The 114723-nt window shown below is 50.0% G+C and overlaps 3 protein-coding genes across 3 annotated transcripts; all 3 read right to left on the bottom strand.

Moving 5' to 3' along the window:
* Positions 1-30467: 30467 nt before the first annotated feature.
* HEYL (hes related family bHLH transcription factor with YRPW motif like) lies at positions 30468-46813 on the bottom strand. Its single transcript, XM_049617419.1, has 5 exons — positions 46716-46813; positions 39678-39744; positions 38585-38668; positions 37321-37402; positions 30468-34251 (listed from the first exon to the last, which is right to left on the bottom strand). Exons 1-5 carry the CDS (start codon positions 46793-46795, stop codon positions 33578-33580), a joined length of 987 nt encoding a protein of 328 aa, XP_049473376.1. The 5' UTR covers positions 46796-46813; the 3' UTR covers positions 30468-33577.
* An 18064-nt stretch (positions 46814-64877) lies between these two features.
* On the bottom strand, positions 64878-78889 carry NT5C1A (5'-nucleotidase, cytosolic IA). Its single transcript, XM_049617418.1, has 6 exons — positions 78755-78889; positions 71874-72041; positions 71286-71415; positions 69964-70086; positions 67792-67976; positions 64878-66268 (listed from the first exon to the last, which is right to left on the bottom strand). The coding sequence occupies exons 1-6, from the start codon at positions 78887-78889 to the stop codon at positions 65903-65905; spliced, it is 1107 nt and encodes a 368-aa protein (XP_049473375.1). The 3' UTR covers positions 64878-65902.
* A 7778-nt stretch (positions 78890-86667) lies between these two features.
* HPCAL4 (hippocalcin like 4) lies at positions 86668-89903 on the bottom strand. The gene is made up of 3 exons (XM_049617417.1): positions 89678-89903; positions 89112-89327; positions 86668-87786 (listed from the first exon to the last, which is right to left on the bottom strand). Exons 1-3 carry the CDS (start codon positions 89837-89839, stop codon positions 87589-87591), a joined length of 576 nt encoding a protein of 191 aa, XP_049473374.1. The 5' UTR covers positions 89840-89903; the 3' UTR covers positions 86668-87588.
* Between the last annotated feature and the right edge of the window lie 24820 nt (positions 89904-114723).

Genomic DNA, 114723 nt, shown 5'->3' with positions numbered 1-114723 from the left:
TTTTTTTTTTACTCTTTTCCTGTTTTTCCTTCAGGCTGCTGGGCCTGAAAGCGGCAGAGGCTGCGGCGACCCGGGGCGGAGAGAGGCGGCCGGGGGAGCCACCGCTCCATTTATACCCGCCCGCCCCGGGCGCTGCTGGTCGAAGGGCGCCTCGCGACCTGGGCGCAGTCGTGCCCGCCCACTCGGCCCGGGGGCCCGAGGCGGGGCGGCCACGCGAGAGCGACCCGGCGCGGCCGCGCGGCGCCACAGCGACCCCTGGCGCGCGGAGGACCGTTCCGCTGGGGTTTCCGCCGGACCCAAGGGCGGCTTTCCTGACGGGGCGACTGTATACACCACCTGCCCCTCCGGGAATAGATAGAGCGCCTTCAACCCACCCACACACGTAACGTCTAGGATCCGTGTGTTGCTTATTGTAAAATAAAGCTGACATGAAATAAGTATAATTATATAATAAGTGGTTCATTATGTAAATGTTTGGGTGCAAATACAGAAGACATTCTGATGTTTTCAGAATACTAGGACCTAGAGGGAGAGGTACCGAGAACCCGACAGCCACATCTGCAGTAATACCCATGGGTGATGGGATTAAGTGTTGGGAAAGCTTCCAAGGAACAAAATGCAATCATCCCTCTATTTACATGGTGGTGGCATTCCTGGAAATTTAGTTGACATTTAAGGGCGCAAAAATATTTCTGTTTGGGCGGGGGCAGAGAGGGGAATAGATTTGAAATGGGTAAAGGGAATTTAGAGGTACAAACCTCCAGTTACGAAATAAATCACGAGAATGAAATGTACAGCGTAGGAAATACCGTCAATAATATTGTAATAACTTTGTACAGTGACAGAGGGTAACTACATGTACAGTGGTGAGCATTTCATACCATATATAGTTGTTGAATCACTGTGCTGTGCACCTGAAACTAATATGTCAACTACCCTTCAGTAAAAATTTTAAAAATAAAAAATACTTTGTTTCCACATAAAAAGGAATCCAGTGTAGACTTCAACAGTTATAAAAAGTCTTTTCATCCACGCGAGAATCTAGTAGGTCATTTGAAAGTCATGTGGTATATGGGACGAGTCTACATTATGTGGGACTGTCCCATGTGTTGCAGGATATACAACATCCCTTCTGCCACAAATGCCAGGAACCACCCTTCTCATCGCTGTGACAAACGAATCCAGAAATTAACAAAGGGTCCACAGACACTCCCATTGAAAATCACTGATTTAAGTAAAGCAATGAAGAAATACACATATTTGTATATACATTCATCCAAAGCAGTGGTTAATTGGGGCTATTCTTTGCCAACATCAGATATAGGTGCATATACCATGGTAGACAAGGCAGAGGAAGTCCCTCTCTCATGGAGAGTTAGTCCAGATGGTGTATTATATCAAGAAACATTTATGGAATACTCCTTTAGATAGATCCCCTCCTCAGGGAAGCCACTACCCTGCGGTCTGAAGTAGCCTGCCAACACTGTTAATCATTCTCACACTATCCTGTTCTGTTTTATTTTCAAGACTCTTATTAACTACCTAAAATTACATTGTTCAAATTTGTGTTTACCTGTTTGATACCTGTCTTTTCCTCACTGTATATAAATTTCATGAAAGCAGGGACCTAGAACAGTGCCTAATAATGGCACACTCTAAATGTTCAATAAATATTTGTTAAAGAAAGGAATGACTAGTAGGCACTCATGAGAAAAGCCCACACAATCCCTGTCCTCATGCAGCTGACTGTCCAGCGGCGGGGGGAGGGGGGGCTTGCTACTTGTAGGACCTCGAGCAAGCAAGTTTACCTCTGATTCTCAGATTTCCAATCTGTAAGTAAACTAATAATGATATCACTTAGTAGGGTTATTGTGAGAATAAGCTAATACACATATATACACACGAGTCTTTTGTGTAAATGTTATTTTTATCAAGCTACACTTGGGCCGAGAAGAGAGGGGAGTTACCCTCATGAAGACAAGGAGAAAAGCACATGTAAAAGCCCTGAGAAGGAGTGGGTCGGAGCTGAGCCTGCAGGACTGTGGTGCAGTGGGAGGTGGAAAAGACTGCCTGCAGACCGCCTACTCTGGGAGACTTGAAACACTTTGGACTTTATCTGAGATCAAAGAGCAGAACTGAAGAATTTTAACTGGGAAGCGCCTTGGCTCAAATTAAATTTTTAAAAATACCTCTGGCCACAGAAAGGAAAAGGAGTAGCGGGTGGGGACAGGGAGACCTGGAAGTTATGGCCATTAAGATAGATAGTGGCTGTGGAGATAGAGAAAGTGGCTTGAATTTTTTAAAAATTTAGTATAATTTGTGATTAATTGAATATGGAAGGAGAAAGTATAGGTGTCACAGATGGTTCCCAAGGTTCTGGGAAGTCAAAAAAATTTCGATTCCCTGTATCTAAACACCAGAGCATCACTTAATTGGTCTTAGAGGGGAGAGATATGCAAAGTCACCAAAAAAAGCCACCTGGACTCCCGGCCTGCAAAATCCAAAGAGGACTTATTCCAGATTAAAAGAAGCCTGGGAAGAGGCTGGACAGATTAGCAGGCCAGTCAACCTGCTGAATGAGAGAAGATATTTTCAAATGATATATCCAATAAAGAGTTAATATCCAAAATATGTTAAGAACTTAGATAACCCAACACCAAAAAAAAAAAAACCCCAAATAATCCAATTAAAGATGGGCAGAAGACCTATGTAGATATTTTTCCAAGAAAAAAAAATAATACAGATGGCCAACAGACACATGAGAAGATGTTCAACATACTCATCATCATGGAAATGCAAATCAAAACTGCAATGAGATATCACAGTATAACCATCAGAATGGCTAGAATCAAAAAGACAAGAAATACCAAGTGTTGGCGAAGATGTGGAGAAAAAGGAACCCTGATTCACTGTTGGTGAGAATGTAAATTAGTGCAGCCACTGTAGAAAACAGTAGGGAGTTGCCTCAAAAAAATTAAAAATGGAAAAACCAAATGATCCAGTAATTCCACTATTGGGTATTTACCCAACGAAAAGGAAAACACTAATTCAATAAGATGCATGCACCCCTATGTTTATCATAGCATTATTTACCATAACCAAGTTACACAAGCAACCCAGGTGGCCCTTGATAGATGAATGGATAGAGAAGATGTGGCATATATGTACATAATAGAATATTACTTAGCCATAAAAAAGAATGAGATCTTGCTATTTGGGACGACACGGATGGATCTAGAGGGTGCCATGCTCTGTGAAGTAGGTCAGACAGAGAAAGACAAATATCACATGATTTCACTTATATGTGGAATCTAAAAAACAAAACAAGCGAACAAAAAGCAGAAACACACCCATAAGTACAGAGAATAAACCGATGGTCACCAGATGGTAGGGAAGGGAGGGGGCTGGGCAAAATGGGTGAAAGGGAGTGGGAGGTACAGTCTTCCAGCTATGGAATGAATAAGGCACAGAGATGAAAGGTACAGCATAGGGAATAGAGTCAATTGTGTTATGGTGACAGATGGTAGCTACGTTTGTGGTGAGCATAGCACAATGTATAGATTTGTTGAATCAGCATGTTGCACACCTGAATCAGTATATGTGTGTCAACTATACTTCAAATCAAAACCAAAACCAAACAAACAAACAAAAACTTACCAGGCCAGTGATCTTAGAAAGAGGGCTGAGCACATCAGTCAAATCTGCCTTTGCTGGGGCAGGAAAGGGTGCAGTTTTGTTTTGTTTTGTTTTGTTTCGTTTTGTTTTTTCCACTGGGGCGGACGCTACTTTTAGGTCTGTACTTGATGGTATGACATATCAAGCAAGAGAAAGAATATGTCCAGGGTTGGGAAGAGGAAGAGGATACAACTTCAAAGTAAGGAGATGCACATGGGGGTAGCTCTCTGCAGCTGAGGGGTTTGCAGTATAGCAGAGATGTAAAAGCTTTACCTTCCTGATTCATTCGTCATTCAACAAACTTTATGAGGCATTCCTAAGAGCCAGGCTCTCTCTGCTCTGGGTGTGCTGGGGACAGAACTATGAGCTAAACATTCACAAACCAACCTGTCTTTATTGGGGAGAGAGATAAGAAACAATTAAGTGTATGTATGAGTCTGTGTGTGTGTGTGTGTGTGTGTGTGTGCATGCACATGTAAAATTTGAAAACTGCTTTGAATCTAGAAACTTTTTGAAGGTAAGAACAGGGGAAACCCAGCCCCATCCTCCTAGCAGAAGGCCAACTCTACCTACAAAAGCTCTCTTCCTCATAAGCAACAAAGGTTCTGCCCCTCAGGAAGGAAGACCCTTCCTTGTGTACAGACAGGATCTTTGAGATCTTAGAGGTTTGTTCCAGGCACCAAGACAAGTTGTGAACTTCAGACACCGGTTGTCACATCTCAGGGCCTCCATATCTGTTTGATGATCTCAGTAAGCCCTTTAATGAAGATGGGCCTAGAATTTGACCACTGGAGAAAAGATGTTTTTCCTTTCCTGTCCTCCCCACATCGAGGAGAGCTGGGAATCTGCATGACCCCTTGCTGGCCTTTACAGTTAGTCAGAAAATGCCAAGAATAAACAACCATTTACTGAGCACTGACTATGTGGAAGACATCATTTTCAAACCTCAAACTAGGACTAAACGTGCATGGCATGGCCAAAGACCAGGGTATTAAAAGCTGGAACTGGCCTGAAAAATAAAACAAAAAACAAAAACAAAAACATCATCTGTGGAGGTCAAGGGTATAAATGAGGAGATTCATAACTGCTGTCTTCCTGTTCAGGGCCCCAGGCTGGATGCTGGCTACAAAGATGGACAAGACTTTGTCCTTTCCCTGGAACTGGTCACAATCCTGTGGGAACAAACTGACTTCAAGATCAATTATTACACTCAGTGCCTGTGGCGTTAGGTGTCACAGACAGGAGCCCTAGGCACTAAGGGAGTGGTTATCTGTACCAAGATTGAGGATCAAGGAAGGAGGAGGTGGTGATGAATCTGGGTTTAAAGGAAGATAATGTCTTAGAGGGTAGAAATAAAATGGAGGCAGGGAGAGAGCATTCCACAAACAGAAGTCCAGAGGTGGACAGACCATTTATTAGCCTGGATAAGTCACTTCACATTCCTGGGCCTCAGTTTCCTCATTGATAGAATAGAAAAGACATAATATATGTAAACTTACACACATTGCCAGCCATAAGACAAGCACTTGACAGACAGTGGATTATACAATACTGTGTTATGACAGCATAACATTTTCAAGGTTGCTGTGAGTGGCCAATGAAGCTAGAACTTGTGAGTGTGTGTGTGTGTGTGTGTAGTGGGGAAGGAAACTGCAAAGTAGAGTTTGAGATTTTGCAGAGGTCCTTGAATGCCATTCTAGATTGTGGCATTCCCCAGAAGTAATTGACCCAATATTATTATTTGGAAATAATGACATTAACAGCAAACACTGCACAGTGCTTCCTACATGCCAGGCACTATTCCAAACTCTGTAGAGCAACTGGCCAAGATCACAAAGCTGGCAAGAGTGGGTCGAGACTTGAGTTTCTTCTTGCTGTAAATCTCATGCTGGCAAAAATAATACTGGTAATAATGATGACTAACATTTATTGAGGCTTACACATATCATTTCATTCAATCCTCACAACAGTCATGGAAAGTTGGTACCATCGTCAACTTGGCAGATGGGGGAATTGAGGGTGGTGAGGAAGTTGTGTGACATTCGTGACCTGACCACTGGCAGCTGGTAGAAAACTGGGAGCCAGGTCACTCTTAACTCCTTCAAAAGAACCTACTGTGGGGGGTGTTCTTGACTGACAGACGTTGCCCCTTTGGCTTCACCATCACGCTCACACAGGGGCCACAGCCAATGATGGGCATGGTGGAGGAATACACAGACTGTTCCTGTCTGGCATTAGACTCTTCTAATGGATATCCTCGCTCATGGACTCTCTGCCTGGCCAAGATTTCCTCAAACCTTCACTGCAGTCTGAAGCTCTTCCTTCCCACTGACCTAGCAGGTGTCAGACTTATGTCATGGTCTATAGGCTCTCCATGACTATTTCTGCTCCCATCCCCTTTATCCTTCACAGGCTTTTTCCCAGTAAATCTCTCATACACCTGATCCCATCTTGGTGTCTGCTTCTTGGAGGACCCAAACTAACACATCGACCATATGCTCAACAATCCTGCCTCTTGCAGATGGCCCTTGAGGTTGACAATGCAGTTCATACCCACAAATTCATTTTATGTCGACAGAAAGTGTATTTGATAAATCAGGGTCTGAACACCTGGGAACAGGAACCTGTCATGAAAGTCTGATGGCCATAAGCATGGAGAGGGGCACCCAGGAGGGACAGGGATGTCCCAGGATGTTCCAGGGTAGCTCTGCAGGCTGGCAGCTTGGCTTCCTGACCCATGATCTGGTTCTGACACAGAAACAGACCCAGAGAAAAGAGGAGGCTTCAGCAGGCTCCGCTCAGAGATGGACCAAATCATCCCTCAAAAATAGCCATCCATCTTTCTCTAATTCATACTCACCATGCTGACTCTTCACTTGAAATTTGATGTCTGGAAAGAATTCATTCATCGAGAAGAGGCGACCTTGGTGGCCCATAGAGTTAAAGCCACATGGATGCCTTATATGAGAAAGAGCCCCAGGGCACCTGAGTGGCTCAGTCAGTTAAGCATCTGGCTCTTGGTTTCAGCTCAGGTCATGATCTCACAGTTCATGAGTTCAAGCCTTGCATCAGGCTCTGTGCTGGCGGCGTGGAGCCTGCTTGGGATTCTCTCTCTGCCCCTCCTTTGCTCTCCCTCTTTCTCAAAATAAATAAATAAACTTTTAAAAAAATTTTAAAAAGAAAGAGTCTCAAATTCCCTGACCTTTAGTGAAAGTCCTCTACATCCCTCCATATCACCTGGGAACTTCTTAGAAACACAGTATCTCAGGTCCCACCCCTCACCTGCTGAATTAGGATCTGTATTTCATCAAGATTCCCAATAAAATTGGGAAACCCTGGGGCACCTGGGTGGCTCAGTCGGTTGAACGTCCAACATCGGCTCAGGTCACGATCTCACAGTTTGTGAGTTCGAGCCCCACATCAGGCTCTGTGCTGACAGCTCAGAGCCTGGAGTCTGCTTCGGATCTGTGTCTCCCTCCCTCTCTCTCTCTGCCCCTCTCCTGCTCACGCTCTGTCTCTGTCTCTCAAAAATAAATAAATGTGAAAAAAAATTTAAAAAAAATTGGGAAACCCCATTCTATTGTGCCCCATCCACTCTGCCCTTCCCTGGTACTAGGTGATTTTGACATCCATACGATGCAATATTATTCAGCAATAAAAAGTACTAGTACATGCTGCAGCATGAATGAGCCTTGAAAATATCATGATAAGTGAAAGGAGCCAGTCACAAAAGATAGCACATTGTAGGATTCCATTTACATGAAATGCCCAGAAGAGGCAAATTGGTAGAGATGGGAAGTAGACTGGTCTTTCCTAGGACTGGGGGTAGGAAGAGGCTGAGGGGAAATGGGGAGTGACTAATAATGGGCAGGGGTTTCATTTTGACAAGATCAAAATGCACTAAAGTTGGTTTTGATGATGGTTGTACAACTCTGTGAATATATTAAAAACAATTGAATTATATGGTTTCAATAAGTAAATTGTATGGTTTGTGAATTACATCTCAATGAAGCTAGCATATATGTAAAAGAGTATCTGCCTCATAGAATCATTGTGAGGACTCAATAAAACCATGTGTGTAAAGCAAGATTAGCTACCATGGAGCAGACACAGACCCTGCCCTTGAGTAGCTCAAGGCTGTCATTTGAAAAAAATGACAAAGGCATAAGAAACAAAACCTCCAAAAATGAATGAAAAATTATTTCTGAATGGGGTACAGATAACATGTCAGGCAAATCATAAGAGAGAAGTAACTTGGCCTATCCATCCATCCATCCATCCATCTATCCACCCATCATCTGTCCATCCAATAATTACCTGACACCTATTATATGCTGGATACAGGGAACCAAGATGAATTGCATGGGAGACAGGCATGCAAACAAATACATTCCATCACAACATGATAAATGCCTTGGAGAGGACACAGTGGAAGTCCAAGGGGGAGGGGGGTGGGTAATTAAGTGCCAAGGCCAGAAAAGTTCTCTCCAACAGGGAACATCTGGGTCCTTCTTTTTTTCCTGACATAATTTACTTTCTCTTTCAAACTAAAAAGCAATTCTTGCTCGTTGAAACAAGCCAAACTCTAAGTAAGAGAATAAAGATTGTTAACCTTAAAAATAAAACTGTCAGTTATTTTTTTTTTAATTTTTTTTTCAATGTTTATTTATTTTTGGGACAGAGAGAGACAGAGCATGAACGGGGGAGGGACAGAGAGAGAGGGAGACACAGAATCGGAAACAGGCTCCAGGCTCTGAGCCATCAGCCCAGAGCCTGACGCGGGGCTCGAACTCACGGACCGTGAGATCGTGACCTGGCTGAAGTCGGACGCTTAACCGACTGCGCCACCCAGGCGCCCCGTAAAACTGTCAGTTATTTTACCAGCAAAAAAGTGAGGTTTATTCAGAAATAGCAGAAAATTGCTATTTGGAACACTTGGAAAACAGCACATTCAGGAGAGGCTTTCTCTGAACTCTCCTTATCTGCCTAAAGACAAATCCTCCAAGAGGACTCAGTGGTAATCAGTCCTCTCCTGGGGAGTTTTGTCACCCAGAGAGGATTGACTCTTATCACAGAAGAGGAGACTAGAAGTAATGCCACACCCAGACAAACTTTGTCACAAACTATTCTCTCTCTCATCTATTCTTCTAAGGGACGCTTCATCTTTTCTAAAATGCATGTGCTGTCCTCTAAGAGGCCTACACCCCCCCTCCCCTTTGCCTATCAAAATGGCGTTTAAGCCTGAATATTAAGCCATCTCAGAGACTTACTTGTTTTTCCCTGGGTATCTCCTCCAAATGCCTGAGGTTTACCTGTTAACACACTTGTACTCTTCCCCTGTTAACCTGCCTTCTATCACAGGGGTCTCAGCCAAGAACTCAGAAGAGTAGGGGGAAAATCATTTTGCCTCCCTCACAAATGCAATGGAGGGTGAGAGAGAAAGAAACACTCCCAGGTTTCTAGTGTAGGGTACTGGATAGATGGCAACAGTTCTGTGAAAGATGGGGACTCAAGGATGGAGGGAGGATGCCCAGGGAAGAGCCGGGCATACAAGTCTAGGTGGCCTTCAGAAGAGAGGTGATGGGCCAATATTTGTCACCTGGACCAATGCAATAGCTTCTTAGTTGGCCACCTGCTCAGCTCTTGTTGACTTCCAATCTGCTTTTCACACAGCAACAGGAATCCACTAGAAAATCCTTTCCTCCAAAACCCTTCAAGGTTTCTCACTGCTATTCAAATAACCTCTAGACTCTTTACTATGGCTTATGAGGCCCACGAGCTTAAGAGCTCACGGATGCCTTTCTCTCCAATCTCATCTCACTTTATGTCTTGCCACCCCTGCTCCAGCCACATTGCCCTTCCTTCGGTTCCTTGAACTCTTCTCATTTCAGGGCCTTTGCACTTGCTGTCCGCTCCACTCCCCCAGGTGCTGACTGCCTGGCTCATTCTCATTCTTTAGGCACCCCTTTAAATATCACTTCCCACCAAAGGTCTTTGATGAACATCCTGTCCAGGCAGCGTCGCCATCACTTAACTCTGCCAGCTTCCTTCACAGCTATAGCACTGTCTGTCCGTTCTAGGAGGTCTATCTCACCAGACCATAAACTGCACCCAGTCAAGGGACCATTCTATCCTGTTCACCATTGTATCCCCATTGCCTAGCACAGTATCTGCCTTAGAGTAGGTGCTCCATACATTTTGGTTGAATGAACAAATGACCATATGTTTGTGAGCCATCGGCATGCGCATGACAGAAGGAGCCAGTGGAGGGGAGAAGAGAGAACACCGAAGCCTCATGGAAGGCCCACATAGAAGCGACAGCGAAGGAGACCGACAGTGTCTCCTTGAGAGAGAGAGAGAGAGAGAGAGAGAGAGCCTGTGCGTGAGCTGGGGAGGGGCAGAGAGAGAGAGGGGGAGAGAGAGAATCCCAAGCAGGGATTCTCTGAACTCACGAACCATGAGATCATCACCTGAGCGGGAATCAAGAGTCGGACCTTTAACGAACTAAGCCACCCAGGTACCTGCACCCCCACCCCCGGCTTTTTAACTTTTTTTTTTTTTTTTACATGGTAGTTTTTAAAGATGAGGGTGACTAGAGGTGTTTACTGCCGAAGGAGATAAGCCCATAGAAGAGACAGAAGATCTCAGAGGGAGTGAAGAATTGTGAGACAAGGTCCCCAAGGGAAGAAGGGGTGGGATCTGAAGCTCCAGTGGAGGACTTAGGCTGGGGCAGAAGAACGTGATTCCCTCAATTGTCCCTCCCCAGGAGGAGAAGAGAGTCTCCAGGCTCATCTGGAAGCACTCCACCTGGCTTCCTACGAACACTCCAGCCACACTGGCCTTTTGGCCCTGTAGGACCTTTGCATTAGCTGGGACCTCTCCTAGGACTCCCTTTCCCTGCACTTTTCTTATTCTCCAGGTCTCAGCTGCATTATCTCCTCCTTAGAGAGGCCACCTTCTGCAGTGGCTGCCTCTGTGATTCTCCTTTATGGCACTCTGCTTGTTATCTTCCCAGAATGCATGAAAATCTAGAATGTACTTCTGTATCTAGAGCACGTGTCTGTGAGGGCAAGAGCCTGGCAGGTCTTAGTCATGCTTAAGTCTTCAATTCCTAGCTTGCAGTTGCCCAAACCAGTAGAACCCAGGCATGGTGCCGTTTTTTTTGTTTGTTTTTTTGTTTCTCAACCTCTCCCCCAACCACATCCAGCCGATCATCAAGTCCTAGATCCTGATCCCAGACTGACCCAGCTGTGCCTTCTACGCCAACTGGTCTCAGCCAGGGTCTCCTCTCCACTCCCCTCTGCTCTGTGAGTTAGCAGTCAGGGTTAATCTTGCTAAAGTGGGAAGCCAGACCTGCCACTCCCCTACTTCGTCCCTTCAGAATCTCAGCATTGCTTTCAGAACCAAATGTCTTGACAAAGGCTTTCCAAACTGCCTGGCCCTGCTCTTCCCGCCCTCCTTACCCAAAGCCCACCCTCCCAGCCTCCGCCTTCCAGTATAGCGTCAGGCTTTTTACAACCTTCAAGTCTGAAATCGCCTGCTCTAGAAAGCCTGCCTTCCCTTCCTCCCTGGACGCGCGGAAGTGCTGGAAGTGCCTCCTTCCCACCGCACGGGGGCGCTGGCGGGGGCAGTCTAGTTCACGGTGGTATCTCTGGGGTTTAGCCAGTGGCGGCACCTGCTAGAGCCCTCCTCCTACCCACCCCTGCCCGCTCCCTCATCCAAAAGCTGATGGAACTGGAAGAGCAGGGGGCAGTTTTGCAAGAGTCTTTTTTTTAAAATTTTTTTAACGTTTTATTCATTTTTGAGACAGAGAGAGACAGAGCATGAACGGGGGAGGGTCAGAGAGAGAGGGAGACACAGAATCTGAAACAGGCTCCAGGCTCTGAGCTGTCAGCACAGAGCCCGACGCGGGGCTCGAACTCACAGACCGTGAGATCATGACCTGAGCCAAAGTCGGACGCTCAACAGACTGAGCCACCCAGGCACCCCTGCAAGAGTCTTAAAAGCGGAGATGTTCTGTTGTTTCACAGAATGTCGGGGTAACGGTTTGGAACGGCAATAGAGAAGGCCACTTCTGGTGGGGGGTGGGAGAATGGGTAGATAACAGGTCCTCAGGGAAGCAATGTCAGGGGAGTCAAGTCTTGCAGAAGGTACAAAGTTTGGGGGCAAGGCAGGCCCTGGAGGGTGGGTCCAGTGGCTAAGGGTGCAGATTTTGGGTCCTATAGGTTTATAAGCCATCAACCTACAGGTGACAGAAACCACCTGAACCGCGGGCTGACTGGGGTGTCGTGGGAGCCCTTGTTGTTCGATTGGAGACCACAGGGCCTGACTGGATGTGACCCAGAAGGCCAAACTGCGGTCAGCCCCAACCCGCTTGTGAAGCTGGGCTCTAATGGGTGCGCCGAAAAAGCTGTCCAAATTCCCAGCAGTGCTGGTGCTGATACAGAGGTGGGAGGATCACAGAAGAATCCGCTTATCTGGGAAGGCCTTGAATCAGCACAGGGACATTTAAAAAAAGGAGATTTGGCTTCGGGTGGAGGGTAGGGCTTGTGTGGGGTGCGGGTGGGAAGGCCAAGATCCCCCTCCCTACAGATCCCCGAAGCTCCTCCCTGGATACCAGCAACAACCCCCTCATCCGTCTCCCTCCGGCACCCTGACATCTACTCTATACGCAGCAGCCAGAATCGTTTTTCAAAAATGTAAATGGGACCGTGTCACTGGCCTCAACAGGCTGAAATCCTGTTACAGGCTTCCCATGGCTCTTAAGATAGGAACTGATAATAGTATTTTCCAAACTGCGGTGGTAAAGGGAATGATTGTAGGTGGGACATGGGGGAATTTAAAATTTTTTTTTTAAATTTCAGCTGTGTATTAGAAAAAAAGTACGTGGTAGGTCAATCCTTTGGTTTCATGAATATTCTTGCTCAGGGTAAGGATACAAAGGGAGCCAATTTGAAGACAATTTTAAAGGGAATAATAGTACAAATGGAATCCCGTGAACAAGGTACTGGAACAGTAGAGGCCCCTCTGCGGTCTCATCTGGGCCTCCCTGGCTCTTGCTATATGGCCTGCAAGTCCTTGAAGGTGTCACTCACCAGTCTGCCACAAATGTTCCGGATGTTCTCCCCCAGCTCACCCCCCAACACTTGTCCTTGGGAACTCTGCTGCAGCGTCACTCTCTGGCAGGGGTTTTCTTGTGGTCAGGGGCCTATCTCACAGGCCCCGCTATTTGCTGTTCTCAGCACTTCCTGCAGCTTGTGAGGATCTATTTTGTGTCTGGGATTCAACCCGCAGCCCCGGCTAGAATGCAAGCTTCTTGAAGCCGGGCTGTGTCTTGCTCACCATTGTACTCCCAGCACCTCGCACAGCACCAGCCACATTATGAAGCACTCATTTGAATGAATGAGTGAATGCAAGCCCAGGGACTTGACCTAGAGGCTCCTGATTGTTCGCACCACCCACGTTGTGGCTGCCCCCATGGAATTAGAAGGCCTTGGCCCTGGCCTTTGAACAAGGGGCCCCACATTTTCATTTTGCACGAGATCTCACAAATTATGTGGCTGGCCCTGAACAGAGGGCTCAGGAAAATGGAAAGTGAGGACAATGGGGGTGGCATGGGGGAGGTGGATGACTCCTTCCAGAAGCATGGCTGAGAAGGAAGATCAATGGAGTTGCAGCCTCTCTTTCTTGACCTGGCCCTGGCTCTGCCATCACGGATCATGGACACCAGATCTAGGCCCTCTTACTGAGGGGCCCCAGGACAGAGGTGCAGGTGGGGTCAAGGAGTTCTGCCCCAACTTTCCAAGTGTCTCTTCCAAGAGTTTCCAGCTGCTCCTCCCTGGCCTTGGGCTTGGCCTCTTGCTCCTGGCCTCTCCTCACCCCTCAGGGTCTGTTCTTCCCAGACTCCTTAGACCTCTAATGCCAGAACTTTGCTACAGGAATATATATATATATATATACACACACACACACACACGCACTCACATACACACACACAGATATGTGTGTGCATATTTATATATATGGATTTAATTTTAAAATTCTTGAAATTTTTTAAAGCCTGGAGAATAATGTAACAAACATCCATGTGCTCATCACCCAAAATAATCAACTGTTAACATGTTTGCTCCAGATATATTTTTTATATAAAATAAAGAGAACACTACAGATAAAGCCCCTTTGTACACCTCCTGGTTCAATTCCTCTCCTTCCCTTGATTCCCAGGAGCTGTTGTTATTATTAGCCCAATGTGTGTCCTTCTAATCTATTTCTACAAACAAAACAGAGCGTGTGTTCATAGCAGCACTAACTGTAACAGCCAAAATGTGGAAATAACCCAAATGCCCATCCACTGATGAATGGCTCAATGAAATGTGGTATATCCACATAATGGAATATTATTAAGCAATAAAAAGAAATGCAGGGCCACTACATGCTAACTTGGATCAGTCTTGAAAACATAACAAAAGAAACCAGACACGAAAGGCTACATATTGTATGATTCCAAATCTACAGGGTAGGCAAATCCATTGAGACAGAAAAGAGATTTGTAGATGCCAAAGTGGTTGCTAGATGTGGGGGGAAGGAGGAATAAGTAACAAGGGACTGCTTAGTAGGCATGAGACTCCTTCTTGAATGATAAAAACGTTCTGGAATTAGATGGTGGTGATGGCTGCACAACTCTGTAAATATAATAAAAACCACTGAAATGGGGGCATCTGGAAGGCTCAGTCAGAAGACCATGTGCCTCTTGATCTCGGGGTCGTGAGGCGTCCCCACAGTGGATTTAGAGATTAGTTAAAAATAAATAGGGGCATCTGGGTGGCTCAGTCGGTTAAGAATCTGACCCTTGGTTTCAGGTCAAGTCATGATCTCATGGTTTTGTGAGTTCCAGCCCCACATTGGGCTCCAAGGTGAAAGTACGGAGCGTGCTTGGGATTCTCTGTCTCCCTCTCTCTCTCTGCCCCTCCCCCACTTGCGCTGTCTCTGTGTCTCCCAAAATAAATTTAAAAAAACTTAAAAAATTAAAAAAAAAAAAACCTGTCTTTAAAAAGCCCCACTGAAGGGAGGGGGGATGGGCTAAATGGGTAAGGGGTCTTAAGGAAGACATTTGCTGGGCTGAGCACTGGGTGTTAAATGTAGGGGATGAATCACTGGAATCTACTCCTGAAATCATTGTTTCACTATATGCTAACTAATTTGGATGTAAATTAAAAAAAATTAAAATTAAAAAAACCCCACTGAAATGTACCTTTCAAAATGGTTAAAATGGTGAACTTTGTCATGTGAATTTTATCTCAATAATAAAAAGCCAGAACAGGATTTTAAAATATTTTCCTAGGAGTGCCTGGGTGGCTCAGTTAATTGAGCATCTCACTCCATCCCTGATATCATCGGCTCAGGTTGTGATCCCAGGGTGATGGGATCAATCCCTGAGTTGGGCTCAGTGCTGAGCGTGGAGCCTGCTTAAGATTATCTCCCTCTCCCCCTCCCAACTCTCCCTCTCTAAAATAAAGATAAAATGCAATAAATAAATAAATAAAATATTTTCCTGAGTTCTTTCATTTTGTGGATTATTTCTGCACCTTGTTGACCCACCCAACGTTATATGGATACATGTAGGCCTGGTTCTTTTTCTTTTCCTTTCTTTTCTTTTTTGGCTAGTTGCCTTTTATTGGAGCACATGCCATATTTTCTTTTCCTCCTGGTGGACATTACAGTTGATGCAATTTTTCTCTACTAGCTGTGCTGCTATGAACGGACTTGACAATGTCTCCTGGGATGCATTTGGGAGAATTTCTCTAGGGTATACAACTGCTGGATGGCAGGGAATACAAATTTTCAAAATATTGTCAAATTGCTCCCTAAGTGGTGGTGTCAATTACGCTCTCATCCACAGCATGTGAATTTCTATGAGTCCTTGCCACCAAAGCCTGTTATTATCAGACTTTGATTTTACCTATCTGATGGCTGTGCAGTTTCAATTTACAACGGTATTTCCTTTCTTTCTAGCTATCTTCTCTTTCATTGTTTCCCCCTTTGCCTTCTTTCTTTCCTTCTATCCTTGTTTTTCCTTCCTTCCTTCTTTTCCTTTTTTTGGTATTTTCTAGGTTCTTCTTGGACCTTTACACTTCCATGTGGATTTGGAATCAGTTTGACTAGTTCCATGAAAAACCCTATTAGGATTTTTCTTCTCTTTTCTTTTCTTTTCCTTTTTTGGAATAGTTCTGAAATCATAAATGTATTTGCAGGTTACCTGGATCATTACTGTATTGAGTATTCCCATCTATGAACAAATTATATAGTTCCATTTATTTAGGTCTTCTTTTACTTTTTAAAATAGACTTTATTGGGGCACCTGGGTGGCTCGGTCAGTTAAGCATCCAACTTCAGCTCAGGTCATGATCTCATGGTTCATGGGTTCAAGCCCTGCATTGGGCTCTAGCACTGATAGTGTGGAGCCTGCTTGGGATTCTCTCTCTCTCCCTCTGTCTCTGCCCCTCCCCAGCTTGTGCTTTCTTTCTCAAAATAAGGAAATAAAAAAAATAAAATAGAATAAAATAAAATAAAATGAACTTTTTTTTCTAGAGCAGTGTTAGGTTCACAGCAAAATTGAGCAGAATGTACAAAATTGTCATATAACCTTTGCTTCCCCCACACACTACTGTCAACATCTCCCACATCTGCACATCCCACATTGGAGTAGTACATTTGTTGCATCGAGTAGTACCTATGTTGACACATCATTGTCATCTAAAATCCGTGATTCACATTAGGGTCCAGTCTTGGTGTTGAATACCTTATGGATTTTAACAAATGTACAATGACATATACCCATTATAGTATCACATAGAATAGTTCCACGGCTGTAAAAATCCTCTGTGTTCTGCCTAGCCTTATCCTCTCCTCCCCCACAACCCCTGGCAACCATTGATCTTCTCACCATCTCCATAGTTTTGCCTTTTCCAGAATGTCACATAGTTGGCATCACACAGTATGTAGCCTTTTCAGATTGACTTCTTTCACTTAGTAATATGCATTTAAGTTTCCTCTATGTCTTTTCACAGCTTGGTAGCTTATTTCTTTTTAGAGCTGAATAATATTCCATTGTCTGGCTCTACCACAGTTTTCCATTCATCTACTGAAGGATATCTTGGTTTGTTTCCAAGTTTTGGCAATTATAAATAAAGCCGCTATAAATATCTGTGCGCAGGTTTTGGCATGGACATAAAATTTCAACTTATTCGAGTAAATACCAAGCAGCCTGATTGCTAAATTGTACGGGAAGAATATGTTTAGATTTGTATTCCTTTACAAAGAAACAGTTGCATGATTTTCTGAGAAAACATCTAGCAAGTTTTTGTTATGTATATTCCTGGATGTCTCATAATTTGTGTTGCCATTGGAAATGACATCCTTTTGATTATATTTTCTTGTTTCCTGTTGCTAATCCAATAAGCATTCACAAGAATGCTACTGATTTATGTAGGATCCTCCAGTATTCAGCAATCCTACTAAATATTCTTATTAGTTTAATACTTTGCATGTAGATTCCTTTATTTTCTAGATGTAAAATAAATCATATGCATCTAAGGATGGTGTTACTCTTCTATTTCTTAAACTTCATTTTTTTCTATTATTTTATTACATTAGCTAGAAACTCCAGTAAAATTGTGAGTAGAAAGCATTCTTATCTTGTTTTTTTCATTTTTATTTTTATGGGAATGCTCGAGTTTCAGACTTCAGTATTATGCCTAGATATTTGGCAAATATCCCTATCAGGTTGATGTATTACCCTACACATCTTAATTTCCTAAGATTAGGAAAGAAATATGTTTAATTTTGTCAAATTATTTTTGCACATTTATTAAAGTGATCACATGCTTGTATTCTTCTAATGTATTAAGGCTCAGGATATAAGAATTGTTTTCCTAGTGTTAAACAACCCTTCCATTTTTGGCTAAAGTCTATTCTATATTTCTATAAAATAAGGATTCTGTTTTATGTTTTATTATTTAGGGGATTTGCATCTATAATCATAACTAAATTTGTTCTATAATGTTCTCATCTCAGATTGCCCTTGCCTGGGCTTGATGTCAAGGTTATACTAGCATTAGAAAAATGAGTTAAGTATTTTTCCTTTTTTGCCATCCTCTAAAGGGGTGTGTATAAAACAGGGTGTATGGTTCAGGGTTCTCCAGAGAAACAGAACCAATAGAATGTATGTTTGTATTTAAACACACACACACACACACACACACACACACATAGAGGGAGGGAGAAAGAGAGAGAGAGAAACTTATGGTAAGGAACTGGCTCACACTTATGGAGGCTGAGAAGTCCCAAGATCTTTGTCAACAAGCTGGAGACCCAGGTGAGTTGATGTGACCCAGTGACCCAGGTTCACTCTGAGTCTGAAGGTCTGAAGGCTGGGAACCAGAGGAACTGATGGTGTAGGTATCAGTCCCAAAGCTAGCAGGCTTGAGCCACAGAAAAATCTGATGCTTCCAATTGAGTCAGAGGGCCAGAAAAGACCAGTGTCCCAGCCACATAGCAGGCAGGACAAGATCCCTTTTACTCAGTCTTTTTTTTTTTTTTTCCTATTCAGCTCTTCAACTGATTGGATGAGGCCCACCAACAATGTAGAGGGCAATTTGCTTATTTGGTCAACCAATTGCAATGCTAATATCATCCAAAAATACTCTTAGTACCCTTCTTTGTACACCTGCTTTGTACACCTTCTTTAAAGTACACCCTCTTTGAAGGTGTGGACAACTCAACTGTAAAACCTACTGAGCCTGTTAAGTTTTTTATGTGTGTTTGTTTGGGTAGGGAGGTTGGGTAATTTATTTTTCATGAGGATGATTTCTTTGGAAACATTCTGCCTACAGGGACCACCATGGGCTAGTCTTTAATGTTTCCCTTTGAGGAAGCCTGATCTTCACTTATACCTTGAAGACTAATAGGATCTAGGAGACAAAAGAAACCAAGAATCATGGGCTGTTTTATTTTGCAGAAACTACTTACTGGCTTTGGGGCGGTACCTACGAAGTCATTATTTTTAACTGACCACTAGGGGGCAGTAATAGATCAAGAACGGGTACAATACATTAAATCAGCTAACATTTGGTAGATTTTTCCTTTTCTGTTCATTAGGACGCTGAGACTTAGGGAAACCAACAAACTTGTCTGAGTCACGTATTCCAATATATAGAAAGTCTGGAATTTTAACTTAGGTCTGACTCCAAAATTTATTGTTTCCAGTATGGGTACAGTAAATAGTTACTCTAATTTCGTTCATATTTTCATTCATTTGAGAGCAAGACAGAGTGGCTTCAGATTCAGTCTTTGGAGCCAGAGTATTTGGATTAAAATTCTGGCTCCATCACAGACTAGCTAGCACCGTAAGAGCATTGTGCCTCAGTTTCCTCATCTGTCCATGGGGATATCAGGATTTACTTCATAAAACTTGCAAAAATGAAATGAGATGAGTCACAAAAAGTGTTTAAAATAGTGTCTGGCACTTAGTATTGATTTGAGCTACTGTTATTATTAACTCAACTAATACTTAGTAAAAGACTACTGTGTTCAATATCATTGCTGTAGGTACTGAGGATACAGCAACAACCCTTCCCACCCACCTTCCACCCCACACATGCACAGGCATCCCTGCCTCTTGCAGCTTACATTCTAGGGAGGGAGATCCACAATTAAAAAAAACCCAAAAAACCTTTATATTCTTTCAGTATGAGTAATGAAGATGGCCAAAAACAGAGCATGGAAGGGAGGGTAAGAAGTGCCAGGGCTAGAGGGGGGCTGGGAATTGAACATGGGAGAATTGAACACCTGTCAGAGGAGGTGTCACTAAATGACATCCAGCAAAACCCATAGAAAAGGAGGGAGGAACTTCTGGATATCCAGGAGTCATGGTGGGTATCCTGGAGCAGAACATTCGGGCAGAGAGAAGAGTGAGGGTGAAGGTCCCGAGATAGGAAGGTGCCTGCCTTCAAAGAATGGCAGAGTCGCCATGATGTTAATTTTATGGGTCAACTTGGCTAGGCCGTGGTGCCCAGTTCTTTGGTCAAACACCTTCTCGCTGTTGCTGTGAAGGCACTTTCTGGATGTGATCGCTGTTTCAGTCGGCGGACTTTGAGTAAAGCAGGTTACCCTCTATGATGTGGGTGGGCCTCGTGCAATCAGTAGAGGCCTTAAGAACAAAGACTGAGGTCCTCCTGAGGGAGAAGGCCGTTCTGCCCCCACACCGTAACACAGAAATTCTGCGCGAGTCTCCAGCCTTCGGACTCCAGACTACATCAACTCTTGCCTGAATTTCCATCCTGCTGGCCTGCCCTGTAGATTTCAGACTTCCTGCCCCCATGCGATCCGAGCCAATTCCTTAAAACGAATCTCTCTCCAAATACATAATGTGCATCCTATTGGTTCTGTTTCTCTGAAATAATCAGACTAATGCAGGCCAGGGTAGCACAAGAAGGCGGTGACAGGGAGAGTTCTGTGCGATGGGCCTGGGGTGAGGCGTGGGGTGGGGAGCTGACGATGTGGGGCCGTGTGGCCGTGGGAGGGCTGTGGGCTTTCGTGGGCGAGGAAGTCAGCAGAGGGTGCTGAGCAAAAGACTTGCATGTTCAAAGCTGCTGGGGTTGCTGTGAGGAGAACGGGCTGTGGGGCAAGGGCGGAGCAGGGGGCCTGTGATGAGGCCACTGCAGGGATGCGGAAGAGAGACAGGACATGCTGATGGCTTGAATTGGATGACACAAGCACTGGTGGTGAGAAGTGGGCAGATTCTGGATGGCTTTTTTTTTTTAAGTTTAGTTATTTATTTTGAGAGAGACAGAGACAGCGTGAGTAGGGGAGGGGCACGGGGTGGGTAGAGTCAGAGAATCCCAAGTAGGCTCCGGGCTGCCAGCCCAGAGCTTGATGTGGGGCTCGAACTCTCGGACCATGAGATCATGACCCGAGCGGAAACCAAGAGTTGGACACCTAACCGGCTGAGCCACCCAGGCGCCCCTGGATGTATTTTGAAGGCAGAGCTGAGCTGACAGGATTTGCTGGGTGTGGACTGTGAGGGAATTAGGTGTCAAGGACAACCTCAACCTTGGGGCTTTCAGACAGAGCAGCTAGAAGGGCAGAGCTGTCCTTTCCTGAGACCCTGAGGATTTGGGGAGGAGTGTGTCAGGGAGGGGGCTGAGACTCAGAAGTTTGGTTTTAAGACATGTTAGTTTTGGATGCCTCTTAGAGGTTTGGCCATTGGGTGTCCACATCTGGACTTCGGGGGCTTGGGCTCAGACGCACATTTGAACCCAAGGCTCAGGCTTGGAGCCGCCTGGCCCGCGACCACACAGGGAGGCCGGCAGCGCTCCGCCTGGGACTCGGGCCTGTGTGCTCCCCTCAGCACCTCACCGTGGGCTATGTCCTGGAGCCTGCTGTAGCTCCCCACGCCGGTCCCACCCGGGGCAGGCGGGTAATACCCGCACCTCTTCCAGGCTGTTCTCTGCACTGCGTCCTCACACTGCAGATCACCGTTTCCACAGAAAACAGGAACGAGCCCGGAAAACCCCAAACCTGGTTACCCATTAACCCAGCCCTGAGCGAGGGCCAAGTGGACGGGCCTCGTTTTCTCACCAGAGCTGGTTACAGTTAGTCCAGGGGAGGCACGCGGGTTTTAGCTCTTGTGCCAACTTCAGTTAATTCTGTCTGGCTCTGGGTAGTGCTGTCTTAACAACAGGGAAGGGACGTAGCAATTGACTAGCAATGTCTGTCAAGGGAACAGGATCCGGAAGTGGCTGTTCAAGTGTCAGGTATTTGTCATTCCTGGTCCACCTGCAGAGGCTTGTGGACCTTACTTAAACGGGCCCGTTACAGCACCATACAGCTTCCTGAGACTCTCAGGGTTGAGTCAGATGCTTTCAGTCCTGCCTGAATCAGACAGAAGAGCCCCCAAAGCCAACACCTGTCACTGTTTCACACATCCCACCAGCTAGATAATGAGGGCCTCTCAGCAGTCCTTTGGATCAGAGATTCAGCTATACAAGCAGGATGCGAGTCCCTGGTGAGGACATGGCTGGCAACCACAGCCCACAGCTGTCTTCCTTAGTGGTCAGGTGACTTCCATGAACTGGAAAGTCTGTGGGTTTTTTTTTTCATCTTCTTTTTTAGTTGAAGCACATCTTTCAACCTCAGGAAGGTGTAGAATTAATTAACTTCTGCTGTCTGAATGAAACTTTCTTCCTTAGAGGGCACCTGATGTGGGTATACAAGTTAACCCTAGGCAGATTTAGAATTAAATATATAGCATACTAAACCAAGAATTAAAACTTTAGGGGGCGCCTGGGTGGCTTGGTCAGTTAAGCGTCCGACTTCAGCTCAGGTCATGATCTCACAGTCCGTGAGTTCAAGCCCCGTGTCGGGTTCTGTGCTGACAGCTCAGAGCCTGGAGCCTGCTTCCGAGTCTGTGTCTCCCTCTCTCTCTGCCCCTCCCCTGCTCATGCTCTGTCTCTCTCTGTCTCAAAAATAAATAAAAAACATTAAAATTTTTTTTAAACTTTAGCATACTATTTCTGTTTAAAGAAAAAATCTACATACGTTAAGTTTTTTATATAAATAGATTAAAAAAATTTTTTAATGTTTATTTTTTTATTTTTATTAAAAAAAAATTTTTTTAAGTTTTATTTATTTTTGAGACAGGGAGAGACAGAGCATGAACAGGGGAGGGTCAGAGAGAGGGAGACACAGAATCTGAAACAGGCTCCAGGCTCTGAGCTGTCAGCACAGAGTCCAACGTGGGGCTCAAACTCATGGACTGCGAGATCATGACCTGAGCCGAAGTCAGACACTTAACTGACTGAGCCACACAGACGCCCCTAGTGTTTATTTTTAAAAGAAAGAGAGACAGAGTGAGAGCAGGAGAGGGGTAGAGAGAGGGGGAGACACAGAATCCGAAGCAGGCTCCAGGCTCTGAGCTGTCAACACAGAGCACAATGCGGGGCTTGAACCTACAAACCGTGAGATCATGACCTGAGCCAAAGTCAGACACTTAACTGACTGAGCCACCCAGGCACTCTTATATAAATAGATTTTTAAGAGAAATTAAGTTTCACCATACTTATAGGTTGGATTTATTAGATTTACAAGAACGATCTAAATCCTCAGGAAACTTTTGTTTTTATCAGATAAGTGATAGATGCGGAAGATCCAGTCATCTATAAATGCACTTTAAAATATTTGAAGACACAAGTTTGTTAAAGGTCCATTTGAAGCATTTGATAAAATCTACTAGATCTTTTTTTAAATTAATTTTGTTTTTAGGTAGGCTTCACACTCAGCACAGAGCCCAACGTGAGGCTTGAACTCATAACCCTGAGATCAAGACCTGAGCTGAGATCAAGAGTCAGACACTTAACCAACTGAGCCACCCAGGGGCTCCAGATCTGTTAGACCTTCAAACAAGATTTCTTTTTTTTTTTTTTAAGTTTATTTATTTATTTTGAAAGGGGGAGGGGCAGAGAGAGAGGGAGAGAGAATCCCAAGCAGGCTCCACGCTGTCAATGTGGAGCCCAACTCAGGGCTTGAACTCACAAACAAACATACAAACAAAATCAAGAGTCAGATGCTTAACTGACTGAGCCACCCAGGCACCCCTTGAAACAAGATTTCCAAGCTGAGTTTTAAAGGTTAAGAAAGAACTAGTGTTTTGATTCAGTAATTTTACTGGTAGAAATGAATTGTGGACTCTACAAATAAACTTTCTTTAATAAACCACCTTCATGAAACCACCCAAATGACCATCTACAGATGAATGGATCAACAAACTGTGGTATGTCCATACAGTGGAATACTAGTCAGCAGTAACAAAGGGAGGGACAACTGATTCACAGAATTTGATTGATGGATCTCTAAACCATATGCACAGTGAAGAAAGAAGCCAGGCTCCAACAGAAAGCAGATCAGTGTTTGCCAGGGGCTGGCATAGCACAAGGAGAATGACTGCCAATGGGAGCAAGGGAACTTTCGGGGTGACAGAAATGTTCTATACCACAATTTTGATGACCTGAGTGTATACACTGTCAAGACTCATCACATTGTACAGTTAAAATTGGTGAACTTTATTGTACATAAATTGTACCTCAATACTGTTGCTCTTAGAAAATAATACTATTCTCAAAAAAAAAAAAAAGAAAGAATATTATTCTCAAGGTCACTAAAACCTCCATATTCAACATGAGGAATGAAGCAAGATCACCTTCTGAGAATTTAATGGGAAGGGAAACGGGTTGTGAGGAGAGAGACCAAGGAATAATGTGGTTATTGTAGAAAGCTGGAGAACCAGCTGGTGGAGAGGCAGAGTAGGCCCTCATTTGAAATTTCTGATTATGAATGAATCAGACCAATGACTTTTCTAGTTGATTGAATGACTCTTTTCCAGCAGGTATAGAACAAGCAGGAAGTTAGTTGTAACCAAGATCCAGGTTTTGCCTGGTATATTATCTATTGCCATATAACCATTAGCACACAATTTCTGTAGGTCAGGAGGCCTGGCATGGCCTAGATGGGTCCTCTGCTCAGGGTCTTACAAGGCTGCAATCATGGTGTTGGCTAGGCTCATCTGGAGGCTTGACTGGGGAAAACTCCACTCTCAAACTCATTCAGGTGGTTGGCAGAATTCACTTCCTTGTGCTGCATGATGGGGCCCTGGCTTTTTGCTGGCTGTCTGTTGGAGACTGCTCCTGTGGCCCCAGAGGCCACTCACTGTGCCTTGCCATGTGGGCTTCTCCAACATGGCTACTGTTGGAGCCATGGCTGACTTTATCAAACCTGCAGAGAGAGTTCCTCTATCCATATGGCTAAGACAGTCTCATATGAGATAAGGCAATCATTGGCGGGGGTGCAGCCCATCACCTTTGCCATATGATATAGCTTAAACATGGGGATGACATCCCTTACATTTGCCATATTCTATTGATTAGAACCAAGCCACAGATTCTGCCTGTATCTGTGGAGGGGATTATACAACGGTATGGACACCAGGAGGTGGGGGTCATGGGGTCCATTATTAAGTCTGTTCCCACACCTGGTGACTGCAGTGGAGGGAGAGGTGGGACAAGGACTGAGGTTATTTGAAGGGGTGGTTACAGATATGAGGGTCCATGAGCCCTTAGCAAGATAAGGAAGGAAGTGGAACCAGGAGGTGACCAATGGCTGGAAGGGGATGGTGGGGTCAATGATTTGAAGAACTTCTTGAGGTTGGAGGGGTTTTGGTTTTTTTTTTTTTTTAAGTTTATTTATTTATTTTGAGAAAGAGAGAGCCCACAAGCAGGGGAGGGGCAGAGAGAGGGAGACAGAGGATCCAAAGCAGGCTCCTCATTGTCAGCAGAGCCTGATGAGGGGGCTCGAACCCATGAACCATGAGATCATGTCTTGAACCAAAATCAAGAGTCAGACGCTTAGTACACTAAGCCACCCAGGCGCCCCAAGGTTGGAGAGTTTTTGCCATGGGAAGGCTGAGAGGGGGAGCTTGAAGGAGAGCACTTGGAGGCTGGAGAACTGAGTATTTGAAAAACAGGATTCTCTAGAGAAGCCATTTTTGATGATGGTGGGTTCTGTGGGTGTGGGCAGTTGAGGTCACTGGAATCAAAGGGGTCTCCATGGCCTCCCTGCTCCTACCCCTGTCCCCTTGCTGTCTATCCTTCACATGGTGATTCCTAATACATACACCAGATCATGAGTCTCCTGGACACTTAACCCTCCTATGCCTTCCTGACTCAGAGTAAAATCTAACACCCTCTCATGACTTGTCCCCCACCCCTCTCAGACTTTATCTCCTTCTGCTCTCCCCTTGCTGTCTAACCCTAGCTACACTGGCCTCTGGGACTAGTCCTTGACCCTCCCTGCCTAAAACACCCTCTTCTCTGATAGTTTCATGGCTCCCTCCCCCTCCCTTCCCCTCTCCCCCCCTCCTACCTTCCTCCCCTAGTGTCAGTTCAGACTGCTACCTCTGGCCTTCCCTGTCCATCCTATGTAAAACAGCACCTTTCCCTATCACTCTCTGTTCCCTTATCCACATCATCCTTCTTCCACATCAAGCATTCCACCTACATATGTATTTGCCTAGGTGTTTATCATCTGTCTGCCTCTGTGAATCTGGGGATCTGTTTTATTTACTGCTGTATCCCAGCACCTAAATGAGTACCTGGCACATCGTCAGTACTCCCTACGTGTTGTTAAGAAAGCAGAGCTGGTTTCTATGTCCTGAGGGGTGGCTGAGTTGATACTGATGGGTCTGAGGCCAAAGCTTTGAGATGTAGGCCAGGAGCTGTTGTGGAGGCTTGGGTACCTCCTCCTCTGATATGTGTAAGGGGTAGAAGATAGAGCACTTAGTAGGCTGTCGAACTTGGCAGTTAAGAGCTCTGCCACCTAACAGCTGTGTTATCTTGAACAAGTTACTCAGTCTCTCTGAGCTTGTTTCCTCACCTATAAAATGGAGATAATAATAGAAATAAAACCCAGACTGTGGAGTTGTGTAGACAGACTCAGAGCCCACATGTAAAGCACTTGGTACTGGGCAAGTGCTCAGTAATGTTTGGATAATGTTATGTGACTTGTGCACCTGCTTATGATCCAGGACTTTCTGCTACTGTCCAAACAAACTTTGCCATTTACTATTTTTCTGATGTGGGGGAAAATTATTTTACCTCTTAATGTGACTGGGTTTTTCATCTGCATTACAGAGATAATAATTCCAGTCCTGGCTCCCTTGACCAGATTGTCAAGAGGTGTGAGTGGGATAATACCCTTGGAGGCACTTGAAATGTAACGCGCTATATGATATAGGGCATTATTACTTTTCCTTCTTGTTGACTGGTTCCTTTTATGGTTGCTGGAGTTGTTCATTATTTTACAGAGGCTCTAACAGAACATCTGGGTGCCTGGGCTGGGGTGTTACACACTGGACTTCTTTGAACAGAGCAGGGCAATCCAGATCTTGCCCAAAGGCCTGAGTCAACCCTGACTTTAAAATGGCCCTGGGGCTCAGGGCAGGATAGGTTGGCCAGCTAGCTTTCTAAGATTCATGGGCTGAATGATACTCTTGCTTCTTTTTACTCTGACATGAAGTTAAAAAAAAAAGTCTTGAGAGCTGGGGTCTTTGGAGACCCAATGCCTGGCCTCTTTTCACCTGTCACTGTGAAATAATTGAGGGCCCTCTCAGCAGCCCTATTCATGAGAAACTCAATTTCCACAAACAGAACCCACAGGCCTATGTGGCTAGCCTTTCACCGAAGCTCCAGGTAGGCTGTGTCCCAGGCAGTCAGGAGAGAAGCAAGCAGGACAGACAGTCTGGGTCAGGGAAGGTATGAACATCAATAGTGCCTCCTCCCCAGTGGCTGGGGAGCTGGGATGGTGACACTGTGACACACAAGCCCTCCAGGTGACACTGATCATTGGTTGCCTGGAACCCACTGGCAATCAGCCCTTCTAGTTTTACATTATGTTTTCTGGGGGAGTTCTCCAGAAAGTTGGGCCCAGTGCAGACACAATTCCATTTGAGGGTATCCAACCTACCCCTGTGGGATCAGAGAATTGTAGGTGGAGTCCCTATACCTGGTTCCTTAAACTCAAAGTAAATTGACCCCTGGACCATGTGTATGTGTGTGTGTGCACACACAGTAGTCAGTAGCTTACAGTGGCCCTGATTCTCCCATTCGTGTCGAACTCCCAGGCTGGAAGGTAAGGACCAGCTGATAGAGACTATCTGCCAACATCCATTCACATCTATTTCAGAGAACAGGGCTAAAATGCATTTCCCAGCCTCCTTTGCAGTTTGATGTGGCCAACCACCAAAGTTCTCACCAAGTGGATGGACATATATACACATGCTACTCTCGGGACTTGGCTTTAAGACTTGTCATGCCTCTACCAGACTTTCATTCCTCTCCTGCTGGCTTAAACCCCTGGAGACCTAGCGTCAACCATGTAGGCACAATGCCCTAGGGGATGGCAGGGAATCAAGATGGGAGGAATCTGGGTTCTAGAATGCCTACATTGGGCAGAGCTTCTTGCTGACTTGGAACATCCATCAGGCAGTGACACAAAAAATACATATACTTCTAGGGCACCTGGGTGGCCCAGTTGGTTGAGTGTCTGATTTTGGCTGAGGTCATGATCTTGAGGTTTGTGAGATCGAGCATTGTGTCAGGCTCTGTGCTGACGGTGTAGCTCTTGCTTGGGATTCTCTCTCTCCCTCTCTGCCCCTCCCTACCTTGCACATGCTCACTCTCTCTCCCTCAAAAAAAATATATAAACATTTTTTTAGAAAGAAAGAAAGTTCTATCTTCTTTCATCCACTATGTTATACCTGGGCCTCTTTGTTACAGCAGCCAAGGTTTACTCTCACTAGCACAGGGGAGAAAAGCATGATGGGCTGAAGGCTTCTCAGGCTAACATAATAGTCCAGCCCACCAATCCTTAAGGCCTGCCACTGGATGTCTTAGGCTTTGTATTACAGGACGCAGCTTGGGAAGGAAGCAGTGCACTCTATTGGGTAAGACTGAATCAGACCTTCATTTCCACTTTGGCTAGAACATTGATTAATGTCGTAAATTTTGGGTGCTTTCACTAACAAATTGAATCTCAACTTCCTCTTCTGTAAAATGGGGATAATAATAGTACTTTACTCCCAGGGCTATGGGAGGATTATATGAGATCATGTAAATCAAGGGCTCAAAACTGTTTACTGTTACTAAGGCAATCAGGTGGTATCTGGGCCTGATTCTTCCTACCCTCCTTCCCCAGGAAGGAGGGAAGGAAGCTAATGTCTTGAGTTTTCCACAAAGTCAAAAAATACTCAGTGACTCTTAAATGAATTATAAATTTCCAAAGCATCCAACACAAAATGTTTCTTATGGATCTACTATGGGCCAGGGACTAGGAGGCACCTGGAGGACAGAGATGCCCTTGTGGAAATTAATTTCCACTTTGCTTCTCAGAAAGTTATCAGTCCTTTCCAGGCCCACAAGCTGGGGCTCAGTTCACCTACTGAATAGAAATTTATGTTGACTAGTAAAGAAATCCCAACTCTTCTTCCCACCTCCTTATTGGATGTCTGGGCCCTGCCACACCCAGATTGAATCATCATCTTGGGGCGGTGGCATCTGTGTGGCTGAGTCAGTTGAGTGTCTGACTCTTGATTTCAGCTCAGGACATGATTTCAGGGTGGTAGGATCAAGCTCCACATCAGGCTCTGTGCTGGGTGTGGAGCCTGCTTGGGATTCTCTCTCTCTCCCTCTGTCCCTCTCCCCTACTCTCTCTTTCCCTGTCTCTCTCTCAAATAAAATAAAATAAAATAAAATAAAATAAAATAAAAAGCATCTAGGTGTTACCAATGAATAGGTAGATTTGAACCTGGAAACTCCTTCTCCCAGTCACTACCCCAAGCAGGACTGACTTTCTTTCTTTCTTTCTTTCTTTCTTTCTTTCTTTCTTTCTTTCTTTCCTTTCCTTTCCTTTCCTTTTTCTTTCTCTCTCTCTCTCTCTCTCTCTCTCTCTCTCTCTCTTTTTTAAGTTTATTTCTTTATTTTGAGAGAGTGAGTGAGCATGTGAGCGGGGGAGGGACAGAGAGAAAGAGATTCCCAAGCAGGCTCTGGGCTGTCAGCACACAGCCTGACCATGAGATCATGATCTGAGCCAAAATCAAGAGTCAGACACTTAACTGACTGAGCCACCCAGCATCGCCCCCACCCCCAAGCAGCACTTTCTTAAAAGGTCTGACCTTGGCATTTGCCTTGGTATTCACCTGGCAGAACCTTCCATGGCTTGTATTGCCTATAAGCTAAAGCCCAAACTCTGCATGGCACCCAAGGTTTTCCCCAATTTGGATCCAGCCTCTTTCCATTAATGACACTAATGACTAAGATTGAGTGTTTCATATGGCACAAGCTCTGGGCTGAGGGCTTTATGCGTGTTGCCCCATTTGATTTCCGCTAACTTTAGGAGATGGTGACTTGGCTTAGTTGTCTCATTTATAAAATGGGAACGTTCCAAGAAAAGCATCCCCACAGTGTCCGGGGTGTAGGTAAAACAGTTAATAGCCATTACTGCATCATCCCTATTTGATTGATGAGGAAGCTGGGGTTTAGGGGTGTTAAGTAACTTGCCCAAATCCACAACCCTGAAAAGTGACAGAGGTGGAGCCTGAACCCAGGAAGTCAGGCTTCAGTGCCCAGGCTAGCCTGCCTTCCCTTCATCGCTGAAGGCCTGCACTCAACTTAGAACCAACTTGCAGAGCACCTGGTGACATCTCCAGGCCTTTGCACATAGGTTCCCTGTGCTGGTAGAATGCCTCCTCTGGTAGCTGTCCCCTCCCCCGTGGCCACCCTAGGCAGAGGCAGACAGCCCCTCTGTGTCCCCTCAGCCTTCTCAACAGGCCTGACTCCACTCTCACCTCACCAAACCGTCATTAGAAGGAGGGCACACACCCTCAGGGTGACAGTGTCCCCATCACCTCTGGCTCCACCATGCCTGATCTGGCACAGAGCAGACCTCTGCAAATGCTTGTTAGAATTACTGCAAGCCAAATCCATCAGGGCAAGAGTGGAGACCGATACCTGCTGGCAGGGACGCCTGCCTGTTCTCAGCTGTCAGTGTGCGCTCCAGAGCGAGTGCACTTTTCTTTGGCCAGAGCCTCCTCCCCATTTGCCAGAACTTCCAGTACCTTGGCCCCGTCTCTCACTTTGCTCTCCAGCCTCCCCACAAAGTCAGCCAGCTGGGAGTTCACCCCTACAGGGGCCTGTACCATCCAGCAGCTTGAGTCTGGAAGATTCCTCACCTCCCCAGTTTATTTATTCAACAAATATTTATTGAACACCAAATTAGAGCCAGGTACTGTGCGTGGCACCAGATACAGTGTAGAAAGCAAAGCACACATGGTCTCTGGCCTCACGGAGCTTACATGCTGCCGGGGGAGACGGTCAACCAAGAAGTAAACACACATGATGTGTAATGGCAAGTGCCCCATGAAGGAGAAGAATAAGAATAAGGGACTTTGAGATAGATGAACTAACTATTCAAGCAGTCAGGGAAGCCTTCTCTGAGGAGGTGGGTTAAAGCCAAGGCTTGAGGGTGTAAAGAGCTCAGCCATGACAAAGGTAGGGGAAGAGCATTCTAGGCAAGGAAACAGCATATGCAAAGTCCTGGAGGTGGGAATAGGTTAAAATGTTGAGAAAAGGAAGGAAAGCCAGGGTGGCAGGAACACAGCGAACAAGATCAGAACTGGCTGGAAATCAGGTTGGGCCCAGAAGAGGAAGAGCTTGGATTTTATCTTTGGAATAATAGGGTAATCGAGTAAGGGTTTTATACCAGAGTTGGTATGATATGATTTGCATGTTTAAAGCTCTTTCTGGTTGCCTTGAGAACAGAGTGACAAAGCAAGAGAGAAGCAAGGTGACCTTGTGGAGGGCAGTGATCTGGGGGCAGGTGAAGTGGCCACACCAGGGTGATAGCTGTAGGTTCAGAGAGAAGAGTATTGACTCCAGAGATATTAAGAAGTAGAATCTTTCTGAGGTTTTTAGGAGAACTAAAACAACTTTATTGGATGCCTGCAACAGCCCCAGCAATGGGGTAGGAGTTGGGGACACCAGAAAGGGTTGGGGATAGAAACAAAAGATGTAAGTCCTCAACCCTGGAAACAAATACATAGTCACCAATCCCCCCCACCATCTCTTGGGGGAGAATGAACGCAAGGTCAACTCAGATGCTGGAAGTTCTGGGCCATTTCCATCTCATTCGATGGTGTCAACAGACTCTCCTAGAGTTGGGGACTGGAAACATGGAAATGGGCTTTCCATATTCTCGGGCTATCAAGTTGTCAAACTGCAGGATTGTGGCACTGACATGGTGTCAGGGGAGCAGTGAGCCACCAGCTGGGATAGCCAGGGAGACGAGGAAGGGAAGAAGGGAGTCTCGGAGCAGAAGCAGCCCCTCCCGTCCTCTGTGAGAAAGGACAAGTCGGGCTCTGCCTTCTGTCCCCCTCTCCCCGCTCCTGGGAGCCTGCTGACCACCCTGCCCTCCCTGTCATCTCCCTCAGGAGCACTCTAGGCCGGTGACCCCCTCCTTAAAACGACACCCTCTCTCCCCACTGCTACACATCTCAGATGTATCCAGGAGGACAGAGATCTGATGGACCTAACCCTGAGGACTGAAAGAACACTTCAGCTCTTCATGCCTTCTTGAGGAATTTGCCTTTTTTAAAAGAGATTTCTGGGTCATTTAAATGATCTCTGCCCTCTGCTCTACTTCTCTGAAAGGGCCCTCTCCCCCAGGGTTTTAGCAAACTCTATTTCTGAGCCCAAGGACCTCCTCAATTTAGTCTCTGGGGAGGGTAGTTCCATCAAAGGGTGGGGGTGAAAGAATCTTGCCAGGGGTGACATTTGAAGGAACTATTTAATAACCAGTGCAAATAAGCACCAAGGAATTGCCAGCTGGAGGACCCCATAGTCTTGGGTCTACCAGGCATTAACCAGCATGGGGTCCTGGGGGAAAAGCCACCCAAAGCTACCTGGGGCAGGGGGCCACTTAGAGGCACTCAGGGGATGTGAATACTTGCCAACAAGCACAGAAGTGATTCTACATTTTTTACAACTGGTCTGGCAGTACTGGTCCAGCTGAATGTCAGTCCTGGGTCTGCCTCAATCTTGTCCAGTCTCTGCTGTTCCACCAGGAATGGTCACCAGGCCATTTGTTCCCTCTCTTAGGCCCAGGCGGAGCTGGGTAATGAAATGGCCTCTGAGCAGAGCCAGCTGCGCGGAATCCTGGGTGAACAGGATCTCAGGCCCTTGACCCACCGTGTGACCTTGAAGGGCCGAGCCGCCTCTGACTGTCCCTCCTCTCACCCCTCCTTGCAGTTATTTTTGTCCAGCCTGACGGCCCTTGGCTGTCCCCACAGTCTGGGCTCTGTGAGCCGGATACAAACCAGGCAGCACAAACGTCTGGTGTGGAATCCCAAGAGGGTTCCTCTCTGGGCGCCATCACATGGGAACATGACCTTCCACACTGTGCACCCAACGGGGACCACACATCTGGAGGATGGTGACGGCGCGGGAGGCCGGGAGCTGGGTTCTCTTTACTCAATCCTGGCTCTTGTCTGGGAACGCTGTCCCAGGCCTGCTGGTGAGAACGCCCTGTTTTGGAGTCTTACTGTTGCCCAGAAATCTCCCAGCTCTGTGCAGGGAAGTGTGGGTCAGCTGGAGGGTAGGTGTCTGCAGTGGGGAAGACGGCCCGAGCAGGCCCTGCTGGGCCCCTAATCCCCAGGCCTTGGCCGTGGTGCACAGGGCAGCTGTCCTGTGGTTCACTGCAGTGGGGTGGGCAGGGGCAGACAGGGGTTCTCCGGAGACAACTTTGTGGCCCCTGCTCAGTTACTGTCTCAGGAAGCAAGACAGACACTACGTTCTGGCCCTGGGGGCCGGGGAAGGCTGCACCAGTCAGTCACTGCTCTGGCTGGGGGTCTGATCTCTCTAGGCAAGCAATCTGCCCGAGGCCACTGTGACTTTAGGTGAAAGCTTTGTTCCCAGACCTTAGATTCATGCCTGCTGCCCCCTGTGTGCCTGGGGGGCAGGTAAGAGCCTGGGCAAAGCTAGTGGGGGCCCTCCCACGACTTATCTGTCCAGGTAAGAAATGAGACGAGGCCTCTGAGATCACAACAGCTCCAAGAGAGCTGGGTGGACAAGCTGGGACAGGCAGTGAGGAGGGGAGATGGGCCAGAGGAGGAAGGGGCGCCTCTGATGGGTGAGGAAGATGCCTTCATAGATAGATGAGCCAGGCCAGGAAGCAGGGCAGACGATAGCACTGTTTTTAGAGCTCCTGGAAAAAGAACCCTCCTCACTCCCGGGGAGAAGCCGGCTCAGAAAGCCCCGATTTCAGTGATTTCAGAGACCCAGGAGTGGCAGAGCACAGCTCCTGCTGGCCTCCCAGCAGCCCCTGGGGAAGAAGGCCTGGGGGCAGGAACACCCACATAAGCAGGGGACCCCAGGATGCCAGGGAGCACGGGGGAAGAAGATCGCACGAGGGGTGCCATGTGGCTGCTCCTGGCAGCCCTGATGTTGGGGGCCACGGGGAAGGGGGCAGCAGGCCTCTCCAGGGGGCGGGCCCTCCGGGTAGAAGATGCCCCTCGACTGGGCAGCACATGCCTCCGGGCTGGCAGGACAGCACCAGCGGCTCTGCGCACGGGAGTGGTTCGGAGTGCGGGGATGGGGTAGACCAGAGAGGAGGCGCTGGGGAGGATGGGACCGGGCACTCTTCCCAGGACGGTGAGCTGGCTGCTGGGGGCTGACAGCCCTGGACAGCTATGGAAGAAGGACCAGGGCCAGGCAGGGAAGGCCAGGGGGCCAGCGGGCGTGGGAGAAGGCTCCATCTCAGCTGCGTAGCTGTTGAGGTGTGAGAGAAGACGAATCCGGACAGGGTCTGCACGGCTGCTCGGCCCTTCCAGCACCCCCAGGTACCTGATGACCTCGGTGAGGCACTCGCGAAAACCGATGCTCCGGAAATCAACTGCCAGGGCTCGGGCATCAAAGAATCCTGCAAAGTGAGGCGTGATGAGGGCATGCCAGGCGGGGGACAAGTGCTGATCCTGGGGTCAGGTCTGTGTGACCCTGGGCATGTCACCTCACCTCTCTGAGCCCTGGTCTCCACATCTGTAAAGTGGGAATAATCACCCCTTCCTGGGGTATCTGGGGTGTGTTGTGAGGACCAAGTGAGTTCACTGAACTATGAAGCAGGATAAAATGTGGAGTATTGTTCTCATCGAAATTCATGATTAATGCAGAGAAGAAACTTTGCGACCAAGGTACTGTCGTTTAAGTGGACGCTTTGCCAGGTGTGACAGGCCTGCGCACGTAGAGGTGTAGAACACCCCTGCCTGCTGGTGGGGGCGGATGTTGGGAGGTGGCGGCAGCAGCGGTCAGAGCTTGGGGACTCCTCAGAGAAGGCAGCATGATGTCACAGTGAAGCCTGACGTCTTTGGACCTCAACTTCTCCACTTGACTAGCTGCCTGACTGTGGACAAGCCTCTTAATCTTTCTCAGCCTCAATTTCCTTGGCCGCAAAATGGGCATATAGTGATACTTGCTGCACAGGGTTGTGACGGTGAAATTAAATGCAACGGTGCACAGAAACAGTCAACGAATTCATCATTTACACCTGACCCTTGAACGACATGGGGTGACGGGCACTGATCCTCCCCCAGGGCAGTCGAAAACCTGAGCAAACTTTTGACTCCCCAGAAACTACCTAGAGTGAGAACCGCCAGAGATAACGTTTTACCGTGATAGCAATTTACTGGAGAGACGAACTGCTCACGCGGAGATGATTAGTGTCTCATGGAGTCTTAAGCAGATACTCGCAACACTTGAGCTCACCGCAAGAGCAACAGGAGGTAGCTAGGAAATTATCACAGTAGCACGGTATGTATAGACTACAGCGACTTTTATGCGATTAGGATTCTAATGCATCTCCGCGTTTATATTTCTCTCCACTGCAAATGGCACCATGTGCAGTCTGTAAGTATTTGTATGAGGAAGTTTTGATAAGTTGTAACGTCCATAATAGATGCGTGTCTATTTTACGGTAGCGAATGATAAAACAGATCAGCATCTCCATTTATTTCACGCATTCATGACGTACCTAACTTTTTCGTACGTTTTCCCAATATTTCTAGGCTATGTGGTGCATCTGCAATTGTTTTTCAAACTGTTGCAAATCTCTAAAAAATTTTCTAACACATGTACTGCGAACCCTCTGCATAGAAGAGGACCTGTGCTACTCAAACCTGTGTTGTTCAAGGGTCAAGGGCATATTACTGGCTTGGCCCCTGTGGGCATTTGAGTCTGTCCCCTAGCCTGAAGGGCTGTCAGGAAAGCAGGACCCCGCTCTGGTCCTCAGCTGCTGCCATCAGGCTGGGACCCTCTCTTTGGCTGGTTTCAGTGAGGTCTGACCAGGTGGACTGCCCACAGAGGTATTTAATTCTCACTGCCTTTATACCTGCCCCGCCATCAACCACCTTCTGTGCAAAGACAGAATAGCCTCTGTGAGCACTGGCCTCACGACTATGGCGGCAAATATCTGGTCCCTGGTTCATGGCTGAGGCCCCCACAGAGGGACAGCTCTACGGGAGACGATGTTTGGAGTCAGGCCTCCTTGGGGGCAAGACCTTGTTGCATACTTAACTATGCGACTTTGAGCAAAACCCTTCAGCTTCTGTGTTTGCTGTTCTTTTTCAACTAACATTTTCTGAGTTCTTATTGAGTACTTAATTTGCATTATCTGATTTAATCCTTAGAAAAACCCTGTCATTACTCCCATTTCAGAGATGAGAAAACTGAGGAATAGAGAAGCTAAATCATTTGTCCAACGTAATAGAGCTGGCAAGTCATAGAGCCAACCTTGCAATTCATGGGATCCGAATCAACTCAATTCAGGATTCTAACCCAGAGGCAGTGCTCTAAGCCACATCTCTGTCTTCCCATTAGCCCTTAGCCAGAAAATGGTGATGGCGACAACCCTCAGCCTCGAGATTCTTATAGGAATCGAATGATATAACAATGGTGAAAGCATTTTGAAACTACAAAATGCTGCCCCAAATATTAGTCACTGTTTTTCTTTTAATTGGGTAACCATAAATGTAGTTTGAAGTATCTCCCCCACTGGTTGACCGGAATCAGAAGTTTTCACTGTTGGCCATGCCTTCCTTTGGCAGAAGTTCTCAAAGCGACCACCTGCATCAGGGTCATCAGGCATGCTTGCTAAACTTGCAAATTCCTAACCTCCAGGCCAGACCTCCTGGCTCAGAATCTCCGGGGTGTGCCCCAGGGCTGCCTGCCCCTAGATGATCCTGCGCAGTTCACTGAAGCTTGAGAAGCACCAGGCTGGGTCAATTAAAATGCAACTGTCCCCTCCAAAGGTAGCAAGTTAAGGTTTTAGGACTTAGGTTCTTGTGTCAAGGTCTGTGGAGCTTTCCAGCTTTCTCGGTTGTGAAATCACCAAAATATACAGTGAGGCTTAGTCTTTTGAAAGCCACAGTTCCATGACTTCACGTAATGCACCAGCTCAAAGTAACGGAATGAGTTACAATTGTATGCTACCACAATCCCACGACCGATCTTGAACTGCGAGCATGACATACGATCCCAGCACTGCTGAGGACACACTATTACCCCAGCGCTAGCCCAGAAGGCACCCCAGTGAACATCTGTGGCTAAAAATCTCAGGCAGGCCCCACCCAGGGGTTCAACTGGGATCCCAGTGAGAATGAGTTCATTCAGGCTAATGCTTAAGGAGGGTGGGGGCTAAGGGTGGGGAAGCCAGAGGGACAGTCTGTGTAGAAGAGCTCCTCCAAGGGCTAAGGCCGGAAGGAGTGGAGTTGAGAACAAGGTTGGGACACATGGGGACACTGACAGTGGAGAGGGCGATACTGAAAGAAAAGAGACAGGCTTTGTGGCTGCTCCACCTGGACCTGCTTTAGCCCCACCATAGACTGTGAGCTCCATGAGGGCAGGGACCCCATCTGCTTTGCTCACCAGTGGATCCCCAGGGCCTCGCCCCCACATATTTGTTGCTTGAAAGACTCATGGGAGAGAAAAGCATCAGTACCTGTCCCACCAGTGGCGTGGAGCATTTTCAAGTGATCCACTGTCATCTGCAGGACCTCGGCCTTTTCCAGCTTGGAGGAGCCCTGTGTGCGCAGAGGACAGAAGTGTGAAGGCTTCCAGCTGACCTCTCTCTCACTTCCCGGCAGCGTCAGCAACCTCACCAGCTCAAGGTCATCCTCCCACTCCACCACTGCCAGCCTTTCGGCTTCTGCTTTGGCCAAGGCGCCCAGCCGAATAGATTCTCTTCAGGTCTCATTTTCGTCTGCCCGCCCGCTGCACCGTTGAGCGTCCCTCCTGCAACGTCCCCCTTTCCCTTGACTTCCACGACACCCCATGTTCTTGCTTCTTCTTCCACCTGGCTCTTGCTCGCTAGACACACTCTCCCTGGGAGGTCTCGTATGTGACCTCCATGACTTAGTGCACCGTCACCGGAATGCCACTCCTGTGTGCCCATCTGCCTTCTAGACCAGCTTTCCTGGGAATCAACTCCACACCCACCACGCCCGAGATCATCTTAGCCCCACAGCGCTTGCTCCTCCTCTATTCTCTCTTGAGCAATGATTCCTAAGCGTCCAGCATCACCTGATCTCCCAAGTGAAACCTGAGTGTCAGACTCTCCACGTAAGTTCTTGAGGGCAGGTACCAGGTCTAGGTCTAGCTGGGCCTGTGAAAGTTTGAGTGAACGTCTGTGGAATGACTGACTTCTTCTCAGGAAGAAAGGCACATGACCCATGACCATGCCTTGGAGCACAGGGTAGAGAATCTTCCAGGCAGTCTGATTGGTTTAACTGTCTGGCTTCCACTGTAGTCTTCCTCTTCCACAGGTGCAACGGCAGGGGGCTCGCTCCCCGGGTAGCCTGTTCCACTTTCAAATGGCTCTGGGACTGTCAGTAGCACAGAGGGCTAGGGGGCTTTAGAACCAAACACAGTTCGGTGTTCCCATTCCGTTCTGCTATTTACTTAGCTGTGTGATCTAGTGCGAGTTACTTTACCTCTCTGTGCTTCAATTTCCTTACCCGTGCCATGGGCACAATAATCCCTACCCTTTGGGATCATGGGGTGATGGACACAGAGCCACAACATCTGAGACGCCACAGCAAATACAAATTTCCATTCCCCTTATCCCTGGCCAGTGACAGATATCAGTACACAAAACCCCAGCACCTCAGGCAGCTGCCACCAATCAGTAAGACATGCCATGAAAAACGGACCTTATCTGCCACCTGCATGGTACTTCCTCTAGCACAATCGGGAATGTCACACACCTGTTTCTCAAAGGCAGTGGGGACCAAGCGTCGCAGTTCAGAAAGGCTGCTGTTGATGCGGTCCCGGCGCCGTTTCTCTATAATCTAAAAAACAACGACAAGAATTTACTTGCAGCCACTTCACCAGTTTCCAACGTGCTTTGATGGCCACTGACTCATATTTAAAATATTGTGAAGGAGAGAAGTCTAGTCTTACTTTATGTAGGAGGAAACTGAGGCTCGGAGAGGAGCAGTGACTTGCCTAAAGTCACATAAGAAGGAAGTGCAAAGCTGGGAGTAGAACTCAGATCTCTTGTCTTGGTCTGTTGGGGTGCTATTCAAAATGCTTAACCACTGTACATCAGGGTACCGACCAGTCAGAACAGGGACACCAGCCCCCGCGTGGGAGCAGTTCCTGGAGGTTCCTGCAGGTCGAGGTCACCTCCTCAGTTGCTGGGTCATGAAGAGGCTTTGCTTCCAGTCCAGAAGACCTTCCATTCACACTCATTCTCACCTCACCAGACTGGTAGCAGAATGCTGACAGCGGGGCAGACATTATGACCCCCATTTTACAGATAAAGATGAGGGCTGGAAGGAAGTGGTTTGCCTAAGTGAGTGGCAGGGCTGGTCTCTGCCACATTCCAGGTCTTGGGACTCCCAGGGCAGAAGCATAGCTGCATCCTGGGAGAGCAGGGGGTGCCGGGATAAGACGGCCAATAGCAAGCCGGGGAGCTTCCTTCTCTATCCCCCTGCCCTACCCCTTGGCACACAGAGAGGAAATGAAAATTCTGGGCTCAGAGAGTAGAGACAGAAGGCTGGAATAAATAATAAAGCCTAACTGTGTGTCAGGTGTGGTTCTGGGTACATTATATTAACTCAGTCGTCAAAACAGCCCTTTGAGGTAGGCACTGTCATTTTTTCAGTGACACAGTTGAAGAAATGAGGCACCGAGAGGTTGAGTGGCTTGCCCAAGGCCACTCCGCTAGCCACTGGCAGAGCCAGAATTTGCACTCAGGCAGTCTGGGTGATATTTCCGACCAGGGTTCTCTGGGCTGGGCCCCTGGAGACCCAGGGCAAAAATTTGCCGGGCGACTCCGCAGAGACAGACACTCACCCCTCTGCGTTTCTTCCTAGCTTGCATCTGCGAAGGGCTCGGGGTGGACAGCGGCCTGGCCATCTGGCTGCAGACGAAGAAGAGAAAGGCTGATTTTTCAGAGCTCAGGGACCATCTCCCTGGCCTGGGCTGACCTTGGAGGAGGCGGGGATGTGGGCGGGCAGAGCCCCCTCCCAGGCAGCCGTGGTCTCCCAGGCGGCTCAGGGCTCCCAGGCCGGGAAGTGGCGCAGGGCAGGCGTGGGTGGGGGCCCATTGCTCCCCCGGCCAAGTCCCCCCTGCGCTCGGTTTCCTGCACTAGGGTCGCGCGGCGGCTGGGGCCGCGGGGGGCGAGGGGGGGGGGGCTGGGCTCTTGGCCCGACCCCCCTCGGCCTCGCCCCCTGCCCCTCGCCGCGGGCGTCGGGGAACCGCAGCCGGCCTCGGGGCTCCTGCAACCCGATCCCGGGCGGGGCGGGCGAGGGCGCGGGCGGCGGCGGCGGGGCAGGGCCGGCGGGTTGGGTTTCAGAGAGAGCCGCTGGGAAGAGCGTGGAAAGAGCAGATGCCGCCGCTTCCCACGGGCCGGGCGCGCCCGCCGGCCGCCCTCCGCCCCGCCGGCAGCTGCCGCCTCCTCCCACGCAGCGCGGCCCGGGAGAGGGGGAGGGGGCATCTGGGTCACAGGCCCCCTCGGACTCTTGGGATGCCCCGAAGGCCCCGGGCCCGCATCGCGTCGGGCCTCGCTTCGCAGGTCTGGCACAGGATGGATGTTTGCTCGCACCCGGGAGTCCCCGTCACCCGGAGGAGGCTCAGCCCCGGGGGGGTCTTTCCTGCCCAGACTGACCAAAATCTTCTGCAGCCCAACTGCTCGCCCCCCTAACGGTTTCCTGCTTAGAGGTTCTTCTGGAATGGAGGGGATTCGTAGAGTTACACTGAGGACCATTCATTTGGCCAACACCCTGGAGGCCCCATTCAAGTCCCGCGCTGGCCTAGATGCGCAGTCGGCCAGGTCCCAGCGCTCCAGACGCTCAGCTCCCGGAGTGGCCGGGGAGGCGGAGAGTGTGAGATGCCCTATCAACAAATAACTTTAGACGAGGTGACTCCCCTGCCATTTCAGAATGCAAAATGCCACCCACATGAACAGGCACCCGTGAGCTTGCCTCGTCCTCCCTCTCCCCCTCTGCTGTCTCCCCTGGGCCCCCATCTCAGCGAAGGCACCCCATCTGCCAGGTCTACAAGGCTACCTGGCTACCACTTAAAAAAAATTTTTTTTTAAATATTTTTATTTATTTTTGAGAGACAGAGCGCGAGCTGAGGAAGGGCAGAGAGAGAGGGATACCCAGAATCCAAAGCAGGCTCCAGGCTCTGAGCTTGTCAGCACAGAGCCTGACGCAGGGCTTGAACTGGGAGATCATGACCGGAGCTGAAGTCGGAGGCTTAGCCGCTCAACCGACTGAGCCACTCAGGTGTCCCTTACCACTTTTGATTCTTCTTCTGTCCTCACCCGCTCATCCAAACGTGCCCATTCTGTGTCTAAGACACATCTCACCTCTCTCCTCCTTATCTCCACCACTGCTCTGAGGATCAAACCTCTATCATCTCTCACCTGGATGGCTGCAAGACCCTACAAACAGGCACAGTGCTCATTTAAATGTACATCTGATCTTGTCACTCTCTTAAAACTCCTCAGGCTCTCAAAAATAAATAAACATTAACATTAAATATATATATACATATATATATGTATATATATATTAAAAAGGGCACATTTAAAAAAAAATATATATATATATTAAAAGGGGCACAGTCAGTCAAGTGTCCGACTTCAGCTCAGGTCATGATCTCACAGTTGATGGGTTCAAACCCTGCATTGGGCTCTGTGCTGACAGCTCAGAGCCTGGAGCCTCCTTTGGATTCTGTGTCTCCCTCTCTCTGCCCCTCCCCCACTTGTGCTTTGTGTCTTTCTCTCTCTCTCAATCTCTCTCTCTCAAAAATAAATAAACATTAAAAAAAAAAAAAAACCCTCCTCAGGGCCTTCTCAATGCTTTTAGGATCAAGACCACTGTTTTTCAGGTGGCCCAGCTGGCTCCTGTCACCTCCTAGACTCAACTCTCTTTTGTTCTGTGTGCTCCAGCCTGCGGATGCCCTAACTTTTTCCTGTGGTTACACACACTGTTCCCTAGCCTAAAATTCTCTAGTGCACGCTGTCTCCCCACCTCCAAGCCCAAGCCCCTTTGCCTAGTACCTTCTCCCACTGTTCAGATCTCAACTCAAATGTCATCTTCCTGGGGGAGCCTTCTTGACATCTTCCCTCCTACTAGATAGCCCCTGCTCTACCCTCTCCTAGCATCCTGCATTCACAGCATGTATTGCTCATTTGTTGTTTTTTGTTTATATGATTATTTGATTAATGTCAATCTCTCCACCATGTGCATAAGCTCCCTGAGGTCACGAACCATGTCTGGCTCATTCACTATTGTAGCCCCAGTACCCAACAGTGCTTGGAACAGGGCAGAGCTCATGGTTGAGCTCCCTCCTCTTGCCCTTGTCCTTGGCATCACTGGGGAACAGACAAGTGACAACATAAAAGCTACCTGCTAGGCCTTTGTGGAATGGGCACCTGTGTGGCTCATGAGGAAGGTGCCAGCCCAAGTGACTACCCTCCTGGCATGAGAGGTTAGATCATCTTCATCAGCTGCTCAAAGAAAGAAGGTTGCAGGAGAGTCCACATCAACATTGATCAAATCCCACTGCTGTGTCCCTGGCTTTGTCCAGCTACGTCTGGAAAAGGATATCTCCATCCAGACATCTGGATGAGAAGGGCCAGTAAGAGGCCTATGAAGCTCCTGGGAAGGATGGCCCAGCAAGCTGGGTCCAGGGCTCCGATAGCCAGATCCTGAGGTCTGGAGGGCACCTTGTTTACAAAGCTACACTCAGGACAAGCCCCAAGAGTCAAGGGATACTAAAACATGGCCTTTGTCCCCCCTAGGCTGGATAAGGAGTCTCCAGGGGTATTGGGTTAGCACTGCGCACGTCACTGCCCCTCAGCCTGATCCCTCCTCAGGGACCATCTGTCAGAGGCTGACGCACCCCTTTCAGGGCATGGTGGCTTTGCTATCTCTTTTTCCACTCACTCGGTCACTTGTTCTCTGCAGTATTATCCCTCTTCCCTGACTCCCATATCTCACAGCCAAACTTCACTTCAGTTGTCTTGGCATTACTACCTATCTTTCCCTCCTTCAAGCCTAACAAAAGCCCCATTTTACAGATGAGGATGCTGAGCCTTGGAGACCTAAGGCAGCTTGCCCAGCCTATGCAGCTGCTAAGGAGCAAAGCCAGCATGGGAATCCATGTCTTCTGGCTCCAAATTCAGCATTGTTTTCCCTCTTGATTCCTATTTCCTGTCTGTCTGAATAGCCCTCCAGTCCCCTTATCCTTAAAGCTCCCAAGAGCTCAACCAGAGCTCACTTCCAGGCTGTGATCTGGCCCTGACATTGGGGGGAGGTGTGAGAGTTTCTTGTCTGCAAGTCTGAAAATAAGGCAGATTTTCACAGACCCAGAGAAGATATGCTGACCACCAAGATCTGCTCCATGGGCCTCGAGTGGTCCCTAGCCTGATTTCTGGGGAGGTCTCTTGGGGGGCGGGCAGATTTCAAGTGGTCTGGCTGCCAGTCCTGACTGCCCTCAACACCCATTCTCAGTTTCCCCCTCGGGAACTCCCCCCATGGAACCCTTGCAGGTGACCCCACTCATTTTGCATCAGCCAAAGAAAGGCAGGATCACAATGTCCCCCAATGAAGGGATTTCAGGGAGTGCTGAGCCCCCTTGTAAAATAAGGAAACTCTGAGAGGGGAAGGGTCTGTTCCAGGCCACACAGCAAATTAGAGGAAATTCCAGAACTGGAGCCAAGTCTATTGGCTTTTAATCCAGTATTGTCACCCCCCCATGTGTGTCACTCCCTCACGTGTGTCACGCAGCCAGTATTCCTTGTTCTAGACAGTACTTCCACATTCACTTGTCTCAGGTATTGCACAACAGCCTTGTGAATTAAGTAGTATTGGGGCTATTTCACATTAGGAAAAATAATCATTTGATAGATGGAGTGACAGAGACACAAAGAATTCAGAATTGTGCCTAGTAAGTCTTCAGACTTCTAGTCTTTTCATTAGACCATTCTGCCTCTTGAACATGGCATCCTCCAACTAAATGGCGACCCCTTCGAGAGCAGCACTTGCCAGAAGCTACCTTGGGCCAAATCAGGGAGCTGTGCCCTTTAGATACATTATCTCATCAAAGGCTCACCCTGTGAGGTAGGTATTAGCATACCAGTGTTGTAAGGGAGAAAATGGAGGTTCAGAAATGCCCAAGTTAATGGTGGTGAGAATCAAACTCAGGTCTATCTAACTTCAAAGGCCACCATGTGCCCTAAATCATGTAGGAAAGACCCACAGACCTTGACCCAGTGCCTGCCATATGACAGGTGCTCACTGAATGTTCACAGAGAGGGTGGGGGGAGAGAGGCTATACTCTCATGTGTCAGGAGGCTGGGTTCAGATAGGAGTGATTTTCTTATATGGGGCAAGATGCCATCACTAGGCAGATGCCCACAGGGACAACAGAATACACCCTGCTCCTTATTCTCACATCTCTGGGGGGGGGGGTGGGATTTGCGCCCTGCCTCTGACCCCAGGGAAGCTGGCTGCCCCAGTCCTGTGGCCCTTGCCACTGTTTATCTGACTTTCTTTGTACATGAAGCTCTTCTTCTCTGAGAGTTCCCCGAGGGCAGAGGCTTAGCAGGATACATCTGGGTCCCCCATGCCCAGCCCAGGGTCTGGGCCACAGCAGGCATCGTTCAACACTCCCTGAATTGAAGCATTGATGTCTGCTGGGGGGAGGGCCCTTTGGTGAGTGCTACAAAGAGGGGTCTATAAGTCAGCCTCTGCCAGATGTCCAACTGCTTTCTCTGCTCTGAGGGGGTCTGCTCCTCTAAGAATCTAGACAGTGTCTAAAAATGGGCTCTGGCTAAAAGGACAAAATGCTGTATAGGAAAAATCTACCCACTGATCCTTTATGCCATTGCCCAAATGCCACCACCTTCAAGAAGCCCTCCCTGATGCCTCTGGTTGTAAGTGACCCCTCCCTGCTTGGGTGCTCTCACAGTCCACAGTCTGTCTCTCCTTCTGTCTTCTATCCTATCCATGGTCTTTGTGTGACCTGGCAGGTCACTGGCCAGGCTGCAAATTCTTAGAAGACAGAGTCGGCTCTCTGGCATCAATTTTGTCCCTCTGATTCATGAAGACCCAATGACATTGAATTTGAGAACACCCTTCCACCAGCAACACATGGGGCTGGGCCCTTCCCTGCTGCTAGCAGGCCCGGACTCAGAGAATTGCTTCTCTAAATAGCAGTTTCTGCTAACAATTTAAGAAAGCTAATAAGTTGCATAGGAAATTATATCATATACCCCAAAACCTAATTAATGTACAGGATGCAAGGGGGTTATCTATTGCCTTACCTCCTGTTATAAGCTATAAATACTTGGAAGCTGATGGCCTTTTACAAGGATTTGTGATTGAGGTAGGACATCCTGGTCTCAGAAAACTGGAGTCATTGAAATTATGAAATGCCCTCAAAAACATCCCTAAGAAGGAGCTGAATCTTTCTTTCTTTCTTTCTTTCTTTCAGAGCATGCTGGAGTGCCAGTGGGGGGGGGGGGGGAGGGGGAGAGAGGGAAAGGGGGAGAGGGAGGGGGGGGGGGGGGAGGGAGGAGGGAGGGAGATGGGGAGAGGGGGAGGGGGAGGGAGGGAGAGGGGGAGAGGGGGAGAGGGAGAGGGAGAGGCAGAGAGTGAATCTCAAGCAGACTCTACGCCCAGTGCGGAACCCAACTGGGGGCTCAATCTCAGGACGCTGAGATCATGACCTGAGCCGAAATCAAGAGTAGGACACTTAACTGACTGAGCCACCCAGGTGCCCCCTGAGTCCCCCTTTCAAATCTATTCTAGAGAGTCAGGTTTGGATGAGCCAGGAGAGATCAGATAGCCCTCTCTCTTTCCCACTCCATGTCCTCCTTTATTTTTTTGATGAGGAAACAGGCTCAGAAAGAAAAAATAATGGCCCAAGTTCACGTGGTGAGTTGGTGGCAGATTTGGGGCTGGGACCCAGGCCCACAGACTCCCACTCAGTCCCTGCCTCTCTTTCAGGGCTCTGGGTATCACATGTTGGGTGCCTGACATGAATTAAATACTTACTATGTGCTAAGCCCTGTGCTAAGCTCATGACATACACTATCTTATTGATTTTCCCAATAAACCTGAGATCGGTTATATTGTTTATAACCATTTTACTGACGAGGAAACTGAAGCTTAGATTGTTCACAGAACTGGGAGAAGTAGCAGAACTGTACAAGTGCAATTTGTTCTACAAGTCTGAAGCAAGTCAGGATATTTAGAGCTGAAATACATTGGCAGCAGGGTGTGCAGTAGAAAGAGTGTTGGAATTGGAGTCTCCGCCCTCGCACTGACAAGTCAGCTATTATTTTCTTCAGTACCAAAGCCTTAATTCCAAAGTCCAATTTGCTCAAGGGAGGGGAGGTTTCCCTTCCCCCTGGAAGCGTTTTGTGTACTGCATGAAAAGTGCACCCAAGCTAGGGTAGAATTGAAAAAGTACGGCTATTCTGCCTACTCAGGCAGATTCTGGACCGGGGTGTGTGATACCAATAGTCTATGAAGGTTTCCTAAGATCTTCAGGGAAATCTCCTCCAAGAGCCTCAGCCTGGCAAGGAGGCTCCACGCAAGGAGGATCACCAACTGGGCACGGCATCCCGGAGCTGAACTCCACTTCCATCCCGACACCCTCAGCCCTGAATGGCCCAGAGCGCAGAAGATCCAGGCACTCGTGCGTGTCACGGCCCACGCTGCACAAGTGTCCCCGCCTCCCACCCTCACCCCTACCCCACACACACCTGCAGGCAGTCGCCCACACCTGCATCTCCCGGGGCCATACGGAAGACGAGTCCTGGGCCCGCTGAACCCGTCCAGGCACTCCCAGTATCCCCATCCCGGCCCTCACCTCAGCTCGCCCTCGCGGCCCACGTCGATGGGTCCGTCGGACTCGCTGTCAGAGCCGCTCGGTTCCCTGGGCCGCTTCATGGCCAGCGCTGGCTCCAGGTCTCTGCGCGCCGGTGCGGGCTACCGGCCGGAAAGTCGGGCCCCGCCCAGGCCCCGCCCAGGCCCCGCCTCAGCCCCGCCCAGCCCCGCCCAACCCCGCCGCCCTTTCCCAGGGCCCTCTCCTGCGCCGCAGCCCCTGGCGCCCCCGCGCCCCCTCGCCCCCGCGGTGACGCGCAGGCCGAGCCGTGGGAAGGCCCCGGGCGGTCACCGCCCCCTCCGACGGCTGGGAGGTCCGGCTCTGTTCCGCAGTCCTGGCCGCCGCGCGCTGGGTGGCCTTGGGCAGGTGCCCTTGGAGCCCCCCGCCCTCCCCGGGAAGCCAGGGGTCCCCGTCTGTCCCTGGTCTGAGCGGGGCGCTGCGGGCGCTGCGGGTCTGCCCCAGTTTTTGCAAGCGTCGAGCCCACCAGCTCCTGCCTCCTGGCGTTCTGGATGAGGCAGACACTTCGGGTTTGGTGAGGTTGGTGGGGGTGTCTGTGGCCTGATCTTCGACAACAATCTCCCAGCAGCTTTTCCCATAGGGATACAAAGCAAGTGGAATGTGTGTGCTGGAGGGGGGAGGAAAGGCTCTAACATGAGAAGAGGCTGTCATCCCCGCCGAGAATGGCTGAGGTTGTGCCTGTGCCACCCGAGCAGAACAGCTCAGGCCAAGAGAACCAGACTGGATGGTGGGGGTCGTGGGTGTCCCTGGGAATCAGTTTCCAGTTCACCAGAGGCGTTACTGGCCTGGGAGGCCAAGAGTGCCAGGAGAGGGCTCATTCTCCAAACTGTGGCAGGGCCTCAAAAAGGGGGGTGGGGAGGTACTCTCCAGCCTCCCTTCCTGGGTCTCCTCAAGAGCAGGGAGGAGGAGATGGGAAGGTCTTGATGTGGTGGGTCAGACACCAGAGGTCTCTCCCCTTGACCTGTCCACAAGGACACAGAGGAAGCCACCCCTTCACTTGGGAGAATAGGATTGTTCATCTGAGAATAACTGTGCTTTCACCCCCACAGCAAAACCTGCTTGGGGACACTTGGTTAGGGTAGTGTGAAATAACATTCCTGTGCCCCCTTCCACACGCGTTCACAGACACAACCACATGGCCAAGTACACAAACGCATGCACACTCTGATACACGGGTAGCAGGAGCAGTTTGCACCTGCAGCCTGTGTTTCCTCTTCTTTAGGAGGCCCTGGTGGTCACCCCAGCCACACCTCTGGTCTCTTATTCCAGGTGCCCTCAAGCACTCACATGCCTTCTCTGGACATATACTAGTGGGGTGGAAATCTCAACCGACACAGAAGTTGCACAATCCATGCACCACTATGCATTCCCTGGAAAGGCAGAAATCAAAGATGCCACCAGATAGCTGCCCTGTGAAATGACTCAGATTGCAAGGCCTGGCAGTGCAGCAGATTTACAGGGGAAGGTCAAGGGCTCTGTTGAGGGCATATTCATGGGAGATGCCCCAGGTCCTCAAAATGGGATGCACGGTTAAAGAGGGGGTCTGGAGCTCAGAAAAGAGGTCTAAGCTGGATACTTAAATCTGGAAGTCATCATGTAATAGGTGGCACATAAAAGCTACAGGAGTGGACGGATTACCCAGAGAGAAAGTGTGAGTGGAGATAGAGCGAAACAGTTAACAGGGAGCTACTTACAACACCTGAAACTGTTTTGTAAGTACTAACTCATTTCATTCTGGACAGCTCTATAAAGTAGTAATATTATTATCATCCTCACTTTACAAATGAGAAACACTGAGAGGACGGGAAGTAAATGGAAGGACTGGAATTCAACAAGAGAATTGGGTTCCAGAACCAAACCATTAGGCTTTATTCCCTTGTATAGCTCTTAAACATCAGGCTCTGTATTCTGGTACTGAGTCTAGAGTTATGCTATCAATATAATAGCCACGAGACACATGTGGCTACTAAGCACTTGCAATGTGGCTGGTCTAAATGACTATGTGTAGTAAGTGTGAAGTACACACCAGAATTGAAAGAGAGAGAGAAAAGAAAGGAAGGAAGGTAGAAGGGAAAGAAGGAAAGAAATCCCATTGATCTCTTTAGAGAGGGAGGCAAACCATAAAAGACTCTTAAATGCAAAGAACAGGGGTGCCTGGGTGGCTCAGTCGGTTAAGCGTCCAACTGACTTCAGTTCAGGTCATGATCTCACGGTCTGGTCTGTGGATTCAAGCCCCGCGTCGGGCTCTGTGCTGACAGCTCGGAGCCTGGAGCCTGCTTCGAATTCTGTGTTTCCCTCTCTTTCTGCCCCCTCCCCCGCTCATGCTCTGTCTCTGTCTCTGTCTCTGTCTCTGTCTCTCTCAAAAATAAATAAAAACATTAAAAAAAATTAAATACAGAGAACAAACTGAGGGTTGATGGGAGTGGGTTAAGGAGGCATTAAGGAGGGCACTTTTCAGGATGAGCACCAGGTGTCATACTTAAGGGAGAATCACTTCAGGGTTCTACTCCTGAAGCCAAGACTACACTGTATGTGAACTAACTTGAGAATTTAAAAAAAAAAAAATCTCATTGATATCTTTAATATTGACTCACATGTTAAAATGATATTATATATATATTGGATTAAATAAAATTATAAAATTAACTTCGCTTCTTTTCTTTTTCTTTTTTGTAAATTGGCTACTAGAAAAAATGTTGTATATGCAACTCTCATTATATTTCTATCGGGCAGTGCTAATCTAGTGCAGGGTTACTTGACCTTGGCACGTTTGGCATTGGAAAACTATGGGGGGGGGGAGTTTGTTCTGTGCATCGCAGGATGTTTAGTAACATCTCTGGCCTCTACTCACTAAATGCCAGTAGTACCTACACCACTTAAAAATGTCCCTAGATAGTACAAAATGTCCCCTAGAGGAGAAACCACTGCTGGCTGAGAACCACTGGTCTAAAGAAAGTCCAACATTTGGGCTTTGAGTGGAAGAGAAAGAGCTGCCAAAGGAGACTGGGAAGGAATAGCCAAGGAGGTGGAGGAGAGCCAAGGGGGGTGTTACAGCAGCCAAAAGAGTGTTTCAAGTACTTGGTCATGATCCTTTAAAATGTCAGTCAAGTCACGTCACTCCCTGCTGAGAACCATCCATAGGTTTGCCATCACATTCAGAATAAATGCCAACTGCTTACCATGGCCTCTACATAGGGTGACTATATAATTTAGCATCTAAACCTAGGGCACCCTTGAGAGTGAAAGGAGGCAATAGTAATAACTATGCCGGGACAGCCCAAGGCATGCAGATGTGTATGGTCATCCTAAGCTCTGGCCCCTGCCCTTGCCTTGCTCACTCACTCAGCTACTAGAACCTTCTTGATGCTCCACCAAGATTTCAGGTTTGGGGCTACCACATGGCTTTACGTTTGTTGTTCCCTCTACCTGGAACCCTCTTCCTCCAGATCTTCTTAGATTACCTCGCTTTGTTCAGGACTTTACTCAAACATGACATCCTCACAGAGGATCCTCCTGACCTCCTATCTAAAATAGCCACCAATCCCCTAGTCACTCTGTGTCCCCTCCCTCACTTCATCTTACTTTGCAGCATCTATTAATGTTGCTGCCATTATATTATGTATGTTGATATATTTGTTTAAGTGATCCCTATACCCAGTGTAGGGCTTGAACTCACAACCCCAAGATCAAGAGTCACATGCTATACTGATGGAGCCAGCCAGATGCCCTGATATATGTGTTAATTGTCGGTGTCCCCAACCAGAAGATAAACTCATTGAGGGTAGAGATTTGTCCCTTTCGTTCACTGCTGACTCTCCAGCACCCAGCACAGTGTCTGGCATGTAGTAGATGTACAATAAATAAATACTGGATGGCAGAATAAACTCATTTGAGAAGCTTGTCTGTGATGGCAAAGTAAGCTAGGACAATAGCTGGAGGGTGATGTAGAATCCAGGGTTTGTTTGCTTCTGCTTTTGTTTTGTTTTAAGATGGGAAAGAGTAGAGTATGGATCCAGTAACAAGGACTTTTATGAAAAGGCTTCCAGCTTGACAATGGAGTTCCCGGGGGTGGGGATCATTTTTTTGTTCATGACTACGTCCCTTAATACCTAGGAAAGTGCCCAGCTCATAGTGGGCATTCTAAAATAGTTATAAAAGAAATAAATGAAGTAATGATGATGTTGATAACACAATTCTATTGCATTTACCCTATTCCAAGCATCGTCCCAAGTATTTGACATCTATGAACTCGTTTACACCTCACAACAGTCTTAGAGGTTACTGCGACTCTCTATTATAATCCCGCTTTTTTGAGACATAGGGAAGTTAAATAACTTCCCCGAGATCACACAGCCAGTAAGCGGTCGAGCTGGGATCTTATCCAGGCAGGCTGGCACCAGCTGGTAACCACTGCATCCTGCATCAGAGTGGGGGAAACCAAGCAGGAGACTCCTGCATCAGGCCAGGCAGTAGGGACTGGTTTCAAGGTGGAAGAAGAAGGAACAAATCCAAGTGATGCTGGATCGTTGTCTGGGTGACTGAGTGAGTAAAGGTGACAGGCACCAATGGGAACACAGGAGAAGGTGAGAAGTTCAGTGTGGCCATACTGTTTGTGAGATCCATGGAATACTGGTAGGAGAACCTGGAAAGAGGCCTGGCCTGGAGTAGACTGGAGACTGGTAGACTGGAAACCATGGGGGTACAGGAGATACCCAGGGCAGCTAGTGCAGAGCAAGAGGGAGGAGACCTGGGATAGAACCCTGGGGAGCAGCAGGGAACTCTGGGAACGCTGGGGTGTCTGGGAAGGGAAACTCTGGGAAGAAGGAGGAAAATCAGAAAAGAATGGAGTGCCAGGGGCCAAGGCCAGAGAAGACCAAGAACAAGCTCTGGGTCACCAGTCCAGGGACTCAAAGAGGAAGATGTGCAGTCACAAGGTCACAGAGGCCCTGGCATGAATGGGTGGGTCAAGGCAGTGGCCAGATCCGTGGATTGGGAAGTGTCTGTGGGTTGCAAAAGCAGTTTTGAAGAAGAGGCAGGTCGGTGAGAGAGCCCAGCAGGGCCTCAGGAGGAATTTGCTTGCTGACGGGAGGGGAGTCAGGAATAGGCAGAAGGGTGAGCCCCAGGGAGCCTCAGTGCAAAGGGAGGGAGGCAGAAGCGGGACCTCTGCTCTCCCCACTTACCCTGTCCTCCCTACCCCAGAGCTGAGTAAGCCGGGAGATTTCCAGAGGCAGGTATCAGCTCTCGTGATACTTCTCCAATGTCCGGCCCCCACCCTAGGTCACTCCCGTCTCCTCTTGGGGCTGGTATTCAGATTCCCGAATGGACATGGCCAGAGCTCCAGAGAGTTAGGTTGCATGAGACCTCTGCTGGGTCTGGCACCGAGCCTCTGACTGTTGGGTGGTAGCGGTATCTGGGGGGTGGATGGCTGGTGCAGAGATGCTCAGGGCAGCGGTTGGGAGTTACTAGTTGTGCGGAAATTTCTTTTTAAGCTTTTTTATTTACTTTGAGGGGGGAGGGGCAGGGAGAGAGGGAGAGAGCGAATCTCAAGTTCCACGTGGGGCTCAAACTCCCAAACCGTGAGGTCATGACCTGAGCCGAAACCGAGGGTTGGACGCTTAACCAACTGAGCCACATAGGTGCCCAGCGGTGCAGTAATTTTCGTCAGTCTCTGGGACACAAGGGCAGGACGCAGGTCAGGTTTGCTCACGGTCAGCTCCCCTGTGCCTAGCAATGTCTGGCACTTAGTAGGTGTTTGGTAAGTATTGGCGGAGTGGGAGTGATGGGGAGGTCAGCTGGGGGACTCCTGGAGTCCTCTACCTTCTCTGTGGAGGAGGTGGCCTCTTGGGAAACAGGAGAGTCACAGTGGGCACAACCCGGAGCCAGGGTCTGGGGGGAGATGCCAAGGAGGGAGGGCTGGAGCACCTGGGTGTCACTCAGTCTTCCCTCACCCCTCCACTTGTGTCTGGGGACACTGAGACCCACAGAGGAGCAGAAACATCTGGAGGGCCTCACGGTGAGGGAGCAGGTGAGCCTGGATATCAGAGGCCTTCCTGTGCCTTGGTTTTCTTATCTGTAAAATGGGATGATAACACAGCTGCCCACTCCTTAGGCTTGTTGTGAGGATAAAATGAGGTAAGATGCATAAAATACCTGGTGTTTAGGGTGAAAACTTGGAAATGTTAGCATTTGGGATAAGCCTTTGTCTCCATACATTTTCTCTCTGGGACCTTCATCTGCTTTCATGGCTTTACCTCCTTTAAGCCAAATTTGGTTCCCAAATTTATATCTCTAATGCAGACATTTTTTTCAGAGCTTTGGACCCATGTATCCAACTGCCCGGCGTCTTTTTCCGTATACTCGTGTTGGTCCGCCAATGTGCCAAGATCTAGAGGGATGGTGTGCCGGGCCTGCCCAGGGCCTCCCCCAGGCTCTCTGTGCCAAGGACCACTTCCACAGGGCTCCCAGCCCAGATGTCAAGCACCCCCATCAGCACTTTCCTGCTTGCTGTTCCATCCTGAGAACCATCTGAGCCTCTTTGCCTCACCCCCTCCCTGACCCCTGCTCGTCCCAGGCCCTTCCTGTCCTCCCCTTGGCCTCCTCCCCTGCTCCCCTGGGACCTATCAGTGCTCACTCCCCACCTCCACAGCTGCTGCCACAGCTGGTCGCTGACGGAATGTGCAGCTGCTGAGAGCCACATGTGCGGAACAGGCAGTGCGCAGCTACCCCTGGGGCCAAGCGGGGGTGGGGGTGGGACCATCTGTCTGTGTCTGTTCATCCATCTACACCACACACACACACACACACACACACACAGAGTCCTGATCTCCTTCTCCAGGGAAGGTGGTGGACAGTATTGGTTTGGACCCCTTCTCTGTCCCTGGGCTGCAGAGTCCATGCTCCATCTACAGGGATCCAGTGGTCCCAGCTTGGGGGTCCCTGAGGGCAGACTGGCTGGGCTGGTTTAGCTGTCCTGGTGCCTGTATCCTCCCTGCCCCTGTGTGTAGGCAGCACTACCCCTGCCCCCCGCCTCCCCCTCCCCGAGACTGCCAAGGACCAGAATGGCGGCCTGGGTGATCAGAGCCTCCCTTGCTTTTCCAGACCCTGGGGGGTGGCCCGCAATGGAGGAAGCCAGAGGCCTCAGACACATTCCAGAGCCCCCTGGGCAGCGCCTGAGGCTCCAGAGGAGTCTCAGCCCTGGGGCAGCGCCAGCGGCATCTGCCCTGGTTCCCACACTCTGGCCTCTGGAATCTCTGCGAATTTCTCTTCCATGTGTGCATGATGTCAGCAGGACAAGGACGCTGGGAGTGGAGAGGGGGGGTGGACTGAGGACACTTTGCTCCCTGAAGTCAGATGGCTGTGAAGAGTGGAAACACGGGAGAGTCCACCCAAAAAAGAAGGGGTGACTTGACCTCTTGCTCCCAAGCCTGACTGGGTCCCGACACTGCTCAGTACATTCCTCTCAGAGCCCCCTGCCATCTCTGGGGCCTCAGTTTCCTCATCTGTAAAACAGAAACAAGACTAGCAGCTACCTTCCTAAATGTAATATGAAGGCTATAAAATCTTGACCCTTGGGGGATGCCCTTCATGCTCTAGGCACAGCTCACCCTCTCATCACTTCCCTGACCTCTACCCCACTCCTGCCATTTTTCATATGTTTTAGGACATATAATAAAGGTTCATACTTCTGAGTCTGTATTCTGTCCATCTTGAAAGCCTTTCTCTTTATCTGGAAAATTCCCACTCAGCCTTCAGAACCCAGCACTTGAGTCCGTCTCCAAGAAGCCTGTCCAGCCTCCCTTGGGCACTGCTACTGCCCCTTTGTACTTCTTTGGTGCCCTCTGTGGTAGCCTGATCTTCCTGTACTGCTGTCTGTTTACTTCCCCTGACTATGGCCTTCAGGAAGCTGTCCTTTCTGGGGCTGATGGCCACTCTCAGGAGCCCAGGCACAGCACCCATGACATGCGGGTGTCAGAACATAATCAGGACATGGCTGTATGCGTGGCCCTCACCCAGATGCTACCAGGTAGAGCTCCCCACATATCCCCACTAGTCTGGTCTTAACAGGAAGAGGGAGTAGCATAGTCCTTACCAGCTGCCAAAGCATTTCTTAAACCCAGAAAAGAGCCACTGTTTCCCTTCCCCTACCCAGGTCAGCCAAGTCAAAATCCCACTGTAGAGATGGGGAAAAATTGAAGCCCAGAGAAGAGAAATTGGTAGTAAAGAGTAGATTAGAATTCAGGGCTCCTACCCTAGTCTAAGGCTCTTAGGCCCTTTTCCGACCCCTAACTCCCTCCTGGAGGTTAGGGCTGGGAAGTGATAATGGAGTCAGGGCAGGGCCCCATTGGTTTGAATTGGATTCCACCATGCTCCCTGGTATTGACAAGGAAACCTCACTCTATTGCACCGTTAGTGATGATGGAGAATTTTAAGACCATCTGGCACAAGCCATCCTGGGGGTAGATGGGTGTGGGCCCTAGGGCCCAGAGAGGGTGTGTCAGTTCAGGTCTTCGAGGAGACATACCCTAAGGTGAATTAGAGGTGCAAGAGACTCATTAGGGAAACCACTTGTAAGGATAAAGGGTGGGAGCAGGGATGAGTAGGAAGATCCTTTTGAGCCTGACACCTGTGAAAGACAGGGAACAGGAAGGAGGACTGGGTAGGAAGAGCCTCACACTTCAGTACAGCTCTGACAAGGTCTTGGTCAGGCCTGGGGTAGAGATTCCCCATTAGGGGAGTCCCACAGCCAGCAGAAATAGCCCGACTCTAGTTTCTCCATTGTGCCCAGTCACTGACTGAGGGCAGTCCCGGGAGACCATGCTGTCTACTTCTTGAAAGTCACAGTGGATCTGAAGTTACAGCCGCTGGAGACTGTTCGCTAATGACAGTCCTTGCCGCCGCTTCTCTTGAAGGCACAAACGAGTGATGTACCCTCCTGGCAGCTGCAGAGGGTCCGTGCTTTGCAAGGTCACCCAGCCCAGCAAGCAGGTGACAAGTTCACACTCCTGGGATGTGGCTGCACTGTCCTAACATGGGGGTGAGCTTTAAACCACTTGGATCTTCGCAGGGCTTCCAGGGGATGCTTTGCCAGAGGAATGAAAGAATGACGATTCAGAGGAAGTCAGGTGAAAACATGGTGTTTCAAAGGGAATAGCACTGAATCTAGAGCAACGGCCTGGCATGAAATGTCCTTTCCGCAACTACTAGTGTGTGTCCTCAGACAAGTTCCTTCTCCTCTCTAACACTTGGCCTTCACCCTTGCAAGATGTGGAGGAGAATATTTCACTCATGCTTCCCCTGCCCAGATCCAAAACAGTCGGGCAAAAGGAACAAGTATTTTTATCTCTGTAAAGATGGCTCTTCTTCTTACACAGGTGCCCATTAAAGGCCAGTCCTCAAGCTTTCCCCTTGGAGTAACCCAAGTGGCAGAATATCATTTGTACGACCTCTGAGGTTCAAGGGGACATAGCTCAAACTAACAATGAAAGCTCAAAAATTTTTTTAAATGTTTATTTATTTTTGAGAGAGAGAAACAGCACGAGCAGGAGAGGGCAGAGAGACAGGGAGAGAGAGAATCCCAAGCAGGCTCCACGCTGTCAGTACAGAGCCTGATGTGGGGCTCCGTCCCACAAACCGCGAGGTCATGACCTGATCCAAAATCAAGTGTCAGACATTTAACCAACTGAGTCACCCAGGCACCCCCAAAGCTCAAATTTTCTGGTGTGTGTTTCATCTTAAAAATATACAGGAGAGAGTTAGTATAGAGTAGCACTTAAGATACGGACAACTTGAGTTTAAATCAAGCTCTGTGAGTTACTGACTATGGACTCCGGGTGAGTTACTTTACCTGTCTGAATCTCAGCTTCCTCCTTTGTAAAACAAGATAATAGCTTCATAAGGTTATTGTGAAGATCAAATTAATTGATTTATATGAAGTGCATAGAAAATCTATTATATTTACTGTTATGATGTGCATTTGTCATTTATTCCTCGAGTTACTTGTTCATAAAAAAATTTTTTTAATGACTTACTGGCAAATAAAACTGACCATCAATAAGGAAAAGGAAAGAAAGGCAAAGAAGTAGAACCGTTAGTTCTCAGGTCTCAGCCCTCAGGTCTTCCAGCTTTGCAGGTTGAAAAGCGAGGGCACAACAGAGGAGATAGAATTATGTGCCTGATTTCTCCATCCCATTGTTCCAAGGCACAGTCACACCTCTTCCATGTTGTAGGGATTTTGCTCCCAAATCCAGCCCAACATCCTGTCAGAAAGTGGAGGATTCAGTTAGGGCACCAGAGAGTTCAGCCTGTTTGCTCAAGGCCTGGGCAGGTGGAGATGTTGGACCACCAGCTCTCCCACCACCCCTCTGCACCCTGCCCTTTCCCTCACCTTAGACATGGCCCATCAGCGACAACCAGGATAAACAACTCTGGTACCGCTGGCCTTATGGACATTATAAAAACTTCACAATGAGACGGAGACATCTCAGAACACAAAATTTCCATGACGTTCCCAAGTAGGTGACCTCAGGACCCCTCAAGGAATCTGCTGGATGGGAGGTGTGAGGAAGGAAGTGGATGAGGAGTCGCATTTCTCCTTATCCCTGGCCGGCTGGGAAGGTGGAGAACTTCAGGCTGGAGAATCAAGGAGGTACAGTTGGGTCTAGTCTTGCTTGGAGGCAGCGAAATGGCTAAGGTAAACTTGGAGGTCCCCAGTTATACCAGGCTGATGGGTATAATGGTACGTGGGACTCAACCTCCAGGATGGCCCCTGATTATCTCCACTTCCTGGTGTTGACACCCTTGTGTAGTTCCCTCCCACACTGTATCAAGTTGGTCTGGGTGACCAATAGCACATGGTAGAAGTGATGATATGTCACTTCTGAGGCTGGGTCTTAAAAGACAGTCTTTTAAAGTAAGTTTGCCTTGCTCTCTCTTGGATTACTCTGGAAGAAGCCATAGCTATATCATGAGGACACCTGGGCAATCCCATGGCAAGGAACTAAGACTACCTGCCTACAGCCATGTGAGTGATCCACCTTGGAAGCAGATCGTCCAGCCCTTGACAAGTCTTCAGGTGACTTCAGTCCCAGCCAACAGCATGACCACAACCTCCTGAGACACTCTAAGCAAGAACCACCCAGCTAAGCTGATCCTAGATTCCGGCCCCAAAGAGACCGTGAGATAATAATTGTTTGTTGCTCTAATCTGCTAAGTTAATTGGCATAATTTGTTACAAAGCAATAGATAACTAATGTGCCATAAGACTTCCATGCCTTTGGTTTCCTACCCAGATGGGTGATCCTTTGGTGATCTTTTTAGGAGGGATATTCAAAATATTTTACAACCAGTTCCGAAATGACATTGGCTGCAAACAGCTGGCCCAGTCCTAACAGCCCTGAATTTGACTGTTCAATTATAGGCACATTTATTGACACCCACTTAGGGCTGGGGGACCCCAAAATGAAGCGGGAGATTCTCCTTTGGGATATGGAGGAAAGAACTATGGGCCTATATAGGATGCAAGGGAGAAAGTGATCTATCCCTTATGATATCCTGGGTTTTGAGAGAGCCTAGTTGAGGAAGTTGTATTTGAGATGAGTCTTGACAGGACCTCAGCAGAGGGGAAGTCGAGTGGCAGCAGAAATGAGGGTGGTGGACAGAATGGTGAAGAGGTATTGGCCCCGTGTCAGGGGGGCTGTGGAGGGGGCTGAGGAGTAGGGGGAAAGAAGTGTGAAGGCTGAGGCAAGAGTCTGAGTCATGCCCTTCCTCCTCCATCTCACACCCTCTCTTATCTCCTCTTCTTCCTCCCACCCCATTCCACCCTCCCTTGGTAGTTCCAGATGGGAACACTGAGTCCATTGAGCCAAGAGCACTATCAGGAAAAGCGTGCCTTCTGATGGGTTCAGGCTGCAGAATCTCCCCTCAGGGTGGCCTTCATGAGGGGGAAGGTCTACAGAGAGACTGGTACCTGGATGGAACTGATCTCAGGCCTGCTCACTACATGAAATGCCACTGGCATTTCTTGAGAGGACCAGTTAGTAAATATAATTGTGATGAAGGAAAAGAAGACAATAGACATTTATTTTAAAAGTCATCTATTTATTTGAATGGCTTTTATGAGGCAGAAGCTCATGTTGTAAAATTCAGGTATAGGACAAGCATGAGGAATGAGAGGGACCCACACTGACAAGCACACAGCACCCTGTATCACGTGACTGGGTAAATGCTGTGAGCCCAACAGAGCTGGGGCCCGGGGAGGGCTGATGGCAGACCATAGAGGGGCCGAGCTGAAAACGTATGAGCTGTCTCACCCCCTCCTCAGACAAGGGAACTCACATAGATAACGAAGCGCATGCTCCAACCGTTTAAGGAGGCACTTAGGAGATTTACCATAAAAAACAACCCAAGGAGGTTAGGTTGTAAGGAAGACCAGGGCAGCCCATGTTTGCCAAAGATATAAATAGACCTATAAAGATATAAATAGGGCTTCAGTCAGGTAGATACAAGCACACTATGTATAAGGCTTCACTTTAAATCTTGTTCTATATTGAGGGGGGGAAGGGGACTGAGATGCTTTTTAAGGAGAAACCAGAAGCTAAAGATACACATGCTAATAAAGTACTTGATATGCACACAGTTTAAAACACACAGGGATGAACTAGGTTATCTCTGAGGTCTCTTAAAGATCCTAAACTCTGGGAGCCTGAGTAAAATACCCTTACATGCTTAGTTAGTCGGTTCTGAAGAACCCAGTTCACTGGGCCTGGGCCAGAAGGTGCAGACAGGCGACTCCAGGGCTGGCTTGAGCCTGCAGGATGTGTTTTGTTTGGCCTGTGCAGTGCTTTCCAAATTCAAAAGAGTTGCCAACATTTAAAAGTCCAGATTTTTAGCTTCTCTTGAAAAACGGGGTGGGGATATCTGGCCACACCAGCACACATTCCCATGTGGCAGAAACCGTGTCAGACAACAGCATATGCACGCTCCCTTTCACTAAAGACTCTGCCTCTCTTCTCTCATTTATGTTTCCTGCCTGGTCCGTGGAGGCCCTTGTGACCAGGCCCAGACACCCAGTCCGTGGTGACCTCATGATTTTCTACCTGGTGGAAGCTACAAGCTTAGCCTTGAGGCCTTTATCCTAATTCCATGGTGGACCCATCTTAACAGTGGACCCACGGAGGCATTTTCACCCACAATCCAGGAGTATGGGAGGCGGTAACCCCAGTCTGTAGAACTTTCATTTGTCTTACAGGGACCTCTAATCCTAAGAAGATGAATAACTGAAAAATTGCCAGCCATATTTCACTTTCATAAATTCAATCCCAAAGGCTTTGGGGAGATACTTCCCGATCAAGGCCAAGAGTTAGTCATTTCTGGGCCAGACTAGAACACCCAAGCAGAGAAAGGAATCCCAGCCTAGATCGGGCTGGGCCAGGGGAGCAGGGAAGAAGGTAGCTTTTCTGGCCATGACCATGAGATGACCAGGACAGCTGCGTGAGGTTGGCAGGTTTTGCAGGTGTTAAGAAAGCTCCACTCATGTCATAGTGTGAATGACACCATCTGGATTCGTGCAGTATACAATCTGCCCAACTGTACGTGTTAACCCTGGGACTATTAGGGGGAGAAAAGAAATAAGTGGAAATGGTGAGGCAAATGCAGTCCAAAGGGGTGTCCTAGCACAGATTCTACCACTTCTTTCCCAAGACTGCAGGATGTAGGACTGAGAGGTAGAGGATTATAAGTCAAGATCTTGTTGGCCAGAGTCTGGAAGCTGGCAAGAAAGATAAGTGGCCCCCATGCTGCACATGTGCAAATGCTCATGAGATGATGGGAATGGCCAGAAGCAGTCCCAGGAAACAGGGCTGGCCATAATATGGGGGGCCCAGGATCCTTAGTTAACAGAGATAACCATCCTGTCCACTGTCCACACACACACACACACACACACACACACACAGTTGTCAGCAGATATATCTGACCCATTACACGCTCACATAAACAAACATACATGCAGTTTTTATCCTGTTGTACACACTCAGATGAATGTGTCCAAACACACAATCACAGTGGTTGCTGGTAAGAGCAATCAGCTTGTCACACAGGAAATTTTCAGTCCTTTCCTGCAGGAATCTAGCACAGCACCAACTAACACAGGAGAGAAAATCAACCCGTGAATAAAACTACCAACTCTGGCCTGTAGTGCCATCTTCTGGCGGGACACGGTATTGTACTTTGCCTCAAAATGGTGAAACCCAGTAGTTTCCCAGGCAGGGGATCCAGAGAAGCCACCAGCCCCAGGATGCCATCCCCCCTCCTCCTTGTGTTCTGCCCTAGTGGGGTGAGACCCCGGCGTCCTGAGTTGTACCACGGCATCAGAGAATGAACATTCAGGGCCTTGAATGCCCTCTGGAAAGCAATGCCCAACACCAACAGGGATGTCAAAATAGGGTTTCATCTTTCATGCCAACTCTAACTCACTGGTAGGGGCCGCCTGGAAGGCTGGGTTGAGAAGGCTTCTGAGGCCAAGTCTGGGCATATGGGAGAAGAGTATCATGATGGAACAGTGATGTCTACAGGTGGGACCACTTCCACACTTGCCATTCTTGCAGTGGATTCTGCAACCGTGGTAAGTTCCTAACCTGCAGGGTCCTAGATTTCTCGTGATGCACAATTCCACCGCGAGGGTATGTGTGTTTGTCGCTCACACCCGCATAGCACAAGACAATTGCCGCTCTGACTTTTGCTGGAGTTTTATCTCTTGCTTGATCAGTAACATCTGCGCCAGCTAAAGCCCTCACTGAAACTCTTCATGAAGAACTTGTTCTTGCTTCCACAGAAAGCTTGCAAATGACCTGTCAGATCAGAGTGCTGAAGTCAACATTGGGCACTTTGCTTTATCCAAAACTAATATTTAGCGAAACCCATCCATCTACCAGCACTTGTCACTTCCCGAGAGGCCCCATGAGGGCAATGACAAACTTACAAAGCCATGTTGGTCAGGTGTTGGGCAGCCATCTGGGCTCAGCCCTCGCCAGGGGTCCCGCTCCCTGCTCCTCACCCGTCTGTTTAGGAGGGCACGTTCAAGTCAAATTTGTGGATCAACACTTCAAATTACAACAGGCCATGGGTCACTTGAAAATAGTCAAAACTTGAAATCTAAAATCCTCAAATGCCAAGAGTCGGTTGCAGTCAACCTCAAGGCACTTAGCTGGGTGGGGCCTGAAATTTTCTGCAACCCTAATGATGCTCATTGATGGGCATGGAACCCCCACCCCCATGCTCCCCTTTCTGGCAGTAAAACCAGCATCTAACTCCACTGCTTAGGTGGATGTGAGCTGGTCTCTCCCAGTATGGGGCAGACTGGAGATGTTTGCCTTAGCCCAGGGTCAGATAAATATTTTCAGCTCCTTGTTCTCTGTTGAAAGAAGTCAACTCTGCTGTTGTGTGCAAACGCAGCCATAGACATATGTGAACCAACGGGCATGGCTGTGTTCCAATAGAAGTTTCTTTACAAGAATAGGTGGTGAGCTAGGTGTGGCCCATAATTTGCCAAACCCTGCATTAGCCCAATACAAAGGTCTTCAAGCTGGGCTCCAGGGAAGGGCGGCGGGCGGGATGTCTGGAGGTGCTTCAGGAGTTCTACAAACGTTTGGCTCTAATTTAAATCCCTCTTAGCTATTTAGGAAACTGCAACAAACATGTACCCACTTTGTCATGAAGCTTCTCTGGCCACCTCTATGCTGTCTGGGCTGGATGGCAGAATGGCTAAGAGCCTGGGTCCCAATAAACAGACATGCGCTTGAGGACCAGTGCGGCCACTTACTAGCTGCGTGACTTTGGGCAAGTTACTGTCTCTAAGTCGAATGGACGATGACCATCGTGCTGGTGCAGCCTCCTGGACGCCCCTCTGGTTGAACTGTGGGAAGATGGCATTGTCACAGTGGAAGATGGCCAGGGCAGCTGAGGCCATGGAAGGTCACTCGGGCTCAGGCCAGTGCTATTTACTAACTGTTATGGAGGTATTTCAATACCTTTATCACCAGTTTGGTGTACTGGTGCACACCAGTTACACCAGTTGAATATCATTGTAATGCCAGATCCACCGCGGGTTTGAACTTCTTGCTGGTTTTGATTTCTTCTGGCATTTTCTGCTGCATCCCCACCATTCTGATTGGGCACTCAGGAAAAGGAGGGAGGAGTTCTGCATTGATCTTAACAGCCTCAGTGCATAGAACAGGGCTTGTTGTTCTGTTCAGTGGCAGTTTCCTCTGGGTCTGGGACTTATGTTGGCAAGCACTTCCTGGGAAGTGTTCCACAGGACTTGTCAGGGAGCGGAACTGTTGGCTTACAGGGGTCCAGCATTTCAGGAGCTGTGGCCCCTCTGCCCCAGTGCTGCAGTCCAGTGGGGGCTTTGGTGCTCAGCTGTCTTTTTAATTTGCCTGGTGAGACAATCAAGGATGTTCCTTGCCCCGGAGCTTCTCCTCGCCACTGGAAACAATCAGAACGTGTGTCTGGCTGCTGGCTCGCCTGCCTCCAGGATTCTGGCCTTTGTAGCCACTGCAGGCTGTTTTCCAGGCCTGAGATGCTCATTTAGGGTTTTAATAATAGAATTGGACCCCAGTGTCGCTCACTGCCCAGGGCTATCCACGTCTATTACTGGTGGCTCCAGTGAAATCACGACTTTTACTACACCTTATCTTTCTGCTTCCAGCATCATATTTTTCTGCTTCCTGAGAGACTTAGCAGAATCAGGGCTGTTTATCACTAGGTTCTGGAAGCAGGACCTCTTGGTTCCCAGAAGCCCTGGGGTTTATCTTAATTAGGCGCCATCTGCTACCTAATATACATGTCTGCCCTGGTCATCCAGCCTGATACTATTCCATGAACCTCGGCTGTGCCCAGCTTTGCAGGCTGCTTATGGCTGTGGCTGGCTCTGTGAGCCCTAGAGGCTCGTCCAAGGGGGTGATTCTGATGGGGGGAGGACAGAGGCCCTTTTGTGGTCTAGTCAAGATCAAAGATAACTGCCTCTCTCACTGTCTTTCCTGCAGGCTGTTCTTAGGTCTCACTATCTCTGGGCTTGGAGCAGAGGGAGGAGCTCAAAAACAAGACCCTCTGCCCTGAGGCGTCCTCTGTTGGCGGGAAGAATCCTGCCCCTCCTGTGATAAGGCAGTCATTGGTGGGGTCTGCCCCAAGCACTTAGCATGGTCTAGACCTACCCCCCACCCCCCAGTTTCCCTGCAGCCCCCAACACAGAGTGAAAATCAGACCCAGCACTTCTCTTCTGGCCCCAACATTTTAAGAACCACCTCTGTCTTCCCACTTTTTTCTCCATCCTGGATTATCTTTCTGCAACTACTAACCTGCCCTACACTGCCCAGAACCATTACCCATTCGGACTCTGAGCCGAGTCCTCAAAATGACAAAGGTCAGAAGGTCAGGCCCCATGTGGCCCTTCACCCCCTTTTCCCGCCCTCATAAGCCGTTCCAACCCTCCTGCACACACCTCCAGGCTCCTGTCTCTATGATGGTTCCTGTGGCTTGCTTCACGGAGTGCTTGCTCACGGTGGGATTCTTCTCGGAGCCAGGCAATCAGTCGCTCACACAGACAGCTGCTCACCCTTTCTGGGTCTTCCTGAGGGACAAGTTCTCAGTGTCCCCACCCTCCCTTCATAAGGAGAGCCAGGCTCGTCTGCAAAGGAGGAGGCTGATTCATCAAGGAGTGAGAGTTCTCCGAGGGAAGTGGTGACAAAGGGGCTGCAGAGGCTCCTGCAAGGGTGGAGGATCCACTGGGGCGCTGCAGGGGGAGGTCACTTCATCCTGGAGTCCCTTGCACAGCATCCCAGTGACAGAGAGCTCAGTACTTCCGCTCGCAGTCCCATAGCTGGAGAATCTTGCTAGTGCACACACTTCAGCTCCTTGCTCTCTAGCTGGTCACTGTCTCAGATCCGACCTTCCCACGTCACCCGGGGTGGGCCGTCCCTCCCACGCAGGCAGGACTACCTCCCCCTTTAGCCCCTGAGCTTTCTTCCTCTGCATTTGGGTCCACAACAGTGAACCCCAAACCCCACCTCTTCTCCCACTGGCGGAGCTGCTAGGCAGCACAGCAGGATGCGATCATTGAGGGAGGGGGGGGGGCTGAGCTGAGGGGGTTGGGAGGCAGGAACAAAAGGAAATTTGGCTGAAAGCAAAAGCAAAGGGAGCACTGGGCAGGCTGCCACCACCACTCCTCCCCGGGAGAGCTTGCAGTGCCCCCTGCTGGTGGAAGGAGAGCTTGCGCGCAGGTTAAATTGGCTCCTCTCTCCTTCCGCAAACCCTGCCCCTGGCAGCTGACCCCTGGTGCATGACTCAGAGTAGAGGATCACAGGGAGCAGATGGGCCATCTTGTCCAGTGGTTTCCAAACGTGTGGGCATTAGAGGTAGGGTTGCTGCAGACAATTGTGCATTTTGCCCATCTGACAAAGGCCTCTGGCCTGAGGAGCCAGTGGGGGCTGAAAAACAGGCTACATGCTGCCGAGCAAGGCAAGGACTCCAGTGTGGGTCTGGGCCAACCCCCAGGAAGGGCCGTCTTTTTGAAATTCATTCTAGAGACAGTGCTCTTCTCTAATTGAACAAATGTACCATACGGACTAGCAGCGGCCCTATCACAGGGCAATCTTATTAAACCAAGCTTCTTGAGCTGAAGGAGACTTTGAAAACCACCTACAAGATGGGGGAACTGAGGGCCATGAAAGGGAGGGACTTACCCGAAGTCAGACAGCTAATGCCAGGACGGAGCTTAGAAGCCAGATGCCTTCTCTCTCAAAGCCATGTTCCTTGCATCCCACTGAGCTGGTTTTCATCTCAGGGCCCTTCCCTTCTTACCTGGCTCCTCTGACCAGGCCCCACCCTGGCTCCTCTGACCTGCCGCCCTCGTTCCCTCAACTTTCTCTGCAACCCAGCTACTCTGCAGTCTTCCTCTCCTTGCCGGAATCATGGCACAGTGTTTGCCCGAAAGAGGGGCTGGTGAGAATTCTGGCTCAGTTCGCATAATTCCCCACCAGTCCCTCACTCGTGGGGATGGGAGCAGTCGTGTAGGACAGAGTGGTGAGGAACTAGAAGGGTCCACTGGACGACATGGTGAAGTATATGACAGGGGGCTGTGCCTGGAGCTGGCAGCTCAGCTACTGTGCAGATGGGGCCTGCTTCGCAGGTGCAGCCTGCTGGGGTGTCTGTGCCACACCGTAAGGCACATGGGCGGCCACTGTGCCCATCTCCTGAGCCCCAGCCACATGGAACATCTGGTCGTCGAAGAAGATGTGTGGGCGGATCTTCTCAAGAAGGGGGCCCTTGGGCGCTCCCGCAAGGAACAGGGCTTCGTCTGTCTCCAGGCCCCAGCTGCGCAGGGTCTTGAGAGCCCGGGCCCCAGAACTGGCCGCGCTGCGTGCCGTCACCAAGTAGGTACGGATTGGACACTCCAGCCGCAGGCCCTTGGAGTAGAACTTCTTCTGCAGCCTACCCAGTGCCTCTAGAAAGCCCTTCAAGGGGCCCTACAAGAAGGCAAGGGAACACTGTGAGCCCGTCCGTCTCCCAAACATTTGCCCCCTCCCCCCTCCAGCTGGGCTCCTTCCTAAAGCACGAGCGTCTTGTTGTTTGGGACAGGAAAGCTTCTCGGGATCCCCAAATCTCCCACTTCCGCTATGCCTGCTAGGGCCACTGTGTGCATCAAGGGGACTGTAGGTACCTATACTGGTCTGGTCTCCACACTGCTGTGATTGGGGATGTCTGTGTCAGAATAACCATACCAGAGCAACTGTTACTCTGTACGTCCATCCATGTGCCCACCAGGTACATGGGTGTCTGTCCTGCAGCTGTGTAAGTGTGGCCTTCTGTGCTCATCAGCAGGGAGGATATTAAAAATACTTAGTAACTATGGCATGGGCACCCTCCAGCTGCAAATAACTGGGACAGACAGACCAATGGGTACCTGCTGAATATCGACCCTACCCATTGGGCACAGGTGGCTCAGGGTGTCGTGTTCCAGCTCTCTAGGGTCAGGGAAAGGATTTACTCTCTACTGTGCCTAGAACAACAAAGCTTAATGAAGATGTGTGAATAAAGAACCAGATGCTGATGAAGAGGGAAATCGCAACAGCAGCTGGAGATGAGGGCCTGTGGGCTACTAATCTTGGAGACCCCTCACTGGCTGGGTGAGCCAGTGAAACAGGGGTCACTGGCAAGCAGTGTTCTCCTGGGACTCTGCCTACCACTTAGTGGTAAAACTGTCCTGCTCTGGATTCCCGGGGATTTCAGAGGAATCCCAAAAGAATGCAAGTTGGATGACTATCCGGGGGCCACAACTACAGAGAGCCTGCTGAGCTCTGGAGAAAGAGGTTCTGGGATTATTGAGTAACGAGATTTTTGTTAAAAGCGCAAATAGGAGCTCCCAGGGGGTCTGAGAATCCCAACACTTCTAACCCCAGGGGGTTTTCACAGGCTCCAGGGCACAGTCTCAGGGAGACTCCAAGTCATGGGAGGGCCCCTGAGCCTCCCGGTGGCCAAGGGATGGATGGCAGGAGGTGGGAGGGCCTGTGTGGCCCAAAGCAGGTAGGCTGCTGCAGACCCCACCCTCGTCTGGATCTCCTGCCCCCTGAGGAGCCGTCCAGCTTTTCCTTTTCTCCAGTGAGGTAAATGGGAGCTTCTTGAGGACCTGGGAGACTACTCAGAGGGGTGAGGGAATCTCAGAGAAGGAACAAAGGCTCCAGAGAGAAGATGGCAGCGCTGGGGAGAGGGTGAGGCCTTTGAAGAGAGGAGGGAAGCTTCGGAGAGGGCAGGGGAACTTAGACAATGGGGGCTTCAAAAGGGGGGTGGGATTGCACTGAGGTAGATGGGGTTCATTGAGGGGAGCCAGGGGTCAGGTGAGAGGGATGAGGGCTGGAGGCCTGGTTGAGGGGACCCAGCTGGATTCTGGGCTGAGCTTGGGGTTTGGTTCTGGGCTCAAAGTTCCAGCCAAGGGCAAGTTCTGGGGACCCTCCTTGCCCCTCTCAGGGGTTCTGGGGAGTGTGTGGAGCACCTGAGCCAAAGGTTTGTTCTCGTGGGCCTTCTCATGCTCGAAGAACCTGTCCAGCCCATGGGCCTTGACGATGCGCTCCGACTCATCGGAGAAGAGCACAGCATCCCCATCGAAGGCCACGCGCAGCTGATTCTGGGATACAGCCACGTCCCTGCTGGGGCTGAAGATGGTGGCGGCTGCAATCCCTGGGCAGAGAGAGGCAAGCGTTGTCTGCTTTCATCTAGGCAATGGGGGGGGGGGGGGGGGGGGGCCCGGGGGCCCCCCCCGGGGGGGGGGGGGGGGGGGCGTGCTTGGTTGGGCGGGGGGGGGGGGGGGGGGGGGGGGGGGGTGCCCTGACACCTGCCTCAGCTGTGTGGGGCCAGGAGACCGCTATCTCAGGCTGTTCATGTCCCACTGGCCTCACCCAGGAGTCAGAGCAAGGCTAATGAGGGCTCATTTTTCAGAATATTTAAAAACTGGCCAATAAAAATGGACAGTGGCTTTTGCTCTGAGTAGGACTTTGAGGGTGCTGGCCCAGGTCAGGGTTTCCTTTTAGTTGCTGCTGTGTGGGAAGGTCTGGGGTGGGGGCAGCAGGAAATAGGGGTCATTCAGCAAACGCAGGGAAGCAGCTGTTTATCAATCAGTAGGGAGAAATTTCAGTTCTTTAATACCTAGTAAGGTCATGCTGGTATACCAGCTGAATGTCAGTCCTGACCGGAAGGAAGAGCCCCTCAGGTCACTTTTGTCCTTCTAGGAGCTCCTTACAGTCACCTGATGTTGACTCGCTAGGGGCTGGGAAGGAGCCCCAACCTGGGCTTGGCCTCAATTACACTCTCCTGTTGATTCTGGCAAAGTCTCTCACCTTCTCTGGACCAAGGTAGAGTTAAGGGTGTCTGAGCTCTGTCTGGAGCTGAGATTCCAGGCTGAAGCCTATAGGCACCCCCAGTCCACTGTCACAGTGACCACCAGGTATGCCCCACTCAGGCCTCCTTAAAGCAACATGGGTGACCATCAAGGGCAGTCCCAATGCTATGTGACTGTGTACATAGAATCTCTGCAAGCCTGGGCTTCTCCAGGGGTCAGGGATGCCTGTGGGAGCCCTGGCCCCAGACCAGAGCAGCACTGGACAGCAGAGAGCCAGCGCTAGGAGGCTGGAGGCCTGGGGATCTGTTCTCTAGCTACCATCTCTCCAAAGGCTGCTTCAGCCGTGCTCTTGGGAATCTAGGCTCACAGAGGCTGGACTAGGGCAGAGCTCTGCGAGGAGAGAGCAGCGCCAGGCTCCCTTCAGCAGCCTGAGGATGCTCTAAGTAGGACCAGGTCCTGGGCATCAGGCCAGGCACCTTCTCAGCACCTGCAACACTGGAGCCAAGATGAACCAGGACCACCCGACTCTGGGCAGGGCCTCCCTCCTGACCATCCCCTGCTTGCTAGCCTGAGCTCAAATTACAGACATATAGAGACACACATGCAGGCCAGTGCCAAGGCCCCAACCAGAGGGTGTGACATCTGCCTAGGGAAATCACTTCCGGTTTCTGGTTAAAGAAAGCCTCTTGGAGCCCAAAGCAACTCAAAAGAGTGAGGCATCAGTGGGAAAGAGGCCAGGCTTCTAGGCAGGAGACAGCATGAAAGAAGAGGAAAGTGGGTATATTGTTGGTTGATAGAGAAACCCACCAGTAGTGTTCAGCCTGAGGAGCCGTCTCAGGCAGGGGGACAGTCCTTCCTCCCCTTGGGCCCGTTTTCTTCCACGAGCAAGGGGGATATGCACCCTGTCAGGAGGGCCGAGACTGTGGATGCCACCCAAACTGCCACTTGAGAGAGACACATGGACTCTGGGAAATTCTCTTCGTCAGTACTTGCAGCTGAGTCTCCTAACTTCACCTCGGCACGGCCAGGCCAGCTGCTGCAATGCCAGCCATTTCCCAGACCGCAGTGCTCAGGATGTTCTAGATACTGACCTTCTTCCCCACTGGCCCTGCGAGGGGCGGAGGCTGCTCATGGTCACACAGGAATCAGAACTACTGACCCGGAGTGTTCTTAGAAGGGAGTACAGGTCATAGGAATTAAGGAAGGTACTTCCTTTCCACTTACCATGGTAACCTTTAGCACCTGCTCAGAGCTTTAGGACCAGGCCCCGCACCCCCCGAAACCCCTCTGTCAGACTCCCCCATATTCTCCCTTCCCAGTTTGACTCACCTTCATCAATGGCTTCCCGCACTTTTTCCGCATCAGCTGACAGGTAGAGGTTGGTGTGATAGGCCTTGAGGTAGCAGATGGGGCTATTCCCACCTGTCATGCAGAACCGCTCAATGAACAGGTCTGGGGAGGAGGTAGAGAATACCCAGGTGATGCCCGAGTCAACCCTCAGGGCCTCAGAGTGGTCCTTTGGTGTCCAGTGGGTGCCATATTGGTTCTGAGTGGTGGTGGGGCAGCAGAGGGATTCTCTGAGTGATTTTACGTCACCATTCCCCTCTCTGAGCCCCTCCATCCTTCATTCATGTAACATGGATGGGCAACCAGGAGTGACTGCTTGGCTCAGGGTAATATCTTCTTGCCAGGTAGTCACAGTACTACAAAAGGTGGGTCCCCAGCCAAGCCTGGCCCTCCTGGCCATAGCTGATTGGATAGGGGCAGACACCTGATCCAAGCTGGGCCAATCAGATCCTCTCCAAGCCTTAGCTGATAGTGACTCCCTGCCCCTGTGTGCGGAGGCTATAAAAAATTTGGTGGTTGGTTAAGAGGCTGTCTGAGCCCACTGAGTTATTCCATCACTACCCTAGCCCCCATGAGGGACAATCCACAATGGAAGGGCTAATGCCTGGTGCAGCAGGGGCCCTTGAAGGCCATGCTCCAGTACTGTAGATGGTGTCTCCTGTTTACTAGGTGCTTATGTCCTAGGGCACTTAAATATTTTGAATATCATCGCTCCCAGCGATTTGAAGTTAGAATTTTAAAAATGCCACCGAAGTTCTGTTGGTTGCTTAAAACAAGAACTTGTAAACTTATAAAGCTAGCCCTGGAGGATCTATTACTTCCAATCAAGAGTTTGGACTAAGACACAAAGTCCCTTCTCTCTGACAACTGCACCTACTTCACCTAGCAGCCTTGTGAGGCCTGTGAGCCCCACTGAAGACAGAGAAACTGAGGCACGGAGGCAGCAAGTGCCCTGCCCAATGCATAGGCAGGGTGGCCTGTGCAGTGGTGTACCGGAGCTGGCTTGTACCAGCTTGCGAGAGCCTAATGTTAAGCATTCAGGGATTTTTTTTTTTTTTTTTGAGCCAGTTAGATTGTTCAACTGTTGACAACTTGAAACCAGCCATGGTGGGAATATTTATGCCCTAAGATGGCAATCAGAGTTTTTGTTTGTTTGTTTGTTTGTTTTGTTTTCTTAAAGACCCAGCTTACTAGCATACCCCTGGGCTCAGGTTTCAGTTGGTATCACCTCCCTCCTACAGAAGTGTGGCCCTATCCCCAAGCCTCTAGTAAGGGTGTCCCATGGCCAAGCCCCTGATGCTCACCGTAGTGGTTGATACTGTTGATGAGACGGACGCCCACTTGAGCGTGGTTGTTGGTCACGAGGACAATGTCAAAGATGTCCTCACTATCGGGGTACAGCTCCCGCAGCCGCCTGTTCACAGCCTCCAGAGCCTGGATGGGAGAGAGGACCCTCTTGCTCAGAGCCCCGGGGACTGATATCTGGAGTTGGTAGCCAGGGCTGGGGAGGAGGGGGGTCAGCTGGGATCTAATGGTGGGAGAGTGGGAGAGGGGAGGTCAGGGACTGGCCAGGGGTGAGAACAGTGGACTTGGACTGTCTCATCCTAACCTCAGCCATCATGCTGGTTGATGGCTGCACAGGGGCGCCTCACTAAAGGGGTGAGTGGAGGCTGAAATCCAGTCCATTTCCACTCACCAAGCTAGTTACCTGGAGCGGGCTGCATTAGCGCAGAGGATGGGGCAGCTTCTTCCCACAATGGCTCTGTCCCCTTGCCAAGCCAAGTTCCCGTGGGCTGGCATCTGCCCGGGGGTGGGGGGGGGGGTGGCTTTCCTTACTCAAACACCTAGGAGTGCTTTTTCTGATCCCCACAAAAGCACTACATGGCACCCACCTTCACGAAGGGGAAGGCCGGCCCGGGGCTGAAGGGCTCATTCTCATGTTCCAGCTGGTAGCGCACATACTCCTCCACGCCCTGCTCCGTGTAGATGCGCTGCTCCTCGTCCATGCGGAACAAGGCTCGGGAGGACACAGCAATGGTGACAGCATTCTGAGGCTTGGGCTGTGCAGGTGCAGGAGGAGGGCTGTTACTCACACTCCCTGAGGCAGGTCGCACATGCCAGCTTCCCTGGGCACTGGGGACAGGGAGAAGACCCAGGCCCCGTCTCTGCTGTAAGAAGCCTCAGCCTCGGGCAGGGGCAGACCTGGGTCAGGACCCCCTCCATGCGGGACCCAGCCAGGAACTGAGGGAGATGGTGGCTCCCCACCAAGGAGCATGATCTGGTGGGAGGGATATGCCCTTGGGCAGTCTGCAATCTAGTCAGCTATTTGGACACAATGGAAAAATGAATACAGTGTATGTAGCCAGAGTATTGATGCCCAAGATGGTCTCCTGATGGGTTCCATTACCAAATGAGAGCTATATGCCCCTTAGGAAGAAATGGTGCCCAGAAACGTAGCAGTTACGTAAGAAAATTTATCTCCAGCCCGGATCTTTCTCCCGAGCTCCAGACTTCTACATCTAACTGCCCAGTTGATCAACAGACACTCAAACTCAACGTGCCCAAAGCTGAATTCCCACCACCCCTTGCACCTCCAAACCTGATCCCCCACCCACCTCCTCATCTCATTCTCAGCACCACCATGGACTCAACACTAAGGTCAGAGCTGAGATGTCAACCTCAGCTCCTCCCTGTTCCTCAATTCCCCCTCCCCCACCAATCAATCAATCAATTAATCAATCACCAAAACCCGTCAACTGTATAGAATCCATCTACTTCTTTGTGTCTTCCCTGCCAAAGTCGAGCCCATCACCATCTCCCACCCCAGGTCATCCATATTGTTGTCAGGGGATGTTTCTCAAGTTCACATCTGATGATGACCCTCCCCCTTTCAGTGGTACCCACTCTTCTTAAGTTCTGTTCCATAGCCTTGAGTATGGAGTAGAAAGCCCTTTGAGACAGACCCCTATCTCTCTCCACTGTCACCTTCCTGTCATCCCACTTTGTTCAGTCTGACCTTTCTCATGTCCGAACATACCCTTCTGTCTGTCTCTGAGCCTTTGCATGTGATGTCCCCTCTGCCTGATCTGCTCTTTCCTTGACTCCATCTAGCTAACTTCTTTTTTAGTGTTTATTTTTGAGAAAGAGAGACAGAGAGAGAGAGAGAGAGAGAGAGAGAGAGAACATGAGAGGGGGAGGGGCAGAGAGAGGGAGACACAGAATCCAAAGCAGGCTCCAGGCTCCAAGCTGTCAGCACAGAGCCCGACATACAAACCATGCGATCATGACCTCAGCCAAAGTCAAATGCTTAACCTACTGAACCACCCAGGCACCCCTCCATGTGGCCAATTTCTACCCAACCTGCAGATCTCAAACTGCATGTTGCCTGCAGGAAGTCACCCCTTGCTCCTAGTCCTGGGCTTGCTACTCCTCTCATAGATTTCCTTTTTTAATCAAATTTAGTGCAGCCTTCATTTAACGATTTCCATTTCTAGACAGATCTGGGGAGGAAGCAGGAACCATGCTTAAATTCTGAGGGAGCAAGAACCAGGACTATCTTGTTTATTTACTGTATCTAGAGTGCTTAAAACTGTGCCTAGCACACAGCAGGTGCTCAGTAAATTTGCAATGCTCAAGTAATCTGTTTCAACGAGAAACAGTATTTGCCACGACAAACTTAATGAGAACTGGACATTCCAGCGCAGTAGCCCGATCTGCTCAGATTGCTTGACATATGGTAGGGTGCTCAGAGAATACTTTTTTGGTTGATGCAAATTTTACAACCATTAACTGGTCCTTTGTGCCAGGACCCTGGGCTCTGCCTGGGAGTGGCCCTGGTAGTGACTTGGCTCCTGCCCTCAGAGTCACAGGCTAGTAGGAAGAAAAGCAGGTAAACGGAGACACAAAAGGGGGTTAGAATGAGTAATAGAACACAGGTGAAAGCAGAGTTTTGATGACAGGGGTTCACAGTAGGCTGCCACGGGAGAGGAGGTATTTGCATGGAGCCCGGAAGGAGAAGTCAGGTGAAGGGAGGCATAGGAGGTGAACACGTGCACAGTGCATTCACAAAGGTGAGCAGAGACCAGGGCAGGTGTGGGTGGAGATGAGCCCAGAAGAGGGGGCAGGTGCTAGAAGGCCTCTGTCGGGGCCTGAGAGGGCCTCAGAGCTCCCTCACCACCTGCAGTGGAATGGGGAAAGGGGCGCCACCACAGACAGCAGCTGGACCCTTTATAATCCGCGGGGAGGATTAGAATGTGGGTGCTTGCCTGTGGGTGCACACGCACCCAGAGTCCCAGCACATCTGTGTGGCCTGAGCATTCCTGGAACTGTGATTCCCACTTTATAGATGAGGAAACACAGGTGCAAGGTGGGAGTAACACTCATAAATGGGCCTCAAATTCTGACCTGCTGCTGCCAGCACTGTGGGCCATGCACTCAACCCCATTGCTTCCCTCTGGAGTCAAGCCTGGGTCCCAATCAGTTGACAACATTGAGCGATTACCATGTGACAGGCACCGTGCTGGAGACATGGCAGGAAACAATACAGGCATGATCCTCGCTCCCATGGAGCTTATGATCTACCCCCAAGGCAGAGATCTGTGCCATCCTTTAGAACAGCATTGTCCAGTAGAACTTTCTGTGATAATAGACACGTTCAGTGCTGTCTGTGTGGATACGTGTGGCTACGGAGCAACTTGAAATGTGACTAGTGAGACTGGGGAACTGGATTTTTAATTGCATTGAGTTTTAATCAATGTAAATCTCAGTGGCTACGAATGGCTAGTGGCTAATGGAGCTCTAAACCTCAAAGTAGTAACAGAAGACCAAAGAGTTCCCCAAGCTCCTGTGGTAAACCTCAGTTTGCATTTGACTTTTACCCCAACCAAGATGGTGTCTGTGGCCAGCAGGGCCAGGGAAAGGCAGTGACAAGACAGGTGCCTCTTCTCTGGGACTCAACCCAAGTGCCTCTCCCAGTTGCCAAGCACCCCCTGATCATGGGTTGGGTACCTCCCGATCTCCTTGGCAACTGTGAGCTTTCAAGGAAAAAAGGTAAAGTTAAAAGACCAAAAGGAAAGCGGTGATAGAGGCCTGGCCAGGGATGGTGAGGGTGGGATAGGGGGAGTGGGGAGACCACTCTTATAAACCCAGGAAACCTGCTGGGCTTCAGGACAGGGCCTGAGCTTGCTCCACCCCCTGGGCTTCCTGCCCCCAGGGACAGGCCCATCACCCCTTCAAGGACAGACAGCCAGCTGCCCTCTCGGCCCCTTCAGGCAGGTTCCCAAGTCAGCCGCTCCAAACCAGGCAGCCAGCCAAGGTCTCGCTCCTCACTTGCTGTCCCACAGTCCCTGCCAGACTACTGCATTCTGGGTCCCCTCTGGCTGAGCTATTCAGACCCCATCCCATCCCAGGAAAAACATCCCAGTTGCCTTTCTTCTTTTATAAATGGGGGAGTAGACTCAGAGAGGGGCAGAGTATTACTCTAGGTCACACAGCAAAGTCAAGGCAGAGCCAGGTATGGAAGATCCCAAGTCTCTGGTCTCTAACTTGGCCTCTGTCCACACAGCAGCACCTCCCCCCATAAACCCCTCCTTGATTGCTCCCAGATGACCCCAACCCCTTCCATGTCAGCCACTTCCTTGGGATCCTTGGCCCACACAGACTTCCCCTTACAGATTTGAGAGAAATGATGAGGGAACACTATGCCCTAAGGTGGAGGTTCCTATGGGCAGGGCTCTCTCTCTCTCCTCAGAATGGAGGTCCCCAGGGCAGGACCCTTCTGCCAGCTCCATCTGCTTTGACACTGTACAAGTGGGATAGGTTCTTAGGGCCCAGAGGGCATGAACTGCTGTGAGAGATACAGAGAGAGTGGCCTCTCCAGGCTTTAGGCAGAGCTGAAGGGACAGGTGAAGGGCTGACCAGAGCTGGGGAGAAGCCAAGCACTTGGAGAGGCCCCTGGACCCGGTTGCAGAGGAAGGCCACCCCTTCACGTGTTGTCAGGCATACCTGGGAACAGTTCCTCCAGAATGCAGAAGGAAATCCAGATTCCAGACCGGGAATTGGGTCAGAGCAACCCTTCTCCCAGACCAGGGATTCAGCCCGAGAACACTGGGCTCCAGGGAGCCACAGTCCTGCCAGTTCTCTCTGCCTTTCACGGGTGGGCGCTGGGAGACCGGTGAGGGGGGATAATGCAGGAAAGGCGGCCCTGCCCAGCCTGCCAGAGGAGCTCTCATTTAGACTGACAAGATTCTGCCTGTTGGGCCCAAGAGAGGAACGTAGCCAAAAGCTGTTATTTCTAAAAAGTCATGCTGGGAGAAGAGCTGCTGGAAGAGAGAGGGACAAGCTAGGTCTGGACTGAGGAGTTCTCTGACCCCATGAGGTGAGGGGCTCCTATGGGCTTTCAGGGCTTAAATATTTCACTCAAGCCCCCAGGAATGAGAATAAGCTCTAATGGGGCCCAGGAGGCCTAAAGCCCCCAAAATAGCCTTTGGGAGGGGAGGCTGCTACAGGAAGGAGCGGGGGGCTGGGAGGCCGCCAGGTCCTGGCCTCCCAGAGGACCATGATGCATCAGGGGTCATGACTGACAACTGGACCTGAGCTCCCTGGTTCCACGGAGGAGATACACTGGTGAGCTCCACACACGACCCCCGTCCCAGTCTCCATCCCCTGGGCCATGGCCATGACATTAGTCAAACTTCCTCCTCAGGCAGGGACCAGCCTCCTCACTGGTCTGCCTGCTGCCAGACTCACCCTCTCCCAGCCATCTCCCACACAGCCCCAGAACGATCTTGCTAAAATGAAATGGGACCAAGTTAATCCCTTGCTGAAAAATCCTTCAATAGCACCCTAATCGTTGTCATACTTTTTAAAAAGAAGATTAAACTTTTATTTCAATGAACTCCTGGGCAGAACCCCAATATGTAAATCAGATATTACTATAGCTTATGAGTATAAATTTATTTTACTAATTTACTATTTGATTCAAATGTATTACATGCACATGACATATTATAATGTCAACCAATGGAAATGGCACAGTTGTACAGGTGATAAATTTGAAACTGGGGGTTAGGCTGCCAATGCAGACTTACGCTTCATCATCTAGTTATTTGTTTCTGTGTTTGTTGGTTTTTGCACAGTATTGAGAAAGTCCTGAGTCACACCAATAAGCAGTTGTAAATGGTAAAAAAAAAAAAAAAAAAAAAAAATTGTATTGTTTTAAACCACAAGTCTCAAGATACTCAGCAATAGTAATTGCCAGCAATTTCAAGATAATCTTCTATTAAGCAGTTCACAGGGAAAGCTTTATTCTGAGTTTTGCTAAAAAAGAAAAAAAAAAAAAAAAGAACCTGCAGCATAAGTTAATATGTTGGTGGTATCCAAGGTGCTAAGACGTCCACATAACACATTTGAGGGAACTGAGCTTTATTACACATTTTAATTGTTTAAAAGGAAGTTGGAAGGAAAATGAAAATAAATTTGATCTGCATATAAGCAGACCCCCAGAAACATGGGGCCCCAATGGAACCTAGTTTTAAAACCCCTAACCCACTGAATACCCAGGCTCCTTAATATGGCACTCAAGGCCCCATGTGGGTCTCTGGCATCGCTCTGATGTATCTCTCAAAGATCCTGCGTTCTCCCGCTCAAAGACATCCCCAAGCCTTTTGCCCATCCTGTTTTCCTGTCTGCCTGGGAAATGCTGTCTACTCAGGCTTTAAGGTGAGCTCAGATACCACCTCTACAAAGCCTTCCTTCGTGGGCCGTCACTTGCTCCCCTATGCTCCCTCTCCCCCCATCCCAGGAACCTTGTAGGGTCTTTTATCTGAGGTCTCACTATGTCCAGGGTCTCCCTCAGTGCACTGTGAGCTCCTGAGGCAGGGACTCAACCCAGTTCATCTCTCAATCCCCACTGCTGAGCAGGGAGGGCCTAGAGGTGCTGCAGGGAATGACTGTTGACAGGGTGGGCCTCCTGGGGAAGGCTGGAGGGAAGCAGCAGGATGCTTTAAGGTCAGGCTGGTGCTGTTTAGAGGATGCCTCTGGGCCAACCTCCGTTCAGTCCCCTTCCCAAGCTGTGAGATCTGGGAAGCAGGGATGAGCAAGGCCAAGGCGAATCTGTCCTATGGGGAGAGGAGCTCTCTCCTCTGTGTGAGTATCAGAGGGCTGGGACCACCATGGGGGGCACGGGGATGTTGGTGACTACTGGGATGGGAGCAGAGCCCGGAGCTGTGCGGCGGAGTCCAGCGTCGGGAGCCCTGAACACAGAGCGAAGATCCCAGTGCAGCTTAGGACGCGGGCAGCGCAGCACCCTGAGCCCAGGGCGCAGGGCCTTGAGCCAGAGTCCGAACGCAGGCGCTCGGGTCCGGGGCCCGGTGCCCAGATCGCAGGGACCTGAGCGCACAGCGAGGAGCCGGGTTTCCAGTGTCAGGTTACCCGAGCCCGGGGCGCTTCCGTAGGCGCCGCAGACCCGTTTTGCCAACAAGTGCTGCTGTCCGCGCGCCCCTGGCCGCCCGCTGTCAGAGGAGCTGGGCCCTGATGACAGCATGGGGGAGGGGGTCCTGGCGTGGAACCCGAGCGCCGGTTAAAACAACAACATCAACACCGGCGCGGAGCTCCCAAAATAAACGTGAGCCAGCGCCAACTGCCCGGCGCATTCTGGTGCTGAGGAGCCGCCTCCCCTCCCGGAGGGCCGCCACGGGCCCCTCTCTAGGGGGCTTACGACCCTCCCCCGGTGACCCTTCCCCAGCCCTCCTCCGTACCCAGGCCCTGATGTTACCGATTTGGGTTTCTTCTTGGGCGCGAGGTTATCGTAGAAAGTCTTGGTTTCCTCCCATCGCGGGGCCGCCGCGGTCTCTGCCCCTGGCCTGGGCTCGCGGGGCTCGCGGGGCTCGCGGGGGTCCCCGAGTTCCATGATCCGGCTGCGACCCGGCCGGCGGGAGCAGGCGGCGGCGGGGACGCGGCGCTGGCAGGGCTAGGCTGCAGCAGGGAGGCGCGTCCCGGGCGTGAGAAGGGGGCGGGCCGCGGCGGGGAGTGTGCGCGCGCTAGCCCGCGGGGGGCGGGAGGGAGGGTGGCTAAAATCGCCCTCCTCGCTGCCCTCGCGTTGCTCTTTGCGGGATGTGTACTGGGTGGCAGCGGAGTCCAGGAATGAATGGCGGCGGGGAGGGGGCACTAGGGAGGGTTTGGCCTCTGGGACTCGCAGGGGGAGGGGCCCTAAAGCTGGGCTTGCGGGCCGCTGCGGATTCCGGATTTCGGGGATCGTGTTCTTCACTGGTGCTCAGGGGCACCCAGAAAGGAGAGGCCTCACAACTTTTTTTCCCAGGATAGTGATCCCCAAAGAAGAAAATGAAAAGCTAGATTCCCCCCCCCCCCCCCCCCCGCCCCTTGTCCACCCCGCCAAAAGCTAACCCGCCTCTTTCCCCTCTCGTGCCAGGACCCTGGGGATCCGATTGGCGTCCCCTTCTCCCAGACCCTAGTCTATTCTGAAGAGGGAGAGGGGGTGGTGGTGGATGGACAGCTCCGTCCAGGAGCAGGACTCTGCTCCTAGCCGGGCACACAATAGAGGGCCCAGCTGGGCAGCTATTCTCAACCAAGGGTCTTTAAAGTCCCTGGTAAGACCAGGTCCCCTCAGCCTGGCGGGGGACTCAGGCCCGGGAGACACCCGGGGACTCCGAACCCAGGTTCTTGCTGGCCCCTTGAGGGCCAGCAGAGGGTGCGTGTTCACAGGTTCCACCTGCAGAGCTTGGGGTGGTTAGTCACAGGCTATGGAGTGACTGAAAGGAGGAAGAGTAGAAAAGGAGTTTGGGAACCAAAGACAATTGGTCTGGAGTTCCAGGGCACTGTCTCCCCTTGGTGCAGAGCCTAGGGTGCAGCCACTTGTGCCACCTATCCCAAGGCACAGGTCAGGAAGCAGACAAGGGGCATCTCTGTGTGAGCCTAGAAGTCAGCACGGGTGTGTGGGAGCAGGAGGAGAACATACTGGTTTAGCCTGGAGGGTGTCTGGCTGGAAGGGGGCACAAAATAAAAGGATATTCCCAGGTCCCAGGGGGGAACCAACCAAACCTTGTGTGGGAGGAAGGGGGAAATAATCAAAGCTTTTAGGATTGGGGTAAGTACTTTAGACTTGCCCTTCTCCAGACTTGATAGATTGTTTCCATGGATGGCCCCAAACTCCAGTCCCACTGCCCTTTGGCAGTGTGGCTTTGACACAGAGACCTAGATGAGCCTTAGCAAGCTGCAGCTGTGTGCCACATAAAGCTAAATGGGGTTAGAAACTCTAAGCAGAATGAGCCGATCAGCAGATAAAGATGGGGAAAGATGTGCAGAGGGCAGCAGGGACCCCATGAAAGAGAAACCATGCTACCCTGATAGGGAGCTGCCACTGGTCCAGACGGTTTCCCAAGCCCCAAATGAGGCCAGACAATACTGTCCATCTCTCAGTCTCCATGAGATGCTCCACACCCCGTCAACAAATGCCCCTCAAAAGTTGGCGGCTATTGATTTTGTCTGACTAGCAACCTTTCCCACCTTCTTCTTCTACAGTTTGCACTTGTAAGACATGGGTACGAAGTACATGAGTTCACTTAAATGCAGATTTTTTCAATAAATAGAGTACTGTAAATGTGTTTTCTTTATGATTTTTTAAAGCCATGTTTCTCTAGCTTACTCTACTGTAAGAATACCGTGTGTAACGCATATGACATAAGAAATATGTGTTATTTGACTGTTTATGTTATTGAGGTTTCCAGCCAACAGTAGGCTATTAGTAGTTAAGTTTTGGAGGAGTCAAAATTTATACGTGTATTGTCGAATGCTTGTTGGTAGAGGGTGGTCAGTGCCTTTAAGCCCCGCATTGTTCAAGGGTCAGTTGTACTAATGGGCCCTACCTCCCTGCCTCCTCGGTCACAGGAGCAAGCATGTGAGCTAGACCTGACCAATTGGAAAACCCTATTTCCCTGGACACAGTGATTGAACAAAGAATGGGCATGCGACCACAGCTGCGCCACTCTCCTGCATTCTTATATAGGGTTGCTGGGAATTTGGCTTTTTCTTCTCTGGGATTATTAATTTGGGACAATGTGAGCTAGGAACCCATCTTTCCCCGTGGCAGGTTAAAGCACATGAGAGGAGCCCATCTGGAGTGGACAGTGAGGTCACAGAGACAGAAAGCAGAAGCAGAGAGGGAGAGAGGCTGCAACATGGAGCCTCTGGATCCATCAGTGCTGGAATTCCCAGTTACAGGAGCCAACAAGCCTCCCTTTACACCTGAGCGTGTTTGAATTGGCTTTTGTTCCCCCCAAACCAAAAGCCTCAACTAATCCAGTCCTCTTACTCATACCGACATGAGTAGGCCTCTAAGGATTCTGTCTGACTTCGGCTTCAGTTTCTTTAAGAACTTTCCCTAGATCCCTCTTTGGAAGGGTTAGAACTCAATCCTAGATTCTTCTTTCCACCCTTTTCGGCTTCTGGCCATTGTCTCTGTCTTCTTTGTCACACCCTGACCACTGGCTTCATGCAGGGATTCCCTGGCTCTCTGCATTCCTGCACTTTGGCCAGCACTTCCCCTCAGGGTCCAGCTCTTCTGCAGATGAATAAGCTGGGAACATACCCCTTTGCACGTAAATCCAGGATCCCTGCACTTGAACTGCTCTCCTGAGCAGCCTTAACCCAGCATGCCTGGTCCTGTTGGCTGGTCTTTAGCGAGACCTGGGGCAAGAAGCCACCTACTCCATGAAGCCCCCCTTCACCCTTCTCCTGACCCCTGGCCCCCCCCACACAGAAAGCACAATAAACAGTAACCTTGACGTTAGAAGACCTGAGTTCACGTTGCAGCCTTACCATTCCCTGAACTTTCATTTCCTTGCCTTTAAAAAAAAAAAAAAAGGAAACTTAAACATGTGCTTGGCTCAGCTGACCCGGAATCAAACAGAAAGCTGTTTGGTAACTATGATGGACTGTGTCCACATGAGGGGTCAACTGTTTGAGGCTTGGGAGGGCTTCACTGAGAGAGACATCATTGAGACAGGGAATGGGTGGCCCAGGCAGAAGCAATGGCTTGTGTACGAGCACAGAAACATGAGAGAGGCCTTAAGGAAAATGGAGGACAATACGGGGTGACTCAAATGCAGGGGGAAAGAGGGGGGTGGGGGAAAAACAGGCTTCAGAGGTCAGCAGGTGGCAGGCAGATCATGCCGGGCCTTGAGGGACTTTTAAGGAGCTTATCACACTGAGGAAAGAGGGGAGATTTTGAAGAATTGACATGGTCCAGACTTGCACTTTAGGGAAAACATTCTGGTTTCTTAGGGACAGCTGGATGGCACAGAGGATAAGCCTGAAAGCAGGAGGTAGATCAACCTGGGTCAGAGGTGATGAAGGCCAGAGGGGGAAGTTTTTAAGAGATGGGAACCCAGGACTTGTGCACCCCAAAGTAGGCAGGGAATAAAACTCCCCATCTCCCCAGTGAGGCTTCAGCTGGGAATAGCAGCCCCAAGTTCTCAGGCTCCTGAGTCACCTTCTGGGTTCATGGCTGCCCTGAGGCCAGGTCAACCTCCTTCCTCTGTCCTAATTGCTTCCTGCCAAGGAAGCTGGCCCCCTCCAAGCGTCCTTGAGAAAATCCTTGTTAATGCAATTGAGCGTTTCAGGACAAAGCAGGCACCTCCAGCTGCCACTGCCCCCAACTACCTGCAACAACCAACAGTGCCTCTCTGGCCATTACAGGGCAGGGGAAGGAGGACGAGAGGGAAAATTCTAAGAAAAACACGTCAACACTAACTGCATCCCAGGGAGGTCTCAGGGCCTGGGCTGAGCTCCTGTGAATGGTGGAACAGGTTACACACTACACAACATCCTTGACCAGCAGGGCAGGTGAGACTGAAATCCAGGATTTGTTCCACTTGCCAAGCTGTGTACCATGGCATGACAAGGCTGTATTTGTTCAGAAGAAGGGGTATACTTTTCTCATTAGGCCAAAGGTGCCATCCACTGGCCCAGCTGTATACTTAGGAGGCTGTTCACACTCAGAAGGGGTGGCTTTTCCTAATTTGCTCAAAAGGGCACCATATGGCCTAATTATAATCTTGGCTCTTGGCTTTTCTCTTCACTCCCCACTATCCACTCATTTGGGCTCTATGATGCTTTCCATTGGACAAAGGGAGAAACAAATCCATTGTTGGCTGCCATTAGCTCCCTTCTGGGGAAACTGCTCTGCTCACAGGCCCACATATCAGCACCTGGTCTGGCTATTGATGAATGGACCAAGGCCTCCCTCTGGAAGCCAAGCTGAGCCAATCAGACCCTTTTGCTTGAAAACTGGAACTAAGAGATGCAGAGTATTGTCAGCTATTGGTGAGTCTTGACACAGTGTTGGGGCTGCAGCCACTTTTGCAGGGAAACCAAGGAAATCTGAAGAGAAACCGAGGAAAAGAACACAGATACAAATATTGCCAAGAGGAAGAGAGCCTGTGAGGCCCAGAGAGGAGAAGGGAGAGACCTTGTGGCCAGTTTCAGTTCTTTTGAGGCCCAGCCATTCTTGATTTTTCATCTTCAGGGTCCCTTGTAATCTGCTCCTCCCTTCTTTGAACTAACTCAGGTGGGTCTCTGTTCCACATAACCAGAGTCGTTGCTAGAATAAGGACCTTGGCCCCAAGGGAGTCGTTGAGGCACCCCCAACGATGAGCTCCCCACCCCCCCCCACCCCCGGAGCCTCTTCTCCCCTGTCCCTAACCCCAACCCTATCTTAGCTTAGGGAAGAATAAGAGACCTCAGCATGGTCACACCTTTTATTCACTGTCAGTGGAAAAACACACCATACAGCACAGGGTTGAATAGTGAGGACAGTCACTGCGGGCACAGTCGGGAGCAGCACATGTGGAGAGGACAGGGGGCCACACTAGAGAATGAGTTGGGATGCCCCCCTCTGCCACCCAGCTCCCCTATTTCCCCAGGTCTCCACATGCCCACAGCCTCCACAAAGCAGGAAGGGCCATACACCTTGGGAGGCCTGGTCCTGCCCCACATTCTGGCAAAGGTAAAAGAAAACCTTGAAAATTTCAGAAAGAAAATTCCATGTTTTTCTGAGACTTTTCAATTGCAGAATTTGACTTTTTTTTCCCGAAAATGATAAATAAAATACGTAAGAAATATATTCTTGCTTCCACAGTGATCCCTAAAGTCAGAACAAAACCTCACCCAGGGTGGATCTTCAGGAAAATGTGTTGATTTTGTACATTTTTGTGTAAAAACATTTACAGTGTCAGCTTACTACCCTGTGTAGAAACACCACATTATTCTCTCATTCTTTCTCTTTCCTTTCTCTTCCCTCCCCTCCTTCTCTCTCTCTCTCTCTCTCTCTCTCTCTCTCTCCCTCTCTCTGCAGCATGATGAAATTCTACCTCTAGAAATTGTCAGGAAAAGATTCAGTGCCTTAGCTTATGGGCTTCCTTTTTCTTAACTTTTGATTTGAAGGTAAGTTATATAATCCTGATTATAGCTCAAAGGACTGGAGTGGCCATGTGAAGTAGACCTTGCTGATGATTTTTAGAGATAAGAAATAAGGGGCTCATCAATCAGCCCCAAAGGATGAACGAGGACAGAATGCAGTTAGAAGGTAGATTCTGAAACCTTGTAATTCAGACTTGCTGCAAAAAGAGACAAAACTTCAAAAGGAGAGTTTGAATATACTCTATGTATTGTTTTCACTGTCTATATATTTTTGTGTCTCTACAAGTCATACTTCAATCTCCACTAACCTTGAGCTTTATGGCAAGTCCCTCATACTGGCACAGGGATTGGAGGCCTGCCTCTCTTCTCAGGGCAGGGTCAGTGCTCTACCACAGGAACTCCTGAGCATGCAGCCTGTAGGACATCCAGGAGCATGTGGGAGCAAGACGTGGCCTGCCTGGGCTCCTCCTATCAGCAAGATGGTGTTCCCAGTTCCCAGCCTGGTTTTATGTGTTCACATCACTGGGCTATCTGACAATGTTTGGCCAGACTGCAAATATCACTCACAGGATACACTGAGAAGCTTGGAGTGATCAAACATGCTCTCACGGGTAGGACTTACCCACCAACTGGAGAAAGACAAAAACAGTTCTCGTAGGGAGGAATAGGATAGTAAAGACAGTGCAAAGAAAGTGCAGGGTGCTTCCAGGGATCTGAGTCAGGGGCTTCCCAGGACAGCATTGACCTGTTAACAGAGCTGCCCAGAAGCAGACAACAAGATACTTAAAAATGTCAGGAGTTCAACCAAGCTCCTACTTATTTTTGGAAGACCACCACCTCAGAAACTTCTTAGCAGGAAGCATGTACAAGACCAAAACTAACTTAGCCTGCCCTACAGGCAACTTCATATGACTCAGATCATGGGTTCGAGCCTTAGCACTGTGCCACTCCCTGACCGTGTGCTCTTGCACAAGGGATTCCCCCCCTTTCTGTGTCTCACTTCCCAAGTCTGGAGAAAGAGAATGAAAATTTCTATTTCCTAGGCTGGAGAATAGAAAGAGATGGAGTACATGGCAAGCCTTTGAAAGTCATGAAGTTTTGCGATCGTGAGTTAGGTTAGATTCAATATTTGGGGGATGGGAACCCCAGTTTGTAAAAAGTCTTCCACTGGAAGTCTCAGCTAAGCCAGGCTGTTGAATATCTATGCATCTTCAGTGCTGAGTGGTAGCACAAGATACACCTAATGACCAGCTCCTCAGAGCAATGGAACATTCCTTGAGGCATTATTGGATAAAAACTTGCTGGTTACTGCCTGAGGATGTGAATTTCCAGCCTTACCACATGGCTGGTCATAGGCAGAAGACAGAAAGAGTGTGGCAGCTAAGTGGCCTTGCTACCTCCAAGGGCAGCAAGAAGGAAGGTCCAATAGAGTTTGGGACCAAAGGTCAGCATCCTCAAGCAACCTGCAAAGAAGGGAGGACAGGTGAGCACTCAGAAGAGGCATGCCGCATCTCTTTCCTGGAGACACAATCCCGTACTCCTGACTCGGCAATCACTCCCTGCTCCTACCCTGGGCTGACAGCACCTGTATACGAGATTGTTGTCACCAGCAGCTCAAGAGGAAATCTGTCACTGCATATCAAAGCTAATTTCTGATCACAAGTACAGTAGAAAATAAAGTGAAAGGCTTGAAGGAGCAAGATTAATTTTCTGGCAGTCAAAGCATGCAGCTGTATAGCTCACGGATCCAAAATCGGAAAGCAGACATTGGAAAGCAAAGCCAGTGCACCTGGAAGATGATGGATTACCTGGCAGACTGAGGATCTGGGGTTAGAAAAAGCCTTTCAAATGGAGCACATCCCCAGCACTTTTTAGGCATTTTGGTCCATAAGTGCAGTCTGGCAACCTGAACAGTGGCCAGGTGGTCCTCTTCTTCTAGGTCCTTCTGTTTCTGTGGCAGTGAAAGAAAAAGCCCCTCTTTGAAACTAGACCAAATCTGGAAAGGAACTACCAACATGTGGAAGATACACTAGTCTCACTCTCAGCAAACCTGTCTTTTCTGTTTCTGAAGTCGGCATCCAACCAGAGCAAGCGCATAATAGAGAGTTGCTCACTGAATTGAAAACGGTCATTAAAAAGGAAGCAGCAGAAGCTGCTGACAGTGACACCTCAGGACTTGATCTGATAAGAAAAAGTGTTATTTGGTAAGTTTGCTGGTATTTTCCCTCTTTTTTCTCAGCTCTCCCTCCCCCCCGCCCTGCAAAATTAGCATTTTCTATATTCGTTTAATCATTTTACAAGAAACTAAGTAATATAAAGTATGTTTTAATATCCTAAACTAATAAAATGACTTTAGCTCTTTCAAAGGGTTCTAAAAAAATAAGTATTACATAAATATCAGTGTTTCTTAAAACTTCCATTCACATGGTTCCTAGACTTCCAAACACTTTTCATTTCATCTCTCTGCAGCTCTGGGTGGAGCTGAGCTGAAAGATTTCATAGTTCCTTTCGAACTAACTAGCCTTTCCATGCCCTCTGCTCAGCTGTGTGTGACGTTTCCATCTGAGACTCTGACCACTGCCTCACCCTCCTTTATGAGCTTCCAGAGGGCATGGAATGTGTTCTGTAAAATACCATAACCTTAGCACCTAGAGGTGCCTGGCATTGAACAGGTGCTCAATAAACGTTAGGTGAAGAAAGGATTGAATGAACGTTCCAAAGGCTGGGGCTGGAGGGGCCAGGTAGAGTCAAGGGGGCAGGGCAGAGACCACCTTTAAGGAATTTACATCCTCAGCAAAGGACAGGTCCTTTGGCCCTTTAATTGGGATCTGTGGGACCACATCCTGTAAAGCATAATCCCAGGAAGAATAGACTTTCAAAGCAGACCCACAGCCCCCCGTCCTCAACCCTGTCTCTTGGGGCAAAAGCCAACTCTCTATGCCTGTGTTCAGGGCCATGACTGCGGGGTGGGGCTAGACCACAGAATACCTGAGGATCTGTCTCTTTCCCAGGGTGAGGTGGTCCCTCAAGGATCTTGACTGAGGGGAGCAAGGGCTTGGGCAGAGGGGTGGGTGAGCCAGAGAGTGAGGCTAGAGTACCCCTCCCCCTGAGAGGTCATGGGGTTGGGAGGTGGCCACGCCCCTCCTGGCCAGGGGCCCTGCCCCTCACCACCCTCTACTTCTGCATGTCGCACTGAAGCAGTAGCACAATGGATGGGTCACTCTTGGCCGCCTCCTTGAACTCCTCCAGTGTAATCTGGTCGTCCTTATCCTGGTCCATCTTCTTGAAGATCTTGTCCACACGCTGCTGGGGCGTGAGCCCATCCTGGTTCATACGCATCATGATCACAGTGCCCACCATCTTGTAGATAGCCTGGCAGGGGTGGAGGGGAAAGAGGGGAACTGTGAACACCCACAGTGAACAGAGACAATGGCGGTGTGTGTGGGGGGGGCGGTGCGGTGAATGAAGGAAGGCAGGGGTGGGCAGAGAGAACACTGGGAGATGGCAAGGATACTGGAAGGTGATGTATGGTCACTAAGACTGAATATTTAATGGTTATCTCATAACCAAAGATGTCTAAAACCCAAGTCTTCTCCTCCAACTTGCTCTCCCCCCAGCATTCCCTTTCTCATGAAAGAGCAAATTCATTCTTTTAGTTGTTCAGACCAAAAACCTTGACGTTCTTGACTCTCCCTCAAGTCCAATCCTTCAGCAAACCTCGTCAGCCCAGATTTTGCATTAGGTCCCATATCAACCACTTGCACTGCTCCTGACTGGCCTGCAGTGGAAACCTCCTAACTGGTCTCCCTGCTTCTGCTGCCTTCCCATGCCCTTCGTCTATTCTCCACACGGAGAACAGAGAGCTCTAAATGGTTTCCCTCTTGCTCAGAATAAAGTTAATCTCTACCCCAGACTGTGAGACCAGGATCCTGGCTGCCTACCTGACCACTTCCACTCTCCCCTCTCTCACTTCTCTCGTACCACCCTGCTCTCCTGGCTACTCCTTGAACGCTGCAAACACAGTCTCACCTCAGAGTCTTTGCATTTACTGTTCCCTCTGCACAGAATACTCTCCCCCACCCCCAGATTAATCTACATGATTAACTCCCTCACCTTATTCAGGTTGCTTCTCACATTTCACCCTATATACACCTCCTCCATCGCGTTAGCTCCCCTTACTTTGTTTTTCTTATGTCCTAACATTTATTGCTTCACATGCACAGGGTTTTTTTCTTGTTGTTTCAAAATATTCTCACTGTAGAAGGAATGTCCCCCCCCCCCCACAAAAGCAGTAACTTTGAACAGTGCCTGGCACATGGTAGCACTCAATACATAGTTGTTGAAAAAATAATGAGTTAGAAACATAGGCTCTGAAGTCAGATTCCCTAGATTTGAATCATGAACCACCACTTGCTATGTTTCCACATCTGTAAAATGGGGTTTCTGCCAGTACCTACTCCATAGGGTTATTGGATAAAGCACTTAGCATAAGGCCAGTCCTTACACTGCACGCCCAACCAATGCCAGTTAGCCACACTGGGTCCTGGGAGGCGGGATGCGGGGGCAGGTGGGGTGCAGCGGGGATGTTCCTGAGGCCCGACAGTAAGGTGACTGGAGATGGCTGGAGAGGACGTGCCCCGAAGCCAGGAGCGCGTCACCCCAGCACACCCTGGCCTCCCGGATCTGCCCCAGCGCACCTCGATGATCTCCAGCATCTCCAGGCGCGTGATGCGCCCGTCGCCGTCCAGGTCGTACATCTCAAAGGCCCAGTTGAGTTTCTGCTCAAAGCTGCCGCGGGAGGTGACGGAAAGGGCACAGATGAACTCCCGGAAATCGATGGTGCCGTCGCCGTTCTTGTCAAAGGTGCGGAATGCGTGCTGCGCAAACTTGGAGGCGTCGCCGTAGGGAAAGAACTGAGGCGCGGACGCGGGTTGTGGTGAAGCCGCAGTCTAGATGTCTCTGCCCGCCCGCGGCTGTCCGGCCCGCCCCCTGGGGTTGCCTAGCCCCGCCCCGGCCATCCGGCCCGCCCCCTGGGGTTGATTGGCCCCGCCCCTGGCCGTCAGCCCGCCTCCTAGGGTTGCCTAGCCCTGCCCCCGGCCATCCGGCCCGCCCCCTGGGGTTGATTGGCCCCGCCCCTGGCCGTCAGCCCGCCTCCTAGGGTTGCCTAGCCCTGCCCCCGGCCATCCGGCCCGCCCCCTGGGGGGTTGCTTGGCCCCGCCCCTGGCCGTCAGCCCACCTCCTGGGATGGCCTGGCCCCGCCCACCTTGATGTAGAGCTGCTGGAATTCCTCCAGGTTGAGGATACCGCTGGGGCAGTCCTTCAGGAAGCCCTTGTACCACTGCTTCAGCTCCTGCTCGCTGAATTCGGTGTTCTGAACCAGGTCCTCCAGCACCTCTGGGGCCAGTTTGCTGTTGGTCTTCCCCATGGCAGGGCCTAGAGGACAGGGGCTCCCTCAGTTTGGTTCAGGGCAAGGCCGCCTCACCAGCGGTCCCCAGGTCCCCATAGGACGGGTTCTCTTTCTCCACAACAACCCCTCCCATAACAAGTCCCACATTCTCACAGCCAGGATTCCTCCTTCCACAGCAGGATGGGTCTCCTGCTCTCACCTCCACCCTCCACAGCCTCCCCCGCCTTCCTACAGCTAGGCTCTATCCTTCACACACTTTTCCACAGGACGCCCTGCCTCCCCCACCCCCTTCCCCTCATCATACATTTCTCTCCCATAGCGGCCCCTCCCCGCTCCTGGCGGCAGGTTTTCCCTCCTGGCACCCAGGATCACCACCCCCAGGTCTCGGCTCCTGGCCTTCTGGCTGACTGGCACTGATGCCACAGCCTGCATCCTCCCCTCTCCCGTTTACACCTGGCATAGCCCCCCACACCCCTAGAGTCTTAATCCCCTCTCCTTGCTATTTCGAGCTTTCCACGCTCGGCCCCTACCCGCCTCTGCAGGCTTTTTTCTGCTCAAGGACCTGAGGAAGGTTCCTCATATGTCCCGCCCCCGGCACCATCTCCCAAGTTCTTCCTCAAGGTTTTCTGGGCCACCCCAGCAGGAAGCTTGTCCCTCCCCTCCTCTGTACAAATAGAAATCCTAGCTGATAGCATTGATGACCCTGACTAATCCTGTTTTTCATTAGTCACTCATTCCCTGAGCATTTATTGAGGCTGGCTGTGCTAGGTCCCATGCCAGTGATGGGGATAAAGTAGATACGGGCCAACCTCAATAGCTCATAATTGGGCCAAAGAGGTAGCTGGCTGATTGTCAAGGGCCTTCAATCCATGCCAAGGAGTTTGGCCTTTACCCACAGGGATTTTAAAGCAAGGGCTGGGAAGATAGCATTCAGTCCATAAACACAGAATGCTTACAAATGTCAGGTCCTGAACTAGGCGCTGGGATGAGAAAGTAGGAATGTGTTTTAGAATTTTTCCTTTGGCTACAGCGTGCAAGATGACCTGGGTGGGGGAAGGTACAGAGAAGAGAGGGGCCTGCTGCATGGTTCAGGTGAGAGACGGTGACACCGAGCAGAGGCCGTGGAGTGACATGGATGGACCAAGCCATGTTAGGAGGAGGCGCTGGCAGGACTCGGGTGACTGAATGTGGGGATGAGAGCAACACAGAAGTTGAGGCAGAGGCTCAGATTTGGGGCTGAATGAGTGGAGGTGGTGTTGCTGAGAAGCGGGTTTAGGGAGGATGAAGAGCCATTCCCCCACTGGAACAGGAGCCCCTCATGTAGCCTGTGACAGAGGAGTTTCTGCAGAGGGAGGTACAGGCCCTCCCCAGATGTATCAGGAGTGAGGCCTTGCCAGGCCCTGAAGGCCAGGTAGACATTCTCGGCTGACCTCCATGGGAGGAATATCCCTTCAGGAACTGTTTCCAGGACCTGGCCCTGGAGGTGAGTTTGACCTGCCTGGAGTCTCTTTGGGAAGGCACCAGACTCCGACCCCAGGGTAACCTGTCATGAAGATACTCTGGAAGAGGAAGTTGTCAGGCTAGCAGAAGAAATTCCTCTTCCATAGCCCACTGCATGCCAGTGTGGCTTCTAATCCTTACTGCTAGGGGTGCCCTGAACAACCAGATCTGAGATTGGTCTGTTCCATGCCCCCTCCCTTGCTATGTGGCTTCAAGTTAGTTACAAGATATCTCTGGGCCGCACATGCCTCCAGTGTGCCATGAGAAAGATCAAGCAGGAGTGGGGGTAGCGACATCCTCCCCCGCCTACCACCCCCAGAGGATGAGGAATCCTCTATGCTCCCAGGAGAAGCCAGGGAGGGGGAGGCATGCCATCCTCAGGAACCCCGAACGTGGGGTCCAAAACAGCTGCACTGGGCACAAGGATGCCTCTGGAACACCTATGGGCAGAAGAAGGAGGCAACATCCCCTGCTGACCCCTCCCCAAGTCCAAAGCACACTGCAGGCTCAGGGTGTAGCCAAGCGAGCTAGAGAACCCAGAGGGAGAGGTGTCCAATAGGGGAGGTGGAGCCTTTCCCGCGTTCTTCTGGGGGATGTGCCTGAGCGTCTGTGTGAGGGGCTGGGTGTGGGCGGGAGCATGTCAGTGTATGAGACCGCAAATCTGTCAGAGTACACATGTCTGCGTGTGTGCGTCATGATGTCTGTGTGGCTCTGGCCTTCCGTCCCTTGACTCCTTCCTGCCTTGTGCTCCCTTCCCACAATTCTCTATCTCTTGGGGTCACACCTGTTCCCAGCCCCAATTTGGTCCCAGGCCCACTGAGGATTATGCCTCTTCCTTCATTTCTCTTCATTTCCTCTATTGTTCTTGGATTGCCAGTCAAAGCTGGCAGTCCCTTTAAGATATTGCCTTATTTGGGGGCGCCTGGGTGGTGCAGTCAGTTAAGCATCAGACTCTTGATCTCGGCTCAGGTCATGATCTCACAGTTTGTGAGTTCAAGCCCCACTTCGGGCTCTGTGCTGAGGGTGCAAAGCCTGCTTGGGATTCTGTCTCTCCTTCTCTCTGCCCCTCCTCTGCTTGTACTAGCTCTCTCTCTCTCTGTGTGTCTCTCTCTCTCAAAATAAATAAATAAACCTTAAAAAAAAGATATCCCCTTATTTTAGTGAAAACTGGAACCCAGAGAAAGGAGACAACTGGCTCAGAGTTACACAGCAGGTCAGTGGAAGGGTCCAGATGAACACCCAGGCTGAATCCATGCCACCTGCCTGGACTACTCTCTCCAATTTATGACTACTCTTGTCCAGTACAGACCTTCCCCACTCCTGCCTGCCTTCTGGGAAAACTTTAGCTCTGATCTCCCTCTTGGCCTCAGTGGGTCCATCTTACTGTGCTCCAGCCCACTGTATCTGACATCTAGGAAATATCCACCCCCCGGGGTGGCCCAACAGCTCCTCTGACTCCCCTCATCTACAACCAGACACCCTCAACCTGTGGCCATCTTCTCTCTCCATCGGCCCTTCCTTCCTTTCCTCCTCCATCCCAGAGTGGCAGTGCAATGTTAATTACCTTTACTTTCCCCTCTTCCTTTTCCCTAGGTCCAACTTGCAACCAAGCCCTGCTGTTCTTTCTTTTGATGCTTTCCTGGAAACTTCACCATGTCCTCTCTCCCCCTGCCCCCCATCGTCAAGGCCAGGGGCACAGCTAAAGGGGCTGAGATCCAGGTGAAGCATTGCATGCGAAGCCATGCCCATGAGCTCAGCTGCCTCAGAGGAAGTGTCTTTCTTCTGATTTCTCCGTTCTGAGGCAGCTTCACCTCTGGTTTTGCCCATAAGTATACGATATAGGCTAGAGGTGGATATGCCCATGGGCCCCCTTGTACTCTAGAATCTTCTAGAATCTGGCATCAAGGTGCCCACCTGTCTAGCCTTACTTTCCACTGCTCCCCTCACAACTACATGCTTTTCAGTTAGTTTTCACACAGACAGGACCTATTTCCCTATTGCATAGTGGCTTTCCCCTCCCCTAATATCCTTTCTTCCCCTCTGGGCTGACGCAGCTATCCTCAGCACTCAGGCCTGGCTGAAGCCTACTTCCCAGCCTGGACAGTGGACAGTCAGCAGCATGCACCCAGCCTTTGAGGGCTGTGGAACTGAGCCCCACAAGTGTGTGGACTCCAGAACTCTCTGACCCTCACCTTGTGCTCTAGAATTCTAGAATGGAACCTGATTTGGGAGAGATCTTCGTATTGAGCCCTGGCCCAAGTCAAAAAATATTCTTAAGTTGTTTGCTCAATGGCAAAAAGTTTATCCCCCTCTGCCATATAACCAAGTCCACTTTGGGGCAGATCGGAGAGTGAGAAAAGCACTTTTCCCATCATTCCGAGTTCTGCCCTCTGGTAGCTGCCTCACACCAGTCCCGCTCTGCCCTCTGTGGCTGCGCAGAACTGCCGGCAGAGACCCAAAGGCCATGTCTGGCACAGAGTAGTTCAATGAATGCCCCTTGGTGGATTACACAAGAGGGGCAGAAACCTCGTCTTCCTCCTTGGAATGGCGTCAGTCTCTTGTTTATCTGTGTTCTCCTGCCATGGCACCCACTTCAGAGACAGTGGAACCCAGACCCGGGGAAAGGAAGAGTTCACTGAAGGCCAACTACAGCCCACCAGTAGCAAGGCAAAGGCCCTGGGGGCATGTTCTGTTGGGACTGTGGCCCCGCTGAACATCTGCAGGCTCCCCTGCCTACCTCTTGAGGGTTGCCCTCCAGCTGTGAAGGAGCTGGCACTGCCCAGTACACAAAGCTGCTGCCCCTCTGTGCTCACAGGCTTCTTCCAGAGGGCAGAGCTCCAAGTTGTGGGCTTCAAATGGGGAAGTGGCAGTGAGGGTAGGAGGGATTGAGGGAGGCAATAATCCCACACCCTCACCCAGCTTCAAAGGAGCTGGTGCTGAGATGGTTGCCATGGTGACAACAGCTCCCTGGTCAGGAGATTTTTCTCCTTCCTCTCCTCCCTTTGCTCCTCTCCAAGCAGCTGTCATAGCGGCACATCTTCTCCCTCTCCTCCTTAACGAGGGGCAGGGCATTACAAACAAAACGTGGGCCCTAGTGACCACCTCCACTTTGGAACTGTCCATGCCACGTGGGCTGGTGGTCTGGGAGGGGACTCCGGACAGCTGAGACCGGGCCTTGGCTTGGAGAGTGTGTGGGAGGGGGAGGCCTGGGTAAGAAGCAATGCCCCCTTGGTGAGGACTAACGCCCCCCAGGCCTCCTCTCTGAAATGCCTAATGGCTCAGGGCAAGAGTGAAATGGTCCCATCTGCCCATAATTAGCCACAGAACCAGAACGTGTCAGGGTTGGAAGGCCGTTCAAAACCATCTCGTCAAGTCCACCCTCTGTCCGGCCCCCTTCCCCATTTCACAAAGGGTCAGAAAGGGAAGTAACTTGGTCAAAGGCAAACAGCAGGTGGGGCAAAGGGAAGATTTAACCCAGCTCTTCTGCCCTCCAGATTCAGGCCACCTTAGGGAAAGGAGTGACACAGTCCACATGGAGCTTTGGCAGATCCTTGTGGGGCAGCAGGAAGATAGGAGAGAGAGAGCGACTGAGTGCAAGAAGGCTAGAAAGGATCCAAATTAGAGATGTTTGAGAGGCAGGACTCAGCGCCTGTGAAGGGTGAGGGGAAAGGAGAAGGCTGGGACCTTGACAGCAGTGACAGTCAGGTATGGGTAGTCTGCTGGGGGTGGTGCCCCTGGTTCATCCTCCAGCCAGGATGAAAGAGGCCAAACATGGGACCTCTGCCTAGCCCTGGGACCATGGGAGGTGGCAGTGCTGTTGAGGAAGTGTGAGGAGAAGAACTGGGCGGGGGGGGGGGGGGCGGTGTTCTTCCCTCCCCCAGGTATGCTGTGAGCTCTGTCACCTTGAGGGGTGGGAGATGGGGACAGTCTGAGGGGACAACGTGAGGTGGGAGTAGGCTCTCCATGGAGGTGGGGTCTGTCTTTGGGGACAGGGACCTTGTGATGTGAAGTGCAGAGCTAGCTGCTGGTGGGGCCGGGTGGCATGGGTGGGGGCTATCTGTGGAGGTGGGAGGTTGCCATGGTGCTGGGCAACTAACTACACATACGCAAAGGGGAAGGGTGATTACTGCCTCCTTGAGCACCAGCAACACCACACCCCCAGCGTGGGTGGGTGTGGGTGTGGGTGTGTGTTGTGTGTGTTGGGGGCCAGAGCAGTGGGTGCTCTTACCTGAGCTGGGAGTAAGAAGGCGGCTCTGCCTCCTTCCCTGAGACCCATGGGGCCTGGATTAGGGTGGGAGTCCCTTTCCCGGGGGCAGCCCTCCAGATGCTGCCGCTTATGGAGGAACCAGGGGTCAAGGAGATGAATGAGGGGAACAGGTAGAGGAGAATGGGAATGGAGAGTGGAGGGGGAGGGGACAAGGGCCTCTGCCCGGCCCCGCCCGCGTTACCTGAGGCCGCTCGCCGGGTCGCTGGATGGCTCTGAGCCTCGGCGGGCCGCGGGGACCGAGACTGGCTGGCGGGCTGGAGGCCAGGCTCTCCGAGGTCCGCACCGGAGCCGCCTCCCAGCTCTTGTATCACTATGTCTCTCGGAGGCGACACGATTTGCATAAGCCCCGCCTCATCCCGGGCAGATCGGGCGTTGATTGGCTCCGCTGGGGCGGAGTGGCAGGCGGGGTTTCAGGTGGGGACTGGATGGCCAGTGAGGCCCGGCTGCCGAAGCGCGCCCCGCCCGCCCGCGCTGATCTTCTCGTAGTCGCGAGGAAGGGGGAAGGGCTGTGCCCCCGACTGTACCCCGCCCTAGGGTTCAGACTCCGGGCCTCAGTCTGCGGCCAAAGGTGATGATTGAAGTGGATTCGCGCAAACAACCGCACGGTTGCTGTGGAAACGGGAGAGCCACAGCCGAGTCTCTAAGCCTTCCCTTCCAGGGCCCCAGCCGGGGGTGGGGATGGAAGAGGGGATGAGTCACAAGATGCGACCCCCTCCAAGTCCCACCCGAAATTGGAGGAGGGCGACGGGGAGCTGCAGAGAAGCTGACTGGTGGAGGGAAGAGCTGGGGTGGTCGCCCACCCACGCCTTCGCTTCGCCCCCTCAACACACGCCCTGCGCTGCCGGCGGGGAACTGAGAGGAGGGTGGGCGGGCGCGGAGAACGCAGCGCCGATGGCGAAGCGCCCAACCTCTATCTGGACCCACGCTAGTCCTGGGCTCCCTACAGCCCCTAATTCCGATCCTCTCCAGACAGGCCTTCCTTATTGCTCACGGACCCCCAAGAGGCCTCTCGGGATCTCCCCCGGAAGGTCCCCCTGCCTACCCCATGCACCTTCCAGTCTCCACCCTCCCATCTTCCCGTCTCGCAGACGGAGCCGGTCCCCAGCCGCCGCCAGTCTCCCAGTCTCCGGCCTCGGATGTTGACACAAACCCGAGGTGGTTTACACTGAGTGAGTCTGGAAGGTTTCAGGGCCCCGGGAACACCTCTTCCCCGCACTTAGGGGTCTCCCCAAAGCCCGGACGGGCTGCCCTGGCTGCCCTGGCAGCTGAGAGCTCCCCACCCAAGGGGGTGGGAAGGAACCTTTTTATTCCAAACTGGGAGGGGGCTGGCCGGGAGGGGAGCAGGTATCTCTCCCGCTGGGCCACGTGCGGAGGAGGGACTTCTAGGCATCTGTCAGAAGTGGGGCGGGGCGTCTGGGGATTGGCCGAATGGGAGCGGGGATGCTGAAGAGCAGCGGCGGAGGGGGGGAAGAGGTGAGGCTTCTGCCGAAAGAGCAAAAGTTGAGGTGCGCCGGCTATAGGGGATGAGGACAGACCAGCCAAGAATGGAGGCGAGGCTTCAACGACTGGTCCCCAAAATTCCCGGGCCAGGCTCCCGGCGGAAGGAACCCATGGATGTCTCTTTGTGGGAACCCGACCCATTCCTGTGGAACCCCCGTTTTGCTGTCCCCTTCTTACGGCTCCGGACTGTCTTCTTTCTGGGGCCCTAACAGGATGACAGCACTACCTGGGCCTCCAGTTAGCTGGCACATCCCTGGCCCCTTGATTGATGATTCACAGGGACAGGTGTTTGAAAGTCCTGACACTATCACTTCCTGAGCACCTTCACCTGCCCTGGGGACACGGAGACAGGCAAGAACTCATCCCTGCTCACAGATAACCATAATCCAAAGCATGAGGAAGTGGGAAGCAGCAGCATGGGTTGCTGGAAGTGGTATCTGAAACTCTAAAATGGGGCCCTACCTTTGCCAGTTATGCTACGTATTACCAAAGTCAAGACCATTCTGTCTCTGGGCTTCCCAGTCTACGGGAAGTTGTGGGAGCTGGTGCCAGAGGCCCAGGGGAGCAAGGGAAGAATTTCAAGTAGAAGAGTGAAGACAGACTGTTTGCAGCCCTGGACAGAATTGTGTGGGCATGACTCTGTTTCACTACACTTGTGAGCTCCTTAACAACAACTAACATATACTGATGAGAGCTTACTTTGTGCTAGGCATTGGCACTATGTAAATATGATGTACATTTTATATCCTAACACTTTATATGTGTTACCTGATTTGTTCCTCACAAGAACTCTATGAGGCAGGTACTATTATGACTCCACGTAACAGATGAGGAAATTGAGGCTCAGAGCCCTTAAGTGACTAGCCCAAGCTCACAAAGCTAGTAAAGCTGCAGATCTGGGATTTGAACCCAAGCAGGCTGGCTCCAGAATACACTCTTATACAGAAAAAATACTGCCTCTTTAAGATCTTTCAAGTCCTTAATGGCAGGGACCTTGGATTGGAATATGCTTTATCTGATTCTCTAAGGCATGAGAAAGGCAAACAAAGCCCAGCCTCCTGGGAGCAGCTTCTCGAACTCTGAAGTGGTCGAGACATAGGGTTCCAAGCTCTCCTGGACTGCAAGAGGGCCAGAATGTGGCTGCACCTGTCTCCCCCATCCCCCACCCTGGAATCAGCATGGGATCCAGGAATCCCAGGTAAGCGGAGAAAGGAAGGCAAAGGCAGTCGGTGAAACAGGATATACTGGTCCTTCTCTGGCTGTTTAAACCAGGCAGGACCACTCATGCAGCCTCGCCCATGAATCATCCCGGGCCCTGTGACTGTTCCTGACCTGCCAGTCATAACCCATCTTCCCCTGCTTATAACACTTGAGATCCTGATCTTGATCCTGTCTCTGCCTTTAGGTTTGGTGTTTAAAGCAATAATGGTGGCTGTTACCGAGTTGCTTCCCTATGTACTAAATTCTCTGCCAAGTCCTTTATCTGCATCATCTCACATAATCCCACGGATGACCCCTGCCATTAAAAATATCTAACAATCCATTCAAACATGAGCATCACCAATCAAAGTGGATGCTGACCTTAGTGCTAGACCAAAGACTTAGTAGGTCTTCGTTCTGCCAAGAGTTAACACTTTAGTTATTGGATCAAGGGGAATAGTCAGCAGAGAAGCTAGGGATGGGCGGGGTCGGGGGTGGGGTGGGGTGGCGCCCAAGGCCTATGATTACCTATTTATCAATCAATTTGGAAGTATTTTGATGTTTTAACAACCAGTTCAGCTGTACCAGGCATGGGGACTGAATTTCAGCCCTAGCATACTTTATTTCATGGCAGTGGATGGAGGCTCAGAGAGCTTAGACAATTTGCCCATTGTAACACAGCTCATTAGCGACAGAGAGGACTCCAATCTAGGTCTGACTCCAGAACCCACACTCTTAGTACTGACTGACCTGTGTTCCTAGGAAGAGAGAGCTGGGGTTTCCACTTTCTGCAGCTATAGGCTGAGCCAGGGGAATGTGGTTTAACTTCTGGGACTTTGTTGTGGCCTTACTATTCTCAGGCTTGGAGCCTTGGCAACACCTGTTCCATGTTGTTGAAAAGAGCAGGCCGTGCCCCTGCAGAGTGAGGAGGGCAGGCTGTATGGGACAGCGTGCATGTGTGGGAGACCCCAAGAGCGGACACAGAGGGAAACCTCAGTAGGGTTTTGATGAGGACAGAGGTCTGCAGGCAGTGGACACTTCAATTTGCTTCACCAGAGTGCTAGCATTCCTCACATCGGGGTACCGACAACAACAAGGATGCCTTTATGATGGATAACACCTTCCTCACTCCCTGGGTTTCCTCAGACTTGGCTCCTGCAGTCTGGTGACAGCTAGAATTCCCCTGGGTCTTAGATATTTCAGTCTTTTTTGTGGCTGGGAGAGAGTGAGATCACCAGCTTTGGGCTCCTTCCTCTCCCTTATTGGCTAAGCGGGACATTTTTTTTTTTTCTTTTCCAAAATAGAAATCTATTATCTTTTTTCTTTTCCTGTTAATACATGATGGCTAAACAAATGATACAGAGAGAGTGGAAATTCCTGCCCCCCCGCCCCCGCCCCCGATTCCTCCCTTGAGCATTTCCATGCAGGGGACCTTGCGTTTTTGTCTGCCCTTCATTCCCCTTCCTCTGGAGAAGCCCTATAGCATAGTGTGTTAGATGTGCAGACTCTGGAGCCAGGCTTTCCGGGTTTTCATCCCAGCTCTATCACTCGCCAGCTGTGTGACCATGGGCAAATTACTTAACCTCTCTGTGTGTCAATTTCCTTATCTGTAAAAAAGGGATAATAATAACAGTACCTATGTCAAAGGGCTGCTCAGTATTAAAATGAGTTAGTATATGCAAAGTGCTTAGAACAGATTTTGCTTTGGGGAATTACACAGCCCATATTGTGCACAGTCTTGGTGAAATTATCAACCCGGGTGCCCTGCCTTCCTGTGGACAGGGTTGGGCATGAGACCCCAGTAGGGTTAAATGGCTACCCCCACCCCCAACCCCGCCCAAGCGAATCTGAATCTTGAGTAAAGTGACTCAAGAACACTAGATGGTTACCGTTGGTTTATGCCAGGGAAGTGCTCTGATGACTGTCCACTCATTCCTGCTATCTGAATCCCCGAGAGTGACTCTAGTACGCGCCCATGTACAAGACCTACTTCGGCTTTTCCTTTGGTTCTATGAACCACCTACATCCCTCCCCAAAATTTCTTTTCTTTTCTTTTCTTTCTTTTCTTTTATTTTCTTTTTTCTTTTTTCTTTTCTTTTCTTTTCTTCTTTCTTTCTTTCTTTCTTTCTTTCCTTCTTTCATTATCTAGAGGAGATTTCTACTTGCCTGCAGAAAACATGTATGAGCTTGGCATATTTCTCTCTGTTACGACTCTTGCTTGCAAGTGACACAGAACCAAACTCACAATGGATTCAGCAAAAAGTAACTGTAGTAAGAGAAAACCCAGGAGGAGATTGGACTTTGGGGATGGCTTGATTCAGGGGTTTATACAGTGTGATTAATATCCGACCCCTTTCCAGGGCTTGGCTTTGCTCTCCCATGTTGACTTCATTCTTGAGATCCACATAAAGGCAAGATATCTGCCAACATCTCTGGGCCAACACACTCTCAGGTTGGAGTGCCACAGAAAAGAAGAGAGTTTCTCTTCCCCCAGTGCAGGTAGCCAGCATTCTGGGATGGTTTTCACTGGCCTGGTTTGGGATCCATGCTAAGCTCAGAACAGTCACTGAAAACAGGGGATACAGTGCACTGATTGGCCAAGGCTGAGTCACTTGCTCACCCCTAGATAAGGTCAACTCCTCCCAAAGAGTGTGTACCCAGAGTAGGGAAAGGTGGGTGTTCTTACCAAGGACAGCAGAAGTTGCCAAATTATAAAAACACATCCAAACTCTACTATCAGGGTACTGACAGGAAACAGATGGCACTCAAAGAGATGACTGAAGATAGGTCAGTGAGGGAACTATTTGCACAGATATGGGCAGGGTTGAGAGAAATCAACAAGGTATTATCCAACACTGGGGCTAGCACCCTTGGAGAGCCATTACCACCTCCAGACCCCAAGGGGCAAGGAGAGGGAGCAGAGCTGTTGTTGTAGAAGGGAGTCTTCAAGGGAAGCTACGGTCTTTGGTAAGGAAACACAGCACTGCCAGCACATAGCCTGATAGGGAGAGACTGAGGGTGGGTAGAATAAGCACCTTGACCTCCTTTTTTTTTTTTAATGTTTATTTTTGAGAGAGAGAGAGAGAGAGAGAGAGAGGAGAGACAGAGTGCGAGCAGGAGAGGGACGGAGAGAGGGAGACACAGAATCTGAAGCAGGCTCCAGGCTCTGAGCTGTCAGCACAGAGCCGGACGCAGGGCTCGATCTCACGAGCTGTAAGATCATGACCTGAGCCAAAGTTGGTCGCCCAACTAACTGAGCCACCCAGGCGCCCCAACCTTGATCTCCTTCTATTCCCACATCCCAGAAGTCTCCTACTTATGTCTCCCGTTGGCCAAACCCAACTGGAAGCCAGAGGGCAAAAAAGCCCCACTGATGCAGTCCCCACAGCAGCCTCCTGGAGCAGCACACAGAGGGCAGAGAGTGGAGGCAAGCAGAAAACAAACCTAACAGGAATAGATGATGCCTATACCTATATCTCTCTGTATACACACATTATGTATTTGTATGTAAAGTATCTATATATCTATCCAAGTGCTTAGGCTTTCAAGTTAGACAGCCCTTGGACAAGTCACTTCACCCCTCTGCAGTTCAGTTTCCTAGTCTGTAAGTGGGACTAATAAAATGAACTACTTGTTGTGTGAGGGTCCAGTGAAGATAGTCTTTACTGAAGTGCCTGTCATTCACATAAGCATATGAACCATGGCTGTGAAAGTGCTGTATTTGTTGGAGCAAAGGCTAAGCTGCTGTAACAAATACACCCCAACATACAATAACTCAAAGAGAAGTTTATTTCTTGTTTACATAGAGTCTAGGGTCGCTGTCAGGTGGATGGGTGGCTCTCCCTCTTGCAGGGATTTGGGACTGGGACTCCATCTACCGTGCGGTTCCACCATTCCCTGGGATCTCCAGCCAGTGGAAAGGGAAAGAGAGAGTGGAGGAAGCAGACGGTGAGGGTGCCCAGAGAGTTCTAACTGGAGGAGGCCACTACCCCCACCTAGGCTGGAGGGGCAGAAGGGAAAATGAAGTCAGCCAGAGCCCATGCTCACTGCACCTGCTGCTGCCATCACCAGAGCCAACACTGCTGCTGCCCTGAAGGAAGCCAGGAACTCACCCTCTTGGCTGATGCTACAGTCTGGAAGTCTGAAGTCACTTGCTGTTGCTGTTGGACACTGAAAGCACAGCAACCAACGTGTGGTTACTCGTGCAGGGAATGGCGGTTATGACCCACAGGAAGAAGCCTACTCCAACTCACTATGGGCAGTCACAGTCACATGAGAACCTATTTTTTCCTTTCTCCCTCCACCCGAAAGCCCACACCAGAGAAGCAATCACAAGGAAGGGGGTGAGTGCCTAAGAGCTCCCTAACTGCCTCCAGCCGCTGGAGCCTTAAGTCTGCCCTTCACGGGGTGGGGCTGAGAAAGAGCTTTGAGTCAAATGTGAAACGGAAACTTTAATTGAAATTCAAGAACCAAAAGCGATTGAGATGATGGGCTCAGGATTGGGGTAGGGATGAGTGAGAGGGTGAGAGGAATCAACTCCCTTGTTCCGGTGCTGATCTTCTTAGTGACCTCCTTCTCCTGTCTGCCATTGCCAATCCCTGGCACAGCTCCTTCCTTACCCTGGCTCTGGTTTGCTTAGCCACTGAGCCCAGGGAATGCCTGGTCCTTTGGCAACCTGCATACACACACCCCAGCAGTCCTGGCCAGCTCTTAAGACTTCCAAGGGCCTTTGGGAATACAGGAGCAGATCAAGGCATTCACGGGCCAGCCTGGCCATTAGAGGAGGTAGACCCACCATAGAGGCCCATAGCCTCAGTCTGTACTCGTGGAAGACATTTGGCTCAAGTTAGACCAGTGAGATGTTGTCTCCCGGGAATCTGGAATTTTGAATGGAGAGGCACAGAAACCTCAGTGTCTTTACAGCAGAAGCACATTGATCGAAGTGCTCTGGGAGAAAAGTCCTCTGGCTTCCTGCGGGGGGCGCTCTAGGTCTGCCTTTCTGTGAATCGCCTTGGTTGTTCAACCCTGTCTTGGAATCCATGCGCTACTCCATGACCCTTCTAATGTTCATCCCATGCTCTCCTCACTCATCCTCCCTCCCCCCCCCACCCACCCACACACCTTTTTAAGTTAGCCAGAGCTGGTTTCCATGGCTTTCAGCCAAATGGCTCAACTAATAAAAGGCCATTTAAGGTCAGAGACGGGAGGTGCAGTGAGAGGCAGATGCCAGCAGAGGGCACTGTGCGCTCACTTAGGCCCCAAAGGTTCTGGAGGCCTTTGAAGGGAAGATGGGTGGAGGAGCCAGGCAGTGAGGGGAAGGCTCTTCCTTGCAGCATTTTATCCTAGCAAGTGTAGGGAGGACACACAAGATGATGAGATGGAAAGTCGGGACCTTTGTTGCAATTGTATCTATGTCATTCATCTCACTGTGTGACCTTGGACAAGTCATGTAACCTCTTTGGTTTCCCCATTTGTAAAACTGGGATAAGACTTGAAGCTGCTTGATGAGGTTGTCGTGAGGATTAAATAGAACAATGCCTCTTCAGTGCTTAGAACATTATCTGGCCTATACACTGTTAATACATTTTAGCTATTATTGTTACTCTCATCTCACCGAGCACATAATCAAAGGGCCAGAGATAGAGCCAGAAAATGACAAGGGGCACACAAAAAAAGCCTACTGGACAGTAGTCACAGACTTCAGATGATTCCAGAGAACGGGAATGTTATCAGGAGGTCCTCGGTGCAGAGGAAGAGGAAGAGAAGGGATGGAAGGACAATTCTGAGGGCAAAGGTTGGTGGAATGATCTGAAAAAGGGAAATGGGGACACTTACCCCTTTGAGGTGAGAGGAAAGGAAATCAGGAGAAACACTGGAAAAACTGGGGACAGATGTGGAAGTCAAGAGGCTTCCTCTCCTTACACAGGCCTCTAGTCTTTGGGAAGCATGCCATGAGCTTAGTTGGGGTGGTGGGGGTGGCTGAGGAGGCTCAGCTTTCTCCACCCTCACAAGCCTGGGACTTTTTTGTCATGTGAGTCCTACTTTGTCTTCTTTTAGTTTTTACCATTCATCCATTGATCACATATTTATTGGATGCCTATTAAGTACTAAGCTCTGGAAATATAAACGAGTCTCTATTAGTCTGGGTTCTCAACAGAACCAAAAGAAGGTAATAAGTAGATAGATAGATTGATTGATAAGAAGAGGGAATGGCTTCTGCAGCTATGAATGCTGAGAAATCCCAAGATCTGCAGTCAGCCAGCTGGGGATTCAGGAGAGCCTATGTTCTACAGTCTGGTCTTTGTCCACATCCGAAGACAGGAGACCAGTGTCCTAACTCAGAGATAGTCAGGCAGAGAGAGCAAATTCTCCCTCAGCTTTTTGTTCTATGTAGGCCTGAATGGATTGGATGCTGCCCACCCACACTGGGGAGGGCAGTCTGCTTTACTGAGGCCACTGATCCAAATGCTAATCTCCCTCAGAAACACCCTCACAGGCACACCCAGAATAATGTCTGGGCACCTCATCGTCCAGTCAAGCTGACGTGTGAAATTAACCATCGTAAAGACCAACATGGCAACTCCTTTCATGCAGTTTATGGTCAGACAGGAGCACCAGACACAACAAGTAAAACAATGACTGAGACAAATGAACAGGGTCTGTGATCAAATAAGCGGGTCCCAAATGGAATGCAGATTGCAGGTTCGGGGGAGCATCTCCAAGAAGATGCCATGTTGAGGATTGGAAGTGGACAGCCAGGGGAAAGAAGAGGAAGAATATTCTGGTGAGGGAGTGAGGCTCAGGGAAGTGTGAGCTCAGAGAAGACCTTTGTGGCAGAAAAAGAAATGAGTTTGTTGAGAGAAGTGAGTTCACTGGATTTTATCCTAAGGACCATCAGACTGTTTTGTAGCTGGGGATGGGCTACACATCCCGAATTCCATTGTTCAGGGTTACTCAGGCTTTTAGCTAGAGACTGGGGCGGGGGCGGGGGGCGGGGGTGCTGCAAGTAGAGGTGGGAGAATGGGAGTGGTGGAGGGCTGGAATCTGGGCTAGAGAGCCAGCAGCCTGATGGAGAGGGATGACAGGTAAAACTTGGGACAAGGGTCTGCAGACCTGCTCCCATGGCCTTCCATACCAATAACATGGAAGGTAACTGGGAGCTTGACTCCCCGTTCTGGATATTGGGAGCCTCTTGGGTGCTGGGTGGGAAGGTGCCTTTGTACCAGGGTACTTGGTGGAGGCGGAGGGGGGAACCCTAACGGTAGCCAACCCACTGAGAGGGAAGCACTAAACGTATTCCTCTCCTCCTGGCAGACAATGGCTAGCTAGATTGAATTCTGGGGTCAATTCCAGATCTGAGTTCTAGCTTCTGCTCTTGGGTGAGCATGTAGGAAGGGAAAGAGCAGGGCTCAAGACAAATCTGATTCGAATCCCAACTCTGCCCTGTACTCCCTGCTGGGACTTCTCCTTCACTGATGCTTGGTGTCCTCCTCTCTGAAGTAGGATTAATAATGGTCCCGGGCTCATAGGATTTGTTGTCAGCATTAAACGAGGCAATGGATGAAAAAATACATCGCTCAGTGTCAGGCACATAGCAGGGATTCAACAAATGGAAGCTGCTTCCCTGTGCCTTAGAGAAAGCTCCAGTTTCCAGCTGAGACTAGAAGTGCCCCATCTGGGACCAGGTTGTATGACCTGGGAGGGTCTGCGGCCTAATTCACCCCCTATCTGCAGACAGAGCCTCATGGGGTGGAGAATCTGGCTCCAGATCTGGAAAATGGGGAGGTAGCAGTGGAGGGTGGGGGAGAGCAGAAAAAGGCAGAGTTCGAAGTGATCCGGAAAATGTCACACTGTCTCAAAATTGGAAACTCTGGGGTGACTCATGGGAATCGGCATTTTCTGTACACTGAAGTTCGCGGACTACTGACTTGTCTATCTTATCTATTTTCGGTTCTGAAAGACTCAGGCCAAAGGAGGAGAAGCAAAAAGCAGAAGAGTGCGTGTGCTTGGGTGAGGAGCACTGGATGGGAAAGAAAGGCCCCCCGCAATACATTAGATGTACAAAGGGTGAGGTCCCAGGTTTTGACTGCAATGGGAAATGGTTTTCCCCTTTGTTTAAAAAGAACAAACAAAACACTTTTGTCATTTGAATTCTGAGAGGAAAGTTTGCAAGTGGGGAGAGATTTCTAAGTAAATCGCCCAGTTCTGCCCCACCTACAGCCCCCACGATGGCAGGCACTGTGCTACACAGGGCTGCTGAGCAGGTGTGCACCCTTACAACTGGGACAGCTGATGAAATGTTGCCAACTGAACGCCCTAGTTGGCCAAAGGTACACGGTAACTGCACTAAATAGTAAATTATTTATAAACATACGTTATAATACAGATTCGTTAGTTCATTGGGTACCATCATGAACATCGGTCAATGGTCCTCCTAAAATAGTCACTTCTGAGAAACCCCCATGGCTTTCTCTGCTACTTCACCCACGTCTCTGCAGACAGCACATGCTGCGTTGCTCATTCTTTATGAAGCGCTCTGTGCTCTAGAGGAATCATCAGTTTATCTTTATCCTCAAATTGCTCACATGTTAGAGCTTCTAAATAGTTTACCCTTTCCGCTGGCTTTCTTGTTGGTGCATTATACTTGTATAACTAGTAAGTGGGCAGGGTTTTAACATTTTCTTAGAAGATCCAGAACTTACAGAAAAAAATGTTTTTTTATTTTAATTTTTATTTATTTTGAGAGAGAGAGAGAGAGCACAAGAAGGGGAGGGGCAGAAAGAGGGAAGGAGAGAGAGAATCTTAAGTAGGCTCTGCACTACCAACACAAAGCCTGATGCAGGACTTGAACTCACAAACTGAGATCATGACCTGAGCCAAAATCGAGAGTCAGGCATTTAACCGACTAAGCCACCCAGGCACCCCACAGAAAAATTTTAAAGATGAACATCCAGAAGAAAGGGACAGTGGTGTTTGGGTAAATGTTTCTTTTATTTATATATTTTTTAATGCTTATTTACTTATTTTTGAGAGAGAGAGAGAGAGAGAGAGAGAGCAGGGGAGGAACAGAGAGAGAGAGGGAGACAGAGGATCCAAAGAGGGCTCTGTGCTGACAACAGAAAGCCTGATGCGGAGCTCGAACTCATGAACCATGAGATCGTGACCTGAGCTGAAGTCAGATGCTTAACTGACTGAGCCACCCAGGCGCCCCAAGGGTAAATGTTTCTTTTAAATATCAGAAAGAAAAGTCTTCTGAATCTGGGGGAGAAATTTTTTCAAAGATATTAGTAATTACTAGTAATATAAATGTTGAACTAAAAAGTACCCCAATTTTATTAGAAGTTAAAGGCGCCCACCTTCTGTGGCACTTGTACCATTCAGAATGGCAAGCATGTTCAGCCAAAGTTCATGGTTTGTATCAGTCAGGGTTGGAACAAATAAGTGGAAACAGTATGAATAATATAGAAAAAGGAATTCATCAAGGGATTAGAGTTTATGCAACTGTAGGGTTTCCTTAAGGTTGAGGAACCTCAACCTTAAGGTTGAGGGGGGTGGCTTCTCTCTGTTCCCCAATGTCTGGGAAAATCTGACACTGAGGGCTAACATCATCTGGAACCATCTTCACACATACATCAGGTGCTTGATCCTGGTGTCAGTGGGGACCTCAGCTGGGGCTGTTGTGTAGACATGAGACTGAGATCTGGCCAATGAAATATGAGTGGAAGTGATACTGTCTCTTCTAGGCCTGACCCATACAAACTTCTCGTATGATCCTTTCTCTTTTCCATCTATCAGCTGAATGCACAGGACTTCAAAGACCTAGAAGAAGGTAAACCCAAAGGTGAAAGGAGTCCGGGATTCTGAGGGACTGTGTAAAGCAAAGCCCTCAAAGCCCTGAACCGGACTGTGACACGAATGAAAGATTACTTCCTATTAATCCACCTACAGTTAGGAGCTGTGTGTTACAGCAGCTAACATTCATTACCCTGACTAATAACCATCTCTGCTCATTTACTAGTTACAGACGACCAGAGGTTTTCATCTGGTGAGATCCGGTGAGCTGTAAACATCTTTAGTGGTTGAGGTCGGCATCCCCACTATTTCAAGAGCCCTTGGCACGGTCACCGTGTCAAGGGATGGTCTCGTAACTCCTATCAGCTAACACGTGTTTGAAGGAATTTTGATGATCTCATATGCCTCTTTCTGACAATGGTCACAACTCATGGGTTTGTTTTGTTGGCGCTTTGTTAGGGAAAAGGGCAATTTCCATTGTCTTCCATCGCTAAGTTTATAAAAGAGCTGATATCTGGATCCATCTCTTTTGTGCCCATGAACATGGAGAAGTGTTCACCTCCCATCTAAAGGCAGTCCAGGGTACAAATGTCTTCCCCCTTGCCGAATCCAACAGTAATTCTATGGTGTTACCCCTCTTAATCCCCTCAATAAGGCAGTTGAACAAACTCCTCCTTGAAACACTTTCTTCATTTGCCTCCTATAACACACCTTTCCTGTAACTTGCTGGCTTCACCACGGCTCCTTCTGCAGGCTCTTCAGTGGCATACTAATAGGCATCTGAAATCAAACAAGCCCAATTAGAAACTCTTGATTAACCCCTCCAGATCCAGGGCGCCCACACGCATCCACATGTCAATCCATAGCACCACTCTGCACCTAGTGGTCAGGCTGGTCACCCAGGAATCATGCTTTTTGCCTCCTTCTCACACCCCCAACCTCTAATCAATCAACAAACCCTACTGACTCCAGCTTCAAGGGATATACACCAGGATCAATCGACTTCTCACCGTTTCTGCTTTTACTATTCTACTTCCAACCACCGTCATCTTTTGCCTGGAAGACAGAAAAGCCTTGGAATTGGTTTACCTCCTCCACCCTTCTTTCCACATTGTTTATTCTCCACAAAGAAACCAGAAAGATCTTGAGAAGCAAAAGCCATCCTTCCAATTCCTTAAACATACTAAATTCTTTCCTACCTCAGGGCCTTTGCACTTGTGGGTCTCTTTTCCAGGAACATCCTTCTCATTGAATGGCTATTTCTTATGCTTCAGGTCCAAAACTGCATGTCATATCCCCAGAGAGCACTTATCACCCTGTATGAATTAAGTTCTCCCTCTTGCTGTGCTCTATCACAGCACCCTGTTTATTTTTCAGTAGGACTTGTAACTATATTTCTGTTTACATGTTTATACTGTTGAATCGTCAACCTTCATGAGGCGATAATCTCCATAAGGGCATGTGCTATGGACTGAATTGTGTCCCCTCCCACCAAAATTCATAAGTTGCTCTAACCCCCAATGTATTTGGAGATATATAGTCTTTAGGAGGTAATTAAGATTAAATGAAGGATGGGGTGCAAATCTAGTAGGATTGATGGCGTTAGAAGGGAAAGATCTCTCTCTCTCAATCTCTGTCTCTCTCAGGACATCTGGATGGCTCCGTCGGCTAAACGTCTGACTTCGGCTCAGGTCATGACCTCATGCCTTGTAAGTTCAAGCTCTGCATTGGGGTCTGTGCTGACAGCTTTCTCCCCGCTTCCTCCACACCAAGCATACCGACAGAGAAAAGGCCATGGAAGGACATAGTGAGAAGGTGACTGTCTACAAGCCAGGAAGAGGGCCATCGCTGGGAACTGAATCGGCTGGACCTTTAATCTTAGATTTCCAGGCTCCAGAACTGTGAGAAAATACATTTCTGTTGAAGCCACCCAGTCTGTGGTGTTTTGTTATGGCAGCCCCAGCTGAATAGGACAGGAGGGTTAAAGAACCTGTTTGCTTCCATTTTTTGATCGCTCACACTGAGCTCAGTGACTGGTACATGGTAGGCACGGGAAAATTATTTCCTGAATAAATGAATGGACTCCACACAAGCTACTTGTACAACTGCTTCGGCTGTATATACCAACCTTGTGCCGATCCTCAAACTCGCTAAATATTAGACCCATGTTACAGGAAGTTAAAGAACAGCTTTTCCTTTCCCCTGCCCCTTTACTGATTACTGGAAACATCACTGATAGCTTACTGCCCACTTCCCCCTCGTTAAGACACTCTACCCAGAACTTAACTAATCAAGACTGGCCCACAAGATGAAACCCGTGTGCCTCCCCTGGACTAACTGTAACCAGCTCTGGTGAGAAAACAAGGCCCGTCCACTTGGCCCTCGCTCAGGGCTGGGTTAATGGGTAACCAGGTTTGGGGTTTTCCGGGCTCCTTCCTGTTTTCTGTGGAAACGGTGATCTGCAGTGTGAGGACCCGGTGCAGAGAACAGCCTGGAAGAGGTGCGGGTATTACCCGCCTGCCCCGGGTGGGACTGGCGTGGGGAGCTACAGCAGGCTCCAGGACACAGCCCACAGTGAGGTGCTGAGGGGAGCACACAGGCCCGAGTCCCAGGCAGAGCACTGCTGGCCTCCCTGTGTGGTCGAGGGCCAGGCGGCTCCAGGCTCTGAGCTTCTTAGCCCAAGCCCCCAAAATCCAGAGGCAGGCGCCCAACAGCCAAATCTCTAAGAGGCACCTGTCCACTCTCTCCATTAGGTCCCCCAAGCTTTCACCTCCTCACCATCCCCCTGCTCTGCCCTTGCCCCACAGCCCATTCTCCTTACAGCAGCCCCAGCAGCTTTGAACATGCAAGGATGAGGCCACCCTTTTGCTCAGCACCCTCTGTGGCTTCCTCCCCCACGAAAGCCCACAGCCCTCCCCACAGCCACACGGCCCCACATCGTCAGCTCCCCACCCCACGCCTCACCCCAGACCCATCGCACAGAACTCTCCCTGTCACCGCCCTCTTGTGCTACCCTGGCCTGCATTAGTCTGATTATTTCAGAGAAACAGAACCAATAGGATGCACATTATGTATTTAGAGAGAGATTCGTTTTAAGGAATTGGCTCGGATCGCATGGGGGCAGGAAGTCTGAAATCTACAGGGCAGGCCAGCAGGATGGAAATTCAGGCAAGAGTTGATGTAGTCTGGAGTCCGAAGGCTGGAGACTCGCGCAGAATTTCTGTGTTACGGTGTGGGGGCAGAACGGCCTTCTCCCTCAGGAGGACCTCAGTCTTTGTTCTTAAGGCCTCTACTGATTGCACGAGGCCCACCCACATCATAGAGGGTAACCTGCTTTACTCAAAGTCCGCCGACTGAAACAGCGATCACATCCAGAAAGTGCCTTCACAGCAACAGCGAGAAGGTGTTTGACCAAAGAACTGGGCACCACGGCCTAGCCAAGTTGACCCATAAAATTAACATCATGGCGACTCTGTCATTCTTTGAAGGCGGGCACCTTCCTATCTCGGGACCTTCACCCTCACTCTTCTCTCTGCCCGAATGTTCTGCTCCAGGATATCCACCATGACTCCTGGATATCCAGAAGTTCCTCCCTCCTTTTCTATGGGTTTTGCTGGATGTCATTTAGTGACACCTCCTCTGACAGCCCAGTGCTCCCAGGTTCCTGTGCTGGCTTCCCTGTATGGAGGTCTCAGGTGAGGCTTGTCTCTAAGGCATAGCTTTCTACTAGTACAATCTCACTGTGAACAATTTTGTTGCTCTGGACTAGAAACTCCTTAATAAAAGGATCTTATCTAACTTGGACAGTGGCCAGTGCTTTGGCTGTAATCTCTCTGCTTCAAACCCCACCCCTCTTCTATCCTGGGCTTTGTGAGGCTGGAGCTGGGACTCTGAGGCCCCCGTTCTGCTTTGCTAGCTGGCTCCCTGTTGGGGTCTGCCAACGAGGCCACTACAGACTGCCCTAAGGGGATCTGGGGTTTGTTTAATCAGATGAGGTGGGACGTGCACACACAGAAATGACTGTCATGAAAGAGGATGCTTAGTCACGGTCCCTAGAAACAGGAAGACAAGGCACACCATGTAGGGCCATGTGGGGGAAGCACCAGGGTGGGTCAGGGGGGAGAGGGAGTAAGGGGAAAATGTGGGAGGAGTATTGATTGATTGCAGTTTTCATTGGAAGGGATGGGCAAGGCAGGGCAAGTGGGTCTAGAATTGGCTAGTGTGAATAATTTCAGTGGGCTCTGGGGTATTGGGGCTGTCCTTAGTTGTCTGGTACCTGGCCCTGGGGCAATTAGAGCAGGTGGATAGTGAATAGTGGCCCGGAGTGTGAGAGCCCACTGGAGGACGTGGTTGGCGTTCAAGGCTCCAGACTCATGGTTGGTTTGCATATGAAAGGCATGGTCTAGGGCAAATTGTGTGCTATCTCTAAAGGCGGGTAAGCTAGCCTGGAGAGGGGCAGTCCCTCCAGAGGCAGTAAGGCCCCAAGACACCAAAGCATCAAATAAAAGAAAATAAAAAGGCCTGATTAATATAGGCATATCTCATTTTATTGTACTTTGCTTTGTTGTGCTTCACAGATATTGTGGGTTTTTGTTTTTGTTTTTGTTTTTGTTTTGTTTGTTTTTTATTTTACAAATGTGGCAATGCTGCATCAACGAAATCTGTTTGCCCCATTTTTCCAACAGCATTTGCTCACTTCGCATCACTGTGTCATATTTGGGTCATTCTCACAATATCTCAAAATTTTCATTATTATATTTGTGATGTATTCGTGATATATTATTATTATATTTGTGGTGGTGATCTGTGATCAGTGATTATGACTCCCTGAAAGGTAAATGATGGTTAGCATATTTTAGCAATGAGGTTTTTTTTTTTTTTTTTCAGTTTATTTTGAGAGACAGAGAGAGAGAGCATGCACACACACAAGCAGGGGAGGGGCAGAGAGAGAGGAGAGAGAGTGAGAATCCCAAGCAGGCTCCAAACTGTCAGTGTGGAGCTTGAGCCCGTGAACTGTGAGATCATGACCTGAGCCAAAGTCAAGAGCTGGACGCTTAACCCACTGAGTCACCCAGGTGCCCCAGCAATTAAGTATTTTTTAATTAAGGCATATACTTTGTTTTTAGACTACAGTACAGTGTAAACTAATTGTTTAAAAAAATTTTTTTTAATGTTTATTTATTTTTGATAGAGCAGGACCAGGGGAGGGGCAGAGAGAGGGGGAGACAGAGGATCTGAAACAGGTTCCACGCTGTCAGTGCAAAGCCCTATGCGGGCCTCGAACCTACAAACTGTGAGATCATGACCTGAGCTGAAGTAGGACACAACCTACTGAGCCACTCCGGTGCCCCTAAACTAACTTTTATATACACTGTGAAGCCAAAAAAATTCCTTTCACTCGTTTTATTATGCTATTTGCTTTATTGCAGTGGTCTGGAACCGAGTCAGCACCGGGTCCAAGGTGTGCCTGTACAGGGAGGGAGTGTGCAAGGATGGGGGTGGAAGAAGAAACTCCCCTGCATTGTTGGCCTGTGAACTTCCCATGGGCTCTCCTGATGGCTTCCACTTTCTGTATCACTCCAGCGACGCTTTGACTCCCTGGTAACAGCAGGGCCTCCCCGCAGCAGCAGCTGAGTCCAGTTTACAATCTCCTGTCACTTGCAGAGCCAGCCCCATTGTGCTGTCTCAGAGATACCAGCACCAGGGAGTCAGCGCCCTGTCCCCAAGAGGTCTGGGTCTCAGCCCCATGGAACCCTCTTCCAGATTCAGAGACACCAGCATCCTCCAAGTAGCGCCCAACCTTTTGAGGCCTGCGTTCCAGCTCTGCTGTGCTTTCCTCCAAACTTCCATGAGGTTCGATTACTCACACCTCTTCTCTGAGCTCCTTCAGCCCTGGCAGTGGTAGCTGCTTCCTGCAATTGCTACCTCTCGGTACCTTGATGATTTTTTTAACTGTTCCTTTAGTGACTTCATTAACAACTTTATACCTAGTTAGCCATGATTTATATTCAGTTCTCTCTGTTCAAATAATTGGTGGGTTCTGTCTCCGGATTGGACTCTGGCTGACTGAGAAAATGTGCCAGAAGGGGATTTTTTTTTTTTTTGGCATTACTTTGGTTGTGTTTTTGGATAGAACTCAGTGCTAACCTTACCCACAGACAATGGCATGATAGCAATCTGTGGCATGAGAAGACTTCACAATTCAACAAACTATGAACCACAGTCAACTGACTATTGACTATTGACTATTGACTATAGTCAAATGACTGTTGAAAATGCCAGTGGGGCACCTGGGTGGCTCCGTTGGTTAAGTGTCTGACTCTGGCTCAGGTCATGATCTCACGGTTCATGAGTTCAAGCCCAGCTTGGGCTCTGCGCTGACAGTGTGGAGCCTGCTTGGGATCCTCTCTCTGCCCCTCCCTCACCCTCTCTCTCTTTCTCTCTCTCAATGAACAAACAAACAAACTTTAAAAAAAGAGAAAATACCAGGGGACAAAGTGGCTGTTTCACTTGGTCATTACAGCAGTAATGACAACCACAAGTACCATGGTATAGGAAGAATATTTTTTTTATGTTTATTCTTGAGAGAGAGAGACAGACAGATCATGAGCTGGGGAGGGGCAGAGAGAGAGAGACAGATCAT

Source organism: Panthera uncia (assembly GCF_023721935.1).
Source record: "Panthera uncia isolate 11264 chromosome C1 unlocalized genomic scaffold, Puncia_PCG_1.0 HiC_scaffold_4, whole genome shotgun sequence".
Lineage (NCBI taxonomy): Eukaryota > Metazoa > Chordata > Mammalia > Carnivora > Felidae > Panthera > Panthera uncia.
Note: the sequence above shows the minus strand (reverse complement) of the source record. Positions and strands in the feature narration are given on the sequence as shown.

Bases quoted from the DNA above. Each gene is read 5' to 3' on its own strand.
- HEYL (XM_049617419.1), bottom strand. From the start codon at position 46,795: ATGAAGCGGCCCAGGGAACCGAGCGGCTCTGACAGCGAGTCCGACGGA. The intron at 39,745-46,715 runs GTGAGGGCCGGG...CTTCGTCTGCAG, and splicing joins GGCCGCGAGGGCGAGCTGAG to CCAGATGGCCAGGCCGCTGT. The intron at 38,669-39,677 runs GTGAGTGTCTGT...GTTGTTTTTTAG, and splicing joins CTAGGAAGAAACGCAGAGGG to ATTATAGAGAAACGGCGCCG.
- NT5C1A (XM_049617418.1), bottom strand. From the start codon at position 78,889: ATGGAACTCGGGGACCCCCGCGAGCCCCGCGAGCCCCGCGAGCCCAGG. The intron at 70,087-71,285 runs GTGAGCATCAGG...CCTCCTCCCCAG, and splicing joins CAACAGTATCAACCACTACG to ACCTGTTCATTGAGCGGTTC. The intron at 66,269-67,791 runs GTGCTCCACACA...GCCTTCTTGTAG, and splicing joins AGAACAAACCTTTGGCTCAG to GGCCCCTTGAAGGGCTTTCT.
- HPCAL4 (XM_049617417.1), bottom strand. From the start codon at position 89,839: ATGGGGAAGACCAACAGCAAACTGGCCCCAGAGGTGCTGGAGGACCTG. The intron at 89,328-89,677 runs GTGGGCGGGGCC...TCCGCGCCTCAG, and splicing joins TCCAGCAGCTCTACATCAAG to TTCTTTCCCTACGGCGACGC. The intron at 87,787-89,111 runs GTGCGCTGGGGC...CACCCCTGCCAG, and splicing joins AGATGCTGGAGATCATCGAG to GCTATCTACAAGATGGTGGG.